Source organism: Oncorhynchus clarkii, chromosome 21 (genome assembly GCF_045791955.1).
Source record: "Oncorhynchus clarkii lewisi isolate Uvic-CL-2024 chromosome 21, UVic_Ocla_1.0, whole genome shotgun sequence".
Classification (NCBI taxonomy): domain Eukaryota; kingdom Metazoa; phylum Chordata; class Actinopteri; order Salmoniformes; family Salmonidae; genus Oncorhynchus; species Oncorhynchus clarkii.
Genome location: NC_092167.1, coordinates 24969891 through 25114069, shown reverse-complemented (window position 1 = coordinate 25114069; position 144179 = coordinate 24969891). Strand labels below are relative to the sequence as shown.

Genomic DNA, 144179 nt, shown 5'->3' with positions numbered 1-144179 from the left:
AGAAAAACAATACGTGTACAAATATATGTATTCAAATTCATAACATGAATTGCACTTTAACCACAAAGAACAACATTTGAAAAGAGCAACATTACAACTCCAGAATGTAGGTGTCACGGTCGTCCTCCTCTTCATCTGAAGAGGAGAGGCGAAAAGGATCAGAGGACCAATATGCGGCGTGGTAAGTGTCCATGGTAGATCTTTAATAAAGAAAGACTGAACACTATACAAAAGAGTAACAAAAACAATAAACCAAATTCGACCGTGAAGCTACAAAATGAGACCTGTGCTGACACAAGCCACTAACATAGACAATCACCCACAAACAAACAGTGCAACCCAGGCTACCTCAGTATGATTCTCAATCAGAGACAACTAATGACACCTGCCTCTGATTGAGAACCATACTAGGCCGAAACATAGAAATGCCCCAAAACATAGAAAAACAAACATAGACTGCCCACCCAACTCACGCCCTGACCATACTAAATAAATACAAAACAAAGGAAATAGGTCAGAGAGAGAGAGAGAGAAAGAGAGACACAGTGATAAGAACATTGACAAATACTGGCCAATAATGTACTTCACCATACACAAACCAAGACATCAGAATAGGTCATTCTTGAAAATACAGGATTATGTAAGAAAACAAAAAAAATCTAAACAGATCAATGAAAAATAGGAAAACAGTTGAACAGGGAGAAATGTTTACAAAAAAAACTAACAAGAACTGTCTTTGAGAGAGAAACGATAAAGAGATTGAGAGAGAAAGTGGCTGAGAGAAGGATGGGTAGAGAGGAGTGAGCAGGGCTTGACTGGAGCCAGAGAAGCATGCCAACACAGGCTCCGGGATGGTGCAAGCTCTCCTTAATTATGACAATTTCCGGAGGACGTCCTCCAATTTATGCTTTCAGTACTAGATTCATTCTCTGATCCTTTGATTGGGTGGATTGCTGCAAGAGCTCTGATAAGGTACAGCTAGCTAGCACTGCAGTACATAAAATGTGGTGAGTAGTTGACTCAGAGAGAGAAAGACAATAGTTGAACAGTTTTGAACAAATTAATTTCTTCCAAAATGAAGGAGAAGCAAGAGAGAGAGAGAGAGATTTCATCATTTTTTAACAGTTTCACTTACTTAGCTAGCAAATGCAGCTAGATAGTTTAGCCTACTCAAAAACCCTGCTCAAACAGTGGAATGCTATGTTAGCTAGCTCGCTATGACTATCCAACACAACACTGGAACAACACAACCCAAGTCAAGGTAAGCTTTGGTTTTACAATTTCTTTGCCATCGGGCCCGCTGGAGTAAGTGCTAAACTGCTTACTGACTGTTCGCTGTAACGTTACTGCATGATTGTAGCAGGTTTACTAATGCGTTAGTTTGTGCTAATATGGTGACAACGATGTGTGCTGTGTGTAGCAGTTATGATGTGGTTTGGCTTGGAAAGATTTTTTCGCCTGGTCACAGACAACTGATGTGTTGTACATTGACGTCTACAAACGACTAAGGGAAAGATGAGAGGAGAGCACATAGATGCAAGAAGGAATACAACGTGGCTGTTATGAAAGTTAACTGTGTTTACGCATGATTGAAAAACATTTAAACGGAACAAAACGGGGATTAACATACCTGGACTGATGATTACACCCTATATCAGCTAGATGCAAGTTAGTGTGTGCAAGGCAGTATTGAATGTGTCACTGTCTGTCACCTCAATTTTCCCTCGACCTGCGCGCACCTACACTGTAAACTTTCATTCATAGGCTAGGTTGTAACAACCTCATGATAGGTATAGGGAAATTAGAGTATCATGTAATAGCCAAAATCCATTGCTGTTACAATGAACTGGCTGAATGGAATATGAATGACATCTGATATGCTGTAATCGAAATAAGGCCATGTTCATGAGAAAAAAAAATGGTCCTCATCTTAAACGGCACTGACCGCCACTGCAATATATACAAAAGTATGTGGATGCCTCTTCAAATTAGCCACACCCGTTGCTGACAAGTTTATGAAATTGAGCACACAGCCTCCATAGACAAACATTGGCAGTATGATGATCTTACTGAAGAGCTCAGTGACTTTCAACTTGGCACCGTCATAGGATGCCACTTTTCCAGTTCGTCAAATTGCTGCCCTGCTAAAGCTGCTTTGGTCAACTGTAAGTGCTGTTATTGTGAAGTGGAAGTCTAAGAACAACAACGGCTAAGCCGCGAAGTGGTAGGCCACACAAGCTCACAGAACGGGACAGCCCGTTGAAGCGAGCAGCTCGTAAAAATCGTCTGTCCTCGGTTGCAACAGTCACTACCGAGTTCCAAACTGCCTCTGGAAGCAACATCAACTCAAGAACTGTTTGTTCGCCGGGAGCTACATGAAATGGGTTTCCATGGACGAGCAGCTGCACACAAGCCTAATATCACCATGCGCAATGCCAAGCATCGGCTGGAGTAGTGTAAAGCTCGCCGCCATTGGACTCTGGAGCAGTAGAAACATGTTCTCTGGAGTGATGAATCACGTGATGAATCATGTTTCACCATCTGGCACTTCAACGGACGAATCTGGGTTTGGCGGATACCAGGAGAACGCTACCTGCCCGATTGCATAGTGCCTTCTGTAAAGTTTGGTGGAGGAGGAATAATGGTCTGGGGCTGTTTTTCATGGTTTGGGCTGGGCCCTTAGATCCAGTGAAAGGAAAAATCTTAACACTACAGCATTCACATCCTAAAGATTGATTCTATACATCGTTTAACATGTTTCTACGGACTGTATCGGAACTTTTTGACATTTCGTCTGCTCCTAGTGAACACGCTTCGTGAGGTTGGATTTGTTTACAAAACGCGCTAACAAAAGTAGATATTTGGACATAAATGATGGACCTTATCAAACAAAACAAACATTTATTGTGGAACTGAGATTCCTGGGAGTGCATTCTGATGAAGATCATCAAAGGTAAGTGAATATTTATAATGTTATTTCTGACTTCTGTTGACTGCACAACATGGCGGATATTTCTTTGGCTGGTTTGGTCTCTGAGCGCCGTACTCAGATTATTGCATGGTTTGCTTTTTCCGTAAAGCTTTTTTGAAATCTGATATAGCGGTTGCATTAAAGAGAAGTGTATCTGAAGTTCCATGCATAACACTTGTATTTTCATCAACATTTATTATGAGAATTTCTGTAAATTGATGTGGCTCTCTGCAAAATCACCAGATGTTTTTGGAACTACTGAACATAACGCGCCAATGTATAACTGAGATTTTCTTATATAAATATGAACTTTATCAAACAAAACATACATGTATTGTGTAACATGAAGTCCTATGAGTGTCATCTGATGAAGATCAAAGGTTAGTGATTCATTCTCTCTCTATTTCTGATTTTTCTGACTCCTCTCTTTGGCTGGAAAAATGGCTGTGTTTTTCTGTGACTTGGCTCTGACGTAACATAATCGCAGTAAAGCCTTTTTGAAATCGGACACTGTGGTGGGATTAACAAGAAGTGTATCTTTAAAATGGTGTGAAATACTTCTATGTTTGAGGAATTTTAATTATGGGATTTCTGTTGTTTTGAAATTGCCGTCCTGTACTTTCACTTGCTGTTGTCATATCGATCCCGTTAGCGGGATCTCAGCCCTAAGAAGTTTAAGCATGACACTGCATGACACAAAGCAAGGTCCATACAGAAATGATTTTTTCGAGATCGATGTGGAAGAACTTGACTGGCCTGCACAGAGCCCTGACCTCAACCCCATCGAACACCTTTGAGATTAATTGGAACCCTGACTGCGAGCCAGGTCTAATCGCCCAACATCAATGCCTGGCCTCACTAATGCTCTTGTGGCTGAATGGAAGCATTGGGTAGGGGTTGGTCACATGGGAAACTGAAGCAACAGTGGTGAGAGTGCAGAGGGGGAGAGCCTGGACACAGAGGGTCCAGGGGTAGTCATGGGGGAAATAGATGACGTGGAGACGGGCAGGAGCAGGCAGAAGGGGGTGGTAAGGGGTATAGAGCATGGCCGGAGGGGGCAGAGAAGATGGTGTTGCTCGAAGTCAGCTGTGTAGTGCTGAATGCTCCAGGGTCTGTAGAACCTAGAGAGATCGAGAAAGAAAAATATAGAGTGTGGGTGGGAGAGAGAGAAATTAGAGAAATCATTGCTATTATTATCAATACTAATACTTTCTCTCTCACACACACACACACCAATTGCACTGGTTGAGAAACTTGTTTTCAAAAGTAATTGTAAAAAGAAAGAAGACAAAGAGAAAGTGGTTTGAAGAGAGAGAAAGTGAAAGTTGGTGAGTGCATGAACTAACGGGTCCTATAAATGTGTGTGTCATAACTAAAGTTGGTTCCCTATGTTGTGTAATACTTTTGACCAGAGCCCTTTGGTGAATAAAGTGCCATTTGGGAAGCAGCCCAAGAGAAACAGTTGTTTCAAACTGTTCAGTTATTTTTTGTCTGAGTCAGAGATTCCTGTCCAAGCTCTTTGGAATTTGACCTATGGGGAGGGAGAGAGGGGAAGGGAGAGAGGGAAGGAGGAGAGGAAGAGGGAGGAGATTGGAAGGGAGGGAGAGACAGAGGAGAGGGGTAGGAGGAGGAGAGTTTCTCTTCAGAGTAGGTCTTTCCCAGAAAGCAGGTTTATTGTCATGAGTCTTGTCCTGGAGGCATAACTGGGCAATTTGCCATTAGATAGGCCAGCTGCAAAGTCAAAATTAAAATCTGATTTTTTGACTTTGTGGCTGTGCCAGCTGGTGAACACTCTGCAGAGCTGCCTCAAAATACTCTCCTGTAACCCGCCTCACCCAATGTGGTGTGGATCTTCTAAAATATTTTTATTTACCTTGGAACCGGAATCCCCCAACAGAAGCTGCCAGCTCACTAGCTACTAGCTAGTAGTCAGCTAACCACTGCTAGCGGTGATCAGCTAACCTTTAGCTCGGAAAGCTCTTGCCAGTTTGCACAATGCGACTCAAACCAGAGCATACCGGACCTATTTTCTCTCCATATCCCCGGATTCCAACTGCAAGCTCTGAACCTTTTCACCTGGATCATCGCAGCTAGCTAGCTGCAATCCGAGTGACTACTCCTGGCTAACGTCTGTCCTGAAGCAAGCACCAATTAGCCTGGAGCTAGCTCATGCTAGGCCCATTCTCCCGGATAGCTGAAGAGGCCCATCAGCCACTTCTGGGCTACAATACTCAGACCCCTTCTGCTGCCGGTACGGGGCACGGAAGCCCGCCAATCCTTCACGGCTGGACTATCAACGTAATCTGCTCGAGGGGGTACTCAACTGGTCCCTACGTCGCGACGTCCCCTGAATGCCCATCTGCTAGCCGCGGCCCGTTAGCTGTCTAGAGCATATTGGACTGTTAGATGAATAGATCTATCAGCCAATTTCTTGGGCCACTATACCTATTTTGACAATTGGACATGGACCCCTCTGCTACTCGGAACCGCACGCGGAAGCTAAAACAGACTTTCCTCTGTCGTTTGCTAGTCCTAGCCTGTCTGAATCGCCGTGTCTCCAGCCAGCCCAACCACTCACTGGACCCCTATGATCACTCGGCTACGCATGCCTCTCCCTAATATCAATATGCCTTGTCCATTACAGTCCTGGTCAGTGATTATTGTCATATTTCACTGTAGAGCCTCTAGCCCTGCTCAATATGCCTTAACCAACAATTTATTTCCACCTCCCATATATGCGGTGGCATCACCTGGTTTAAACATCTCTAGAGACAATATCTCTCTCATCATTACTCAATGCCTGGGTTTACCTCCAATGTACTCACATCCTACCATACCTTTGTCTGTACATTATGCCTTGAATCAATTCTATCGCACCCAGATACCTGCTCTTTTTATTCTCTGTTCAGAACGTACTAGACAACCAGTTCTGATAGCCGTTAGCCATACCCTTATCCTACTCCTCCTCTGTTCATCTGGTGATGTAGAGGTTAACCCAGGCCCTGCAGTGCCTAGCTCCACTCCTACTCCCCAGGTGCTCTCATTTGTTGACTTCTGTAACCATAAAAGCCTTGGTTTCATGCATGTTAACTTTCTTCCGGCGCCGACAGAGATGGCCGCCTCGCTTCGCGTTCCTAGGAAACTATGCAGTTTTTTGTTTTTTTACGTGTTATTTCTTACATTAGTACCCCAGGTCATCTTAGGTTTCATTACATACAGTCGAGAAGAACTACTGAATATAAGATCAGCATCAACTCACCATCAGTACGACCAAGAATATGTTTTTCGCGACGCGGATCCTGTGTTCTGCCTTACAAACAGGACAACGGAGTGGATCCTATGCAGCGACCCAAAAAAACGACTCCGAAAGAGAGGGAAACGAGGCGGTCTTCTGGTCAGACTCCGGAGACGGGCACAGCGCGCACCACTCCCTAGCATTCTTCTTGCCAATGTCCAGTCTCTTGACAACAAGGTTGATGAAATCCGAGCAAGGGTAGCATTCCAGAGGGACATCAGAGACTGTAACGTTCTTTGCTTCACGGAAACGTGGCTTACTGGAGAGACGCAATCCGAAGCGGTGCAGCCAACAGGTTTCTCCACGCATCGCGCAGACAGGAAAAAACATCTTTCTGGTAAAAAGAGGGGCGGGGGCGTATGCCTTATGACTAACGTGACATGGTGCGATGAAAGAAACATACAGGAACTCAAATCCTTCTGTTCACCTGATTTAGAATTCCTCACAATCAAATGTAGACCGCATTATCTACCAAGAGAATTCTCTTCGATTATAATCACAGCCGTATATATCCCCCCCCAAGCAGACACATCGATGGCTCTGAACGAACTTTATTTAACTCTCTGCAAACTGGAAACAATTTATCCGGAGGCTGCATTCATTGTAGCTGGGGATTTTAACAAGGCTAATCTGAAAACAAGACTCCCCAAATTTTATCAGCATATCGATTGCGCAACCAGGGGAGGAAAGACCTTGGACCATTGTTACTCTAACTTCCGCGACGCATATAAGGCCCTGCCCCGCCCCCCTTTCGGAAAAGCTGACCACGACTCCATTTTGTTGATCCCTGCCTACAGACAGAAACTAAAACAAGAGGCTCCCACGCTGAGGTCTGTCCAACGCTGGTCCGACCAAGCTGACTCCACACTCCAAGACTGCTTCCATCACGTGGACTGGGAGATGTTTCGTATTGCGTCAGATAACAACATTGACGAATACGCTGATTCGGTGTGCGAGTTCATTAGAACGTGCGTTGAAGATGTCGTTCCCATAGCAACGATTAAAACATTCCCTAACCAGAAACCGTGGATTGATGGCAGCATTCGTGTGAAACTGAAAGCGCGAACCACTGCTTTTAATCAGGGCAAGGTGTCTGGTAACATGACCGAATACAAACAGTGCAGCTATTCCCTCCGCAAGGCTATCAAACAAGCTAAGCGCCAGTACAGAGACAAAGTAGAATCTCAATTCAACGGCTCAGACACAAGAGGCATGTGGCAGGGTCTACAGTCAATCACGGACTACAGGAAGAAACCCAGCCCAGTCACGGACCAGGATGTCTTGCTCCCAGGCAGACTAAATAACTTTTTTGCCCGCTTTGAGGACAATACAGTGCCACTGACACGGCCTGCAACGAAAACATGCGGTCTCTCCTTCACTGCAGCCGAGGTGAGTAAGACATTTAAACGTGTTAACCCTCGCAAGGCTGCAGGCCCAGATGGCATCCCCAGCCGCGCCCTCAGAGCATGCGCAGACCAGCTGGCCGGTGTGTTTACGGACATATTCAATCAATCCCTATACCAGTCTGCTGTTCCCACATGCTTCAAGAGGGCCACCATTGTTCCTGTTCCCAAGAAAGCTAAGGTAACTGAGCTAAATGACTACCGCCCCGTAGCACTCACATCCGTCATCATGAAGTGCTTTGAGAGACTAGTCAAGGACCATATCACCTCCACCCTACCTGACACCCTAGACCCACTCCAATTTGCTTACCGCCCAAATAGGTCCACAGACGATGCAATCTCAACCACACTGCACACTGCCCTAACCCATCTGGACAAGAGGAATACCTATGTGAGAATGCTGTTCATCGACTACAGCTCGGCATTCAACACCATAGTACCCTCCAAGCTCGTCATCAAGCTCGAGACTCTGGGTCTCGACCCCGCCCTGTGCAACTGGGTACTGACGGGCCGCCCCCAGGTGGTGAGGGTAGGCAACAACATCTCCTCCCCGCTGATCCTCAACACTGGGGCCCCACAAGGTTGCGTTCTGAGCCCTCTCCTGTACTCCCTGTTCACCCACGACTGCGTGGCCACGCACGCCTCCAACTCAATCATCAAGTTTGCGGACGACACAACAGTGGTAGGCTTGATTACCAACAACGATGAGACGGCCTACAGGGAGGAGGTGAGGGCCCTCGGAGTGTGGTGTCAGGAAAACAACCTCACACTCAACGTCAACAAAACTAAGGAGATGATTGTGGACTTCAGGAAACAGCAGAGGGAACACCCCCCTATCCACATCGATGGAACAGTAGTGGAGAGGGTAGCAAGTTTTAAGTTCCTCGGCATACACATCACAGACAAACTGAATTGGTCCACTCACACAGACAGCATCGTGAAGAAGGCGCAGCAGCGCCTCTTCAACCTCAGGAGGCTGAAGAAATTCGGCTTGTCACCAAAAGCACTCACAAACTTCTACAGATGCACAATCGAGAGCATCCTGGCGGGCTGTATCACCGCCTGGTATGGCAACTGCACCGCCCTCAACCGTAAGGCTCTCCAGAGGGTAGTGAGGTCTGCACAACGCATCACCGGGGGCAAACTACCTGCCCTCCAGGACACCTACACCACCCGATGTCACAGGAAGGCCATAAAGATCATCAAGGACATCAACCACCCGAGCCACTGCCTGTTCACCCCGCTATCATCCAGAAGGCGAGGTCAGTACAGGTGCATCAAAGCTGGGACCGAGAGACTGAAAAACAGCTTCTATCTCAAGGCCATCAGACTGTTAAACAGCCACCACTAACACTGAGTGGCTGCTGCCAACACACTGACACTGACTCAACTCCAGCCACTTTAATAATGGGAATTGATGGGAAATGATGTAAATATATCACTAGCCACTTTAAACAATGCTACCTTATATAAATGTTACTTACCCTACATTATTCATCTCATACGCATACGTATATACTGTACTCTATATCATCGACGGTATCCTTATGTAATACATGTATCACTAGCCACTTTATACTATACTATGCCACTTTGTTTACATACTCATCTCATTTGTACATACTGTACCCGATACCATCTACTGTATCTTGCCTATGCTGCTCTGTACCATCACTCATTCATATATCCTTATGTACATATTCTTTATCCCCTTACACTGTGTACAAGACAGTAGTTTTGGAATTGTTAGTTAGATTACTTGTTATTACTGCATTGTCGGAACTAGAAGCACAAGCATTTCGCTACACTCGCATTAACATCTGCTAACCATGTGTATGTGACAAATAAAATTTGATTTGATTTGATTTGATTTAGAAGCCTCCTCCCTAAGTTTGTTTTATTCACTGCTTTAGCACACTCTGCCAACACGGATGTCCTAGCCGTGTCTGAATCCTGGCTTAGGAAGACCACCAAAAAACGTGAAATTTCCATCCCTAACTATAACATTTTCTGACAAGATAGAACTGCCAAAGGGGGCGGTGTTGCAATCTACTGAAGAGATAGCCTGCAGAGTTCTGTCTTACTATCCAGGTCTGTACCCAAACAATTCGAGATTCTACTTTTAAAAATAGAAAACAAGTCTCTTACCGTTGCTGCTTGCTATAGACCACCCTCTGCCCCCAGCTGTGCCCTGGACACCATATGTGAATTTATTGCCCCCCATCTATCTTCAGAGCTCGTGCTGCTAGGTGACCTAAACTGGGACATGCTTAACACCCCGGCCATCCGACGATCTAAGCTTGATGCCCTCAATCTCACACAAATGATCAATGAACCCACCAGGTACAACCCCAAATCCTTAAACACGGCCCGTAGATATCATCCTAACCAACTTGCCCTCCAAATACACCTTTGCTGTTTTCAACCAAGATCTCAGCGATCATTGCCTGCATCTGTAATGGGTCTGCGGTCAAACGACCACCCCTCATCACTGTCAAACACTCCCTAAAACATTTCAGCGAGCAGGCCTTTCTAATCGACCTGGCCCGGGTATCCTGGAATGATATTGACCTCATCCCGTCAGTAGAGGATGGCTGGTTATTCTTTAAAAGTGCCTTTCTCACCATCTTAAATAAGCATGCCCCATTCCAAAAATGTAAAACCAGGAACAGATATAGCCCTTGGTTCTCTCCAGACCTGACTGCCCTTGACCATCACAAAAACATCCTGTGGTGTTCTGCATTAACATCGAATAGCCCCCGTGATATGCAACTTTTCAGGGAAGTTAGGAACCAATATACACAGGCAGTTAGGAAAGCTTAGGCTAGCTTTTTCTAGCAGAAATATGCACCCTGTGGCACAAACTCAAAAAAGTTCTGAGACACTGTAAAGTCCATGGAGAATAAGAGCACCTCCTCCCAGCTGCCCACTGCACTGATGCAAGGAAACACTGTCATCACTGACAAATCCACTATAATTGAGAATTTCAATAAGCATTTTTCTACGGCTGGCCATGATTTCCTGCTGGCTACCCCTACCCCGATCAACACCCCTGCACCCCCCACAGCAACTCGCCCAAGCCTCCCCCATTTCTCCTTCACCCAAAATCCAGATAGCTGATGTTCTGAAAGAGCTGCTAAATCTGGACCCCAACAAATCAGCCGGGTTAGACAATCTGGACCCTCTCTTCTAAAATTATCTGCCGAAATTGTTGCAACCCCTATGACTAGCCTGTTCAACCTCTTTCGTATCGTCTGAGATTCCCAAAGATTGGAATGCTGCCGTGGTCATCCCTCTCTTCAAAGGGGGCGACACTCTAGACCTGCCTTTCTAAGGTCTTCGAAAGCCAAGTTAACAAACAGATTACCGACCATTTCGAATCCCACCGTACCTTCTCCGCTATGCTATCTGGTTTCAGAGCTGGTCATGAGTGCACCTCAGCCACACTCAAGGTCCTAAACAATATCATAACCGCCATCGATAAGAGACATTACTGTGCAGTCGTATTCATCGACCTGGCCAAGGCTTTCGACTCTGTCAATCACCACATTCTTATCGGTAGACTCAACAGCCTTGTTTTCTCAAATGACTGCCTCGCCTGGTTCACCAACTACTTCTCTGATAGAGTTCAGTGTGTCAAATTGGAGGGCCTGTTGTCCAGACCTCTGGCAATCTCTATGGGGGTGCCACAGTGTTCAATTCTCAGGCCGACTCTCTTCTCTGTATACATCAATGATTTCGCTCTTGCTGCTGGTGAGTCTCTGATCCACCTCTACGCAGATGACACCATTCTGTATACCTCTGACCCTTCTTTGGACACTGTGATAACTAACCTCCAGACGAGCTTCAATGCCATTACAACTCTCCTTCCATGACCTCCAACTGCTCTTAAATGCAAGTAAAACTAAATGCAAGCATTTCAACCGATCACTGCCCACACCAGCATCACTACTCTGGACGGTTCTGACTTAGAATATGTGGACAACTACAAATACCTAGGTGTCTGGTTAGACTGTAAACTCTCCTTCCAGACTCACATTAAGCATCTCCAATTCAACATTAAATCTCGAATCTGCTTCCTATTTCGCAACAAACATCCTTCAATCATGCTGCCAAACATACCCTCGCAAAACTGACCATCGTACCATTCCTCGACTTCGGCAATGTTATTTACTCCAACACTCTCCTCAACAAATTGGATGCAGTCTGTCACAGTGCCATCCGTTTTGTCACCAAAGCCCCATGTACTTCCCACCACTACGACCTCTTGTTGGCTGGCCCGCGCTTCATACTCGTCGCCAAACCCACCTCAGCTCGCTGGTCACCATAGCAGCACCCACCCGTAGCATGCGCTCCAGCAGGTATATCTCACTAGTCACCCCCAAAGCCAATTCCTCCTTTGGCCACCTTTCCTACCAGTTCTCTGCTGCCAATGACTGGAACGAACTTCAAAAATCACTACCTCATCCTCATACTGTATTTATTTATCTTGCTCCTTCGCACCCCAGTATCTCTACTTGCACATTCATCTTCTGCACATTCTACCATTCCAGTGTTTAATTGCTATATTGTAATTACTTCGCCACCGTGGCCTATTTATTGCCTTACCTCCCTTATCCTACCTCATTTGCACACATTGTATATAGACTTTTTCTACTGTATTATTGACTGTATGTTTGTTTATTCCATGTGTAACTCTGTGTTGTTGTATGTGTCGAACTGCTTTGCTTTATCTTGGCCAGGTCGCAGTTGTAAAGGAGAACTTGTTCTCAACTAGCCTACCTGGTTAAATAAAGGTGAAATAAAAAGATCAACAAAAAAAAGGCAGAATGTGTACAATGTCATAATGTGCAGTGTAGCCCAAAGATATTGCTTTTGTTATGTTGAACTTGACAGTAACACTTGTGTGTGAGTGTGGGGGGATTACTACATTTTTTACTCAATGAACGTTATTTTTGCACATATGTAGCCTTGTGCACTTGATCGATGTCTATAGTGGCCACTATAATAGAGCAAAAATACAATGCATGTTTGTTTCATTCTATTCTACTTTAAGATGTTTTTTTCTCCAAGTGCAATATTTAGTTGTGTGTGGTCACAAGCATTATATTATAATGGCTGTCATGGCTAACTGCAATATTAGTGTATTGTTCTCTCATTTGCAGTAAAGTCTAGGCAACAAATAACATTGGATTGCTTTCTTTACATTTTTTCCAAAAACCTGTACCTCTCTGATTCTAGTCATGCATTATATAAAGACCAACAAGTAAAAGGCCAATTGATGGAGGGAGACGCTGGGTTCCGACCCAATCACTTGTTCTGAGAAGTGGTGTAATGTTTGCACCAAGTTCTAAAAGTTTCTGGAGTAGCTTTTCCACTGGCATCTCCACTGGCTAGCAATTGTTAGCAAACATGGCTACTCTTTTCTTTGACAACAATAGAATATACTACAACATACCTCATCGATGTCAACCAATCATGTTTTGATCTGGCTCTTGTCCCAAACAACAACAAATCCGTGATTAAATTGGGCGGGACAACTGTATAGTGACAACTTGCTGGTTGTCTTGGAGATGTGTGCTTGTTTTAACAACAATCATGAAAAAGAGAAGTATAATTTATTGATTTTAAAACCGAATAAAATTACTTCATGCCACTATTTTTCGCCTATTACTTGACATTATATTAAATAGTTTATCAAGCATTTGCCACATTGAGTTTGCTGACAATACTGAAGAAAATGAAGGAGTGAGAGATGACAGTAGTCACTACTGATGCTGTATCCTTTCTGCTGCCAATGTTTACATGAACTACATTTAGAAAGTTTGCATAGAAAATAGATGCGACAATTGCCTGCTAGTGTGCGTTTCCATTTAACTAACTTGTGTTGATAAAAACTGCTGGACGTAATCACGTCACACCCCAAAAAATTATCTACTTAAATCTACAATAGCTAGGTTTTCATCCAATGGCGAAGGTGCATTTTAAAAATGTACAAAATTAATACACTTCAAAATGTACAAAAATATACGGTATTGTATCATACATTTTAAATGCATATTTAGCAGAGTACATAACCAACCACACAGATTTAAGAAAAATGTATAAAGAAAGAAAATGATTAAAAATGTAAAAGTTTACAAACTTCACAGAGGTTTATATACATTCAATTATACAAATCATATCAGGTTGTATGTTTCAAAGGCAGCAATGAGTTTCAGGGGATGTTTGTTTTTAACAAATCTTAATCAGGGCTCTAAGTGTGACCAATCTGGTCGCATATGCACCAAAACATTTTTACTGTATTTTGGTAGCACTGTGCGACTAAGAAGAAAATATACCCGTTAATAATTGTTGTAATGATAAGGCTTTACGTTGTTTCCAAGTGCCCAGAGAAAGAAGTGAGTGCAGATCCGCTAGCGTCATGGTTACACCATTACTACTTCGAAAACTGCTTGCTTCTAGCCCAGGGTAGGGAACCCTGTTCCTGGAGTGCCGTACTGCGGGATTTTGTTCCAACTAGGCACCACACCTGACCAACTGAGCTAATTGATCAGTTGAGTGATCGGTTCAATTCAACACATCTGGTCTTCCAGGTCGGTTAAATCAAAAACACTCCAGGACCAGGGTTGCCTACCCCTGTTCTAGCCCAACCAGGTCTTCCCATAGCGGATCACCGGGACCCCATTTTACATTCATAAACCAAGTCGTGGGCCGTTCTAAAACTACTCACTTTGTTCAGTCATGTTACCTCACTGGGTAGCTAGTTAACAACCTTGTGGGGCTGTTGGCCAGTTTTATGATGATCGTCAATACCATCCCTTGCCAAGCAGTATGGTGGTAGAGACCTTACAAAAACAAAGGACCTTCTCCCGCCAAAACTCCTACCTCCTCCAAATTGGAGATATTATATAATTAAACAATATTTATATTTTTGAGAATGTGGAAATATCCAGTGGAGACTAAAAGAACCCTCATGTCGAATTCGTTTTGATGTTGTGACACCATGAAAGATGATAGAACCACATAACTGTACCTCTATTTGTCTACAACTCTCAATTATAAGGTTTGCATCTGAATTTGTATAAAATGAATGATTAAGTATCAGAATACTTTTGAAAAGATATACAGTGTCAAGAAAAAGTATGTGAACCCTTTGGAATTACCTGGATTTCTGCATAAATTTGACATCAAATTTGATCTGATCTTCATCTAAGTCACAACAATAGACACAACACAGTGTGCTTAAACTAATAACACACAAATAGTTGTATTTTTCTTGTCTATATTGAATTTAAACATTCACCGTGTTGGTTGGGGGAAGTATCTGAACCCCTAGGCTAATGACTTCTCCAAAAGCTAATTGGAGTCAGGAGTCAACTAACCTGGAGTCGATCAATGAGACGAGATTGGAGATTTTGGTTTGAGCTGCCCTGCCCCATAAAAAACACACACACAATTTGAGTTTGCTATTCACAAGAAGCATTGCCTGATGTTAACCATGCCTCAAACGAAAGAGATCGCAGAAGGCCTAAGATTAAGAATTGCTGCCTTGCATAAAGCTGGAAAGGGTTACAAAAGTATCTCTAAACATCAGTCCAGGGTAAGACAAATTGTCTATAACTGGAGTAATATCAGCACTGTTGCTACTCTCCTTAGGAGTGGCTGCTAGAGAACAGCGCAGAATGCTCAGTGAGGTTAAGAAGAATTGTCACGTTCTGACCATAGTTCTGTTATTTTATTATTTGTTTTAGTATGGTCAGGGCGTGAGTTGGGGTGGGCAGTCTGTTTGTTTTTCTATGTTGTTTTTTGTGTTTAGCCTAGTATGGTTCTCAATCAGAGGCAGGTGTCGTTAGTTATCTCTGATTGAGGATCATACTTAGGTAGCCTGGGTTTCACTGTTGGTTTGTGGGTGATTGTTTCCATGTGAGTGTTTGGGCCACATGGTACGGTTTCGGTTTTGTAAATTCACGTTGTCATTTATTGTTTAGTGTTCTGAGTTTTATTAAACATCATCATGAACACTTACACGCTGCGCTTTGGTCCGATCCTTACTCCTCCTCAGACGAAGAGGAGGAAATCTGTTACAAGAATCCTAGAGTGTCAGCTAAAGACTTACAGAAATCTCTGGAAGATGCTAACAACTCTGTTGACGAGTCTACAATCCGAAAAAATATAAACAAATATGGTGTTCATGGGATGACACCATGGAAGAAGCCACCGCTGTCCAGAAAAAAACATTGCTGCACGTCTGAAGTTTGCAAAAGAGCGCCTGGATGTTCTACAGTGCTACTTTCTGTGGACAAATGAAACTAAAGTTATGTTGTTTGGAAGGAACACAGAACATTATGTGTCGAGAAAAAAGGCACAGCACACCGACATCAAAACCTCTTCCCAAACTGTAAACTATGGTGGAGGGAGCATCATGGTTTGGACTGCTTTGTTGCCTCCGGGCCTGGACAGCTTACTATCATTGACGGAAAAATGAATTCCCAAGTTTATCAATACATTTTTCAGGAGAATGTAAGGCTGAACCTTCCAGAATGACAACCATCTCTGTAGCACTCCACCAATCATGCCTTTATGGTAGAGTGGCCAGACAGAAGCCACTCCTCAGTAAAACGCTTATGACAGCCCGCTTGGAGTTTGCTAAAAAGGCACCTAAATACTCCCAGACCATGAGAAACAAGATTCTCTGGCCTGATGAAACCAAGATTGGGCTTTGGCCTGAAGGAGGAAACCTGGCACCATCCCTATGATGAAGCATGGTGGTGGCAGCATCATGCTGTGGGAGTGTTTTTCAGCGGCAGGGACTGGGAGACTAGTCAGAATCAAGGGAAAGATGAACGGAGTAAAGTACAGAGAGATCCTTAATGAAAACCTGCTACAGAGCGCTCAGGACCTTTTCATATCAAATCAAATGTTATCGGTCACATACACATATTTAGAAATGCTTGTGTTCCTAGCTCCAACAGTGTAGTAGTATCTAACAATACAAATAATAAAATACGGTATATACTGTGGTATCCCAGGAGGTCTACTGAGGCGACGTTGGCTCCCTCTGCTGGGAATACGGGAGCTGGGCACCCCGACACGGACAGCTCTAAGTGGAGGTAATTAGAGGAAAGTGTCAACCAGCCGTGGAGGCCAAATAAAAGGAGCACGGTGGCACACCGCCAGAGAGAACCGGGAGAGACCAACACCAAGCCACCGTAGAGAAGTAGGACATCTCTGCACGCTCAACCCAACACCCCACGGTTTACCACAATACATATGAAATGAGTAAAGCAGTATGTAAATATTATTACAGTGACCAGTGATTCCATGTTTATGTATATAGGGCAGCAGCATCTAAGGTGCAGGGTAACTGAGTAACTGGGTGGTAGCCGGCTAGTGATGGCTATTTAACAGTCTGATGACCTTGAGATAGAAGCTGTTTTTCAATATCTGGTCCTAGCACCTGTACTGACCTCGCCTTCTGGATGGTAGCGGGGTGAACAGGCCGTGGCATGGGTGGTTGATACTTACCAAATACTTATTTTCCACCATAATTTGCAAATAAATTCATAAAAAATCCTACAATGTGATTTTCTGGATTTTTTTTCTCTCATTGTCTGTCATAGTTGAAGTGTACCTATTACAGGCCTCTCTCATCTTTTTAAGTGGGAGAACTTGCACAATTGGTGGCTGACTAAATACTTTTTTGCCCCACTGTATATGTAAAGGGAATATGGTGCCATTTCAGGACCTAAATCATCTGGGTGGTGAAATCTATTGAAAAGATAATCTAGAAAAACAAATGTTTTTGTGACTTGGTTGCCATGCAAACTACTGGAGGGGTTGTTAGGGAGGAGCCAGGGGTCTTAACATGGCAACAGTGGGTCTTCCTGACATCCAATTGCATTTTTAAAACTGTAGAAAATAAACTGAAACTGATCAGAGGCTCTGTGTATTTCTGTGATGAGAGAGCGAGGGAGAAAAAGAGCGAAAGAGCGAGGGGGTGCAAAGTATCTACAGAATACCTCATCAAACTAAGAAATACATTTGTACGGCTCTTGTCCCAACATCCACCATTCAGAATGCTTGGCCAATACACTGCTCTATCCATAATAGTACGCGTTAGGATTATTGAGATGGAGCCTTGGGACTGTTAAGAAAGCTGTTGAAGAGAAGGGAGGGGTGGACAGACGGGGCACAAGCAGATTCCTGCCTTGTCAAAGACTGAAATAGAATGGAAAAGAAAGAGGTGGAATATGGAGGGGCGAGGGAAGTGGGGGGGGGGGGGGGGGGGGGGGGGTGCGATACAGGACAGAAAAGAGGGGGTCGGGGGTCTGTCAATTTTGGGCTTACAGGGGGTGTACAATTGGGCGTTGGGGGGGAACGGTAAAGACTCATGATTAGGAAAGTGGGAGAGGTTTTAGAGCATGGGACCTGGATGTAGGCATGTCCCTCAGTGGCAGCAGCCCCCACAGAGCCCCCCTCCCCATGGCTGTGACCCGAGGCCTCAGCAAGTTTGGTCCGCCGCGACAGGATCTCATAGGTGCAGTCGTCACCGCAGCAACCAGACATACTAGGGGAGGTGTCATCGATCTCAAACCTGGGAGGGGGTGAGGGAGGAGGTGGATATTGAGAGGGTAGGGTGGGGAGAGAAAGACAAGATGCACAGAAAGCAAGAGAGGCAAGAGAGATGGAGAAAGGAGTGGATTGATTACAGTACTGTGCCAACAGTTATTTCTAAAGAACATAATCATAATAATGTGTTTGTACATGCTGAAAAGCTGTTGAAAAGCTATGGAGACTCACTGTAAGGCTTCCCTGAAGAACTGGTATGCCCCGTGGTTGTGTTTGAATACTGTTAACATTACCTTCTTCATCTGTATGCTGGGGTGAGAGAGGTGGGAGAGAGAAAAAGAACGAAAGGGAAAAGATAGAGTGGGAGAATGAGACCAGAGAGAGATTGAAATATGTTCAGTTTCTATAGGGCTTGGTGGTTGAATATTTCAGATAGCTTGTTGTTACTAGTGTTGCACGGTATACCGAAACTTCGGTACCGTTTCGATACATGAAAAACGGTTCGGTACAAGAATTTGTGTTACTTTCGGTACTTCTGTCAAATGTGTCTCAAGCCTGTCTATTAGCGCAGCCGACCTCTTATTATAGCGTGCACTGACTGTGCCTTCTCCACTTACTAATTTCCAGCCTGCACTGGGAGTCTAGGATGCATAGTTTTAGCTTTCCACTCATGACCCCACAGAAGTTAACACATTTGAATAATACGACATGGCATGCAGAAATGTTGAAATTAATTACTGTTCGCAAAACAATACAGGCCATACAGGCTAAAACACTTTACACTGGAAGAAAATACCAGTAGCTTTCCTTGCTAACTGACAGCTAAAGCTAACATCAATTCGATACCCTAGTACTTAGTTTGTGAAATGAATACCATAATGCAAAATATGCTGATTTCTAAGCTGATTGCCACCAAAAAGTTTATTCGGTCTCCCTCAAGTCTCTCCCAAAGATGATCTATTGCCTCAGCGAACTGAATGCCTCTTGAATGATGTCATTCCTGGTTAAAGTGATTGCACACATTTTTATAAAAGAAGTTACTTCTATGCAAATGTTGTTGATCAGTACAATAAAATAAGTCACAAATGGAAGGGAAAAAGATTGTCATCTGCAGCCACATGAAATCAGCCAAAACAAAGCATGCGCACACTCTTATTGAATATGCATTCACCTGTATTGTGGATAGGCTTAATCTACATTTACCCAGGTTATCAATAGAGATGACTACCATTATGTAGTTAGATTGGTAAAACAAAGTTACATTTATTGTATGACTGATTAATTAATACATACATGGCTGTCTAAACAACTTATGTAAAAAAATGCAATTGTAATGATATTGAACTCAAAAGATGCCCAACAATTTAACAGAGCAGTAGTTGAGTTTATCTGTCTGAATCAAATGACTTTGGCTAATATGCCTTATGTTTTATGTTTTTGCCATGGTATCGTTTTGGTAGAGTATCATGATGGTGCCGAGTATTGTGATACTAAACCTGGTATCGGTATTGAAGTCAAAATTCTGGTATTGTGACAACACTAGTTGTTACTGCTCTTTTCTCTCCAGTGTTTTTGCATTCCAGAGGAGCTTATGAGCCTTCTAGTGTTCCTATGGCGTGGTTATCATAGACATTCAGTGCATAGAAATTCCATCTATAGTTCAGTACCAACCTGTTGACAATGAGCTGTACTACTTAGATGAGGAAATGCACTGAACAAAAATATAAACACAACATGTAAAGTGTTCGTCCCATGTTTCATGAGTTGAAATAAAAGATCCCAGAAATGTTCCATACGCACAAAAATCTTATTTCTTTCAAGTTGTGCACACATTTGATTACATTCCTGTTAGTGAGCATTTCTCCCTTGCCAAGATAATCCATCAAGCTGACAGGTGTGGCATATCAAACTGACAGGTGTGGCATATCAAGAAGCTGATTAAACTGCATGATCGTTACACCAGTGCACCTTGTGCTGGGGACAATAAAAGGCCACTCTAAAATGTGCACAATGCCACAGATGTCTCAAGTTTTGAGGGAGCGTGCAATTGGCATGCTGACTGCAGGAATGTCCAACAGAGCTGCTGCCAGAGAATTGAATGTGAATTTGTCATTGTTTTTAAAAAGATTTTGGCAGTATGTCCAACCAAGCCTGGTTATGGTATGGGCAGGCATAAGCTACGGACAACGAACACAATTGCATTTTATCAATGGAAATGTGAATGCACAGAGATACTGTGACGAGATCCTGACGTCCATGTTGTGCCATTCATCCGCCGCCATCACCTCATGTTTCAGTATGATAATGCATGGCCCCATGTTGCAAGTATCTGTACACAATTCCTGGAAGCTGAAAATGTCCCAGTTCTTCCATGGCCTGCATACTCACCAGACATGCTCTGGATCGACGTGTACAACAGTGTGTTCCAGGTCCTGCCAATATCCAGCAACAACGCACAGCCATAGCAAAGGAGTGGGACAATATTCCACAGGGCACAATCAATGGCCTGATCAACTATGCAAAGGAGATGTCACACTACATGAGCCAAATGGTGGTCACACCAGATACTGACTGGTTTTCTGATCTACGGCCCCACTTTTAAGGTATCTGTGACCAGATGCATATCTGTAAACCAAGTCATGTGAAAATCCATAGATTAGGGCCTACTGAATGCATTTCAAATGACTGATTTCCTTATATGAACTGTAACTGAGTTAAATCTTTGAAATTGTTGCGTTTATATTTTTCTTCATTATACACACTCTATTATACTACACTACTATACATACATACATATTATACACAGTGTAAAAAACATTAAGGACACCAGCTCTTTCCATGACAGACTGACTTAGTGAATCTAGATGAAAGCTATGATCCCTTATTGATGTCACTTGTTAAATCCACTTCAATCAGTGTAGATGACGGGGAGGACACAGGTTAAATAAATACAGTGCCTTGCGAAAGTATTCGGCCCCCTTGAACTTTGCGACCTTTTGCCACATTTCAGGCTTCAAACATAAAGATATAAAACTGTATTTTTTTGTGAAGAATCAACAACAAGTGGGACACAATCATGAAGTGGAACGACATTTATTGGATATTTCAAACTTTTTTAACAAATCAAAAACTGAAAAATTGGGCGTGCAAAATTATTCAGCCCCTTTACTTTCAGTGCAGCAAAATCTCTTCAGAAGTTCAGTGAGGATCTCTGAATGATCCAATGTTGACCTAAATGACTAATGATGATAAATACAATCCACCTGTGTGTAATCAAGTCTCTGTATAAATGCACCTGCACTGTGATAGTCTCAGAGGTCCGTTAAAAGCGCAGAGAGCATCATGAAGAACAAGGAACACACCAGGCAGGTCCGAGATACTGTTGTGAAGAAGTTTAAAGCCGGATTTGGATACAAAAAGATTTCCCAAGCTTTAAACATCCCAAGGAGCACTGTGCAAGCGATAATATTGAAATGGAAGGAGTATCAGACCACTGCAAATCTACCAAGACCTGGCCGTCCCTCTAAACTTTCAGCTCATACAAGGAGAAGACTGATCAGAGATGCAGCCAAGAGGCCCATGATCACTCTGGATGAACTGCAGAGATCTACAGCTGAGGTGGGAGACTCTGTCCATAGGACAACAATCAGTCGTATATTGCACAAATCTGGCCTTTATGGAAGAGTGGCAAGAAGAAAGCCATTTCTTAAAGATATCCATCAAAAGTGTTGTTTAAAGTTTGCCACAAGCCACCTGGGAGACACACCAAACATGTGGAAGAAGGTGCTCTGGTCAGATGAAACCAAAATTGAACTTTTTGGCAACAATGCAAAACGTTATGTTTGGCGTAAAAGCAACACAGCTCATCACCCTGAACGCACCATCCCCACTGTCAAACATGGTGGTGGCAGCATCATGGTTTGGGCCTGCTTTTCTTCAGCAGGGACAGGGAAGATGGTTAAAATTGATGGGAAGATGGATGGAGCCAAATACAGGACCATTCTGGAAGCTGATGGAGTCTGCAAAAGACCTGAGACTGGGACGGAGATTTGTCTTCCAACAAGACAATGATCCAAAACATAAAGCAAAATCTACAATGGAATGGTTCAAAAATAAACATATCCAGGTGTTAGAATGGCCAAGTCAAAGTCCAGACCTGAATCCAATCGAGAATCTGTGGAAAGAACTGAAAACTGCTGTTCACAAATGCTCTCCATCCAACCTCACTGAGCTCGAGCTGTTTTGCAAGGAGGAATGGGAAAAAATATCAGTCTCTCGATGTGCAAAACTGATAGAGACATACCCCAAGCGACTACAAAGTATTAAATTAAGGGGGCTGAATAATTTTGCACGCCCAAATTTTTCAGTTTTTGATTTGTTAAAAAAGTTTGAAATATCCAATAAATGTCGTTCCACTTCATGATTGTGTCCCACTTGTTGTTGATTCTTCACAAAAAAAATACAGTTTTATATCTTTGTTTGAAGCCTGAAATGTGGCAAAAGGTCGCAAAGTTCAAGGGGGCCGAATACTTTCGCAAGGCACTGTATTTTTAAGCCTTGAGACTAATTGAGACATGGATTGTGTATGTGTGCCATTCAGAGGGTGAATGGAAAAGCCAAAAGATTGAAGTGCCTTTGAACGGGGTATGGTAGTAGGTGCAAGGCCCACCAGTTTTTGTCAAGAACTGCAACGCTGCTGGGTTTTTCATGCTCTACAGTTTGTCATGTGTATCAAGAATGGTACACCATCCAAATGATATCCAGACATTGGAGTCAACATGGGCCAGCATTCTGTGGAATGCTTGACACCTTGTAGAGTCCATGCTCCAACTAATTGAGGCTGTTCTGAGGGCAAAGGGGGGGGGGGTGCAACTCAATATTAAGAAAGTGGTCATGTTTTGTACACTCAGTGTATATTAATATATAATATGTACCTGTTGGCAATGAGCTGTAGTATCTGGATGAGGAACTTGCCCAGTCCTTTCCTCCTTATTCTGCTCTCCAACTGGACCTCATAACTACAAAAAAGAACACAACATCCAGAAGAAACCCAATATGCAATACCATTCGACAACAATCCCTTTCAATAGTAGTGCCACTCAACTGTATTTCTTTGATTCCTCAGTCTCCTTCCTACTCGTCTTCTTTTCAAAGCACATTGGAGCAGAAGATCTGAGATCCCTACCCTAGGATCTTTACATATGGATTTGGAGAAGTATACGAGGAGGGAAGACACGATAAATCAAGATTCACCCTATCAGTTCCATTTTCCATAAAAGGTGACATTGAGGGAGTTCGGTTAAGCTGAACCGCAGTGCACCATGGTATGGCCCGTGACGTGAACAGGCAAAAGCAGTAAGGAAGGCGCTCCCTTCTCAAATCGAACAATAATTTGTGCTCGGTCATGTTAGCAAGGCAGCATGACGCATCGTTCAGAAACATACATCTCTTTTCTATTAAATATATGTTCGAATTTTCGAACACATTTTCATTGGGAAGGCCGATAAAGCGTTTTTATCAAAAGCAATCACGTTTGCATGTGAAAACACAGAACACCACTCATTACTCCACCTCCATCCCTTTTGTTTTGGGGAAGACTTCCCGTTGGCTAAAACGGGTCACCTGGCTCATGGTTCAATAATGCAATCAATGCTTACCGGGGGCATTAATCGAATCCCCTCCACCATAACCCTTACCAGTATAGCACCTCTCCGCACTCGACGTCGAATCGGAAAGTGAGAGAAGGCCACGGGGGAGGAGTCTGTCTCGGGCCAGGAGATACCACGCCCTCTCGTCATTCATCTCATCCTGCTTTTCTCTCTCCTTCCATCCCCACTCACTCTGCTCGTACCTGCAGCCCAGAAGCAGCAGAATACTTTATTGATCCTTACAAGAGGGAAAGGTTCAACACACTCACATATACACTAGGGCAGCAAATTTCTGTCAATTTTGCTGCCACCTAAACAACCCCCATTAACCGGTATGAACCATTAACAGTAAAAAATACCTGACCAACAGAAAATACTATACACGGGTACAAGGAACCTTCATTTTCCAATAAGAGCATAAAAAAAACATGTGACAATAGCAAGTCTCATTATTTACTACTTTAATGAAGCAGATAATGTAATACAAAATGTTCAAACATTTGCTCAAATGCAATTTGCGAGAAAATACTGGTATAAAAGACGCATCTGATCATGCAAGCGGTTTCATGTCACAAAATATTAACATTTCCGCTTGAAACTTATAAGGAAAATTGAAATATGCAACAACTTGGATGGGCTGTTAATATGACTAGGATTGTGCCTTTAGTTTCTGGACAACAAAACTAACACGGAACCCAGACCGGCTGCGCGCGTGTGCCATTGTGCGCTATCGTGCATAAATGTATTTTGCCCCCCTACGCCAAACGCGATCACGACACGCAGGTTAAAATATCAAAACAAACTGAACCAATGACATTCATTTGGGGACAGGTCGAAAAGCATTAAACATGTATGGCAATATAGCTAGTTAGCTTGCACTTGCTAGCTAATATGTCCTATTTAGCTAGCTTGCTGTTGCAGGCCAATTTGTCCTGGGATATAAACATTGAGTTGTTATTTTACCTGAAATGCACAAGGTCCTCTACTCTGAAAATTAATCCACGCATAAAACGGTCAACCGAATCGTTTCTAGTTCTCTCCTCCCAGGCTTTTTCATCTTTGAACTTATATGGTGATTGGCATCGACACTTTCATAGTATTACCACGACAACCGGCAAAACAGTTCGTCTTTCAATCACCCACGTGGGTATAACCAATGAGGAGATGGCACAAGTTTGTTTTGATATTTTAACCTGCGTGTCGTGATCGCGTTTGGGGGACAAAATAAATGTATGCACGATGGCGCATGTGTTTGGGTTTCGTGTTAGTTGTTTCAGAAATTGACCCACTATTCTGTATCTATGTCAAATCGCTGAGCTACCAGCTACTTTCCTGTACATTACTATTTTCGGCAAAATAATATGTGGTCGACTGCCGACACGGTTTTATGACAGCAATTTAATTCCACTAAATTATGCAAATTAACCTATAGACTTAACCTTTAACATCCTTAACACAAACACACACACTCCCTCCCTCCAATTTGTCATCCCTGTGCTCTCCTCTCCCTTATTTCATCCCTACACTCTCCCCCTCAACCCTCCCTCCTTACAGTGTTTGCATGTTGGTCCTGGTTAGTTCATAAGCCCACTCCACAGAGATAGGGTTGAGGGTGGACACTATCTGGAGATTCAACCTACAGGCGAGAGACAGGACACGAGTAGTTAGCTATAAATCTCACACAATAAGCCAGACAGAGCAGATGTTTATCAACCAGCCAGCCACACACACACACACACACTGGAGAGGCACAGGAGGAGAATCTCTTATCCGTTTCTGTCATACTTTTTAAAGATGGGGAAAGCAGCCAGAGGGTCATCCAACTGTGAGAGAGAGAAGTGTGTTTGAGTTCCAGTCAGTCAGTCGCATGGTCAGGAAAAACTCCTGGCAGTCCAAGGCTCCAGACAGACCATTTAGTCGACCCTTTGACTTGACTGTGTGAGTAAAATTGTAATTGATCGTATAGGTGCGAGCCACATACTACATGTCAGGTGGCTATGTAGAATGTGCAGCTCGCACCAATACGACAAATAAAATGTTAACTTTTTTAGGAGGCTAAAACCATGCTTATGATTCCTGTAATGAAGGTCTGACCTGCGCTGTACAAGCATGCAAACAGCTAGCAAGCATGCAAGCAAGCAAACAGCTAGCAAGCAAGCAAGCAAGCAAGCAAGCAGACAGCAAGCAAGTATGCAAACAAGCAAGCAAACATGCAAACAAGCAAGCAAACATGCAAACAAGCAAGCAAACAGCAAGCGTGCGTGCATGCAAACAAGCAAGCAAACAGCAAGCGTGCGTGCATGCAAACAGCTAGCAAGCGTGCGTGCATGCAAACAGCAAGCAAGCGTGCGTGCATGCAAACAGCAAGCAAGCGTGCGTGCATGCAAACAGCAAGCAAGCGTGCGTGCATGCAAACAGCAAGCAAGCAAGCAAGCATGCAAACAAGCAAGCAAGCAAGCATGCAAACAGCAAGCAAGCAAAGAGCATGCAAACAGCAAGCAAGCAAGAAAGCAAGCAAGCAAGCAAGCAAGCAAGCAAGCATGCAAACAGCTAGCAAGCAAGCAATGCAAACAAGCATGCAAACAAGCAAACAGCTAGCAAGCAAGCATGCATGCAAACAAGCATGCAAACAAGCAAACAGCTAGCAAGCAAGCAAACAGCTAGCAAGCAAGCAAGCAAGCATGCAAGCAGCTAGCAAGCAAGCAAGCAAGCAAACAGCTAGCAAGCAAGCAAGCAAGCATGCAAGCAGCTAGCAAGCAAGCAAGCAAGCAAGCATGCAAGCAGCTAGCAAGCAAGCAAGCATGCAAACAGCTAGCAAGCAAGCATGCAAACAGCTAGCAAGCATGCATGCAAACAGCTAGCAAGCATGCATGCAAACAGCTAGCAAGCATGCAAACAGCTAGCAAGCAAGCAAGCAAGCATGCAAACAGCTAGCAAGCAAGCAAGCATGCAAACAGCTAGCAAGCAAGCAGCTAGCAAGCAAGCAAGCATGCATGCAAACAGCTAGCAAGCAAGCAAGCAAGCATGCACGCATGCACACAGCTAGCAAGCAAGCATGCACACAGCTAGCAAGCAAGCATGCACACAGCTAGCAAGCAAGCATGCACGCAAGCAAGCAAGCAAGCAAGCATGCAAACAGCTAGCAAGCAAGCAAGCATGCAAACAGCTAGCAAGCAAGCAAACAGCTAGCAAGCAAGCAAGCAAGCATGCAAGCAGCTAGCAAGCAAGCAAGCAAGCAAACAGCTAGCAAGCAAGCAAGCAAGCATGCAAGCAGCTAGCAAGCAAGCAAGCATGCAAACAGCTAGCAAGCAAGCATGCAAACAGCTAGCAAGCAAGCATGCAAACAGCTAGCAAGCATGCATGCAAACAGCTAGCAAGCATGCATGCAAACAGCTAGCAAGCATGCAAACAGCTAGCAAGCATGCAAACAGCTAGCAAGCAAGCAAGCAAGCATGCAAACAGCTAGCAAGCAAGCAAGCATGCAAACAGCTAGCAAGCAAGCAGCTAGCAAGCAAGCAAGCATGCATGCAAACAGCTAGCAAGCAAGCAAGCAAGCATGCACGCATGCACACAGCTAGCAAGCAAGCATGCACACAGCTAGCAAGCAAGCATGCACACAGCTAGCAAGCAAGCATGCACGCATGCAAACAGCTAGCAAGCAAGCATGCACGCATGCAAACAGCTAGCAAACAAGCATGCACGCATGCAAACAGCTAGCAAGCAAGCAAGCATGCATGCAAGCAAACAGCTAGCAAGCAAGCAAACAGCTAGCAAGCAAGCAAGCAAGCAAGCATGCATGCATGCAAACAGCTAGCAAGCATTCAAACAGCTAGCAAGCAAGCATGCAAACAGCTAGCAAGCAAACAGCTAGCAAGCAAGCATGCAAACAAGCAAGCATGCAAACAAGCATGCAAGCAAGCAAACAACAAGCAAGCAAAGAGCATGCAAACAGCTAGCATTCATGCAAACAGCTAGGAAGCAAGCAAGCATGCAAACAGCAAGCAAGCAAAGAGCTAGCAAACAGCTAGCAAGCAAGCAAGAAAGCATTCATGCAAATAGCAAGCATGCATGCAAACAGCTAGCAAGCAGCAAGCGTGCATGCAAAAAGCTAGCAAGCAGCAAGCGTGCATGCAAAAAGCTAGCAAGCAGCAAGCGTGCATGCAAACAGCTAGTAAGCATTCAAACAGCTAGCAAGCAAGCAAGCAAGCAAGCAAGCATGCAAACAGCTAGCAAGCAAACAGCTAGCAAGCAAGCAAGCAAGCAAGCAAGCATGCAAACAGCAAGCATGCAAACAGCTAGCAAGCAAAGAGCATGCAAACAGCTAGCAAGCAAGCAAGCAAACAGCTAGCGCGCAAGCATGCCTGCAAACAGCTAGCGCGCAAGCATGCCTGCAAACAGCTAGCGCGCAAGCATGCCTGCAAACAGCTAGCGCGCAAGCATGCCTGCAAACAGCTAGCGCGCAAGCATGCCTGCAAACAGTTAGCGCGCAAGCATGCCTGCAAACAGCTAGCGCGCAAGCATGCCTGCAAACAGCTAGCGCGCAAGCATGCCTGCAAACAGCTAGCGCGCAAGCATGCCTGCAAACAGCTAGCGCGCAAGCATGCCTGCAAACAAGCTAGCTAGCAAACAAACAGCTAGTAAACAGCTAGCTAGCTACCTAGCAAACAAGCAAGCAAACAGCTAGCAAACAGACAGCTGGTTAGCCAGCAAACAAAAAGTTGGCTGGCTAACAAACAAACAGCTAGGTAGGTAAAGTTAGTTAGCGACTTCTTACCCCAGCTAGATGTAGGTTGTAAAACGTGACTTAAAAATCATCAGGTTACTTACTACTTCTCAAGCCTCCCACATTGCCTAATCTCGACTAGTACGGAACAATGAGAAAGAAGCCTTTGTGAAAATGTATTCATATCAAGCTAGTTACGTGGCTACCAAGTTCAGGTAGCACCACACCTGAAAACAAACACACTGCACGGGAGAGCGTTGCAATGGGGCAACACTGGACCAAATAAAACCAGTGCAAAGGATGGTTAAAACAATCACAAAATAGGTTATTTTGGAGCTGGTTAATAACGGTGTGCCTGCCAGTCATCCATTCCGTGGTCTCTCCATCACGCATTCACTGGGTCGTGATTCTGGACGCTGTCTTTGTTTGATGGAAGCATTCACCTTTTCACACAAATACACGGACAGACGGTCAAAACTCACCCCCATATTGCTGTATTATAACGTCCGCCTTGAAGAAACTAGCTAGCTATCTTGCAAGCTGTTGTATTGATATAGCGAACTAGCTCGCCAAATTAATATTGTTTCTTGAGTGGGGCAAGATTAGGTAAAATGATTGCGTTGCTAGATATTTAGCAAGCGAACTACCGCATTACCTCAACTGGCTACAAATAACAATATGCCCACGATTGCTTACATTAACGTTAATCGGCGAAATTAAACGTTGCTAGTAGAGTATTTAACTGTCTTAAAATACAGTTCAATTTCTCTTTGTAAGGTAAGAAAACGTGGTGTTTTGTTTGTAAATTTACATTTATGAAATTTGGCGGAAAGAATAATGAAATTAATTATATAAAAATGTTTCAGCTTATTTCTATCGTAGGTAAAGAATCCAAGAAGTACATCCCTCCACAATAGTGTAAGATCTTCATAAATGTGTTCAATTATAAATCAACTGACATGAATACAATGCCAAAAAAGATGCAACAATGTTTCTGGGTGGCCATTACAAAATGAACTATTTGAGTTGATGTTTTCCTTAAACTTCTTCATATAGTGAGTGGTTGGCAGGATAATATTTATGAATAGTTTTAAAGGAAACTTCCTTCATTTTGTTAACAAGTAGGTATGTGTGTGGCAACATCCAAACTTTCATGATGCCACTTAGGCCTACAGCAATATGTAACTAAGTGGGTAGAAATATGTTCCCTCCAACAAACATAACACGATTTTCTTATTTAAGATCTTGCATTAAGGCTGTTTATTATAGGCGAAATAAACGTTTTAAAATTTAATTTATTATAACTTTTCATCTTTGATCTTCGGGTCGTTCATGGGTTGTACAATGCCTCATTTGGCCACAAGGTGGCGGTGCTCCACAAGACGCGATTTGGAGAAGTTCGACAAGTGAACATTAGCATGGATGGACCATTAAAACGTGTAAATTAATTACTGCCTTGCCATAATTATTCATCATGCATTTTCGAGTAAAAAATGATTAATTTCTACACTTAAACCTTAATTACAGAACATGAAACTGCTGCTGTTGAATACATTGATAATTTAAATAGCTAATCATTATAGATTTTTTTTTACCTTTATTTATCTAGGCAAGACAGTTAAGAACAAATTCTTATTGACAATGACAGCCTACCCCGGCCAAACCCTTCCCTGACCCGGACGACACTGGGCGCTGCCCTTTGGGACTCCCTGATCACAGGCAGTTGTGATACAGCTCAGAATCAAACCAGGGTCTGTAGTGACACCTCTAGCACTGAGATACAGTGCCTTAGACCACTGTGCCACACAGGAACCATTTGCTATGATTGGCTATGTGCACTGCTATGTGCACCTACAAGATCCCTTGATATGGTTGTGGACATCCATATGTTGAGAGTTTTCTACAGGCCTCTAGTGTATTCTTTACACACACACACAGTCCCGTTAGTAAGCCCCGCCCACAACCCTTTGTCTTGGGGTTATCTGTCTCGCAACTAGAGATGGCATTTGTGGAGAGAGGCAGGTCAGTGCATGAAATTAATTACATGAATGACAATTTCTGTTATGGCTTTCAGGCTACTACTGTTTTGGTTACACAGGAATGACTAACGGCCTGTCCAGAAACAACAATGATCTGGCCCCTGCATGGCACTGTAGATCTGTAAGGATTGGATAGGTATAAGTAAAATGGAAGTGAGTATTCTTCCTATCATGTTGAAGTTACTACCATATTGCTTAGGCCTATACCTGTCCATTCCTTTCAGCTCTTCATGAGGTTCCCAGTGGCACAACCCTTAGGCTACTGGACTCCTTGGCTATTCTCTCTCTTTTTTTATTTTTTATTTATTTATTTGACCTTTATTTAACCAGTTAGGCAAGTTGAGAACAAGTTCTCATTTACAATTGCGACCTGGCCAAGATAAAGCAAAGCAGTTCGACAGATACAACGACACAGAGTTACACATATATATATCTATATACAATGTGAGCAAATAAAGTGAGAAGGGAGGTAAAGGCAAAAAGGCCATGGTGGCAAAGTAAATACAATATAGCAGGTAAAACACTGGAATGGTAGTTTTGCAATGGAAGAATGTGCAAAGTAGAAATAAAAATAATGGGGTGCAAAGGAGCAAAAGTAGTTGTTTGGGCTAAATTATAGGTGGGCTATGTACAGGTGCAGTAATCTGTGAGCTGCTCTGACAGTTGGTGCTTAAAGCTAGTGAGGGAGATAAGTGTTTCCAGTTTCAGAGATTTTTGAAGTTCGTTCCAATCATTGGCAGCAGAGAACTGGAAGGAGAGGCGGCCAAAGAAAGAATTGGTTTTGGGGGTGACTAGAGAGATATACCTACTGGAGCGTGTGCTACAGGTGGGAGATGCTATGGTGACCAGCGAGCTGAGATAAGGGGGGACTTTACCTAGCAGGGTCTTGTAGATGACATGGAGCCAGTGGGTTTGGCGACGAGTATGAAGCGAGGGCCAGCCAACGAGAGCGTACAGGTCGCAATGGTGGGTAATATATGGGGCTTTGGTGACAAAACGGATTGCACTGTGATAGACTGCATCCAATTTGTTGAGTAGGGTATTGGAGGCTATTTTGTAAATGACATCGCCAAAGTCAAGGATTGGTAGGATGGTCAGTTTTACAAGGGTATGTTTGGCAGCATGAGTGAAGGATGCTTTGTTGCGAAATAGGAAGCCAATTCTAGATTTAACTTTGGATTGGAGATGTTTGATATGGGTCTGGAAGGAGAGTTTACAGTCTAACCAGACACCTAAGTATTTGTAGTTGTCCACGTATTCTAAGTCAGAGCCGTCCAGAGTAGTGATGTTGGACAGGTGCAGGTAGCGATCGGTTGAAGAGCATGCATTTAGTTTTACTTGTATTTAAGAGCAATTGGAGGCCACAGAAGGAGAGTTGTATGGCATTGAAGCTTGCCTGGAGGGTTGTTAACACAGTGTCCAAAGAAGGGCCGGAAGTATACAGAATGGTGTCGTCTGCGTAGAGGTGGATCAGAGACTCACCAGCAGCAAGAGCGACCTCATTGATGTATACAGAGAAGAGAGTCGGTCCAAGAATTTAACCCTGTGGCACCCCCATAGAGACTGCCAGAGGTCCGGACAGCAGACCCTCCGATTTGACACACTGAACTCTATCAGAGAAGTAGTTGGTGAACCAGGCGAGGCAATCATTTGAGAAACCAAGGCTGTCGAGTCTGCCGATGAGGATGTGGTGACTGACAGAGTCGAAAGCCTTGGCCAGATCAATGAATACGGCTGCACAGTAATGTTTCTTATCGATGGCGGTTAAGATATCGTTTAGGACCTTGAGCGTGGCTGAGGTGCACCCATGACCAGCTCTGAAACCAGATTGCATAGCAGAGAAGGTATGGTGAGATTCGAAATGGTCGGTAATCTGTTTGTTGACTTGGCTTTCGAAGACCTTAGAAAGGCATGGTAGGATAGATATAGGTCTGTAGCAGTTTGGGTCAAGAGTGTCCCCAACTTTGAAGAGGGGGATGACCGCAGCTGCTTTCCAATGTTTGGGAATCTCAGAGGACACGAAAGAGAGGTTGAACAGGCTAGTAATAGGGGTGGCAACAATTTCGGCAGATAACTTTAGAAAGAAAGGGTCCAGATTGTCTAGCCTGGCTGATTTGTAGGGGTCCAGATTTTGCAGATCTTTCAGAACATCAGCTGAATGGATTTGGGAGAAGGAGATGGGGAAGGCTTGGGCGAGTTGCTGTTGGGGGTGCAGTGCTGTTGACCGGGGTAGGAGTAGCCAGGTGGAAAGCATGGCCAGCTGTAGAAAAATGCTTATTGAAATTCTCAATTATGGTGGATTTATCAGTGGTGACAGTGTTTCCTATCTTCAGTGCAGTGGGCAGCTGGGAGGAGGGGTTCTTATTCTCCATGGACTTTACAGTGTCCCAGAACGTTTTTGAATTAGTGTTGCAGGAAGCAAATTTCTGCTTGAAAAAGCTAGCCTTGGCTTTTCTAACTGCCTGTGTATAATGGTTTCTAGCTTCCCTGAACAGCTGCATATCACGGGGGCTGTTCGATGCTAATGCAGAACGCCATAGGATGTTTTTGTGTTGGTTAAGGTCCAGTCAGGTCTGGGGAGAACCAAGGGCTATATCTGTTCCTGGTTCTAAATTTCTTGAATGGGGCATGTTTATTTAAGATGGTTAGGAAGGCATTTAAAAAAAATATCCAGGCATCCTCTACTGACGGGATGAGATCAATATCCTTCCAGGATACCCCGGCCAGGTCGATTAGAAAGGCATGCTCGCTGAAGTGTTTCAGGGAGCGTTTTACAGTGATGAGTGGAGGTCGTTTGACCGCTGACCCATTACGGATGCAGGCAATGAGGCAGTGATCGCTGAGATCTTGGTTGAAGACAGCAGAGGTGTATTTAGAGGGGAAGTTGGTTAGGATGATATCTATGAGGGTGCCCGTGTTTAAGGCTTTGGGGAGGTACCTGGTAGGTTCATTGATAATTTGTGTGAGATTGAGGGCATCAAGTTTAGATTGTAGGATGGCTGGGGTGTTAAGCATGTTCCAGTTTAGGTCGCCTAGCAGCACAAGCTCTGAAAATAGATGGGGGGCAATCAGTTCACATATGGTGTCCAGAGCACAGCTGGGGGCAGAGGGTGGTCTATAGCAGGCGGCAACGGTGAGAGACTTGTTTTTAGAGAGATGGATTTTTAAAAGTAGAAGTTCAAATAGTTTGGGTACAGACCTGGATAGTAGGTCAGAACTCTGCAGGCTATCTTTGCAGTAGATTGCAACACCGCCCCCCCTTTGGCAGTTCTATCTTGTCTAAAAATGTTGAATTTTTGGTGGTCTTCCTAAGCCAGGATTCAGACACAGCTAGAACATCCGGGTTGGCAGAGTGTGCTAAAGCAGTGAATAGAACAAACTTAGGGAGGAGGCTTCTAATGTTAACATGCATGAAACCAAGGCTATTATGGTTACAGAAGTCGTCAAAAGAGAGCGCCTGGGAATAGGAGTGGAGCTAGGCACTGCAGGGCCTGGATTCACCTCTACATCGCCAGAGGAACATAGGAGGAGTAGAATAAGGGTGCGGCTAAAAGCAATAAGAATTGGTCGTCTAGAACGTCTGGAACAGAGAGTAAAAGGAGGTTTCTGGGGGCGATAAAATAGCATCAAGGTATAATGTACAGACAAAGGTATGGTAGGATGTGAATACAGTGGAGGTAAACCTAGGTATTGAGTGATGAAGAGAGAGATATTGTCTCTAGAAACATCATTGAAACCAGGAGATGTCATTGCATGTGTGGGTGGTGGAACTAATAGGTTGGATAAGGTATAGTGAGCAGGACTAGAGGCTCTACAGTGAAATAAGCCAATAAACACTAACCAGAACAGCAATGGACAAGACATATTGACATTAAGGAGAGGCATGCTTAGTCGAGTGATCAAAAGGGTACAGTGAGTGGAGAGGTTGGTTGGGGGTCACGGCGATTTAGACAGCTAGCCATGCCATCGGTAGCAAGCTAGCATAAGATGGAGGTCTGTTGTTAGCCACCTCTTGCGTTCCGTCAGTAGATTAGTGGGGTTCCGTGTGGTAGAGGGGATTAATCCAAATCACACAACAACAACAAAAATAAGAACAATAGATATAGTTATAGAGGCCCAAGAAGAAAACATAATAATAATAAAAATAAATAAATTGTCCGATAGGTCTATTCAGATAGCGGCCGGTAAGACAGCTAACGGTTAGCAGGCCGCAGATGGGCGTTCAGGTAACGTCGCGACGGAGGAGCCAGCCGGATCTCCTTCGGGTAGATAACGTCGGCAGTCCAGTTGTGAAGGCCCGGTGGGGCTCCGCGTAGGCAGTAAAACGGGTCCGGATAGGTGACTGCAGCCCAGGAGTGATTGATGGAACTCAGGAGTGATTGACGGAGCTGGCTAGCTCCGGAATAATTGATGTTTGCTCCGGAATCGACGAAAGCCGATAGTCACACGGATAGCAGCTAGCTAGCTGTGAGATCCGGGTATGAATGTCCAGAGAGCAGTTGAAATCCAGGGACATGGAGAGAAAAATTGGTCCGGTATGTTCCGTTCCGAGCCGCGCTGCGCCGTACAAAACTGCCGATAGATTTTCGAGCTAAAGGATAGCTGATGACCACAAACCGTGGTTAGCTGAATACTAACGATTTGCCAGTAAAGAAGCTAACTAGCTTCTGGATTAGCTTCTGGCTAGCTCCTGGCTAGTTTCTGGCTAGTTTCTGGCTAGCTTCTTGGAGTTTCTGGCTAGCTTCTTGGAGGATTACAGATTTGAGGTAAATAATACTTTTTTATAAATATAAATTGGTGAGGCGGGTTGCAGGAGAGTGTTTTGAAGATGAGTTGATGGAAAATAAAAATAAAATGTATGTGAAAAAAGTTGTAAATATATATATATACAGGACACGACTAGACGAGGACAAAAGACGTCTGAACTGGTATGCCATCTTGGTTATGAATGAAATCTTTACCTGTCTCACATTCATTTGAGCGGCAGCCAGGGATTATTTTGCTAACGGCCCTAAACAGTTTCACATGCATTGTCAATTTATGTAATTTACGTGGGGGGTCAGCTCGGGGATTCGATTCAGCAACCTTTTGATTACTGGCCCAACACTCTATGCTACATCTTAATCAGTCATCCAAAAGTATTAATTATAAACCAAACATTATAATGGTGAATCCACTGTCCTTACTTCAATCATTAAATGTTTGTTTTAATCGACCCCATCATTTATGTATCATTTATTTAGCATGTACTACTGTCGCTTGACATAATTGCTTCTTTAACTCTATTAACAACTACTCACACTTAACTCCACTCTAATTCCTCATGACTCCTCCTCCCTGTTGTCCATTCTAAAAATGCATTTCAGAATAAAACAACATAGAATGTCTCATGAGATTAAAAACCCCCAAGGTTATCGGAGTTTGCAAGGAGTGTTTGGCCAGATCATTTTAATTTGTTACCTCTTCAGAATCCATCCCCCTGGCATTTCGCCTAGATTCTTCAACCCAAAACACTTTTTCCTGTGGCGAATTTAGCCAATTTCTCATCATAAGGAATCCACAATATTTGATCCCTCGCATCTATTAAAAAGTTGTGTAAGACGTGGTCTTCTACGTCTCCCCTCACATAAAAAACGTAATCTCTATGAACCACTATTAATCTAACCGAGGCTATACACTGCTATGTAACATTTTCCTGTCCCGCTCTATTCAAGAGGATTTGTTGCTGCTCTTTTGAAAAAGAGGCAAATGCTTGCATGGCAGCATTTCCTCCGACTGCAGCAAGCCCCATTCCCACTCTACACTCATTCTTCCAATGACCAACGGCCCCACATATAAAACAGGGATCTATCTCCCTATGCTTTGATGTTTTTTCGCTTTGTTTCTTTGTCTTACCTTGGCCATTGAAACCACTGTTAGTGACTTTCACTGTGGCCATATTAACCCCTCACACGTCTGCGACGTGAGCGGAGTTATATTCCACTCTCACAGCATCCTGCTCTATTTCATCCACTACCCCCACAATTGCTGTTTTGATGACAGGTTTCAAACCTGTCATCAAAGCCGGCGTACAAATTCTATCAATGTACTCACGTACCCAGTCTTTTTGCAGGTGAGTACATCTACTAATTTTGTTTTTATCGGTTATACTCTTCTGTTGATAAAACGCAGACATCAAAACACTTGCAATTTTGAGCTTGCAATTTTTTTTTACGTCAGCAGGTAAAAGGTGCCCAATTTTATTGTTTGCTAAATTTTTCCCATATTCGAGCCGAATTGGTAGAACGCTTGTGCGCTTCTTTCAGTGCCTCCATGGCTTTATTAAAATCCTCTAGCCCCACTTTACAGGTCTTAATAGTCTGTCACTATTTCAATAGTTATTATACCGAAACCTCTCCCGACGGTGTCCAGTGTGTTTAGGTTTCTTCACTCCCGGCTCTAATACACGCCTTTTATTAACTATTTTCCAACGGCGCGCTACCCACTTCCCCGGAGAATAGTTATGGTATTTGTGCCTATTGACTGGTCACAGCACTTAGTACCTTGTATTAGAACCAATACTATAGCGTCTGCACATGTATTACTGGAGAATATGAATGACCTAATGTCTTATTCCAGTGTGACGCCTCTAAAATCACAGTTGTTGATAACACACATGACCAAAATTATTCACAATTGTCTTCCTATGTCCACATAACCTGTCATGGTTCCCCGCCCCATCAGGGCATAAAACCAACCTCTCTTTATTTCTACTGCTAATACACCCAAATCAAACAGCTCGAACATCTTATTGTTTTTCTTTTAACCCTGAATGTGGCTCTCCTTTAGAATTCATAGGCAACCTTATATCCTAGTACACAAGCATGACACTTTATCCATCCACACACACACACACACACACACACACACACACACACACACACACTCACTATACTGCCTCATGGCCACTGCGGCTGAGACTTTCACCCTCCTTACATGTCTGGCTCATAAATCACTACACTAGGGATTTACCCTCCACAGGACCACCCTGTTCAGGACTTAGCCTCTCTCTACGAGGTTTACCCTCCACAGGAACTATCCTGCTCGGGACTTACCCTGGTTCTAAGAGATTTACCCTCCACAGAATCTATCCTGCTCGGGACTTACCCTCTTTAAGGCTACGACCAGTCGTAATAGAATGTGGGACTACTGAATAAGCTCAGGCTTTCTAGGTGCGTATCCTGTAATTGGTTCAGCCTATGACTCATCTCCCCAAGATGTCAGAATTAGTGATAACAGGTGTAGGAACTGTGCCTACCTTGTTTCTGATGCCGGCTCCTGTTTCACTGATTCTGAATCTCTAGTTTGACTGTAAATTGTGGTGAACCCTGCTCGCAGCGACAGCTGTTAGGTTCTAAATATCAGAGTAAGAAATTCACAGACTCTATAGAAGCTCCAAACAAGTTTATTCACCCCAAAGGATCGAACAGCTGAACAGACGAAAATATATTTCCACCAGTGGTAATATACAGTGAGGGGAAAAAAGTATTTGATCCTCTGCTGATTTTGTACATCTGACAAATAAATTATGTCTATAATTTTAATGGTAGGTTTATTTAAACAGTGAGAGACAGAATAACAACAAAAAAAAACTGAAAAACGCATGTCAAAAATGTTATAAATCGATTTGCATTTTATTGAGGGAAATAAGTATTTGACCCCCTCTCAATCAGAAAGATTTCTGGCTCCCAGGTGTCTTTTATGCAGGTAACGAGCTGAGATTAGGAGCACAATCTTAAAGGGAGTGCTCCTAATCTCAGCTTGTTACCTGTATAAAAGACACCTGTCCACAGAAGCAATCAATCAATCAGATTCCAAACTCTACACCATGGCCAAGACCAAAGAGCTCTCCGAGGATATCAGGGACAAGATTGTAGACCTACACAAGGCTGGAATGGGCTATAAGACCATTGCCAAGCAGCTTGGTGAGAAGGTGACAACAGTTGGTGCGATTATTCGCAAATGGAATAAACACAAAATAACTGTCAATCTCCCTCGGCCTGGGGCTCCATGCAAGATCTCACCTCGTGGAGTTGCAATGATCATGAGAATGGTGAGGAATCAGCCCAGAACTACACGGGAGGATCTTGTCAATGATCTCAAGGCAGCTGGAACCATAGTCACCAAGAATACAATTGGTAACACACTACGCCGTGAAGGACTGAAATCCTGCAGCGCCCGCAAGGTCCCCCTGCTCAAGAAAGCACATATACATGCCCATCTGAAGTTTGCCAATGAACTTCTGAATGATTCAGAGGACAACTGGGTGAATGTGTTGTGGTCAGATGAGACCAAAATGGAGCTCTTTGGCATCAACTCAACTCGCCGTGTTTGGAGGAGGAATGCTGCCTATGACCCCAAGAACACCATCCCCACCCGTCAAACATGGAGGTGGAAACATTATGCTTTGGGGGTGTTTTTCTGCTAAGGGGACAGGACAACTTCACCGCATCAAAGGGACGATGGACGGGGCAATGTACCGTCAAATCTTGGGTGAGAACCTCCTTCCCTCAGCCAGGGCATTGAAAATGGGTCGTGGATGGGTATTCCAGCATGACAATGACCCAAAACACACGGCCAAGGCAACAAAGGAGTGGCTCAAGAAGAAGCACATTAAGGTCCTGGAGTGGCTTAGTTAGTCTCCAGACCTTAATCCCGTAGAAAATCTGTGGAGGGAGCTGAAGGTTCGAGTTGCCAAACGTCAGCCTCGAAACCTTAATGACTTGGAGAAGATCTGCAAAGAGGAGTGGGACAAAATCCCTCCTGAGATGTGTGCAAACCTGGTGGCCAACTACAAGAAACGTCTGACCTCTGTGATTGCCAACAAGGGTTTTGCCACCAAGTACTAAGTCATGTTTTGCAGAGGGGTCAAATACTTATTTCCCTTATTAAAATGCAAATCAATTTATAACATTTTTGACATGCGTTTTTCAGGATTTATTTGTTCTTATTCTGTCTCTCACTGTTCAAATAAACCTACCATTAAAATTATAGACGGATCATTTCTTTGTCGGTGGGCAAACATACAAAATTAGCAGGGGATCAAATACTTTTTTCCCTCACTGTATATACCACAAGTCTCCTCCTTCTCTTTAAACATTACATCTTTATTATTAGGCAGGAAGTTAAGTCATACGGGCAATAAACTGTTTCTTCTCCCTTAATGTGACCTGACCTCGACCCCCTTCATCACTAATCCACGGCTCTCCACCCTTATCAGTGCCTGCCACGTGATCGTTTTCCCTGCACTCAGTACATTCCAAGCTTAATTGCACCTACCACATACATTCCTCCTACAGATAACCATTCACTTCTGGTGTAGACCCTCAACTATGGCACCCCTCATGTCTTTAGCATAACTAATGATCATTTAAAGTTCAGAAATCTGAATCCATCACTGGCTAGCACATTTAACATAATTGGATTTCACAACTTCTGGGGCTCACACCCTTCACACAAAGGTCCATCCAATGGGACTTCACCAGGTACCGTGCTCCACACAGAACCCACAGTCACACTGGTTCCTCACCAAAACAGACCACACCAATCCCCACTGTGATCAATTCAGTGTCAGGACGGCTCTAAGTCGCCCGCAACCAACCAATGATAGGTGTCTTTGAGGCTACCAACTCTCAGATCATCCTCCACTGACTCGGCCCTGCTTACGTCTCTACAGTGACCCCTCACACAGGACCACACTCAGAGCCTACGTAACAGAGGCTTTTCTTAAAAACTCGTCTTTGTGTGGTTCGATCACCTCTTTTAATTTTTTTTTTAACTATGTTCGGAATGTGGTATCCACTCAGCTTGCTTCCTCTCAAATCTTTAGGTGGGTCCAGCTGCTCCGTTCACAGAGCGTGGTCTCCCTGAGATCCCAAGTTTGAGGGATCCCTGGTGCACGATTTACCCAGGTCATCAGGAGCGGTCACCAAGTGATGATTGAAGTTCCATCCCCGTCACCAAATGTTGTGGTTATTTCTTTATTATCAAATGAGGAGAGACAAACTTATCACACAAGTTTGAGTTAAACTTAAACTAAATCTTTATTCACTTATTAATAAGGAAAGCATGTCACACCCCACACATAAGTGAATGATGTTGTCAGACTGTGAGCGCAACTGGTCAACTGGAGTCAGGTGCAGGAGAGCAGAGATGAGTGAGCAGTCACACTTTAATTGACAGAATCAAAACAGTCGGACGCAACAGTGTCACAACACTCCAGCCAAAGGCAAAAGCGAATAGCGCCCTAGTCACACAAAATAATGTACAACAATACAATAACACGGGTTCAAAACAATACCCGGAATAAACCAGCCTGACGTGTCACACAATAAACGTAACAAACAATTTCACACACAGACATGGGGGGAACAGAGGGTTAAATACACGACAAGTAATGAGGGAAATGTAAACCAGGTGTGTTGGAAAACAAGACAAAATAAATGGAAAATGAAAGGTGGATCGGCGATGGCTCGAAGACCGGTGACGTCGACCGCCAAACGCCGCCCGAACAAGGAGAGGAACCGACTTCGGCGGAAGTCGTGACAGATGTGAGTGCTCTGCAATAACGATGGCTGGTCAACGAACCACCCTTAGATGATTCGTTGAGATCCCCGACACAAAGGATAAAAATATATTTTATAGCAAAGATATACCCCCTTAGTCTGCATGACAAACAACAGATGTGTGGAATGGGACACACGTATTAAATACATTTATAATTCACAGCAGACAGAATCTGCTGTAAAGACTGTTCTCATCGTGTGGAAACCAGGGTCTGGCCCCAAAAACAATAATTGTCCATACCCGAGCCATTTCCACCCTGGTACCTTCCAGTACACAAACACTAACTCATGCTATGGAATGTGGTCTTTAGGTTTTATCACCAAAGGCATTGTAAATCCACCAGCATTATGCCCCAGAGGCCCAACTCAGAAGACCATGCACATATTAGTGTTCTATGAACCCTACACTATACAAAAAAACAACCATTTGATGCAATAACAGTATTATAACATACTCTTGTAATTTTGCTCTCACAATCTGCAGCTCGCCACAATGTGCCAGAGGAGATGTAAGCTACTGTATAGAATGTTTCAAGGCAATCCGTGTGCGGGAGATCTTCACCTCCTACTTCTTCTAAGAGGGTGCTGTGCACTAGAAATACCTGGCCAAGATAAAGCAAAGCAGTGCGACACAAACAACAGAGAGTTACACATGGAATAAACAAACGTACACTCAGTAACACAATAGAAAAGTCTATATACAGTGTGTGCAAATGAAGTAAGATTAGGGAGGTAAGGCAATAAATAGGCCACAGTCGTGAAATAATTACAATTTAGCAATTAAACACTGGAGTGATAAATGTGCAGAAGACGAATGAGCAAGTAGAGATACTGGGGCGCAAAGAAGAGAAGAAAAAACAATATGGGGATGAGGTAGTTGGGTGGGCTATTTACAGATGGGCTATGTACAAGTGCAATGATCTGTAAGCTGCTCTGACAGCTGACGCTTAAAGTTTGTGAGGGAGATATGAGTCTCCAGACTTTTTGCAATTCGTTCTAGTCATTAGCATCAGAGAACTGGAAGGAAAGGCGGCCAAAAGAGGAGCTGGCTTTGGGTTGACAAGTGAAATATACCAGAGTGCGTGCTACGGGTGTGTGCTGCTATGGTGACCAGTGAGCTGAGATAAGGCGGGGCTTCACCGAGCAAAGATTTATAGATGGCCTGGAGCCAGTGGGTTTGGCGACGAATATGAAGCGAGGGCCAACCGACGAGAGCATACAGGTCGCAATGTTGGGTAGTATATGGAGCTTTGGTGACAAAACGGATGGCACTGTGATAGACTGCATCCAATTTGCTGAGTAGAGTGTTGCAGGCTATTTTGTAAATGACATTGCCGAAGTCAAAGATCAGTAGTTGTTAATGGGATATGTTTTAATAAATTATTAGAATATTACACTCTGAAACCATAACTCTGAAACCATATGATTATATGAAATTGATTAGAATCATTAGATTATTTTAATGCCGTGTATGGTTTTAGTCTGTAGAATTATATATCCAGGAGTGTAGTCCTTAGTCAGAATGAATATTTTGGTGACAATATGTCTAGTATCTTGATAACAGACTGTCTGAGCAAGATTCGGTGCCGACCTTGGCTGGGGGCACTGAGAACTTCCCAGGGTCTCTCCCTATCTTAAGGGAGGCCGGGAAGAAGTTAATCTCATGGACTCCCATAATCTCTGTAGGCTGGTTAGCAGGACAGTGTGGGCTTAGTATACCTAATGTTTTGTGTGGAAGTATGTGTGTCGCTATAAAATGAAGGTCTTTGTACTGTGCACGCCAGAACGTTCCCGTGAAAAAACATTTGACTATTGTGGACTGGGCCTCTGTCTGTTTTCATTCCAACCAGTACCTTACAAATCCTGGTCACAGACGGAGTAATTTAAATGAATTGGTTTATGAACATTGAGAACCTAATTCTCGTGACAATTTGGTCCTTCGAGCCGGATCTCAATACCTGCCTCTGTCGTCCCAAGGAACTGCTGAAAACCGTGCACGGGCGGATCCAGGATCCGTAAGACAAAGAGCTGACCTCTGAATTGAGGATTTCTTTCAGGCCAGTGGTGAACTGGTACACGACAGAGGTGGTGGCGAGATCCAACCTACATTGCTTTTCCCAGTCTTCAAGACAAGGTCAGTAATCTTTATTCACAAAATATGAATTAATTACTTAAAAATCATACAATGTGATTTTCTGGATTTTTTTTTAGATTCCGTCTCTCTCAGTTGAAGTGTACCTATGATAAAAGATTTACAGACCCCTACATGCTTTGTATGTAGGAAAACCTGCAAAATCGGCAGTGTATCAAATACTTGTTCTCCCCACTATATATGCAGGGAAAAGATAAGAGGAACACCTATTTTGCCTCGAAATGGAGGAAAAAGTACGGATTCGACGGATGTTTAAATATAGAAAAACTGGAATCAATGATTAAACAAATACATAGTGTTTGTGGAGACAAGGCAGATAAACAACTGGCAGAGGGGCTAGACACAGCGAGGGTATGGTTAGACGAGGTGAGGAAGAGAGCTGAGGGAGAAAAGAAAAAGTAGGAAGATGTATGTTGCCAGCAACAGAGAGCAATCACTCCCACGGCTCCTCTGAAGGTCCCTCATAAGCCTAAATTATGTCCCACCCGGTTAGACCAAGCACGGAGGGAGAATCCTGATGATGCAGAGGGAGGGGTAGAGTCGGATGAGGATAGGATAGGGATAGCTACCATAGGGAAAGTCATGAAAGTAATTTAACCGAACAAGGACGTAGGCTGAACAAGCGACAGGATGTAGGGAAAAGAAGTAGAGACAGAGCTTTACCACCCAGAAGGCTGAAGTCGCATAACCAGAGCCCAGGGGAGAGTGGAGTAGCAGAGTGGCTGGAAGACGAAGACGAAAGGGAGGCTAGTCAGTATCCTCTAATTTCCTTGCTCAACCCACGGGCTGGGGAAGCAGGACAGGATTTAGCAAACTTATTGAGAAAAGTGGATAGAGACAGTCAAAAGAAAGGAGGAGGCCTTAAGGGGAAGGGACCCAAGAGAGAAGGGAAAAATGGATAGAACCCGAGAACAGAAAATGTTACAACTGTAGCAAGTCAGGACATTTGGCTAAGGAGTGTGAGGAACCATGCATGCACTGCAATAAGGTGGGCCACAATCACAGAGACTGTAGAAAGGACAAAAAGGATAGGAGAGAGGGTCAAAGGCAAGAATAGAGAGAAAAAGGTCAGGTGCCTACAGCCAGACTCAGAGGAGAAATAGAAAAGAAAGGAGATCAGTACCTAATGGTCACTATCGGAGTAACTGTAGATAAGCATACAGGAGGCTTCAAGGAAACAAGAAGTAAGGAAGATCAGACAGGAACGGAATATTTAATCGCCGCTCTTGGGAAAGGGCAGGAAAGATTTTAAACAGAAGGGGAAAAACAGAGAAACGCGGTGACAGAGACGGAGAGAAGCGGTGTTTTAATCACGATAAGAAGCGGTGTTTCAGTTGCAATGAGACAGGACATTTCGCCCAGGAGTGTAAGGCTCCCTGTAAACATTGTGACCGGGTAGGACACAACCACCGAAATTGTCATTCAACTAAGGGGAAGGACAGGCGTGAAAATCGGGAGAGAAAGAGGGAGGCAGAGACAAGGAGAGCGAGATCAATGAGAATCCTCGCTGGGGAAACGCTTGAACCTTTAAATTAGGGCTATTTTCTGGGAATGGTCTCGGTAGTGCGTGCCGGAGTTTGCGACGACAGACAATTATAATAATAGGGTTGTTTGTGGGGAGGCTCCGTCATTCCAATAGTGATGGTGGTTGAGGGGTGGAACTCTTGCCTATAACGCGGGAGACTCGGGTTTGTATCTCAGCCTATGCATCCATAGACTAAAATTAATTCTGATTGTAATTTACGAAATCAACTAAATGTATTAAATTTATTAGAAAAATGATTTAATTTGCTCAAGTTAATCATAATACATTAACAAAACATATCAGTGATTAATTCGTATTATCCTGCTATTTTCTGAATTATATATTTTTTTTGTGTGTGTGTGCGTTGCGCGCATATGTCTAGACTTTGTGTAGCTGTTAGAGATTATGCTAATGATAACCTTCTGGTAGAGATTGATATCTTGAATGAGAGTGGGAGAAATTAGAACTTTAACATCCTTGCTATGGGTGTTAATTCCTGCGGACCTGGTGTCCGGTAATTCTTCATCTAGTCCTTGTGACTTATCTTTTACCCTTTTCTCAAATCGTTCTCGCTTCAGTTCTTCCCACAGTGGAACTTCTGGAGAACATTGGTCTACGTTTTGATCGTCCTTCAACCCTTGGTTACCCTTGTGCTCTGACAGTTTTTGTGGGTTGGTTGCAGGAACTTAGCGAACAGGTCGATTGTAGCGGTAGTCATGTTGATGGCGACGTACTTTACCGTTATTTCGACGGCGGAGGTTATGGGAATCATGGTTTCGTGGTAGAAACTGTTGTTGTACATCATCTCTCAATGCTCCAATACCTGATAATGCACCCTCTAACTGGAGTGAGTGCTCCTGGTCAAACTTCAAAACCGAGTGGTCAGGGCTCTTAGCGTTGTGAACTTTTAATGCCTCAAAAGCTGTACTTGCAAGCTCTCTCAGTTGTAAGATAGGCAAGCCAACGTGGGCGGCAGGGCCCAAGTAGGTAATGAAGGTAGGATACATGTTCGACAGGAACATTTGTTTAAAAGGTAACAGGTCTTCCATGCCTGTTTCAGTGAGTAGGCCAAAGTAAGCTGAACGAAGCCTATGATAGTAAGCTTGTGGGTGTTCGTTCTGAGCTTGTTTGCCGGTGTTAGCCAGTGAGCTATCGTGTTTGCGAGTCGCAGAACCACTGAATTCTACTTTCAAAGTTGTGGCAAGTTTAGCGTAGTCATTTACCACGTGTTGCTGTTGTAGACGAATTAACCTTGTCATGTGTCTATTCGACGTTCGCTTCAACAGGTAAACCCTGTCAGAACCCGTAGCGTTCGGTTAGCCATCCATCCATGTTCAGCTGGGAACATCTCAGTATCGTTTGGCTGACCTGGAACGGGGTCAAAGGTGGGGAAATTCTTGATGAGTTTGTCAAGGTATTCCGTGCCAAGCGGGCGGAGAGGGTTGGCTTCATCCTGTGGAGAGATTGGGGCCGAAAGGCCAAGAGGAAAAGCCAAGCCTTGTTGTTGTTGGCCAAGAGGCACAATATTATTCAATGACGAATGGCCAAGAGGAGAAGACTGAGGGACACATGAGGTAGGCAAGGTCTGAAACCTATCGTCTTTACTCCTGTGAGTACAGGGCTCTGGTTGCCTGGATTGGTAGTCACGCTGTAGAGTGTGACCATTCTGGACTTCTTCCAGATGGTACCTACGGGTGGTACCCGTACCTATTGCAGAGTCCACTTGAGCGCTTAGAGTACTGATTTTGGACACGTGAGTGTCACACTTGCTCCTTTCGGTCTGAAACTTATCTGTCACGGTTTGCAGATAGAGGTCTTGAGTACGGAGCGAGAGATTCAGTGATGCAATTTTCTCCGCTTGCTTAGAAATCAATATTTCCATCTTCATCACCTGAGTTCTCTCATCATTCATTTGGTCAGCGACTTCAATGAGTTCTGCTGATTTATCATCCAACTTTGTCATTGTGTTCATTAACTGATCGTCTTTGGTCTGTAGCGTTTTGAGTAGAACCGTGTTACTTTGAGTAACGTTCAACAAAACTGCATGCATGTTATCAAGTTGAGCGCTCCTGTTTGTAGATAACTCTTCAGATTTATCTAGTTTGGTGTGAACATCATCATATTTAGTTTTGGCTAAATCGAGTTGTTCCTGAAGCATATGATTTTGTTCCTGTAGATGACGATTTTGTTGAAAGGCTATTGTGCTTGATCATCGTCATACGTTTTTGCAATTACATTTAATTGTTCAGTTTTCAAGCACAGTTCCATAGCTAGCAGAATTTTTCCTTTTTCTGCATTTGTCATTGGTTTCCCGGTTCTCTCCATCTGTCCCTTCATTACCTGCTCGTGCTTCAGCTGTGCACTGCGGTATTGGACAGATGCAAATCCTGGGTGGCAAGACATCAGGGCTAGACTGGAGAGAACCTTTACGAGGCATGCGCCCGGTGGTTGATTTTGGAAAGCGTTGTTGTCTGCTTTTCCACTAATGGCATAATTAGGGTTGGTATCGCTGCTGAGGTCAGAGATCAATCCATTTGCGGGTGGAGGTTCACTAATTAGCAGGCGAGTGGGGACTACCCCCTCTGATAGCTTGCACATATTAGAACATTTTGAAAGGAAAACATTTTTTTCATAATTTTCCAAAGTTTGGTTTTGGAATATATTGGGAGCTGCAAAGAAGATTTTAATCTATTTATAGACGTTAATGAACCATCAGTACTGGACAGTACTGTGGAAGTTGGACGTGAATGAATTTGCAAAAGCAAATTGAATTAATCAATGATAATGATTAATCATACCTGGATAGGCTATCTGGGAATTAAACTTTAAATTCACCTGGGAAGTGAGTTCATCTAGGTTACTATTGCAAAGTTTAAGGTGTCTCATTTAATTGGAAGAACCTAGAAAGGTATGTCTGACAATTTAAATAAATAAATTGAATGAGACGATAATACCCAAGCAATTGAGATTGCTGGATTATTTTAATGTGATCCACGTTTGGATTTCCAACACTTCATTTTTTTTTAGATGTACTTGCGATTCTTCACTACCAGTGATGCTGAATGCTGAAATCAAACGGAGGTACAAAGAGCGAGACTTCCGTCGAGCAAGGTGGAGGAATTTAAACGGAACACAGGAAGTGAAAAATGTTCCCTCTGTTAGCTTAGCCTCTCGTGCCAGCTATATCACGTTCTAAGCACGAAATAGGGTCCTCTCACCATGGAAAGGGTGTGTTTACTAGTGACGTCTCACATTAAACCTTTCGGCATACTTTGCTAGCGTTATGTTGACCGGAGCGACACGGTACATAATACGATATGCCTGTAGTCTGTCCACACTGGTAGTGCGGTAGGCAGCTAAAAATACTTTGGCTCGGTCACCGAACAAATATCTTCTAATTTCTAACCTTTCTGGCTCTAGAAGTTAATATTGACCGACAGAAATAGTACCGTTTGGCCTAACGGACTAAATCTGGAATTTATCACTCATTGCTCTGACGCTAAAAACCACTACCGGAGACTCTCTGTAGCCTCTTCAAATGGGAACACACACACAACCAATTTGAATGTATACAAAGCATTCTGTTTGTACAATTGATATATAGAATTCCACAGCAAAGTCTAATTCTATCTTAGATTCCATAAATGTATATTATCAAAATGACTTAATGTGCTTCCTGGTTTTAGTCCTCACAAGGGGGCGCCATAAAGGTCGTGTCTTTACTATCATTAAAGTGAAGACTTCGTTTTTTATCAACGATTCCAGTAATTAGTATTACGCGATTAACTGAATAATCATGTAACTGTAATTAACTAGGAAGTCGGGGCACCAAGGAAAGTATTCAGATTACAAAGATATAATTTCACAATATAACCTTTCAGATATTTTCATATCTGATCAATATTCTTCTGATTAATGATTTATTTATTTTACCTCACGTTAGTCTCATTCCAAACGTCGTAAATTGTTGGTTATTTACACGAACCCAGTCTTCACTATGAGTCATCCATAGATCAATTGTCTTAAATCATTTATTTATTACTAACTAAGTAATTCACAGAAATGCATAAACAAACGAACATGGTAAATGTGGTTACATGAAATGATAGGAAAATGTGCCCTGGTGGGCTGAACCGGCATGGCGGCTTGTTAGACAAATGGGAAATGGGGGGTCGACCAAGAAGTCACTACAGAGTGATAATTATAACAATTCCAATGCTAATCCTTTAAACATGAACGCTCACTTATTTGGTAACAATTGCAATCAATATATACATTTACGCTCAGTGTGTCGCCTTGATCGCTGGTGAAAAGTCTTTCTTGTGTAGAATTGTCCGTCTATCTCCCTCTCTCTCTCTCTGTCTTGGTTAGAGGGGATAGTTCAAAATGACATTCGTTTAGAATAGATGTTTCGGCGGATGTCGTTCTTCGCGTTCAATGATACCGAGTACTAGTAATTAAAATCAAGGACTTGTTCTCATTCTGTCGGTATCGATAGTCTAAGAGTTTAACCACGTAGTATGGTTAAAAGATTCAGCAATGGTCTGCAACATTTAGCCATCTCGTAATTGAGGTAAGCTCGGTCTACAACCTTTGTCCCTCTCCTAATGGAGAAAAACATGGTCTAGTGATAATTTCTCAAAGTTGGGTTTTATTCAGAATGGCAGAAAAGGCCTGTCCCAGGATGTCTGACCCTAACTGGGCTCAGGGGCGGTCCTCTGATTTAGTCCAGCGTGGCTGGGTTTACCTCAGCCACGCTCAAGGTCCTAAACGACATCATAACCGCCATCGATAAGAGACATTACTTTACGGCCGTATTCATCGACCTGGCCAAGGCTTTCGACTCTGTCAATCACCACATTCTTATTGGCAGTCTCGACAGCCTTGGTTTCTCAAATGATTGCCTCGCCTGGGTTACCAACTGCTTCTCTGATAGAGTTCGGAGGGCCTGTTGTCTGGACCTCTGGCAGTCTCCATGGGTGTGCCACAGGGTTAAATTCTCGGGCCGACTCTTCTCTGTATACATCAATGATGTTGCTCTTGCTGCTGGTGATTCTCTGGTACACCTCTACGCAGAATGACACCATTCTGTATACTTCTGGCCCCTCTTTGGACACTGAGTTAACTAACCTCCAGACGAGCTTCAATGCCATGCAACTCTCCTTCCGTGGCCTCCAACTGCTCTTAAACGCAGGGAAAACTAAATGCATGCTATTCAACTGATCCCTGCCCGCAACTGCTCGCCCGTCCAGCATCACTACTCTGGACGGCTCTGACTTAGAATACGTGGACAACTACAAATACCTAGGTGTCTGGTTAGACTGTAAACTCTCCTTCCAGACTCACATTAAGCATCTCCAACCCAAAATTAAATCTAGAATCTGCTTCCTATATCGCAATAAAGCATCCTTCACTCATGCTGCCAAACATACCCTCGTAAAACTGACCATCCTACCGATCCTTGACATCGGTGATGTCATCTATAAAATAGCCTCCAACACTCTACTCAACAAACTGGATGCAGTCTATCAAATTTCAAATCAAATCAAATGTATTTATATAGCCCTTCATACATCAGCTGATATCTCAAAGTGCTGTACAGAAACCCAGCCTAAAGCCACAAACAGCAAGCAATGCAGGTGTAGAAGCACGGTGGCTAGGAAAAACTCCCTAGAAAGGCCAAAACCTAGGAAGAAACCTAGAGAGGAACCAGGCTATGTGGGTTGGCCAGTCCTCTTCTGGCTGTGCCGGGTGGAGATTATAACAGAACATGGCCAAGATGTTCAAATGTTCATAAATGACCAGCATGGTCGAATAATAATAAGGCAGAACAGTTGAAACTGGAGCAGCAGCACAGTCAGGTGGACTGGGGACAGCAAGGAGTCATCATGTCAGGTAGTCCTGGGGCATGGTCCTAGGGCTCAGGTCCTCCGAGAGAGAGAAAGAAAGAGAGAATTAGAGAGAGCATATGTGGGGTGGCCAGTCTTCTTCTGGCTGTGCCGGGTGGAGATTATAACAGAACATGGCCAAGATGTTCAAATGTTCATAAATGACCAGCATGGTCGAATAATAATAAGGCAGAACAGTTGAAACTGGAGCAGCAGCACGGCCAGGTGGACTGGGGACAGCAAGGAGTCATCATGTCAGGTAGTCCTGGGGCATGGTCCTAGGGCTAAGGTCCTCCGAGAGAGAGAAAGAAAGAGAGAAGGAGAGAATTAGAGAACGCACACTTAGATTCACACAGGACACCGAATAGGACAGGAGAAGTACTCCAGATATAACAAACTGACCCTAGCCCCCCGACACATAAACTACTGCAGCATAAATACTGGAGGCTGAGACAGGAGGGGTCAGGAGACACTGTGGCCCCATCCAACTTACCATCCTGAGACAAGGCTGAGTATAGCCCACAAAGACCTCCGCCATGGCACAACCCAAGGGGGGGCGCCAACCCAGACAGGATGACCACATCAGTGAATCAACCCACTCAGGTGATGCACCCCTTCCAGGGACGGCATGAGAGAGCCCCAGTAAGCCAGTGACTCAGCCCCTGTAATAGGGTTAGAGGCAGAGAATCCCAGTGGAAAGAGGGGATCCGGCCAGGCAGAGACAGCAAGGGCGGTTCGTTGCTCCAGAGCCTTTCCGTTCACCTTCCCACTCCTGGGCCAGACTACACTCAATCATATGACCCACTGAAGAGATGAGTCTTCAGTAAAGACTTAAAGGTTGAGACCGAGTTTGCGTCTCTGACATGGGTAGGCAGACCGTTCCATAAAAATGGAGCTCTATAGGAGAAAACCCTGCCTCCAGCTGTTTGCTTAGAAATTCTAGGGACAATTAGGAGGCCTGCGTCTTGTGACCGTAGCGTACGTGTAGGTATGTACAGCAGGACCAAATCAGAGAGATAGGTAGGAGCAAGCCCATGTAATGCTTTGTAGGTTAGCAGTAAAACCAGTCAGACCTTTCGCAAGGCACTGTACATCACCAACATCAACTGTTCAGAGGAGACTGCGTGAATCAGGCCTTTGCTGTGTAAGAGCTATTTGACCAAGACGGAGAGTGATGGTATGCTGCATCAGGTGACCTGGCCTCAACAATCACCCAACTTTTAATTTATTTTACGTTTAACTAGTCAGTTAAGAACAAATTCTTATTTACAATGACAGCCTACTCCAGCCAAACCCCGACAACACTGGGCCAATTGTGCACCGCCCAATGGGACTTCCAATCACGTTCGGATGTGATACAGCCTGGATTTGAACCAGGTAATATAGTGACGTCTCTTGCACTGAGATGCAGTGCCTTAGACCACTGCGCCTTAGACCACTGTGATGGTTTGGGATGAGTTGGACTGCGGAGTGAAGGAAAAGCAGACTACATGTGCTCAGTATATGTGGGAACTCCTTCAAGACTGTTGTAAAAGTATTCCAGGCGAAGCTGGTTGAGAGGATGCCAAAAGTGTGCAAAGCTGTCATCAAGGCAAAAGGTGGCTACCAGGTGAAATAGTACTGTCAGATGGAGAGTCGTTGTTGTTGTTGTTGTTATTGTCCTTGTCTGCTGCCTTACCAGACAAGAGTAAGTGGAAGAGAGTATCGGAGCTGAGGTTTGAGAAGCAGTCAGGAGAGAAGCTGTCTGCCTACCCCTACCGCATCACTCTATACCTAGAGAATAACACACACACTGGTGAGTTTCTCCACACACGTCTCTCTCTCTCTCTCTCTCTCTCTCTCTCTCTCTCTCTCTCTCTCTCTCACTCACACACATGACACAATACATTATTTTGCCTTGTTTCTATTGGGCACAAAATCATCTGCAAATGCATCCAACAAGATTGTAGATTCACAAGCTTGATGTAGTTATTGTGCTCTAGGTGTCATGACTGTCCTGTGATGAACCAAATGGGTCAGATCAGCTTGGCAATGGATGACAGTAACCAGACCCTCTCTCACCAACAGTGTGGGGAGGAGGGAGCTGGTGGGGGATTGACAGTTCACACCTTGTCGTAAATTAAAGGAGAGAAGAGAGAAAATCCCTCTCCAAAATTTCACAGAGGAATGTGCTTTGTCTACACAGAGGTTTCCCGCCGAAACTCTAACACGTTCTTAAGCAAATACTGTGAAAATGTTCCTAACAGATAAAGTGAGGAATGGTCAGTGGTGAGCTATAGAAAACGAATGTCATATTGGTTTTTATTTTGTGATGTCATTAAAAGTGTTATAAAGGAAATACTGTAACTTGAAAAGTATATACACTACATGTACGAAGTCTCCATCCTTAACGTTGTATATGAAGTATGAAAGACGATGAAAGATTTCTGTTAAGATAGGAATGTGATTTTAGGAGCCATAAGACTCTCCTGTAAACTTTGCACGTAAGTAGCCATGCCCCGAGTGAGGTCAGAGAACATGTCAGCCTGACAGAACCGTCCATTTCGAACAGAGTGCATAAAAGGATTTGTAATGAAACTAACATTTAGGCCAGAAAGGCGTTGAACTGCAGCTCAAATCCAAAGTGGTTCGAACTCTTTTTTATATATACTTCTTATTTCACCTTTATTTAACCAGGTAGGCCAGTTGAGAACAAGTTCTAATTTACAACTGCGACCTGGCCAAGATAAAGCAAAGCAGTGGACAAAAACAACAACACAGAGTTACACATGGGATAAACAAACGTACAGTCAATAACACAATAGAAACATCTGTATACAGTGTGTGCAAATGTTGTAAGGAGGTAAGGCAATAAATAGGCCATAGTGGTGAAGTAATTACAATTTAGCAATTAACACTGGAGTGATAGATGTGCAGATGAGGATGCGCAAAAGAGCAGAAAAACAAAAACAAATATGGGGATGAGGTGGAAAGTTGGTTGGATGGGCTATTTACAGATGGGCTGTGTACAGCTGCAGCGATCGGTAAGCTGCTTTGACAGCTGATGCTTAAAGTTAGAGAGGGAGATATAAGTTTCCAACTTCAGTGATTTTTGCAATTCATTCCAGTCATTGGCAGCAGAGAATTGGAAGGAAAGGTGACCAAATAAGGTGTTTGCTTTGGGGATGACCAGTGAAATATACCTGATAGAGTGCGTGCTACGTGTGGGTGTTGCTATGGTGACCAGTGAGCTAAAATACGGCGTAGCTTTACCTAGCAAATAGATGACCCGGAGCCAGTGGGTTTGGCAACAAATATGTAGCGAGGACCAGCCAATGAGAGCATGCAGGTCGCAGGCGTGGGTAGTATATGGGGCCTTGGTGACAAAATTTATGGCACTGTGAAATACTGCATCCAATTTGCTGAGACTCTACTCAGCAAATTGTGTTGGAGGCTATTTTGTAAATTACATTGCCGAAGTCAAGGATCGGTAGAATAATCCGTTTTAGGAGGGTATGTTTGGCAACATGAGTGAAGGAGGCTTTGTTGCGAAATAGGAAGTCGATTCTAGATTTAATCTTGGATTGGAGATGCTTAATGTGAGTCTGGAAGGAGAGTTTACAGTCTAGCCAGACACCTAGGTATTTATAGTCCACATATTCTAAGTCAGAACCGTCCAGATGCTAGTTGGGCGGGTGCGGGCAGCGATCGGTTGAAGAGCATGCATTTAGTTTTACTAGCATTTAAGAGAAGTTGGAGGCCAGGGAGGTAGTGTTGTATGGCATTGAACCTTGTTTGAGGTTTGTTAACACCGTGTCCGAATATGGGCTAGATGTATACAAAATGGTGTCGCCTACATAAAGGTGGATCAGAGAATCACCAGCAGCAAGAGCGACATCATTGATATCTACAGAGAAAAGAGTCGGCCCGAGAATTTAACCCTGTGGCACCCCCATAGAGACTGCCAGAGGTCCGGACAACAGGCCCTCCGATTTGACACACTGAACTATATCTGAGAAGTAGTTAGTGAACCAGGCGAGGCAGTCATTATAGAAACCAAGGCTATTGTGTCTGCCGATAAGAATACGGCGATTGACAGAGTCTAAAGCCAGGTCGATGAAGACGGCTGCACAGTACAGTCTTTTATCAATGGCGGTTAAGATATCGTTTAGGAAAATCTCTGAATTATATATCTCTGAATATCAACACGAGGTGGAGGCGAGAAGCTCACCTCCCAGACAATCACTGGTAAGGCTGATTAGATATCTTAAGTCAAATATGACAAAACGGATGGCACTGTGATAGACTGCATCCAATTTGTTGAGTAGAGTGTTGGAGGCTATTTATTAAATGTCTTTGCCGAAATCGATGATCGGTAGGATGGTCAGTTTTACGAGGGCATGTTTGGCAGCATGAGTGAAGGATGCTTTGTTGCGAAATAGGAAGTCAATTATAGATTTAATTTTGGATTGGAGATGCTTAATGTGAGTCTGGAAGGAGAGTTTACAGTGTAACCAGACACCTAGGTATTTGTTGTTGTCCGCATATTCTAAGTCAGAACCGTCCAGAATAGTGATGCTGGACGGGCGGGCAGGTGCGGGCAGCGATCGGTTGAAGAGTATGTATTTAGTTTTACTTGCATTTAAGAGCAGGTGCAGCTAATTTCGTTTGAATTATTATGTGCATTATAATACATTAGAATATATTTGTAGGGGTTGATGCAATGGCGCAATTACACTTGACATGTGAACTGACGATTTTCGAAAAATAGGATACCTGTGTCTTACAACCCATTACAGCCCATTACATAAACGAAGAGTGGATGTTATCCAATACAGAGTGTGACAGTGCACCTCGAAACTGCAGATAACGTAAGGCCAGCTAGTGTGAAAGAATAATTGCGGATCTTGTTGATTTCCTCTACTGCTTCAAGAGGCCGACTGTCCACCTGGTAATTGTGTGCTTCCAAATGATAAAGCGTCACCTATAGATGGATGTGTGGTTTCAGAGAGAAGCCAGCAGCAAGCCTGCGACCAGGCACGGTGGATGACATCCTTTTCCTGCACAGCAATTTGAAGAAATCCAGTTATGAATGGACTGTTTTTGAAGTTATTGTTTTAGTTTATTTATTTGTTGTCTAAGGCTCTTTAAAGCGATCTGAGTTGTCAATGTGTCGCATTGCATTGTGAAAAAAATATATGAATTGTTCTTAATTCATGGCATAGTTAATCTTTTAGCCAAATGTTGAATAGACATGCAGACAAATTAATTAATGCAGGAAAAGAGGAATATTAGCCAAATGTCTGTAGTCATAAAAACAATTAGTCTAAATAAATTGATGTTATTTTGTTGGGTAACTGATCGGATCTCGGACCTCCTTTAGGGCCGGCTTCAATCTTCAATATAATCATTCATTAAGAAGGTTAAGAGCCAGTTTGCACTGTTCTGTGAAGGGAGTACTACACAGCGTTGTACGAGATCTTCAGTTTCTTGGCAATTTTTCGCATGGAATAGCCTTAATTTCTCAGAACAAGAATATACTGACGAGTTTCAGAATAAATGTATTTGTTTCTGGTCATGTTTAGCCTGTAATCGAACCCACAAATGCTGATGCTCCAGATGCTCAACTAGTCTAAAGAAGGCCAGTTTAATTGCCTCTTTAATCAGAACAACAGTTTTCAGCTGTGCTAACATAATTGCAAAAGGGTTTTCTAATAATCAATTAGACTTTTAAAATGATCAACTTGAATTAGCTAACACAACGTGCCATTGGAACACAGGAGTGATGGTTGCTGATAATGGGCCTGTGTACGCATATGTAGATATTCCATTAAAAATCACCTACAATAGTCATTTACAACATTAACACTGTATTTCTGATCAATTTTATGTTATTTTAATGGATAAAAAAATTTGCTTTTCTTTCAAAAACAAGGACATTTCTAAGTGACCCCAAACTTTTCAATTGTAGTGTAGATATGAGATGAGTTATGCAAGCTATGTAAACATAATTAGTGGCATTATTAAAGTGACGAGTGGTCCATTTATTAAAGTGACCAATGATTTCAAGTCTGTATGTAGGCAGCAGCCTCTGTGTTAGTGATGGCTGTTTAACAGTCTGATGGCCTTGAGATAGAAGCTGTTTTTCAGTCTCTCGGTCCCAGCTTTGATGCATCTGTACTGACCTTGCCTACTGGGTGGGGAGAACAGTGGGGAGAACAGTCTCGGGTGGTTGTTGTCCTTGATCTTTTTGGCCTTCCTGTGACATCAGGTGCTGTAGGTGTCCTGGAGGGCAGGTAGTTTGCCACCGGTGATGCGTTGTGCAGACCGCACCACCCTCTGTAGAGCCTTGCAATTGTTGGCGGTGCAGTTGCCATACCAGGTGGTGATACAGCCAGACAGGATGCTCCCAATTGTGCATCTGTAAAAGTTTGTGGGTTTTAGGTGCCAAGACAAATTTCTTCAGCCCCATGAGGTTGAAGAGGCACTGTTGCACCTTATTTGCCACACTCTCTGTGTGGGTGGGCCATTACAGTTTGTCCGTGATGTTTATGCCAAGAAACGTAACTTTCCACTTTCTCCACTGCTGTCCCGTCAAGGGATAGGGGGGTGCTCCCTCTGCTGTTTCCTGAAGTCCACGATCATCTCCTTTGTTTTGTTGATGTTGAGTGAGTGGTTGTTTTGTTGACACCACACTCTGAGTGCCCTCACCTCCTCCCTGTAGTCTGTCTCGTCGTTGTTGGTAATCATGCCTGTTGTGTCATCTGCAAACTTTATGATTGAGTTGGAGGAGGGCATGGTCACGCAGTCATGGGTTAATAGGGAGTACAGGAAGGGAATGAGCATGCACCCTTGTGGTGCCCCAGTGTTGAGGATCAGCGAAGTGGAGATGTTGTTACCTACCTTCACCACATGTGGGTGGCCCATCAGTCCAGGACCCAATTGCACAGGGCGGGCTTGAGACCCAGGGCCTCAAGCTTAATGATGAGCTTGGAGGGTACTATGGTGCTGAATGCTGAGCTATAGTCAATGAGCAGCATTCTTACATAGGTATTCCTCTTGCCCAGATGTGATATGGCAGTGTGCAGTGTAATGGCGATTGCATCGTCTGTGGACCTATTGGGGCAGTAAGCAAATTGAAGTGGGTCTAGCGTGACAGGTAATGTGGAGAGGATATGATCCTTGACTAGGCCCTCAAAGCACTTCATGATGACAGAAGTGAGTACTATGAGGCGATAGTCATTTAGTTCAGTTACCTTTGCCTTGGGTACAGGAACAATGGTCTCCATCAGAGTTATCCTCAGTGAACAAGTTACCAAAAATGGATACTATAGTATTGTTCTATCACACATTCAATAGTCAGTCCTCTGGATACTGTAACAGAGATACATTTAGCCTCTCTGAGGGGGAAGGGCTGACTAGTCCTTGGACATTGTCCTTTGTGCTTTCCTTGTGCTCACACAATTTCTATTAGGTGCAAAATGGGAATCAAAATGGCATGCATCTACTGCAATATTTCACAATAATGCCTTGCAATCTGCAGGGCTATAATGGACTAACATTTCAGTTGCTGAGAATGAAATAGGATAAAAGACCGTAAATACACAACTTGAAGCAACCACATATTTAGCCATCGAGCATGTTCTGATTGGCCAGTGAGGGGTCAAGCCTCGACACATCCACAACTTGTTTATTCATCAGAACCCAGACCTGTTGCATCCCCCCAATGGTTCAAAAGTGGAATCCATACCCTTGCAGATATCATGGACAATAATGGTTTGAGAACATTCCAAGATTTGAAAGATACATACACATTACCAGACAACTCCTTTTAAAAATATTTTTTATAACGTAAGTCAGGTATGCTGGCCTATGGATTCCCTTGGGAAACCAAACTGCTGAACCATCCAATAATGGGATATATAAATAAATTATCTGGGCTCCCAAAAGGACTGACCAGTATAATATATATTGAACTTTTGGAAAGCTCATATTCTGTGTTAGCCATTAACCTCTTGAAGCTAGTGGGCACTATTTTTATATTTGGAAAAATAACGTTCCCAAAGTAAACTGCCTATTTCTCAAGACCAGATGCTAGAATATGCATATAATTGACAGCTTGGGATAGAAAATACTCTAAAGTTTCCAAAACTGTAAAAATATTGTCTGTGAGTATAACAGAACTGATATTGCAGGCGAAATCCTGAGAAAAATCCAATCAGGAAGGGACTCTTATTTTGAAACCCCTGTCTTTCTATGCATCCCTATTGCCCATTGAAAGGTATATCAACCAGATTCCTTTTTCTGTGGCTTCCATAAGGTGTCTACAGCCTTTAGACGTAGTTTCAGGACTTTATTTTGAAGAATGAGTGTAAACGTCCACATTGCGTAAGTGGTCAGTTGTTGGCTCTCAGTGTGATTTTTGCGATAAACAGAGAGGTAGCCATTTTTCCTCCCGGTCCTAGTGAAAAGCCAAATGTCCCGGTTGATATATTATCGAATAGATATTTGAAAAACACCTTGAGGATTGATTATAAAAAAAACGTTTGCAATGTTTCTGTCGATATTATGGATAAAATTTGGAATTTTTGTCTACGTTGTCGTGACCGCTATTTCCGGTGGATTCCTAGGCATAACGCATCAAACTAACGGAGGTATTTGGATATAAAAAATATCTTTATGGAACAAAAGGAACATTTTCTGTCTAACTGGAAGTCTCGTGAGTGAAAACATCCGAAGCTCATCAAAGGTAGGGTAGCCTAGTGGTTAGAGCGCTGGACTAGTAACCGGCAAGTTCAAACCCCCAAGCTGACAAGGTACAAATCTGTCGTTCTGCCCCTGAACAGGCACCCACTGTTCCTAGGCCGTCATTGAAAATAAGAATTTGTTCTTAACTGACTTGCCTGGTTAAATATAGGTAAAAAGGTAAACGATTAATTTGATTGCTTTTCTGATTTTTGTGACCACGTTACCTGCCGCTAGGTGTACATAATGTTTTTCTAGTACAGTGGGGCAAAAAATTATTTAGTCAGCCACCAATTGTGCAAGTTCTCCCACTTAAAAAGGTGAGAGAGGCCTGTAATTTTCATCATAGGTGCACTTCAACTATGACGGACCAAATGAGAAAAAAAAATCCAGAAAATCACATTGTAGGATTTTTAATGAATTTATTTGCAAATTATGGTGGAAAATAAGTATTTGGTCACCTACAAACAAGCAAGATTTCTGGCTTTCACAGACCTGTAACTTCTTCTTTAAGAGGCTCCTCTGTCCTCCACTTGTTACCTGTATTAATGGCACCTGTTTGAACTTGTTATCAGTATAAAAGACACCTGTCCACAACCTCAAACAGTCACACTCCAAACTCCACCGTGGCCAAGACCAAAGAGCTGTCAAAGGACACCAGAAACAAAATTGTAGACCTGCACCAGGCTGGGAAGACTGAATCTGCAATAGGTAAGCAGCTTGGTTTGAAGAAATCAAATGTGGGAGCAATTGTTAGGAAATGGAAGACATACAAGACCACTGATAACCCCCCTTGATCTGGGGCTCCACGCAAGATCTCACCCCGTGGGGTCAAAATGATCACAAGAACGGTGAGAAAAAATGCCAGAACCACACGGGGGGACCTAGTGAATGACCTGCAGAGAGCTGGGACCAAAGTAACAAAGCATACCATCAGTAACACACTACGCCGCCAGGGACTCAAATCCTGCAGTGCCAGACGTGTCCCCCTGCTTAAGCCAGTACATGTCCAGGCCCGTCTGAAGTTTGCTAGAGAGCATTTGGATGATCCAGAAGAAGATTGGGAGAATGTCATATGGTCAGATGAAACCAAAATAGAACTTTTTGGTAAAAACTCAACTCGTCGTGTTTGGAGGACAAAGAATGCTGAGTTGCATCCAAAGAACACCATACCTACTGTGAAGCATGGGGGTGGAAACATCATGCTTTGGGGCTGTTTTTCTGCAAAGGGACCAGGGCGACTGATCCGTGTAAAGGAAAGATTGAATGGGGCCATGTATCGTGAGATTTTGAGTGAAAACCTCCTTCCATCAGCAAGGGCATTGAAGATGAAACGTGGCTGGGTCTTTCAGCATGACAATGATCCCAAACACACCGCCCGGGCAACGAAGGAGTGGCTTCGTAAGAAGCATTTCAAGGTCCTGGAGTGTCCTAGCCAGTCTCCAGATCTCAACCCCATAGAAAGTTGAAAGTCCGTGTTGCCCAGCAACAGCCCCAAAACATCACTGCTCTAGAGGAGATCTGCATGGAGGAATGGGCCAAAATACCAGCAACAGTGTGTGAAAACCTTGTGAAGACTTACAGAAAACGTTTGACCTCTGTCATTGCCAACAAAAGGGTAAATAACAAAGTATTGAGATATACTTTTGTTATTGACCAAATACTTATTTCCACCATAATTTGCAAATAAATTCATAAAAAATCCTACAATGTGATTTTCTGGATTTTTTTTCTTTCACTTTTGTCTGTCATAGTTGAAGTGTACCTATGATGAAAATTACAAGCCTCTCTTATATTTTTAAGTGGGAAGAGGTGAGTTCCAAGAGGTGTAAAAAGTATGGTCCACAAATCCAATTGAATCTGAACAACCCTTTAACCGGAACAGAATATAGAAAAATATAGCCTTGGCATCCTGTAATCCGAACCATCAATTTATGAATTTTAAGTTTGTTCACAGACCGTATATAACACCAAGGAAATGTTTTACGATTAAAATGGCCCCATCTCCCATCTCTTGACTGTGTCCCCTATATCAGGTAGGCACATTTCTTCATATGATGTTGGAGTGCCCTGCAGTTAAATCCTTCTGGGCCAAAGTTACAAAATTCACTTTGAAGTGCAGAATGTACATATTCAATGCTTTTCATCTGTTATGTTACTTAATGATGATAGCTCCTTGAATCTCTCAATCAATCAGAGACGATTACTGCATGCAGACATTACTGCTGCCAAAAAATGGGGTGTGGAGTGTTGTGGTAATTTCCTGTATTACTAAACATTGAGAGAGCAAACCACAGACAAGTCAGAGTTATATTATAAAGTCCATCTTTAATTATATGAGCTTCACCATAGCCCTTTTTGACTCTCAGATCAATTCAGTATCTATAAATGAATTCTCTGAGAGTGCTTACAAAACAGTTCTTAGTATCATTTATAGCCAAGACACTCCCATCTCAACTCACATGACAGAAACACAGATCTTAGGAACATTACACAAATAACCTTTTACTTGAAAGATGAGTACCCCATAGCCAGATAGCATTAGCTATGAATTATAGTTCAGTTTTCTCTCTTAGACAAAGTTCTAATCGCGTTCTTGGTACCACTTAGGACCAAAACATTACCTCATCCAATGGCATATATCAATTGTCAATTCTAGATACTCCCATCTCAAATATAACCCCTCCTGGACAAGATCAGAAAAGACAGTGAGCCTGTTAGGTCATATACTAGATCAAGATAAGGGCAACCTCAGAGGGGACATACAATAGTTACAGACACATTCCCATAAGAAGACAAGCCTCCATTCTGTCCTCCTCCCCTTCTGATATTCTTCATAGCATCACATGGTTTAACAGATATATTGACATATGAAGACAAGCCTGACCTCTTCCCTCTCTGGGCCCCTAGGGACTAAGCCCTAGCACAGAAGGGATAACTGCAAACTGCCAACAGTATTATCCAAAAGAAGACATTCTAATGACATATCTCACATAAGCATTATTATGTAAATAAAACATCTTATTTATGAATGTTACCTAACTAATTCTGATTCATCCCCAACAGGGGTCTGGGGGGGTGACGACCAACCTTAGTTGCTAGGGGGAATGGGAAGCGGTAGGAAACATGGTCCCCGGGGCAGGGGGCTGGAGAAATGTTGGCTGGGTGGGGTTGGGGGAATGGGATGGAAGGTTGGTGGAGAATCACTTCTTTTGTTGTTTTCTTTTCCTGTTTAAATTACATGTATTATTACTTAAACTCTAAGTATTTCTTACTGTTGTTTTTCTTTTGAGTGGCAGCCTACGGGTACATATTTTATACATAGAAATGGATGTACCCGCCCAACAAAAAATTACAAAACAAATACAAACTTGGCCAATAAAAATGCATATATAGTATATATTTAACAAATTACCCACTCGGCCTTTCTAATAAGCGTTTGGGACAGCTGGGACCATCACGTGACGAATGTATTGAGAACATCTTACAAACATCCTAAGATGGTCCTCAGTGATGTCCTGGTAACTTACAGATGTCCTCCAGAGAACTTTCCTTTGCGACCATCATTCAACATCCTAAGGACTAGTAAAATGAAAGTCCTGACATTGTCCTATAAAGATCCTGACAAAATGTGAAGAAATCCAAGGGGGATGAATACTTATGATAGGCTCTGTATCTGGTAAAAAAGTGGACGTGTGCATGTTTGCACCCCCTATTTTTATTTGCTCCATGGCTCGGGCACCCAAGTGGACTTCAAAAGGCTGTTTGGCTCAGCTCAGTCTCAACTCGCGAAGACTTATTAACTTAAATTGTTGTGCAACATCACGGGAAAGCTCTGGGCATCGTCTTTCAGCTGAAAAAGGGTATTTTCACTGTTGTGGTTCTGTAAGGTACCTTAGGAGTGGAATACGCCCATTTTGAAGGCAGCATCCTTGTCAATTGGGAGCCAATGGGTGTGTTTGAGTAGTAAGGTTAACGAAGCTAACTGTAGACGAAAGTTGACGAGTGAGATTGGGGGGCACATCTGCGACAGCCGGAAGTCGGACACTGTAGTGGTTTTCCAACAGCAAAGCTCAGATCAACATGGCAGTGTCACCATAGCTGCTATTGGTTATACGTTTTTCTTTATAAATGTCAAAATAAACTTTTCTATACCCCTATATCACACACTCACAAACTAAAAGTGATATTTGAGGTATCTCAAATATCACTTTCATTTGTATCCCCTGTAGCTTTTAGAATTCTTTATTTCATTAGTTTATTTTTCATACCCAGCATAAACTACTTTCGAAACTAACAAATTATTAAACAGGAAGAGGCTGTCCGGACCAGCTAGTCTTTTGAGAATAATGAGCTGTCAATTGTGTGGGCTTTACCATGGCATTAATTAAGCATGTGCTAGAAATTTCCAGGTCGTCAGCGCATGAATATTATGGCAAATAATAAACCGATGTTTGGTATGTTTTTACCAATACCTGTCAGTCCCATGTCACCCCCCATTGCTCAGCTTTGAATTTTCTGTGATCATGTGTCAGTCAAGAAAGTTGAATACATTGTATAGTAACATCGTTTATCAAATCAAACTTTATTTGAAGTGCATTTAAAATCACAACACATATTACAGTAAAAAAAATAAAAGGTAAGACATTTTTTTAAACGGAAGGCAAAAAAAGACTAAGAAAAATAAATGAAGGAAAAAAGGATGCTAAAATAACAACAAAATCATATTTTAAAGGCAAAGTAAAAAGGTGGGTTTTCAAATGTGATTTAAAAACCTCAATTGTGTCTGTCCCTCTTACCTAACAGGGTAAGTCACTCCATAGCTATGGGTCTCTGATAGACAGAACGCTCCGCTCCCGGCCTTTGTTCTACTGGTATTGTCAACAGGCCAGCTTGGGAGTGGAGCTTTCTCTCTGGGTTATATGGAACGAGCATGTCAGATAAGACTGGGCAAGGTCGTGCAATGATTTAAAAGTTAAGAGTAAAATCTGAAAATTAGACTGATACTTTACAAGCAGCCAGTTAAATTAGTATAACATTGCAGTGATGTGTTCATGCCTTCTAGTTTTGGTTAAAATATTGGCAGCATTATTCTGTACAACTTTCTAATTTACTATTTAATCATTATAATTTACCTACACAAGTCATCTGTTCATGCAAGAACATCACAGATCAAAACTTTAGGCATAAACAATTGCTGTGGGAAATCACGCAAAAAATACTTTACAATGCTAAATCTCTGTCGGTGACTGTTGAACTTCTAATTAATTTGGCCTGGTCTTTTGACTATATTCAGGTTATAGGTTGACTAAATCTATAAAACGCATAAAACATGCTATTGTCTGATAGACAGACATCTAGTTATTTACAGAGCTGTGACACTGGAAGGGTCAGTGTTTTGCTAAAATAATTACTCAACCCTATCAATAATGCCTGCATGCAGTACATGAGCTTGTCTGAACTCATTGGGGCCATGCTTACAATGTAGCATTTTAGAGGCTAATGTAGAGGAACAAGTCTGGTTTAACACTCAGCTAACAATTTAAGCAGCTGTTAGGATTTCCCATAGGCAAACATGTCACACTTAGCCACCATACTAATGCTAGCTGGTTATGCGCAGTTGTGTACTGGATATTTCAACCTGCTAGTGAAAGAAATGATAATTGAGAACCTGCAGACTGTGCAGGAATTTCCTCTAGCAGCCTATAGTCTAATAAAGTAGACTCATACTCTTAGTCGGCCTCATTTATCAACATGCAGAGAACATTCATATATATGTTTCTATGAAAAGCTATTTTTACTAGTCCTCAAGACAGGAGTTTACAGTGGACAGTTCCCCGCAGCATACACGTGTTTCTTTAGAAGAGGAATTGTTGGAGGTATGGCTCAAATATTGGCATATGGTGGTTAAATACGCTACTAGTAAAATTATATACTATGCAAATGTTACATTTGAGGCCGGGAAATGTATGTAAAAAAAAAAAACTACAATACAATTATAGTGTCTGTGTTCTCTTCAAAACAAATGATACATTTTCATTTGAACTCTGATCACCAACTGTAACTTTGCTGTCAGAAAGTATGTGTTAATATGTTAATATGTATCATTATTGTTCAAAAGAATACATCTGTAGAGCATTAATGTTGACTTATTTGGTCAATGTTTTTAATAATCAAACTAGCATAGTCAATATCTATGATGATGCCTCAGGCATAGACTCAATCAGATCAAGAGTTGGCAACAGCCAAAACCCGCATTTCTGATGTTTTGTAGGTGTCGGAGGTGTAACTGCGTTGTAGTTGTCAAATCAGTGAGCAGATGAGCAGATCATTGGTACGAAGCCATAACCATCCTACTTGCGTTAGAAGTTCAGAATGAGAAAGTGTAGGCTATATATATACACTGTAGAAATAATGATGCTCAAATTGAAAATCATTAAAACAAAACAAATGTCTATCAGCCTAATTGAGCTCTAGATTACATCTCACATTCCAGTGTTTGACCTTGTCAACAAGGCTGCATGGGATTTCTCGTAATGTGACTCCATGCAGCCAATGGCAATGTCTGCTTTAGGTATAATGCCATGTGCTGCTTGTGGACTTGACAGCTCTAACGCAGTTCCACCTCTGACACAGCCCCAAAAATAAGCTATATGGTTGTTGGCTAAAAGCAGATCTGATTGAATCAATCTGATTGAGTCAATCAATACACACATATCTAGTTGTACTCTGCAGCAAGGACTTGTTTAGGGTCTTGAGTAATTGTACATTTATGTGGAATAAATAACAAATATGAGCAATGAAAACTTTTGTAAATCCCCAAATATTTGTGAAACTGCTTATATAGACGATATAAACAAATACAAACATAAATGTGTACTGCTAATGATTGTTTAAGAGTTCTGGGTTCGGGATCACAATGGTTCTGTGTCACATAATATTGTTATTAAAGGTTTGTGCTGCTGCGACTTTTCCCTGTATCGACAAAGCAGTTGGGAGTGATCACTATTCATAGCTAGATGGCGCAGCAGCAGGACAAACAAAACACTAAAACGCCTGTGCTGATAAGGCAATGTACATTGTGGAAAAGGAAAAGACTTGGCTGAGAGTTTCCTTTTGCAAGACTTTGCAAACCGGAACTACCACGTATAGATCCACAACTTAATCACGGAGGTGACCAAATTACTTGAGATTTTAGTTCTTGGTTAACCAAGATTACTTGTGCGTATAAAAGTCAATAGAACAGTAGGGACATGACCGATTTAAAAATGGTATACAAACACAAGAGGTGCTTAATAGGAAAAAATATTTGATAATGCTGCTTGAGTTACCTCTCCCTCTCTTGGACCCTTCTCCCTCCTTTCCCCCACAAAAATGTCAACGTTTATAATGGAAGACATAAGATGCAGGGGCTGAAGCCCTGGAAATCTCATAAGCTCAAGTCGATGATGATATGCTCGAAGATCTGTGTATTGCCCTTGAAGCTGGAGGAGAAAATGAAGTCCCGGCGGTCGGTGGATACCACGGTAAAGGAACGTGGCGCCATGATGTACACCTCTTTGAAGCGCTCAAAGAGTTTCTTATCAGCGTCCCACAGGTAGATCTGTGAGAAGGTAAAGTCGCTGCCCAGGGCCAGATAGTGGCGCTCTTTGAAGGAGAATGGCTGGAGAATCATAGCACCTCGTGAGGGCAGGGATTGGATCTCCATAAACTGTTTGCCACTCCAGCGGAGTACCTTAGAGTCACCTATATAGCGCGTCATGGCCAGGTAGAGGTCCTCCTTGACTCGGAAGGTCTTGACGGCCACCACATCCTCCATGTTGGGGATCTCTCCCTGCAGGGCAAACGTCTGGGCATTCCTGCTCCACTGGTAGATTACAGGCACCTGGGAGCGGCTGGCCAAGATGAGGTGGGACTTGCCATCCAGATCCACAAACTCAGCGTCAGTGTCACGGAACCACTCATGCAGGGACTGATAGGAGTAGAAGCCCTTGTCGTTCCACTTGTAGAGAGTGGAGAGCCCCGCCTTTGAGCTATCGGCAATCACAAAGAACCACTCGCCAGCAATCTGGAAGGCTTCAATGTCGTTGGGCTTGGAGATCTTGGATACCTCAATATCCTGAAACTTGCTGAACCTGCTCTGGTCTTCATCAAACTTGTATATGTGAGAACCACCAAAGAGCTGGGCCACTATGACAAAGACCTGGTTCTGGATGATGACCGATTTGCACCCAACGATTGACTGGCCTAAGATTTGAGACACAGAATAGACACATTTAGAAATTCAAATGATAGTTTATTGGCTTTAAAATACTGAAAATATATTCATTAAGGAAGAGAAACGGCACTAGATATAAACTACAAAATGATTGCTGATAAATATGCAGCACAATTTATGTTCTCTGTATATGTATATGATTTATGTTCTATGTATATCACTGTATATATCAATGACGTCCCTCTCGCTGCTGGTGCTTCTCTGATCCACCTCTACACAGAAAACACCATTCTGTATACTTCTTGCCCTTCTTCGGACACTGTGTTAACAAACCTCCAGATGAGCTTCAATGCAATTATAACACTCCTTCCGTGGCCTCAAACTGCTCTTAAATACTAGTAATACTAAATGCATGCTCTTCAACCGATTGCTGCCCGCACCTGCCCGGCCGACTAGCATCACTACTCTGGACGGTTCTGACATAGAATATGTGGACAACTACAAATACCTAGGTGTCTGGTTAGACTGTAAACTCTCCTTCCAGACTCACATTAAGCATCTCCAATCCAAAATTAAATCGCAACAAAGCATCCTTCACACATGCTGTTAAACATACCCTCGTAAAACTGACTATCCTACCGATCCTTGACTTTGGCGATGTCATCTACAAAATAGCCTCCAACACTCTACTCAGAAAATTGGTTGTAGTCTATCACAGTGCCATCCGTTTTGTCACCAAAGCCCCATACACTACCCACCACTGCGGCCTGTATGCTCTCGTTAGTTGGCCCTCGCTTCATATTCGTCGCCAAACCCACTGGTTCCAGGTCATCTATATGTCTTTGCTAGGTAAAGCCCTGCCTTATCTCAACTCACTGGTCACCATAGCAACACCCACCCGTAGCACGTACTCCAGCAGATCTATTTTACTGGTCATCCCCAAAGCCAACTCCACCTTTGGCCGCCTTTCCTTCCAGTTCTCTGTTGCCAATGACTGGAACGAACTGCAAAAATCACTGAAGCTGGAAACTTACATCTCCCTCACTAACTTTAAGCATCAGCTGTCAGAGGAGCTTACCGATTACTGCACCTGTACACAGCCCATCTGTAAATAGCCCACCCAACTACCTCATCCCCATATAAATACTCACCAATATTTAAGCAATGATCTTGTCACCTGACATTCAGGGTGGCATTTTCCTCTCGCCAACACACACGTTATCAGTAAACACAATGTAATGTTTAAAAAAATGGGAAATATGATACTGGAGCTCAATAAAGCTTTGTGTATACAGTGTCAGCAGGTATGTATATTAACACTCTGGTTAAATTAAACATCCTTCTCATTAAAAAAATAAGTAAAAACATAAATTGTGCTGCAAATAATAATTTCACTCATCCTGTCTATTTGAAATGTTACTGTGCGCTTGCCCACAACAAGTGTGTTTGAGAGAGGAATATGTCAGCCTCAGTGACATAAGATGTCATGTTACCAAATACCTGTGATATTGTCATAAGTCCTGAAGTTCATCTCAATGTGGTCCCACTGTAAAACCATACAACTCTCTGTGTTGGGTGCAGCGATGGCCACATAGACGTCATTTTTATAAGAGAATGTGTCCACAGACAGAGACTCTGATGGCACCGACTGATGGTGGATAAAATCTGTGGAGAGTGGGCAATCTTAGCATTAGTATGATTTGTAATAAAACATGTTGTGTAGTGTAAACTAATCTTGAACTAAAGTTTCACGTAATTGGTAAGCTGCTCAATTAAGTTCTGGGTCCACACGTGTTAAGAGATGAAGAGATGCTAGTATGAGAAGCGGAACTGGAATGAGGAGCTACACCCTCTCTCTTTGCACGTTACTGGCTGAATGTCCCCTCCCCTTCTGAAATTTGAAAGATGCTAACACCTGCAAAATTGTGATTTATCCAAATAAACAGTGATGAAAAACCTAAACACTGGATCAACTGTTGCTCGTTATCCTATCACTGATGAATTTGTTTTGTAGAACGCCCCTCATTTTGAAGTCACACAAACGTCATCTAGGATGACAGATTCAGACAATGTCCTGTATGTAGCGATCGATAGAGCAGCTATATTAAATTCAGTCGCCAGGCAACAATAAAAGTAAATTGCACATCAATTCAAAACTGTAATGTTTGAATTCAGTCTTGTCAGGTAAACTGTTGTCATCAGTTGTTTTGAGAATTTCCTCATAACCTGCAAAGTGCTACTATGGTTATGCATAATATGCTTCTCATAGTTTATGGCAACTCTTATAAATTATATTATCATTGTAATGAGTTTATGTTAAGTAGGCCTTATGATGGAGGGCTCAAGTAAGACCATGGCAATTAGCAGTGGTGTAAAGTACTTAAGTAATACTTTTATATTATATTTTTTTTACTTAAGTAGTTTTTTGTGGTATCTGTACTTTACCATTTATATTTTTTAACAACTTTTACTTCACTACATTCCTAAAGAAAATTATGTACTTTTTAATCCATACATTTTCCCTGACACCCAAAAGTACACGTTACATTTTCAATGCTTAGCTTGACAGGAAAATTATCCTTTTCAATGCTTAGTGGGACAGGAAAATGGTCCAATTCACACACTTATCAAAAGAACATCTCTGGTCATCCCTACTGCCTCTCATCTGGCGGATTCATTAAACACACGTGTTGGAATATGCCCCTGCCTATCTGTAAATAAAAAATTTCATTAAAATGGTGCCATTCGGTTTGCTTAATATAAGCAATTTTCTCTTACTTTTTCTCAAGTATGACAATTGGATACTTTTTCTACCACTGCAATTAGTCAGCTCCCTCACCAGTGGAGATGCATTCATTGTGCAGGCTGGCCATGTCATTCAGTCGCTTGTCCTTCATGTCCTTGGGTCCGGCACAAATTACATCGGAAACCGTGGCATTGGTGCTCTTCAGCCACATCATCAGCCACTTCGCACGGCAGTCACACTCAAAGGCATTTCCTCGCAGGTCACTTTGCAAGGACAGACAACCAGATATCAGTCACAGCATAACCATACCCTAGCCCAGCAGTTTACAGATTTTCTAAACTCCAATTCTGTCAATGAAACCTATCAGTCGCCACAGCACTGAACCCGTACTTATTAAACATACAAACGAGCATCTCTCTCTATACTCATGCGTCTCCTTCTAAGTGCAGCATGTGATACTATTGACCATCATATTCTTCTCAGACGCCTAGAGACAAATGTAAGTCTTCGAGGTCGGGCGCTCTCTTGCTTTCGCTCTTACTTGTTCGACAGACTCCAATTCGTTCTATTAGATGATGACTCCACCCCCTTAACTAGTGTAAAATTTGGCATCACTAAAGCGTCTGTTATTGTTTTCATTGTATGATTGATTATTGGATTGATTTTATATTAATGTCATGCATCTTCCTCATTCCCAGCCCACATGGGCTTATAATACATTTATTGGCTGTATCCAAATAAAATTATGATAATTATATATGCACATACAGTACCAGTCAAAGGTTTGGACATACCTACTCATTCCAGGGTTTTTCTTTATTTTTACTATTTTCTACATTGTAGAATAAAATAGCGAAGACATCAAAACTATGAAATAACACATATGGAATCAGGTAGTTCCCAAAGAAAGTGTTAAACAAATACAAATATATTTGAGATTCTTCAAAGTAGCCAACCTTTGACTCGATGACAGTTTTGCACACTCCTGGCATTCTCTCAACCAGCTTCATGAGGTAGTCACCTGGAATGCATTTCAATTAACAGGTGTGTTTTGTTAATTTGTGGAATTTCTTTCCTCAATGTGTTTGAGCTAATCAGTTGTGTTATGACAAGGTAGGGGAGGTATACAGAAGATAGCCCTATTTGGTAAAAGACCAAGTCCATATTACGGCAAGAACAGCTCAAATGAGCAAAGAGAAATGACAGTCCATCATTACTTTAAGACATGAAGGTCAGTCAATCTGGAAAATGTCAAGAACTTTTAATGTTTATTCAAGTGTAGTCGCAAAAACCATCAAGCGCTATGATGAAACTGTCTCTCATGAGGACCGCAACAGGAAAGGAAGACCCAGAGTTACAGAGGAAAAGTTCATTAGAGTTAGCAGACTCAGAAATTGCAGCCCAAATAAATGCTTCAGAGTTCAAGTAACAGACAAATCTCAACATCAACTGTTCAGAGGAGACTGGGTGAATCGGGCCTTCATGGTCAAACTGCTGCAAAGAAACCACTACTAAAGGACACCAATAATAAGTAGAGACTTGCTTGGGCCATGAAACATAAGCAATGGACATGAGACCACTGGAAATCTGTCCTTTGGTCTGATGAGTGTACAAAGAGGTGTACATCATGGCACTAAATTTGAGATTTTTGGTTCCAACCGCCGTGTCTTTGTGAGACGCAGAGTAAGTCAACAGATGATCGCTGCGTGTGTGGTTCCCACCATGAAGCATGGAGGAGGAGGTGTGACGATAGGGGGGTGCTTTGCTGGTTACACTGTTGATGATTGATTTATTTAGAAATCAAGGCACACTTAATGAGCATGGCTACCACAGCATTCTGCAGCGATATGCCATCCCATTTGGTTTGGCTTAGTGGGACTATCATTTGTTTTTTAACAGGATAATGACCCAGCACACTTCCAGGCTGTGTAAGGGCTATTTGACAAGGAAGGAGAGTGATGGAGTCCTGCATCAGATGAACTGGCCTCCACAATCACCTGACCTCAATCCAGTTAAGATGGTTTGGGATGAGTTGGACCGCAGAGTGAAGGAAAAGCAGCCAATAAGTGCTCATCATATGTGGGAACACTTCAAGACTGTTGGAAAAGCATTCCAGGTGAAGCTGGTTGAGATGATGCTAAGAGTGTGCAAAGCTGTCATAGAGGCAAAGGTGGCTACTTTGAAGAATCTAAAATCTAAAATATATTTTGATTTGTTTAACCCTTTTTTTTGTTACTCCATAATTTCATAGCTTTGATGTCTTCACTATTATTCTGCAATTGAGAAAATAGTACAAATAAAGAAAAACCCTTGAATGAGTAGGTGAGTCCAAACTTCTGACTGGTAATGTACATAAAAACATAGAGTTGAAGTCAGAAATTTACAAACACCTTAGCCAAGTACATGTAAACTCTGTTTTTCATGATTCCTGACATTTAATCCTAGTAAAAGTTCCCTGTTTTAGGTCAGTTAGGTCACCACTTTATTTTAAGAATATGAAATGTCAGAATAATATTTATTTAAGCTTTTATTTCTTTCATCACATTCCCAGTGGGTCAGAAGTTGACATACACTCAATTAGTATTTGGTAGCATTGCCTTAAAATTGTTTAACTTGGGTCAAACGTTTTGGGTAGCCTCCACAAGCTTCCCACATTAAGTTGGGTGAATTTTGGCCCATTCCTCCTGACAGAGCTGGTGTAACTGAGTCAGGTTTGTAAGTCCTCCTTGCTCGCACACACTTTTTCAGTTCTGCCCACAAATGTTCGATAGGATTGAGGTCAGGGCTTAGTGACGGTCACTCCAATACCTTGACTTTGTTGTCCTTAAGCCATTATGCCACAACATTGGAAGTATGCTTGGGGTCATTGTCCATTTGGAGAACCCATTTGAGACCAATCTTTAACTTCCTGACTGATGTCTTGAGATGTTGCTTCAATATATCCACATATCTTTTTCTCATGATGCCATCTATTTTGTGATGTGCACCAGTCCCTCCTGCAGCAAAGCATCCCCACAACATGATGATGCCACCCCCGTGCTTCACGGTTGGGATGGTGTTCTTCAGCTTGCAAGCATACCCATTTTTCCTCCAAACATAACAATGGTCATTATGTCCAAACAGTTTTTGTTTCATCAGACCAGAGGACATTTCTCCAAAAAATATGATTTCTCCAAAAAGTACTACGCAGTTGTAAACCGTAGTTTGGCGGTTTGGAGTAGTGGCTTCTACCTTGCTGAGAGGCCTTTCAGTTTATGTCAATATAGGACTCGTTTTATTGTGGATATAGATACTTCTGTACCTGTTTCCTCCAGCATCTTCACAAGGTCCTTTGCTGTTGTTTTGGGATTCATTTGCACTTTTCCCACCAAAGTACATTCTTCTCTAGGAGACAGAACGCGTCTCCTTCCTGAGCAGGATGACGGCTGCGTGGCCCCATGGTGTTTATACTTGCGTACTATTGTTTGTACAGATGAACGTGGTACCTTCAGGCTTTTGGAAATTGCTCTCAAGGATGTACCAGACTTGTGGAGATCTACAAAAATGATCTGAGGTCTTGGCTGATTTCTTTTGATTTTCCCATGATGTCAAGCAAAGAGACACTGAGTTTGAAGGTAGGCCTTGAAATACATCCACAGGTACACCTCCAATCGACTCAAATTATGTCAATTAGCCTATCAGAAGCTTCTAAAGCCATGACATCATTTTCTGGAATTTTCCAAGCTGTTTTAGGCACAGTCAACTTAGTGTATGTAAACTTCTGACCCACTAGAATTGTGATACAATGAATTATAAGTGAAATAATCTGTCTGTAAATAATTGTTGTAAAAATTAATTGTGTCATGCACAAAATAGATGTCCTAACCGACTTGCCAAAACTATAGTTTGTGAACAAGAAATTTGTGGAGTGGTTGAAAAATGAGTTTTAATGACTCCAACCTAAGTGTATGTAAACTTCCGACTTCAACTGTATCAGTTTATAATTTGTCTTTGTAGCTAAGGGTTAACTTGTGTTTGATCAGGATGACATTGCATTGTAACTTGTTTCTAAATATGTGTTGTAGATCAGCTTCCTAACATATGTAATTGAGTTCATTTTGTCCAAGGGTAATTGTGTTTTATCCCAGTTGAACTCCTTTTTTGTTACTCTGTCCTCATGCATATCAATAAAACGGTTCCATAACCTAATCATTTCACCCCTCTGTCTTATTTCATTGGGCTCCCATCCCATGTCTCCTTGAATAGCAAGGCTTATGCACTCCAAGGAAGCATCTTATGGCTCTGTTTTGAATTGAGTTAGTTATTTTGGTTTCTTTACAACCCCAGATTTCAGCAGCATAGTTCAATATAGTACACACACGTGAATTATAGACTTGTGAATATGTACAATAGCCAAGGTCTTTACAGATTTCCAATTTACTACAAATGGACCCCAACGCTCTACCTGCAGAATCAGATATGGACTTTATACACCTCTCAAATGTCATGTATTCATCAAAAAGGAAACCAATGTATTTATATGAACAAGTGTACTTTACGCATATTGCTCCTTAAGAAAAGTAATGATTACTTCTTATTGTACACTTTTTCCTGAAGTGCATTATATGGGTTTTATCTTGGTGGATCACTATCTCCACTTCGTACACCAGAGATTGACATACATTGCAAATCATGCTCAGTCTCTGCAAGGACAATATAATCTGCATACAGTAGTGTCCCGAGTCGTGTCATTTAGTTTAACTCCTAAATGTTCGTGTTTGATTTGATGGGCCAAGTTGTTAACAAAAAGGGCAAATAACGTTGGGGAGAGCACCTCACCTTGTTTGAGCCCAAACAGAGTGGGAAACCATCCAGTCCTCTGTTCATTTACCTGTACAGAGGCAACTGGGCATCTACACAGGGCTTTAATTGCATCATAGAATCTTCCATCAATTCCCATTTTTGTCTAAAAGCAAGGTTTCTATTAACCAAATCGAAAGCCTTCTGAAAATCAATAAAACAGGCAAAAATGGGTTCTCTCTCTATCATTCTGATTACTTTAGAGACAGTATACTGTATACACAGAGTATACCAAACATTAGGAATAGCTTCCTAATATTGAGTTGCGTTAATTGAGTTAATGTTTGTATACTCAGTGTACATGTACGTGGTCTATACAGGCTCTGACTTTCCTAAAGCCATTCTATTCATCAGCAAGCTGACCAGACAGTTCTGGTTAGTGAGAGAGCCTTTTATTTAGAATGAAGGAATACAATTTATATACAGTGCTAATTAGAGTAATCCCTCTGTAGTTCAATGGGATTTTAGGGTCATTTTTTGAGGATTTTGGAATAGGCTTGATTGTAGATTTGTACGATACAGATGGAATAATGCCGTTCTCAAAACAAGCCTGGAAGAGTCCGCAATTGTGTTCGCAACAATTTAGGTGATTTCATAACTGAATTAGATAAGTCATCAATTCCTGTGGCTTTCTTCGGTTTAGACCGCTCAACCTTTCTGACCTTCTCTAGAGTAAGAATGGCATTCAAATAGTGGTTAGGGGTGTAAGAATCCTTCTTCATTTCCACCTCCAACTCATCCTTACAAGAACATGTTTCTTTCAAGGACTCATCAAAATAAACTCATTGTATGTGTTACCTTTATGGGAAACACAAAATTACTTTCAGTGTTATGCTGATGAAATTTTTTCCAATTGTGATTTTGATGGTTTGTATTACATTATAGATCAGATTACCTGTTTAAAATTGTCATCAGTAATGTAATCCATTGGATTACTCAAAATAATGAATTTTAGATTACTTTCCCTGCATGAATATTAGAATAGGTTCAATTAACCAGAGAAATGAGCAATTCAGTATGTATCACAGCTGCAACACATGCAAGGTTTGTCATTGCTGTTCATTTGCAGACAGTCTGGGAGCTGTGCTCAGCATTAAAGAAAACATTTAAAAGACAAGTTCATCTTTTTTCAACCAAATTATTATTTCTTATGTAAATGACACGTTATAGAAGAGTGCGCATGCGCTGGCTAGCCAGAAAAGTATTGCTCAAGTCGAACACAATGGAATATAACGTTGCCAAAAAAGTTTGGAATGACACAATTTTATATGTACAACATCTAAAGACCTGCATCACTATACAGAGAGTGTAAAAATACATATTTTATTCCTACCCTGGAATTGCAGAACAAGTTTCTCAAAACAGTTTCTCATAACAAACTAAAATTGCCCAAAAAGTGTCTGAACTCTTCTATAACATACCATTTACATAAAAAAAAATAGAGATTTGGTTTAAAAAAAATAAGAACTTGTCCTTCAAGTCTTTCTTTGAAAACTGCCTTTGTTCAAGTTATCCTGAAAGCAACCATACATGTTTTATACAGTTAAAGAAATAATCACTACACATCGAATGCACATGCATAACAACTCACAGCTCAATCAATGAGTCCAGGTCGATGAAGGAATCCCTGGGTAACGCTTTTAATTTATTGTTTGCCAAAGACCTGAGGGAAAACAGCATTGTCAGATTAATTCTGCAGATATTCCTGTCAATTAATCATCATGGAAATACAGAGGGCCAAAGGGCAAGATTTTCCAGAAAAAAATATACCCAAAAATGGTAAAATATTTTTTTCACATACAATATTGTATTTTTTTTTTTAAATGTCAGTAGTAGTCTGTGTTTTCACACACTTCAACAGCTCTGTTTTCAAACGCAATGACCAGTGCAGCAGTAATAACAACTATAAGTATCCATCCATTTTTGTACATTTGTTAGAAATGTTTGCAGTTCACATTTTTGTTAAGCTTCAACATGGAAGTCTATCAGTCTACACATTGCATTTGCACTAGACCATAGTAAATTACATTGCATGTGCGAGCCAAACATTTTAATAAGATTAGCCTACATTTGTTGTTGTTATGCCAAACTTTGTCACCCGAAGAAAGAGTAAACAAACAAACAGGCAAATATTGGCAATATTTATATACAAAACAATTTTGCATTCAGGTCAGACACTCAGACTGTATTGGCATAATATCATTGTAGGCTATAGAAAGTAGAGGGTATAATGCACATGATGCTCATCCAAACTTTTCACAGGAGCTGACCAAAAAGAATATCCAATATAAAAAGAAAAGAGGGATGTCCGCTGACTGTTTTGCTTCTCCCAAAGGTAATCTTTTAATAGAGCATTGGTGATAAACTACAGATTAGGCTATAATATACTACTCTGCCCCACCCACTGACAAAATCATTGACATAAAAAAACTGTATTACCACTAAGACGTGCTGGTTGGTCTTAAAGGCCCAATGCAGACATTGTTTTAATTCAATATAAAATCATTTCTGGTTAACAATTAAGTACCTTACTGTGTTTGTTATCAATTAAAATCGTCAAAACGAAACAAAAATAGCTTCTTAGCTAAAAGCAATTCCTCAAGCAATTTCTGAGTGGGGAGGGGAAAACTAGATGTTATTGGCAGAGAGGTTTGGAACTCTCTTTCTTATTGGTCTATTAACTAATTTACCAGGCAGACTAAAACTCCATCCCACCAAAACAGGCTGAAATTTCAGGCGGTCTTTTCAAACAGTTCTTACACTAAAAGGGCATTGTCATAATTTTCTAAATTTCACAGTAATTATTCCAACCTCATAGTGTGGAAATATATATGAAACACATGGAAATAATGTTTTTGACAGCACTAGATCATTAAATGTTACCACTTGAGTTTTCACCTCAGTGCAGGCGAGCTGATGTTAGACCGGTAAATTGCCAACTGGCGATATGGTTAGAAAATAACAGTACCGGTATTAACAAGCCAAAATGGCCAACCTACTTGCATTTGACAATAGCACTGCCTTGTGACAAGCTAAAAGTAGAGCCCTTAGCCTTCAATTGACATTAATACATCACTACTACCAAATGCAAGTGGAAAATAAGTGGGAAACCATTAGGTTGCATTTCGGGTAGAATATCATTGTAGCTCTGGTAAGCCCTTGTAAACCTGGTAATTCCCTGGTAAGAAGACAATGTGGGCTAAAATACTACTGCATTATCCCCAAACATACATTTTCTTCACAAGAATTAAAGGAGAAGTTCAGGATTCAACTACTTGAAGTTAGATGGTTCCTTGCCCTTATTAAAGTAGTCTATGGGCCAGGAGATACTATAATCCATAGTTCAGTTTTCTTTAAACAACCACTATAAACGTCAGCTAATTTTAGCCACCGCTAGCTAACAATCAATGGAAGTGATTGTAAATGGCCTAATCACTTTTAAAGCTGCATTATGTAGAAATTGCTCTGCCATTAACTGGTTGCTAAAATTCTAAAATGTTCACCTAATTTCAGTTTTTGTGACAAAACAAGCAATGTATTTTGTAGAGAATCATTGTACCAACTATACCGTTGTGAAATATATTTTCAATAACCAACAATTTTGTAGAATCTGGTGAACAAAAAGAAACAAAAACAAATCTTAAGGAGGAAATAGAACACATACTGTATAACAGCACACAATAACACACACACTTATCATACTTACCTTCAATTAGAATGACAGATCTATAACTCAAATTTCTATCTGTCAGGTCACGTAATGTCAAACCACAAGTAGTTGATTTCAGTTGATTTGGCCATGATTTTTTGTGGTTGTTGATTGCTCCTATCACTTCCTTTGCTTGTTAGCTAGTGGTGGGTAAAGTTAGCTGAAATTCGTAGTCTTGGCCCATAGATTACTTTGAAAGTGAGGAACCATCTAATATCAAGTTGTTAAATCTAACTTCCTCTAATGACAATGATGATGATTATTTGAACTTACAGGTGAGTCAGGTCCCTGAGTCCTCTGAAGGAATATTTGGAGACCGTCTCTATCTTATTACTCTCAATGAACCTAAAGAACAAAGGTTATACAGCACTTCAAAAGAGAAAATGGATTGTGTGATCACATGGGGCTAATGTATCGTAGAATTAATCCTGACTATAATAAAAGGGATACAGTTACTCAGTAGCTCATTTCTTGAACAACAAAATTAGCTTCAGTATATCATTATTCTAAAGATGAGTGAATGAATGGAAAGGCACTTACAGGTACTCCAGGTGTGGAAGGCCAGAAAATGCATCGTCCCTTATTGTCATCACAGAATTTGAATTAAGAAGTCTATGATAAAAATATATAAACAGTTAGTTACTTTGAACACAAGTGCAAATATAGAAAGACATTGTAGTTTAAAAAGTAAATGTATAATTTTGATTTATTATAATTCATTATATCATAACATTTAATGTCACACGTCATTGACAAACCTTCACATGTAGAATCACTGATATTTTAACATGATATATACTATACAACTAAAAGGTTAAGTTCATTTCTAATAATAGCAATCAAAAATTAAGTCAAAATTGTATCCTCAAATGATGGTCATCTCACTATAGTGATATCATAGTGTTACCCAGCGTGGGGATGTTTAGGTTTGAGGATAAATCTACCTCTGTCCTCCAGTATATCACTGACAATACATTATCTCCATGTTCCCTTTTTGTGACCTTGTAATCTGAGATGAGCTCAAAAGTACAGTTTTGCTATGATAAGCCTTTTTATAAACATGAGGGTCACAATGAATGTCATGCTTGCACTAAAATGTAAATTGCTGATGGACAACTGTACCTTACCCTGGAACAAGGCATCTGTCCTTAAAATTGCCTACTGATTACAGACTGGTAGTGTGTCCATATTATGTATACCTCACTTTCATAATAAGGATATACCCTGCTAACAATAATGAGCCGTTAGTATGTCCCCGGGACGTCATAAAAGGGTCACCCGAAGTCAGCAGGACATTCTGTCATTGTACCCTAGAGGTTTTGTCTAGCTCCCTGGGACATCCCCAAGGACATTCTTGGGATGTTATGTTCTGGTCCCCTGGAGGTTTTGTATTTAACACAGTTTGACATACATTGTGTATGTTTATTCATACAGTAATTATTATTGAACACATCCTCACCTGGGATTTGAACTCACAACCTCTAGGTTCACGACATTCCAATGTTTCTGCTACGCCACAATGTCTGTACCAATGACTGATTACAACTGTAGGTAATGTTCCCTCTGAGTGCCACACAGAAGAAATATCAGCCCGCGCAGAGAAGCATGAGATTGAACTTCACTCAACTCTTTAGTTTTCCCATTTAGTTAACACTATCAATGTTTAGCTTTACTGTGTGAATTGTGCTCGAATCAACGCAATATAAAATAAAATAACATTTTATTAGTCACATGCTCCGCATACAACAACCTTACAGTGAAATGCTTACTTACGAGTCCCAAACCAACAGTGCTGTTTAAAAAAAAATAGAGATAGGAATAAGAGATAAAAGTAATAAGTAATTAAAGAGCAGAAGTAAAAAATAACAATATATACAAGGGGGTGCCAGGACATAGTCAATGTGTGGGGGCACCGGTTAGTTGAGGTACTATGTACATGTACATACAACGGAATATAGGTAGAGTTATGCATAGATGACAACAGAGAATGGCAGTGGTGTGGAAAGGGGAGGGGCAATGCAAATAGTCTGGGTAGCCATTTGACTAGATGTTCAGGAACTGTATGGCTTGGGAGTAGAAGCTGTTTAGAAGCCTCTTGGACCTAGACTTGGGGCGGCAGGGTAGCCTAGTGGTTAGAGCGTTGGACTAGTAACCGGAAGGTTGCGAGTTCAAACCCCCGAGCTGACAAGGTACAAATCTGTCGTTCTGCCCCTGAACAGGCAGTTAACCCACTGTTCCCAGGCCGTCATTGAAAATAAGAATTTGTTCTTAACTGACTTGCCTGGTTAAATAAAGGTAAAATAAAAATAAAAAACTTGGTGGTCCGGTACCGCTTGCCATGTGGTAGCAGAGAGAAGTCTATGACTAGGGTGGCTGGAGTCTTTGACAATTTTTAGGGCCTTCCTCTGACACCACCTGGTATAGAGGTCCTGGATGGCAGGAAGCTTGGCCCCAGTGATGTACTGGGCCATTCACACTACCCTCTGTTGTGCCTTGCGGTCAGAGGCCAAGCATTTGCCATACCAGGCAGATGGTGCAGCTGGGGAACCTTTTGAGGATCTGAGGACCCATGCCAAATCTTTTCAGTCTCCTGAGGGGGAATAGGTTTTGTCGTGCCCGCTTCATGACTGCCTTGGTGTGCTTGGACCATGTTAGTTTGTTGGTGATGTGGACACCAAGGATCGTGAAGCTCTCAACCTGCTCCACTGCAGCCCTGTCGATGGGAATGGGGCATGCTCTGTCCTCTTTTTCCTGTTGTCCACAATCATGTCCTTTGTCTTGATCACGTTGAGGGAGAGGTTGTTGTCCTGGCACCACACGGCCAGGTCTCTGACCTCCTCCCTATAGGCTGTCTCGTTGTTGTCGGTGACACTCTTGTGTCATCGGCAAACTTAATGATGGTGTTGGAGTCGTGCCTGGCCGTGCAGTCATGAGTGAACAGAGAGTACAGGAGGGGGCTGAGCATACACACCTGAGGGGCTCCTGTGTTGAGGATCAGCGTGGCGGATGTGTTGTTACCTGCCCTTACCACCTGGGGGCGGCCCGTCAGGAAGTCCAGGATCCAGTTGCAGAGGGATGTGTTTAGTCCCAGTGTCCATAACTTATTGATGAGCTTTGAGGGCACTATGGTGTTGAACCCTGAGCTGTAGTCAATGAATAGCATTCTCACATAAGTGTTCCTTTTGTCCAAGTGGGAAAGGGCAGTGTGGAGTGCAATAGAGATTGCATCATCTGTGGATCTGTTGAGGCGGTATGCAAATTGGGGTGGGTCTAGGGTTTTTGGGATGATGGTGTTGATGTGAGCCATGACCAGCCTTTCAAAGCACTTCATGGCTACAGATGTGAGTGCTGCAGGTCAGTAGTCATTTAGGTAGGTTACCTTAGTGTTCTTGGGCACAGGCACTATGGTAGTCTGCTTAAAACATGTTGGTATTACAGACTCGGACAGGGAAAGGTTGAACATTTCAGTGAAGACACTTACTACTTGGTTAGCGCATGCTCGCAGTACACGTCCTGGTAATCTGTTTGGCCCTACGGCCTTGTGAATGTTGACCTGTCTAAAGGTCTTACTCACATCGGCTGCGGAGAGCGTGATCACACAGTCCTCAGGTACAGCTGGTGCTCTCATGCATGTTTCAGTATTTTTTGCCTCGAAGCGAGCATAGAAGTAGTTTAGCTCCTCTGGTAGGCTCGTGTTAATGGGTAGGTCTCGGCTGTGCTTCCCTTTGTAGTCTGTAATGGTTTGCAAGCCCTGCCACATCCGTCACGTGTCAGAGCTGGTGTAGCTTGACTCGATCTTAGTCCTGTATTGACGCTTTGCCTGTTTGATGGTTCGTATTCGGCTAAGGTGTATGTAAACTTCCGACTTCAACTGTAAGTTTTCAGACCATTTGCTATGAGACTTGAAATTGAGCTCACATCAATACTTGATGTTTCTACAACTTTATTGGAGTCCACCTGTGGTAAATTCAATTGATTGGACATTATTTGGAAAGGCACACTCCTGTCTATATAAGGTCCCACAGTTGACAGTGCATGTCAGAGCAAAAACCAAGCCATGAGGTTGAAGGAATTGTCCGTAGAGCTCTGAGACAGGATTGTGTCAAGGTACATATCTGGGGAAGGTTAACAAAACATTTCTGCAGCATTGAAGGTCCCCAAGAACACAGTGGCCTCCATCATTATTAAATGGAAGAAGTTTTGAACCACCAAGACTCTTCCTAGAACTGGCCGACCCGGACAAAATGAGCAATCGGTGGAGAAGGGCTTTGGTCCGGGAGAAAACAAAGAACCTGATGGTCACTCTTACAGAGTTCCTCTGTGGAGATGGGGGGAATCTTCCAGAAGGACAACCATCTCTGCAGCACCAAATAGGCCCTTACGGTAGAGTGGCTAGATGGAAGCCACTCCTCAGTAAAGGGCACATTAAAGCCCTTTTAGAGTTTGCCAAAAGGCACCTTTAGGACTCTCAGACCATGAGAAACAAGATTCTCTGGTCTGATGAAACCTAGATTGATCTCTTTGGCCTGAATGCTAAGCGTCACATCTGAAGGAAACCAGGCATCATTCATCACCTGGCCAATACCATCCCCATGGTGAAGCATGATGGTGGCAGCATCATGCTGTGGGGATGTTTTTCAACGGCAGGGACTGGGACAATAGTCAGGATCAAGGGAAAGATGAACTGAGCAAAGTACAGAGAAATCCTTAATGAAAACCTGCTCCAAAGCTCTCAGAACCTCAGAATGGGGGCGAAGGTTCACCTTCCAACAAGACAATGATCCTAAGCACACAGCCAAGACAACGCAGGTTTTGGCTTCAGGACAAGTCTCTGAAGGTCCTTGAGTGGCCCAGCCAGAGCCCGGACTTAAACCTGATCGACATCTCTGGAGAGACCTGAAAATAGCTGTGCAGCTAGGGGCCCCATCCCACTTCAAATCAAATCAAACGTTATTTGTCACATACACACGGTTAGCAGATGTTAATGCGAGTGCAGCGAAATGCAGCAAAATATAATTTCACATCAACTACCTTATACACACCAGTGTAAAGGAATGAATAAGAATATGTACATAAAATACATTTGGATGAGTGATGGCATAGGCAAGATGCAGTAGATGGTATAGAGTACAGTATATACATATGAGATTAGCAGTGTAGGGTATGTAAGCATTATATAAAGTGACATAGTTTAAAGTGACTAGTGATACATGTATTGCATCCAATTTTTAATTATTAAAGTGGCTGGAGATAGAGTCAGTATGTTGGCAGCAGCCACTCAATGTAGGTGATGGCTGTTTAACAGTGTGATGGCCTTGAGATAGAAGCTGTTTTTCAGTCTCTTGGTCCCAGCTTTGATGCACCTGTACTGACCTTGCCTTCTGGATGCTAACGGGGTGAACAAGCAGTGGATCGGGTGGTTGTTGTCCTTGATGATCTTTTTGGCCTTCCTGTGATATCGGGTGGTGTAGGTGTCCTGGAGAGCAGGTAGTTTGCCCCCGGTGATGCGTTGTGCAGACCTCACTACCCTCTGGAGAGCCTTACAGTTGTGGGTGGAGCAGTTGCCGTACCAGGTGGTGATACAGCCCGACAGGATGCTCTCGATTGTGCATCTGTAAAAGTTTGTGAGTGATTTTGGCGACAAGCCAATTTTTTTCAGCCTCCTGAGGTTGAAGAGGCACTGTTGCGCCTTCTTCACCGCGCTGTCTGTGTGGGTGGACCATTCCATTTTGTCCGTGATGTGTACACGGAGGAAGTTAAAAGTTTCCACTTTATCCACTACTGTCCCGTCGATGTGGATAGGGGGGTGCTCCCTCTGCTGAGCTTGAGAGGATCTGCAGAGAAGAGTGGGAGAAATTCCCCAAATACAGGTGTGCCAAGTGTATCGTCAAACCCAAGAAAACTCAAAGCTGTAATTGCTGCCAAAGGTGCTTTGACAAAGTACTGAGTAAAGGGTCTGAATACTATTATTTTATTTTTTTATTTATAAACTTCAAAAAATCTGTTTTTGCTTTGTCATTATAGTGATTATTATAGTATTATAGTGTGTGTTGATTGATGAAGAAAAAAAGTGTTTTAATCTATTTTAGAATAAGGCTGTAACGTAACAAAATGTGGAAAAGGTGAAGCGGTCTGAATACTTTCCGAATGCACTGTATATGCAAATAGCCATTGCCATATATGGATTTGTGCCATTCACTTTGAACAGGACTGTGTTTACAGCATGAACGGTCACTTGTAGATGCGCTTGTTTTGAGATCAAAGCAATTGTCACTTGTGCACGTGTTGTCACTTGTGCACATTTGTTCATATTCTTTGCTAGTTAGTGATTCATTAGCACAGTTATAGCTCATTTCTAGTAGTGGTTGCTTCCTACAAGAGCACAAAATGTGTGCATTTCTAGATATCTTTGAAAAGCGAGTAAGGTAAAGAGCTTTTCTTCATGTCTTAAAGGGGCAATGTTGTATTTTGAAACAGCCTTGAATAATCTAAGTAGCCAGTAGGCAGAGGGTAGCATAATTTGTCTGATTCTCTGTAAAAATGGTATGGGAATAATATTGAACTGTATTTGTAAAGTGGTTTCTTGCATCAAACACAACCTTTTCAGTCATCTTCTTGTCTGAAAGACAAGTGGATAAACAGGTTAATGTCAAGTCCTGCAGGTTTTTTTTTCTAAAGTTTCATGGAATGTAGACTTAGATTGAACACCACACATTTGCTGCTACTGTAGGTTGAATGATCTAACAGCTATTTTCATGTTCAAATGTAATGGGATGCATTTTTCTCAATTGTTTTTGACGGTAGGTCACTCTGGCAGGCCTACATTATGATCAAATGGCAACAGTAGCCTCCTTGGCCACTGTTGAAATTGTAACTTAAAGCGGGTACAGTGCTCACAGTAAACGCGCTGGAAGTTGCACAGAATTTCCACAATGTTCAAGTTTGCGCTCAGCAGAACTGGCATTTTCTCAGTGCCCCAAAAATGTTGAGGGCACATTGCCTGTAGGCCTATTCCTCCACTTTTCACTTCAAATTAAATCTCAGCTCAGTTACAAATACACTCAACAGCCTCCCGAGTGGTGCAGCAGTCTAAGGCACTGCATCACAGTGTTGCGATGTCATTACAACCTGGGGTTCGATCCCACAACAGGCCGTGACCGGGAGTTCAACAAGGCAGTGCAAAATTTGCCCAGCGTTGTCCGGGTTAAGGCAGGGTTTTGCCGGGGGGGCATTACTTGGCTCATCTCACTCTAGCGACTCCTTGTGGCGGGACGGGCACCTAGCAGGCTGACTTCGGTAGTCAGTTGAACAGTGTTGCAGCTGGCTTTTTGGTTAAGCGAGCACATGTTTCGGAGGATTCATGACTTGACCTTCGCCTCTCACGAGCCCATTGGGGAGTTGCAGTGATGAGAGAACATGGCAATTGGGGAGAACAAGGGGGTACAAACAATAATATTTTAGCTGAATAGCATACCACTTACCTTAAAACCCTGATACATTTTTCATTACTTCATTTACACTACATGACCAAAGTATGTGGACAACTGCTTGTCGAACACCTCATACCAAAGGGTCCCCCCTTTGCTGCTGTAACAGCCTCCACTCCTCTGGGAAGGCTTTCCACTAGATGTTGGAACATTGCTGCAGGGACTTGCTTCCATTCAGCCACAAGACCATTAGTGAGGTCAGGCACTGATTTTGGGTGATTAGACCTGGTGTAACAGTATAACTTTAGACCGTCCCCTCGCCCATACCCGGGCGCGAACCAGGGACCCTCTGCACACATCAACAACAGTCACCCTCAAAGCATCGTTACCCATCGCTCCACAAAAGCCGCGGCCCTTGCAGAGCAAGGGTAACCACTACTTCAAGGTCTCAGAGCAAGTGATGTCACCAATTGAAACACTATTTAGCGCGCACCACCGCTAACTAGCTAGCCGTTTCACATCCGTTACACTGGCTCGCAGTCGGCGTCCCAATTCATCCCAAAGGTGTTCGATAGAGTTTAGTTCAGGGCTCCGTGAAGGCCAGTCAAGTTCTTCCACACTGATCTCGAAAAACCAATTCTGTATGGACCTCGTTTTGTGCACGGGGGCATTGTCATGCTGAAACAGGAAAGGGCCTTCCCAAAACTTTTGCCACAAAGTTGGAAGCACAGAATCATCTAGAATGTCATTGTATGCTGTAGCGTTAATATTTCCCTTCACTGGAATTAAGGGGCCTAGCCTGAACCATGAAAAACAGCCCCAGACCATTATTCCTCCTCCACCAAACTTTACATTTGACACTACACTATGCATTTGGGCAGGTAGCGTTCTTCTGGCATCCGCCAAACCCAGATTTGTCCGTCAGACTTCCAGATGGTGAAGTGTGATTCATCACTACAAAGAACACATTTCCACTGTTCCAGAGTCCAATGGCGGAAAGCTTTACACCACCCCAGCTGATGCTTGACATTGTGCATGGTGATCTAAGGCTTGTGTGTGTGTGGCTGCACGGCCGAAGCCCCCGACGACCAGTTCTTCCAGGGACAGTTTGGAACTCTGTAGAGTGTGTGGCAAAGGACAGATTTGGCAGTCCCATTATGTGTGCTTGTGTGGCCTGTCACTTTGCGGCTGAGTTGTTGTTGCTCCTAGATGTTTCCACTTCACAATAACAGCACTTACAGTTGACTGGGGCAGCTCTAGCAGGGCAGAAATTTGATGAACTGTTGGAAAGGTTGCATCTTATGACGGTGCCAAGTTGAAAGTCACTGAGCTCTTCAGTATGGGCAATTCGACTGCCAATGTTTGTCTATGGAGATTGCATTGCTGTGTGCTCGATTTTATACACCTGCCAGCAACGGGTGTGGCTGAAATAGCCGAATCCACTAATTTCAAGGTGTGTCCACATACTTCTGTATATATAGTGTATCATGGTTTGGGACACCTAGGACAATCAGGGGAGCTTCAGGGGACCATGACACAACGTACCAAGAACGTCTTAAAAAATGTCTTCGGGGGTGTCCCTGGGACAAACCGGGAATTAAACAAAATGACACAACTTCCCAAGAAATATCAAAAAAATTTCTCGGGGACATCCCCGGGACAAACCAGGAACTAGACAAAACCTACAGGGAACAAAGACACGTCCCAAGAAAAGTCCTAGAGAACGTTCCCTTGGAACCATCACGCAATGTCTAAGGACTAGTAAAATTAACATCCTGAGAATATCCTAAAAAGGTCCTGATATGGTCCTCAGTGACATCCTAGGAACTTATAGGGGACTAGACAAAGGTCCCCCAGAGAACATTTGGACCATCACACAACGTTCGAAACTCTTAAGGGACCTAATGGGAATGTCACCGAATGTGCTCATGACATCCCCTGTTTGCTAGATATGCTCATCATCAAATTCAGTACTGAGCACTCCACTAAGCCTACATTCCCTACATGCTAAAATAGACAAGTAAAATGTTAAGGTAATTAAAAAACACACAAAAACTATATGAATATCAAGTCATATGTAAGGTAGAATATGGTAAGAACAACATTCATGTCTTGGCTTTGGCTAAATAGATATGCGTCGTTCCATAAATATAGTTCTTTTTGGGTAGTGTAATTCTGTCAAAAATAACTATTTTATGGTTAAAATAACTATTTTTTTTACCAAATGTTTATATTCTGTCATAAGTACACATGTTCAACTTAATAAAAATCATGTTTTACCATCTCAAGAGATCAAGTTGAGAAAAATGCCAATTAAAGTAACAGGGTTGACAATTTCATCTTAAAATCAGCTATAACTCCCCTTGTGACAGGGGGAATGGACGCATGTTGTGTGCAATTAAATGCAAACTTAACAAAACATTTGAACTTGTTAAAACATGTGTAGCCCATCTATCTATGAGTAACATCTATTATGCTCAACGTACTCAGTTTTCTACCACAAAACACCATAAAATAGCCAAAAAGAGTATCACCTGCTTTTACACTATGATTTGACTACTAGATGTTACATGTTTTCTTTTGATAAAAAAAAGGTATAGTTTTACTATATTAAAACAAGAGTTCAGTTCACGTTACAGGGTTGAGCTTAAAATGAGGGACAAACTTAAATGAATCACTAAAGCAACAAAGATTCTCCTGCCCCCGCAAAACACATACACACACACAACCAGACATTGATTTATTAATTGGAGAAAGCTTGTGTCAGGTACAGAACATTTCCTAGGATTTTATACCTGCAGCAACACTAGCAGGGGCTTAACTATGATGTGAATACATGTAACTACAGTCGCAAACTTAAATATAATAATAATATATAATAATATATGCCATTTAGCAGACGCTTTTATCCAAAGTGACTTACTGTCATCAATTTTCAAACATCAATTTTTTTTAAGAACGACACTTTTTATGACCATCTGTTGTTGAGTTCAATTTAATTTCCCAACTGGTTAAACCCCTACCCATTCCCATGGACACACATACTGGTAGTCATGTCTCGTTTGCATATTCATGTATAGTACAAGTGTCATTGACTCACAGGAGTTGGAGAGATGGCATGTGAGCAAACATGGTCTCCTTGATCTCGGAGAAGGACCCGTTGACAATGCTCCTGAAAGATAGTAAGATTATGGAGTAAGCACAGAGCAAATTAAAAGTAGATAAGATTATGTTTAGGGGACCGAGTGGCACATTGCAGTCATTGCAGTGCTAGAGGCATCACTACCAAACCGTGTTCGATCCCGGGCTGTATCACAACCGGCCGTGATCAAGGAGTCCCATTGGGCGGCACCCAGCGTCGTCCGGGTTAAGGGAGGGTTTGGCTGGGGTAGGCCGTCATTGAAAGTAAGATTTTTTTCTTAACTTAAATAAAGGTAAATATATATATATATATATATATATATATATATATATATATATATATATATAAATATATATATAGAAAAAAGGTACAGTTTCAAAGGAGGAGGCAGGCCAGTTGTAGCAGTGCAATGATCAGTGGACAGACTTGTTTTTCTTTTTTTACAGTGCAGGAGAGTAGTGGCAAACTGTACACTATGTACATGCAATTGAAGTCGGAAGTTTACATACACCTTATCCAAATGGATTTAAACTCAGTTTTTCACAATTCCTGATTCCTAGTAAAAATTCCCTGTTTTATATCAGTTAGGATCACCACTTTATTTTAAGAATGTGAAATGTCAGAACAATAGTAGAGAGAGATTTATTTCAGCTTTTATTTCTTTCACCACATTCCCAGTGGGTCAGAAGTTTACATACACTCAATTACTATTTGATAGCATTGCCCTTAAATTGTTTAACTTGGGTCAAACGTTTTGAGTAGACTTCCACAAGCTTCCCACTATAAATTGGGTGAATCCCATTCCTCCTGACAGAGCTGGTGTAACTGAGTCAATTTTGTAGGCCTCTTTGCTCACACACGCTTTTTATGTTCTGTCCACACATTTTCTATAGGATTGAGGTCAGTGCTTTGTGATGGCCACTCCAATACCTTGACTTTGTTGTCCTTAAGCCATTTTTTCACAACTTTGGAAGTATGCTTGGTGGTCATTGTCCATTTGGAAAACCCATTTGCGACCAATCTGATGTCTTGAGATGTTGCTTCAATATATCCACGTAATTTTCCTCCCTCATGATGCCATCTATTTTGTGAAGTGCACCAGTCCCTCCTGCAGCAAAGCACCCCCACAACATGATGCTGCCAGCCCCGTTGGTTGGGATGGTGTTCTTTGGCTTTGCAAGCCTCCCTCTTTTTTCCTCCAAACATAACGATGGTCATTATGGCCAAACAGTTCTATTTTTGTTTCATCAGACCAGAGGACATTTCTCCAAAAAGTACAATCTTTGTCCCCATGTGCAGTTGCAAACCGTAGTCTGGCTTTTTTATGGCGGTTTTGGGGCAGTGGCTTCTACCTTGCTGAGCGCCCTTTCAGGTTATGTCAATATAGGACTCGTTTTATTGTGGATATAGAAACTTTTGTACCTGTTTCCTCCAGCATCTTCACGAGGTGATTTGCTGTTGTTCTGGGATTGATTTGCACTTTTCGCACCATAGTATGTTCATCTCTAGGAGTCAGAGCGCGTCTCCTTCCTGAGCGGTATGACGGCTGCGTGGTCCCATGGTGTTTATACTTGCATACTATTGTTTGTACAGATGAACGTGGTACCTTCAGGTGTTTGGAAATTGCTCTCAAGGATGAACCAGACTTGTGGAGGTCTACAATTATTTTTCTGAAGTCTTGGCTTATTTATTTTGATTTGCCCATGATGTCAAGCAAAGAGGCACTGAGTTTGAAGGTAGGCCTTGAAATACAGACACAGGTACACCTCCAATTGACTCAAAATGATGTTATTTAGCCTATCAGAAGCTTCTAAAGCCATGAAGTTAAAGGCACAGTCAACTTAGTGTATGTAAACTTCTGATTGAACCATTTTATGTGGCAAAAGTACGTTGATTGGTTAAAATTGAGAGCCCTGTTTTTGTAGTGCGGTGATCTAACGGTAATATTGGGATGATTTTACTGTTTTATGTTGTAATAGGACTAGTGCGTGATTGGTCAAATTTGCAAGCCCGCATAATATGCTGCAAATTGTTGCTAAATCCTGAAGGAACTGACTATTCGTGGGTTTCACAGAATCTGTGAACAGTACATAAGTGTGCAACTTTAGGCTACTGCATTCTCAGTTGGCGCTAACAACGATTTCACACACATGGCACTTGTGGAGTGAAGATTACGCTGCTTTGTGAGTGTGTTGTTGGGAACAGAAGATTGATTGGCTGTGGGATACAGTATGAGGAAAAATTGTATGGGTGCACTGTTTTTTAAGATTTGGTTCTGGGTTGCCGAGATTAGGTCTCACTGTCTCAGGCAAGGTTACTTAACACATTACAATGGCATAAATTGCTTATGTCCTATCCAGACCTAGCTTTAACTTGTATTTTAAATCGTTCAATACTTTGAGCGTTTGCATGAGACTGGAGTGCTAGATGGACAGGGACTTTTGGGACTATTCCATTGATTTCCATTGTGGCAGGCAAGAATAATACTATTTACACCCAGGTCTGGTTGCATCCCCTACTGCCATTTAGACCTTGAACTCTGAGGCTGACATTGTGCTACTCCTAGCTTATTGTGTGAAATGTCCATTGTACAATGAATAAATAAAGATCTAATTGAGGGTACAGGTATTTTAAAAACTGTTGAATAAATACAGTACCAGTCAAAAGTTTGGACACACCTACTCATTCAAGGGTTTTTATTTATTTTTTACTATTTTCTACATTGTAGAATAATAGTGAAGACATCAAACTATAAAATAACACATATGGAACCATGTAGTAACCAAAAACAGTGTTAAACAAGTCGGAATATATTGTATGTTTTAGATTTTTCAAAGTAGCTACTCTTTGCCTTGATGACACCTTTGCACACTCTTGGCATTAGTGGGACTATCATTTGTTTTTCAACAGGACAATGACCCAACACACCTCCAGGCTGTGTAAAGGCTATTTGACCAAGAAGGAGAGTGATGGAGTGCTGCATCAGATGACCTGGCCTCCACAATCACCCGACCTCAACCCAATTGAGATGGTTTGGGATAAGTTGGGCTGTAGAGTGAAGGAAAAGCAGCCATCAAGTTCTCAGCATACATGGGAACTAATTCAAGACTAGTGAAGACATCAAAACTATGAAATGACACACATGGAATAATGTAGTAACCAAAAAAGTGTTGCACAAATCAAAACATATTTGACAATCTTCAAAGTAGCCACCCTTCGCCTTGATGACAGCTTTGCATACTTTTGGCATTCTCTCAACCAGCCTCACCTGGAATGCTTTTCCAACAGTCTTTAAGGAGTTCCCACATATTCTGAGCACTTATTGGCTGCTTTTCCTTCACTCTGCAGTCCAACTCATCCCAAACCATCTCAGTTGAGTTGAGGTCAGGTGATTGTGGAGGCCAGGTCATCTGATGCAGCACTCCATCACTTTCCTTCTTGGTCAAATAGCCATTACACAGCCTGGAGGTATCAAACACAGATTCAACCACAAAGACCAGTGATGTTTTCCAATGCATTGCAAAAAAAATGGCACCTATTGTTAGTTAAAAAAAAAACATACATTGAATATCCCTTTGAGCACGGTGAATATATTATTTACACTTTGGATGGTGTATCAGTACACCCAGTCACTACAAAGATACAGGAATACTTCCTAACTCAGATACCTGAGGAAGGAAACCACTCAGGAATTTCACCATGAGGCCAATGGTGACTTTAAAACAGTTACAGAGTTTAATGGCTATGTTAGGATAAATCTGAGGGTGGATCAACAACACTATAGTTACTTCACAATACTAACCTAAATGACAGAGTGAAAAGAAGGACACCTATACAGAATAAAAATATTCCAAAACATGCATCCTGTTTGCAATAAGGCACTAAAGTAAAACTGCAAAAAATGTGTTAAAGAAATAAACTTTATGTCCTGAATAGAAAGCGTTATGTTTGGGGCAAATCTAACGCAACGCATCACTGAGTACCACTCTTCATGTTTTTTTGTGTTAATTCTTACATTATTTGCCCAGGACATTTTTTGTGTTATTACATACAGCCGGAAATAACTTTTTTATATCAGAGCAGCGGTAACTCACCAGCATTACAACCAGGAATACGACTTTCCCACATTGGATCCTTTGTTTGTACAGCCCAGGGCAATTAGACTGATTCCAGAGGCTGATCCAAAACACAGCCGGCAGAGAAGAGGTTTTCGGAGTGGGCGAGAATTTCCTTCCAGAGAGACATCAGGGATTGTAACATACTCTGTTTCACAGAAACATGGTTCTCTCGGGATATACTGTCTTTGTCCATACAGCCAGCTGGGTTCTCAGTATATCTCGCAGACAGGAATAAAGAACTCTCCGGGAAGAAGAAAGGCGAGGGTGCATGATTAACCATTGTGATAACACACAGAAACTTAAGTCCTTTTGTTCACCCAACTTAGAATACCTCAATCAAATTCTGACTGTATTACCTCCCAAAATAATTATCTTTGTTTATAGTCACAGCCATGTATGTATATTCCCCCTCAAGCCGATACCACAACGGCCCTTAAAGAACTTCACTGGACTTTACGCAATCTGGAAACCACATATGCTGAGGCCGCATTTATTGTAGCTGGGGTTTTTAATAAAGCTAATTTGAGGAAAAAGCTACCGAAGTTCTATCAACACATTGACTGTAGCACTCGACCACTGCTACTCCAACTTCTGGGATGCCTACAAGGCCCTTCCCCCCATCCCTTCTGCAAATCTGATCACGACTCCATTTTGCTCCTCCCATTCTATAGGCAGAAACTCAAACAGGAAGCACCTGTGCTAAGTACTATTCAAAGCTGGTCTGACCAATCAGAATCCACCCATCAAGATTGTTTTGATCAAGCGGACTGGGACATGTTCCAGGTAGCCTCTGAGAATAACATTGACAAATACACGGATACTGTGACTGAGTTTATCAGGAAGTTAATAGGAGATGTTGTACCAAGTGTGACTATTAAGCAACCCCAACCAGAAACAGTGGATAGATGTCAGCATTTGCACAAAACTGAAAGCGTGAACCACTGTATTTAACCATGGCAAGTTGACTGGGAATATGACTGAATACAAACAGTGTAGTTATTCCCTCCACAAGGCAATCAAACAGGCAAAACGTCAGTATAGAGACAAAGTGGAGTTGCAGTTCAACGGTTTGAGACACAACACGTATGTGGCAGGGTCTACAGACAATCACAGACTACAAAGGGGTAACCAGCCATGTCACAGACACAGACGTCTTGCTCCCGGACAAGCTAAACACCTTCTTCGCCCGCTTTAAGGATAACACATTGCCACCGACGCGGCCCGCTACCAAGGACTTTGGGCTCTCCTTCTCCGTGGCTGAGGTGAGAAAGACATTTAAGAGTGTTAACACTCGCATGGCTGCCGGCCCAGACGACATCCCTAGCCGCGTCCTCAGAGCATATGCAGACCAGCTGGCTGGAGTGTTTACGGACATATTCAATCTCACCCTATCCCAGTCTGCTGTGCCCACTTGCTTCACAACAATACAGACAAGACACACAACCTAAAAGTAAAGAATGGAATTAAGGAATATATCAATATTAGGATGAGCATTGTCAGAGTGGCATAGACGAAAATACAGTAGAATAGAATACAGTATATACAGTGGGGCAAAAAAGTATTTAGTCAGCCACCAACTGTGCAAGTTCTCCCACTTAAAAAGATGAGAGAGGCCTGTAATTTTCATCATAGGTACACTTCAACTATGACAGACAACATGAGAAAAAAAATCCAGAAAATCACATTGTAGGATTTTTAATGAATTTATTTGCAAATTATGGTGGAAATAAGTATTTGGTCAATAACAAAAGTATATCTCAATACTTTGTTATTTACCCTTTGTTGGCAATGACAGAGGTCAAACGTTTTCTGTAAGTTTTCACAAGGTTTTCACACACTGTTGCTGGTATTTTGGCCCATTCCTCCATGCAGATCTCCTCTAGAGCAGTGATGTTTTGGGGCTGTTGCTGGGCAACACAGACTTTCAACTCCCTCCAAAGATTTTCTATGGGGTTGAGATCTGGAGACTGGCTAGGCCACTCCAGGACCTTGAAATGCTTCTTACGAAGCCACTCCTTCGTTGCCCGGGCGTGTGTTTGGGATCATCGTCATGCTGAAAGACCCAGCCACGTTTCATCTTCAATACCCTTGCTGATGGAAGGAGGTTTTCACTCAAAATCTCACGATACATGGCCCCATTCATTCTTTTCTTTACACGGATCAGTCGTCCTCGTCCCTTTGCAGAAAAACAGCCCCAAAGCATGATGTTTCCACCCCCATGCTTCACAGGAGGTATGGTGTTCTTTGGATGCAACTCAGCATTCTTTGTCCTCCAAACACGACGAGTTGAGTTTTTACCAAAAGGTTATATTTTGGTTTCATCTGACCATATGACATTCTCCCAATCTTCTTCTGGATCATCCAAATGCTCTCTAGCGAACTTCAGACGGGCCTGGACATGTACTGGCTTTAAGCAGGGGGACACGTCTAGCACTGCAGGATTTGAGTCCCTGGCGACGTAGTGTGTTACTGATGGTAGGCTTTGTTACTTTGGTCCCAGCTCTCTGCAGGTCATTCACTAGGTCCCCCTGTATGGTTCTAGGATTTTTGCTCACCGTTCTTGTGATCATTTTGACCCCATGGGCTGAGATCTTGCGTGGAGCCCCAGATCGAGGGAGATTATCAGTGGTCTTGTATGGCTTCCATTTCCTAATAATTGCTCCCATAGTTGATTTCTTCAAACCAAGCTGCTTACCTATTGCAGATTCAGTCTTCCCAGCCTGGTGCAGGTCTACAATTTTGTTTCTGGTGTCCTTTGACAGCTCTTTGGTCTTGGCCATAGTGGAGTTTGGAGTGTGACTGTTTGAGGTTGTGGACAGGTGTCTTTTATACTGATAACAAGTTCAAACAGGTGCCATTAATACAGGTAATGAGTGGAGGGCAGAGGAGCCTCTTAAAGAAGTTGTTACAGGTCTGTGAGAGCCATAAATCTTGCTTGTTTGTAGGTGACCAAATACTTATTTTCCACCATAATTTGCAAATAAATTCATTAAAAATCCTACAATGTGATTTTCTGGATTTTTTTCCCTCATTTTGCCTGTCATAGTTGAAGTGTACCTATGATGAAAATTACAGGCCTCTCTGGGAGAACTTGCACAATTGGTGGCTGACTAAATACTTTTTTGCCCCACTGTACATATGAGATGAGTAAATCAGAAATATGTAACCATTATTAAAGTGGCCAGTGATTTCAAGTCTATGTATATGGGGCAGCAGCCTCTAAGGTTCAGGGTTACGTAATCAGGTGGAAGCCGCCTAGTGGTGGCTATTTAACAGTGGCCTTGAGATAGAAGCTGTTTTTCAGTCTCTCTGTCCCAGCTTTGATGCACCTGTACTGACCTCACCTTCTGGATGATAGCAGGGTGAACAGGCAGTGGCTTGGGTGGTTGTTGACCTTGATTATCTTTTTTGCCTTCCTGTGACATCGGGTGCTGTAGGTGTCCTGGCGGGTGGGTAGTTTGCCCCCGCTGATGTGTTGGGAAGACCACACCCCCCTCTGGTGATATAGCCCGACAGAATGCTCTCAATTGTGCATCTGTAAAAGTTTGTGAGGGTTTTAGGTGCCAAGACAAATTTCTTCTGCCTCCTGAGGTTGAAGAGGCGCTGTTGCGCCTTCACCGCTCTGTCTGTGTGGGTGGATCATTTCAGATTGTCAGTGATGTGTACGCCGAGGAACTTGAAGTTTTCCATCTGCTCCATCCCGTTGATGTGGATAGGAGCATGTTCCCTCTGCTGTTTCCTGAAATCCACGATAATCTAATTTTGTTTTGTTGATGTTGAGTATGAGGTTATTTTCCTGACACCACACTCCGAGTGCAATCACCTCCTCTCTGTAGGCTGTCTCGTCATTGTTGGTAATCAGGCCTACTACTGTTGTATCGTCTGCAAACTTGATGATTGAGTTGGAGGTGTAATTGGCCATGCAGTCATGGGTGAACAGGGAGTACAGGAGGGGGCTGAGCATGCACCCTTGTGGGTCCCCAGTGTTGAGGATCGTAAAGTGGAGATGTATCCTACCTTCACCACCTGGAGGTAGCCCGTCAGGAAGTCCAGGACCCAATTGCACAGGGTGGGGTTGAGACCCAGGGCCTCAAGCTTAATGATGAGCTTGGAGGGTACTATGATCTTGAATGCCGCACTGTAGTCAACGAACAGCATTCTTACATAGGTATTCCTCTGGTCCAGATGGGATAGGACAGTGTGCAGTGTGATGGTGATCGCATCATCTGTGGACATATTGGGGCAGTATGCAAATTGAAGTGGGTGTAGGGTGGCAGGTACAAGAACAATGGTGGACATCAGACTTTTAAATAGCCATCACTAGGCGGCTTCCACCCAGTTTCATAACCCTGAACCTTAGAGGCCACTGCCCCATATTCATAGACTTGAAATCACTGGCCACTTTAATAATGGAACACTAGTCACTTTAATAATGGTTACATATTTTTGCTTTACTCATCTTATATACTGTATTCTATTCTACTGTATTTTAGTCTATGCCACTCTGACAATGCTCATCCTAATATTTATATATTCCTTAATTCCATTCTTTTACTATTAGGTTGTGTGCCTTGTCTGTATTGTTGTGAATTTTAAGATATTACTGCACTGTTGTATCTAGAAACACAAGCATTTCGCTACACCCGCAATAACATCTGCTACACATGTGTATGTGACAAATAAATCAAATTTGATTTGAGCTGTAATCATTGCCAAAGTTAATTCTAAGATGTATTGAGTCTGGGGTGTGAATACATATGTAATTTAGATATTTCTATATTTCACTTTCAATAAATGTGCTAACATTTCTAAAAACATGTTTTCACTTTGTCCACAAAATGTGGAACAAGTCAAGGGGTGTGACTACTTTCTGAAGGCACTGTTTATTTAAAGCCATCAGTTTCTTTTTTGTATTGACAAAAAAAAATGGAGCCCTAAAATTAATATTCTTGCCTGCCTCTCTTTTTTTATTATTGACCTGTAGAACATTCCCCATTACTTAACTAGGCAAGTCAGTTAAGAGCAAATTCTTATTTACAATGAAGGCCTACTCCTGAGACAGTGACCCAATTGTGCGCTGCCCTATGTGATTCCCAATCACGGCCGATTGTGATACAGCCTAGAATCGAACCAGGGTCTGTAGTGACCCCTCTAGCACTGATATGAAATGCCTTAGACCGCTGCGCCACTCGGGAACCCTCGGGAGTGGTTACTGATACAGAGTTTTGCCGCAAAATACGGATATTGCTGTGCATGTGCAGGATATTTTTTGTGCTCACTCCGGTGATTACTTAGCTGCTGTGCTGAGTGTCCTGGCGCCACTCACCCTCCTTGGTCGTCTTTGTCTGGTCACTGGGGTAGTTTACACATTTCATGTTGTACACAACACTGTTCAAACTATTGTATTCCATTCCTCAGTAGGCATAAACGTGATTTCGTGTTGTTTTTTTCAGGAGGGGATTAGGCTACATGCAGCTATTTAAATGTTTTACACAAAATACAATATCGACATGTTGGTCCAAAATGTGTTGTTAGTATTGCAAGAATACTGTACATACGACACAAACAGGCCGTCTAGCGGTTCCATGGTCTTCTTAGCTGCTGACATGCATTCAGCTATTTATTATCGACACGATATCAGTATATATGGCATACCTATGGCACCGGGCGATGCAAAACGAACTCGCCCAATGTCCGATTATTTTTTTTACCGGTCCTTATACACTTTTTTCAGGAACCATGATATGGCAGCAACTATAAAGATTCTACATAATCATACAAAATGTGTCCAAAGTGTAAGGACTGCGTCCTGCTTGTGCATCTGCAATATCCGTTACAACAGACAGAGAAGGTTGATAATATATATGTTTTGGAATGTTCGTTCAAATCGCTGCAGGGTTTTTATTTCAGATATTCAGAAAAATATGAGGCAAAAACAAAGGCAACATCATGGCTCAGAAGAGCGAAACGTGAAGGGAGGGGGAGTATGAGCAGCAGCTAAATTAGAAAAAAACGTAAAATAACACATGCGCAGAACGTGATTCGGATCCTCAGATTTAAAAATGAGCTTTCCAGACGCAAAAACACCATATCCGTAGCCATGGCCTAATTTTGATCCGTATGAAGAGGTATTTTGATTGGTATAGTTAATGACATTCATTATTGTTGTATTTCCCCACAAACCTCAGATTAGACTCAGATTAGTAAATGGGGGCTAGTTGTAACAGGGTTAGTTGTAACGCAGGTTACCAAAAATTATATCATATATTATGGTATTTAGACATATTTACATAATTGTATAAAATGTCACGTCTTTACATCAACTAGAAATAGGAAAAAAAGATATATATATTAAGTCTAATTCATACATTTGAATGCTAATAAATTCTGGCTACACCGTTTCTGGTCAATATGGCATTCTTAAACTGTAAAAAACATTTGTCCATTTAGTGTATTTTCTATCTTAATATCAGTTTCAAATCATAACATTTTTCTATAACCCCTCATTTCTACAATTGAAGACAGTGTTACATTTAACCCAGTCTGTGGGGTTAAATGTAACATTTCACCTCCACCACCTTCGGTTTAAATTGTACATGACTGGTATGTCCTAGAAACGTAGTGACAGTGGGCAATGGTAGCTGAGACATGTAGCCTATGTTTGTATAAAAATATTATTAATCTCAATCAGTTTTTTCAGAAATAAGCCAAAGTGTTAGCCCCGGTCTCCCCTGTGTCATTGCATGTATATATATATATATATATATATATATATATATAAATGTATAACAAGCTTGTGCGAGTGTCAACACAAACATCTCTTAGCCTATACAATATGAGATATGTAGGCCTACTATAACTCGTTCGTTCATATGTCATAATTTGCATTAGCGGCAAAGACAATTATTAGTAGCCTAGACTAAATCAGGTATGACTGAAGTTACTTACAGTGAATTAATGTCGTTCGGGATGATCCTTGGGACATAGGAAGATCCAAAACAAATGATGGACTCCTTGGAACAGCTGCATGCTGAAGGACATCTGGAAATCCTTTTTAAAGAAATCGGCATAGCTATGTACAAGCACACAACTGAAAATAATACGCAGTTTTTAACTATTGACAGCATATTTTTTTTGTCGGATTTGCATGTGTGAGATAGCAATAAACGCCGGGTAGATTGCAAAGCTTCCTTCCACCCTGCGACATGAAATGCTGCACTGAACCCCTTACATCAGCAATTCAGCTGCAGCTCCCTTCGCGCAATTTAATTATTTATTATACCCAGTACTCTGTTGATAGTTTGGTTAAAGAGCGGTTATCTCCATAGCGGACTTTCGAGTTTAGCCGCATATGTTTAGGGTGCGCTTGTTTATAAACTTCAATGAATACCGGTATGATTTTTGTAGGCTAATTGCAATTATGTGAAAATACTTATTTTCTGGACATTGAATTACAATTTAAAAGAGAAAATGGAGCCAACTGAAGATTGCTGTGTGGAATATGTATTATTGCTCCCATCTGTCACATGCACTTATGTTTGCTTTTTCAAAAGCTGACCAAGAGAAAAAAAACAATGGAACACTTCAACATTCTCAGTAAAGGTTACAGAAACGTTTTTGTCTTGCTATGACTGTGATATGTGGTTGTTTATATACCTTAATTGAATGCACTGACTGTAGATCTCTAAATGATCAAAATGTAAATGTAAAAATTGCCTGGTTCTAATGAGCCCCGTTCCAAACATGATCACGTTTGGTTGGTCTGGACCGGACCAAATCTGAACGATCATACACATCTACATTTCACAAGTTGGACAGTACAGCACAGTACAGTGATTAGAGTGCAGTGCAGCACAGCAGTGTTTAGTTAAATAGAGTGGAGTACAGTAGACTACAGTTAAGTACAGTATAGTATAGCAGAGTACAGTACATTATACTTCACTCTACTGGAACTCTCAGGTGTGCCGCGAAATATTACCTAATCTTGATAATTTTTTGGAACACACTTATAAACGTGACCTGTGGAATGCACATGGAATTTTGATTTGGGAGCACCAGTGCCACTCAGATAATACATTGTATTGCACACATGGTTTCATCTGTATTGTTGTTTCAGGTTCTGTGCGCTCAGGCTAGGTTGTTACATTTGTATCATTTGAGGGGCATGCATCAAAAAAGTAATTTGTATCATTTTACTTTGCCTGGAGGCCCATTAGCACAGGCAAGTCTGATTAGGCGTAGCTGTACCACAACCTCTGCAATAGAAACAAACAGAGCATGGCTCTGTCCATGCACAGCAAATATGCAGGTGTTAAAATCTCGGTGTTGAGGTAAAAAGTGTTGTAAGTTTTATATCTGAATGTTGATTCTAGAGGGGTTAACACCAGTGGGATTGAAATTGATGCCACCTGCAGTGAATAAATTAAGGGTTATTTGAATCACAGTGGAATCAACACCACATGGTGATGTTGTTACTCAACTGTATTGAATTCAATTCTGTTAACTCTGAGTGAAAAAGACATGGAGAGGCATCATTACCATATTTCCCAGCAGGCTTTGTTGCAAGTTTTTTTTAGAATAGTTTGTTTTAATATCTATGTTTTTGCATGCACAATGATTGATTAATGTATCTTTTACTACAGAAAGATAAATTGACAGTCATTCTAACTGCAGATTGCAGGTGATTAAAAGTTACAATTGTTGGATATAACACGAAATAAACTGTACAAAAACAATAAACAAATAACGACCCTGAAGCTATCATAAGAACTGTGCTGACACAAGCAACTAACATAGACAATCACCCACAACCCACAATGACAAAACAGGCTACCTAAATATGGTTCCCAATCAGAGACAACGACTAACACCTGGTTGAGAACCATATCAGGCCAAACACAGAAACAGACAAACTAGACATCCAACATAGAATGCCCACCCAGCTCACGTCCTGACCAACAATAAAACAAGGAAAACACAAAAGAACTATGGTCAGAACGTGACAGTACCCCCCCCCCCCTCCCCCAAGGTGCGGACTCCGACCACATAACCTAAACCTATAGGGGAGGGTCTGGGTGGGCATCATTGTCTTTGTCCACATCCTTAGCGTCCTTTGAGTGGCGACCCTCAACCCCATGGAACACCTATGGGATGAATTGGAATGCCGACTGCGAGCCAGGCCTAATCACTCAACATCAGTGCCCGACCTCACTAATGCTCTTGTGGCTGAATGGAAGCAAGTCCCTTCAGCAATGTCCCAACATACAGTGGGGCAAAAAAGTATTCAGTCAGCCACCAATTGTGCTCCCACTTAAATAGATGACAGAGGCCTGTAATTTTCATCATAGGTACACTTCAACTATGACAGACAAAAGGAGAAAAAAAAATCCAGAATATAACATTGTAGGATTTTTAATGAATTTATTTGCAAATGATGGTGGAAAATAAGTATTTGGTCACCTACAAACAAGCAAGATTTCTGGCTCTCACAGACCTGTAACTTCTTTAAGAGGCTCCCCTGTCCTCCACTCGTTACCTGTATTAATGGCACCTGTTTGAACTTGTTATCAGTATAAAAGACACCTGTCCACAACCTCAAACAGTCACACTCCAAACTCCACTATGGCCAAGACCAAAGAGCTGTCAAAGGACACCAGAAACAAAATTGTAGACCTGCACCAGGCTGGGAAGACTGAACCTGCAATAGGTAAGCAGCTTGGTTTGAAGAAATCAACTGTGGGAGCAATTATTAGGAAATGGAAGACAAACAAGACAGCTGATAATCTCCCTCGATCTGGGGCTCCACGCAAGATCTTACCCCGTGGGGTCAAAATGATCACAAGAACGATGAGCAAAAATCCCAGAACCACACGGGGGTTCCTAGTGAATGACCTGCAGAGAGCTGGGACCAAAGTGACAAAGCCTACCATTAGTAACACAGTACGCCGCCAGGGACTAAAATCCTGCAGTGCCAGACGTGTCCCCCTGCTTAAGCCAGTACATGTCCAGGCCCGTCTGAAGTTTGCTAGAGGGCATTTGGATGATCCAGAAGAAAATTGGGAGAATGTCATATGGTCAGATGAAACCAAAATAAAACTTTTTGGTAAAAACTCAACTCGTCGTGTTTGGAGGTCAAAGAATGCTGAGTTGCATCCAAAGAACACCATACCTCCTGTGAAGCATGGGGGTGGAAACATCATGCTTTGGGGCTGTTTTTCTGCAAAGGGACCAGGACGACTGATCCGTGTAAAGGAAAGAATGAATGGGGCCATGTATCGTGAGATTTTGAGTGAAAACCTCCTTCCATCAGCAAGGGCTGGGTCTTTCAGCATGACAATGATCCCTAACACACCGCCCGGGCAACGAAGGAGTGGCTTCGTAAGAAGCATTTCAAGGTCCTGGAGTGGCCTAGCCACTCTCCAGATCTCAACCCCATAGAAAATCTTTGGAGGGAGTTGAAAGTCTGTGTTGCCCAGCAACAGCCCCAAAACATCACTGCTCTAGAGGAGATATGCATAGAGGAATGGGCCAAAATACCAGCAACAGTGTGTGAAAACCTTGTGAAGACTTACAGAAAACGTTTGACCTCTGTCATTGCCAACAAAGGGTATATAACAAAGTATTGAGATAAACTTTTGTTATTGACCAAATACTTATTTTCCACCATAATTTGCAAATAAATTCATTAAAAATCCTACAATGTGATTTTCTTGATTTTTTTCTTCTCATTTTGTCTGTCATAGTTGAAGTGTACCTATGATGAAAATGACAGGCCTCTCTCATCTTTTTAAGTGGGAAAACTTGCACAATTGGTGGCTGACTAAATACTTTTTTTGCCCCACTGTATAGTGGAAAGTCTTCCCAGAAAAGTGGAGGCTGTTATAGCAGAAAAGGGGGACCAACTCCATATTAATGCCCATGATTTTGGAATGAGATGTTCGACATACTTTTGGCTATTTAGTGTAAGTATTCACACCCGAGTCGATATGTTAGAATCACTTTTGGCAGCAATTACAGCTGAGTCTTTCTGGGTAAGTATTTAGGCTTGCCCTAACAAGGGGGTTAAACTTATTGGCTCAACCCTTTCATTTTTATTACATTTGTAAACATGTCTAAAAACATAATTCCACTTTGACATTATGGGGTATTGTGTGTAGACTAGTGACAATTTTTTTTTACATCCATTTGAAATTCATGCTGTAACAAGAAAATGCGGAAAAAGTCAAGGGGCGTGAATACTTTCACAAGGTACTTTATATAGACCACACAATTGCCTCAATGTCATTATGATCAGTGGAGTCTTCAATGAATGCAACCAATTCATACAGACATTGGATAACTTATCAGTGTAAATCTGTACAAGCAAATAGCATTAGTCACACAGAACTTGTTTTCCACAGTGCCGCTGGAATGCAGTATTGTCATGTGTTAATGATGGTGACATGTTATAAGACCTATACTTCCATGGACCAACAATCATTATTTCAGGTTTAATCTCATATAGTGTCTTCACACCACAGGTGTCACATTTATTTGCTCATGAACTTACTTAGATACGCCACAGCAAGAGGTGTGAAGACCTATGCAATTAATACAACTGTTTTTTTTTTATAATTTGAGAAGATTTCTGTAATTGTAATCCTTTTTAAGATTCACATTTCAGGCAGCAAAATATGACAAATGTGAAAGCAAGGGGATTAAAGATTTTCACTAGGCATAAAATGTTACTATCTGAAAAAGTACATGAGCACTTTTTCCCTACATATTTTTATTCACTCTCCAGCATGGTCCTCCTGGCCTGTGAGAGGTATTGGTGAACCACTTCTTGCACTGCTTTCCTTCCTGAGGCTCTTCAGGCACTTGTCCAGTCTTTTGATGCAGAGTGTCACGTCATCCCGTGTGATGCCAACAGCCGAGGCGGCATTGAGATAGGGATGTGGGTACGCCTCTGAGTGGGACATGAAGCCACAGAACATGTGACCGCTCACCATCTGTTTGTTACCAAGGGCAACCACCCTGAAAACAGACATTACCATTACCACACCTTCTGCATGCAGAAATTGTCTTGAAACAAGCAAGTTTAAAAAGATGCTTGGAAGAAACGCCCACAAAAGAGAAAGGGATAGCAAATTTATCCCATACTACAAAATTGCTTCCTATTTGAACAAACAGGCAAAGCTAATTAATATTTGAAAAGGGGAAAATGTTATTTCAGCTGTACTAGGCTATACAATTATTGTATGACAGATTCATTTCTTTGAAACATTGAAAATGAATGTGTTCACTTCCAGGAAAATAGGGGGTAACCCTGTGGTAATAGGAGAAGGTGCTTTGACACTTAGAAGAAAAAAAATATCACTGCTGAAAGACCAAATTAATAATTTATGAGGATGTTTAAAAATATGTCCACCTTTCTTTTGTCTTCCTTGCTTCATCACAAACTATTAGGTGGGACCAGAAGAAAAAAGAAAATGCATAAAATGTGCTCAATTGAATGTACTCTTCATAAACTCAACTTCATTCCTCCTTATCCAGGAACTGTATTCTGAACTCATACAGTTGAAGTCGGAAGTACATACACTTACATTGGAGTCATTTAAACAAGTTTTTCAACCACTCCACAAATGTCTTGTTAACAAACTATAGTTTTCTTAAGTCGGTTAAAACATCTACTTTGTGCATGACACAAGTCATTTTTCCAACAATTGTTTAGACAGACAGATTATTTCATCCTATCACAATTCCAGTGGGTCAGAAGTTTACATACACTAAGTTGACTGTGCCTTTAAACAGCTTTGAAAATTCCAGAAAATTGTCATGACTTTAGAAGCTTCTGATAAATTATGTCAATTAGCCTGAGTCAATTGGAGGTGTACCTGTGGATGTATTTCAAGGCCTACCTTCAAACTCATTGCCTCTTTGCTTGACATCATGGGAAAATCAAAAGAAATCAGCCAAGACCTCAGAAAAATAATTGTAGACCTCCACAAGTCTGGTTCATCCTTGGGAGCAATTTACAAACGCTTGAAGGTACCACGTTCATGTGAACAAACAATAGTACGCAAGTATAAACACCATGGGAGCACGCATCCGTCATACCACTCAGGAAAGAGACGCGTTCTGTCTCCTAGAGATGAACGTACTTTGGTGTAAAAAGTGCAAATCAATCCCAGAACAACAGCAAAGGACCTTGTGAAGATGCTGGAGGAAACAGGAACAACAGTATCTATATCCACAGTCAAACGAGTCCAAAATCGACATAACCTAAAAGGCCACCCAGCAAGGAAGAAACTACTGCTCCAAAACCGCCATAAAAAAAAAGCCAGACTACGGTTTGCAACTGCACATGGGGAAAAAGATTGTACTTTTTGGAGAAATGTCCTCTGGTCTGATGAAACAAAAATAAAACTGTTTTGCCATAATGACCATTGTTATGTATGGAGGAAAAAGGGGGAGGCTTGCAAGCCGAAGAACACCATCCCAACCGTGAAGCACGAGGGTGGCAGCATCATGTTGTGGGGGTGCTTTGCTGCAACAGGGTCTGGTGCACTTCACAAAATAGATGGGATCATGAGGAAGGAAAATTATGTGGATATATTGAAGCAACATCTCAAGACAAAAGTTAAAGCTTGGTCGCAAATGGGTCTTTCAAGCATACTTCCAAAGTTGTGGAAGGGAATTTTTACTAGGATTAAATGTATTTGGCTAAGGTGTATGTAAACTTCCGACATCAACTGTATCAATCAGGATTTAGACAGGGACATAATACCATCTCAGCTGCTTTCTTTGTTGATAATGTTATTGAATGCTCTTTAGATTAAAAAAAAAAAAAAAAAAATTGTACTGTGGATTTTACTGCGTAGATTGTCCTCTAGTGGACTTGATCGAAATGCATGTGCATGGTCAATAACTACCTTACCTTAATAAATATCTTAATGTATAGTTGCTGCCATTTACTTTATGTTTATATTCTTATATTTCATTATATCTTAATTGTGGTTGCATTGTCGAGAAGGAACTTGCATGCACATTCCAAATGACTAATAACATTTGAAACTTCACTATTCCTAGAGGACACAAAAGGTGTTCCTCAGGGGTCCATTTTAGGGACAGTTCTGTTCACGTTTTATATTACCGATATTGGTTCCTTAATGAAGAACTGTAAGCAACACTTTTATGCCGATGACACGGTGCTTCACTCTTCTGCCCCCACTGTAAACCAGGATATATTTTACAAAGCTCTCCTGCAGAAACTACCATACTAACTCACATCGATCATGACATACAGAAGAAATACCTCACTCGCGCCCATGAATGGCAAATAGTTTGGTTTTTTAAACCTTTGACCCTACTGACCTAGGTAAAACAGCTTTTAGTTTTTACCTGCCCATAACTGGAATGTATTCAAAAATACCCTAAAATCAGACTCCCAAGTGTTTTTTGGTCACTTCAAGACATTATTAAGAGACATGTTGGGGATTGTATTTTCTTTATTAATTTACAAATATGGCTGTTGTCTTGGTTTATTTGGACTGTTCTATCTACCAGTACTTGTTATTTTTATTTATATGCATTTTGTATGTTGTATTTTAAACTTGTAAAAGGCTGGAAAACGGCACAAGTCCTCCCCCTACACAAAGATCCTTCTGACTTGGATAACTACCGTCCAATTTCCCTCGCTATCTTGCCTTGCCAACTCTCAGCTTATAACTTTTTTACCTTCTCATTCTATTCTTAATGAGCACCAATCTGGTTTTAGCACTGTTTCAGCGGCTACACTTATCTTAAATTATGTGCTATATTACTTCAACCATAAAAATCATTGTGTAGCCTTATTTATTGACCTGTCAAAGGCGTTTGATACAATTGACCATTTCATACTTGTTCAAAGGTTGTCTGAAATAGGCCTAGATTAGGCATCTTGCAATTGGTTCAAAAACAATTTAATGGACAGGACACAATGTGTGCTTACTGATGGTATCAAATGCAGTTTCCTCAATAATACAAAAGGTATGCCGCAGGGGTCAATTTTGGGCCCTGTTCTCTTCACTATTTATATAAATAATATTAGTCTATCTGATAAAACCTGTAACATTAATCTCTACGCGGATGATAGTTATTTACTCCTGTGCCCACTCAATACAGCAGGCCATTCATGACCATCACGGTTTTGACAAAAAAAAAAAAAAATTGCATACTAATCTTAAACTAGTTCTAAATCCTAATAAAACCACATTTATGTTGTCTCTAGGTCTTGTAATATTGACCCTGAGGACATGTGTATTTGCACATTAATTACGGCTGCTGTCCCTGTACAGGGATCAACATCAGCGGAAATTTCAGAGTGACAACTAATAGTACTCGATACAACTCAAACTTTCATTAAAACACACATGCAGGGTACTCAATTAAAGCTACACTCGTTGTGAATCTAGCCAGCATGTCAGATTTTTAAAATGCTTTTCGGCGAAAGCATGAGAAGCTATTATCTGATAGCATGCAACCCCCGAAATACCCAAAGGGGACGTAAACAAAATAATTAGCGTAGCCGGCGCTACACAAAACGCAGAAATAAAATATAAAACATTCATTACCTTTGACGAGCTTCTTTGTTGGCACTCCTATATGTCCCATAAACATCACAATTGGGTATTTTTTTCGATTAAATCCATCCATGTATACCCAAAATGTCCATTTATGAAGCCCGTCTGATCCATGAAAAAGCACCGTTCCAAAACGCACCGTCATTTTTTTAAATTCAAAAAGTTACCTATAAACTTTGACAAAACACTTCAAACTACTTTTGTAATCCAACTTTAGGTATTAGTAAACGTTAATAATCGATCAAATTGATCACGGGGCGATCTGTATTCAATAGCAGCACATTTTGAAATCATGGTCCACATTCTCTCTTTCATAACTTCCTCTGGTGTGCTCGACGACAGGAAGTGCCTATTCCTCATTTTAACAAGGATTAATTTAAAATCAATTGACAGTACTGGCGACATCGTGTGGAAGCTGTAGGCATTGTAAACAGGGCCCTATCTATTTTCCCTTGCCATAGACAATACAGAGACTGGCGGAGGGATATTTTTTTGTTTTTTTTTGTGAACAGTTTTCCTTGGGATTTTTCCTGCTAAACACGTTCTGTTATAGTCACAGACATGATTTAACCAGTTTTATAAACTTCAGAGTGTTTTCTATCCACACATACTACATATACATATACTATATTCCTGGCATGAGTAGCAGGACGTTGAAATGTTGCGCGATTTTTAACAAAAAGCTGCAAAAATTCGCAGCCTCTTTTAAAGGGAGCCCAAATTGAGTAAGTTCGCCATTATAAGTACTTCGGTATTTGAATTTACGATAAACTCTCTTTTAAAACACACATTGAAAAACGGACAAAAAAAGCAGAGAATTAAGATTGGTTTCTTTTATAGAAATAAATCCTGCCTCACTTTGGAAAGTATGAGGAAGATTGTTCAAGCAATGCTTCTACCAGTACTTGATATAATCTACATGCATGCGGCAGCCTCTGTTTTAAAGACTTTAGACTATCACTCAGCACTGCGTTTTATCACTCGGGACAATTTTCTTACACATCACTGCATTTTGTATAGTTCTGTTGGCTGGTAGTCTCTGACTACCAGAAGGGCCCAGCACTGGCTACTTTTTGTATACAATGAGGTTCTTCAGAGACTCCCCCCACTACCTCAACTCACATATTAAATTGTCCCGCAGGTCTCCACTGAGCTGGGGAAAAATACTTTTTGTTTGGCGCAGCGGTCTAAGGCACTGCATGTCAGTGCTAGAGGCGTCACTACAGACCCTAGTTCGATTACAGGTTGTATCACAACCGGACGTGATTGGGAGTCCCATAGGACGGCACACAATTGGCCCAGCGTCACCCCGGTTAGGGTTTGGCCGGGGTAGGACATCATTGTAAATAAGAATTTGCCTAGTTAAATAATTACCTGGCCCCAGACACCTGCCTGGTGAACAGCATGGAGCCCAGTTGAGTCACAGACTTGCCGCTCTGTGCCTGGAGGCCATCCAGAGACATGGCTACATGAAAACATGCACAGACAAAAGGTCAACACAACATTGGAATTCACATCTTTTACTTTGTCATAAGTCACAATTTTACAGACATAGAAGCAATATTCACCCAGCATGTGACGAGCAGAAAAGTGCTGTGACATGCATACGCTAGCTTGTTTGAACTACTGGGGTTAAAGCTTTAAGTTTAAGTTTACAAGGACTGACTATGGAGAGAAAATAGCTACTAATACACATTTTGAAAGATATTACCTTCCACTCTACACACTAATTTGTAATGTAGAATGAAATTTGCATTGGGGTCAATCAAGCATGTTTAGATTTCGGACGTAGACAGCATTCGTAGAAACTTTCACACCACACAAATTTTGCTCCAATATTCTCATAGGATGCCCCAAACTAAGAATATCGCACGAACATGAAATTTCAGGCGAATATTGTGTAATGTGAAAGCAACTTTACTCCGATTTAAGAATTGCAATACTTCAGATCCAGTAATGTAGGGCTAATCTAGAGATCTCTGGATGAATCTCTGGGCTAATTTCTTATCTCTGGATTATCCCAAAAATTACTGGATCTGAGGTATTGCAATTCTTAAGTGTGACAAGGGTTGTGTAAGAGGCATCTTAACCACTGCTATGGAGTTGTGTGCGCTGTATCTTCCCTAGTTATAGGGTTGCGTGAGGGTGCATCTTACCCAGTGATATGGTGTGCTGTATCTTACCCAGTGATATGGGAATGTGTGAGGGTGCATCTTACCCAGTGATATGGGGTTGTGTGCGCTGTATCTTACCCAGTGATATGGGGTTGTGTGGGGTGTGCAGCAGTCTCTCCCCATGAGCCGCAGCAAGCCTTTTCAGCTCCTGTGCCAGGTAGGTGTACATCTCCTTCAGGCCATGCAAACAGAGATAGATATAAATAGCATTACGCTCCCACTCTCTCCCTCAGCCTTATAAACAGAGGGCTGTTTATTACTTATCTATCAGTTTTCCTCCACGTAGACCAGTGTTTCTCAACCTCTGGTCTGTGACCGGCACCGGTCCCTGGGATGATGCTGACCAGTCCCTTAGATGGTTACCAGACTGATTTAGTCAGTTCTCAAGTGCTAGTTTTCACTCCTTTTAACTCCTGTTCCCAAACTGTGCTAGCATTATAACAATACATTTATTTTATATAGCGCTTTTCATTACAAACAGAATCTAAGACACTTAAAAATAAATACACTAATATAAATTTGGGGATCTATGTACCCTGATTAAGACAGTTTAGCTGTCAAACATTGTTGAATAGATTAATGCATCGGATCTACTAGTGTGCAGCTTTTCCTTTCTTTATAATGCACGTTCAGTCTTGCCTGGTCTGACATTAAAGACAAAATACAGCTATTTCTTTTTACTTTTCCTGTTGAAAAACAATATCCCAAGTATACAGTGCCTTCGGAAAGTACTCAGACCCCTTGACTTATTCCACATTTTGTTACGTTATTTTGTCCCTACTGCCTCTGATCTGGCGGACTCACTAAACACATATGCTTTGTTTGCAAATTATGTCTTCGTGTTGGAGTGTTGCCCTAGCTATTGGTAAATTAACAAAAACAAACAAATTGTGCAGTTCAGTTAATATAAGCAATTTGAAATTATTTATAATTTTACTTTTAAAAGTATATTTTCGCAATTGCATTTACTTTTGATACTAAAGTATATTTAAAAGCAAATACTTTTAGACTTTTACTCAAGTAGTATTTTACTGGGTGAGTTTCTTTTCTATTAAGGTATAATTTCCTCAAGTATGACAATTGGGTACTTTTTCCACCACTGGTAGTGGCCAGACGGAAGCCACTCCACAGTAAAAGGCACATGACAGCCCCCTTAGAGTTTGTCAAAAGGACTCTAGGACAATGAGAAACAAAAATGAACTCTTTGGACTGAATAGTGGTGGCAGAATCATGCTGTGGGGATGTTTTTCAGCAGCAGGGACTGAGAGACCAGTCAGGATCGAGGGAAAGATGAACGGAGAGATCCTTGATGAAAACCTGCTCCAGAGCGCTCAGGACCTCACAACAGAACTGCGACCCTAAGCACACAGCCTAGACAACGCAGGAGTGGATTTGGGACAAGTGGGTGAATGTCCTTGAGTGGCCCAGCCAAAGCCCGGACTCTAACCCGTTCGAACATCTCTGGGGAGACCTGAAAATTGCTGTGCAGTGACGCTCCCCATCCAATCTGACAGAGATTGAGAGAATCTGCAGAGAAGACTGGGAGAAACTTCCCAAATACAGGAGTGCCGGGCTTGTAGCGTCATACCCAAGAAGACTCGAGGTTGTAAACGCTACCAGAGGTGCTTCAACAAATTACTGAGTAAAGGGTCTGAATACTTATGTAAATGTAATATATAAGTTTATTTTTAATACATTTGCAAAAATGTGTCATTATGTGGTAATTGTGTATATATTGATGAGAAATAAAACAATTTAATCTATTTTAGAAAAAGGCTGTAACATAACAAAATGTGGAAAAAGTCAAGTGTTCTGAATACCTTCCGAACGCACTGTATAAGGTCCCACAGTTGACTATGTATGTCAGAGCAAAAAACAAGCCATGAGGTTGAAGGAATTGTCTGTAGAGCTCAGAGACAAAATTAAGAACACCATCAATCTTATACTTTTTAACTATTTGGTCTTTAACCTTGCAACATCATTGGAACATCATTCCACCTGCCAATCAACATGGTCTCTCAAAGTTTGGTTGTGGCTGGCTAATCCCTTGTTGTAGACTAGTATGGCAAGCAAGCGATTGTGAGAATGCATTTCATATAAAGGAAAAGTTAATGCCTACTTACATGTTTGCATCAATTGCCCGATTCCTTGAAAGTAGTGTAATGATTATATATTGCATTTGCATACGTGATGAATTACGATCGCTGGCAATTAACTGCAGTGCTGGATTTTTAACACATATCATGGAATACCTGTGTGTATGTCTATAAGGACAAATGGCATGGAATTATATGATATGGATGGTTGAAACAACAGAAAGGTAGGGTTATGTATTTTCATCTGAAAAGTGGGTGAAATTTGGAAGTATACATTTCTCTAGCACATCAAAGTTATGTTTGTTGTGTTGAGATTCACGCCCGGTAAAAACCCTAGTCTATTGCGCAATCTATTCCCAAATTCTAACTAAATACACCAGCGACACCATTTAGGAGATACAGATTGTGAGCATAGTGTTTCTGATCAGTTTGACAATTGTCTTCTAATGTATGTGCCTAGCTAAAATGCAATTTCTTGCACACATTTTGTGCTTGTTTTTCAGATCAATTTAGCCTATTGAAAGAGTGAAATTAAAAAACAACAAGGTCAAATAGATCTAACTTATGATGCGTGGATTTGATAGATTTATTCAATGTATTTTCGCTGTTATGAAAATAACTAATATTAAACCCATGTAGTCAGGCAATCCCACTCGCTTCAGATCACATGCCTCACTAGGCTACATGACATGAACAAGAGCGTGTCTCATGCACTAAATGATGCCAGGTAAAAATGTAATGATTCTGTGCCTTTCACCGCTGGGAGAGGACTGCAGATGTTTTATTATGTATGTATGAACCATACATTGACACTTCGAGTCCAAAATAGGGTGTAAATAACAAGGTTGTTTGCAATCCTCTGGAACGCCTCTAAAAGGTTAAGACCTGGTAAAAAAAAAATTTTTTAAACAAGGCAGAGAATAGCAGATATCCAAGATTTGAAGTTGACAGTAGTAAACGTGGTGGTCATCCAGTATGTCGAATTTCTATTTTCTTGATAAAACAAAATAGAGATGTAGCAAATAGTAGGAAATTTATTTGTGATAATGTTTTATCCCTGTTTGAGTTGAAAGTGTACTCTTTTGCTTAGGATTATGTGTTCGCCATGCATCAATGAGGTTGTAATCAGAGAGTATATGCTGGAGAGCCTTGGTTGCTTGTGGAATGCAGTTGGTCTTATTAGATTTGACTCGCATGTCCAAAATGACATTCATATCTTTCCCAATAACCAGATGAAATTCAGTTCATTCTAACAATATGCTGTTCAGACAATCAAAATTATATGAATTCGGAGTGTACACACTAATAAAAGGTCATTTTCTTTACATTATGGATACATTTAAGGAAAGTGACTCTGCCTTCTTGGTCTTCGCCTTAACCCAAGACGGTGATTGAGTTTCTCATGTATAACTATGATTACACCTTTAGTTTGGTTTGGGGCTGATGAAAAAGCAGCCAGTTTCTACAAATGGTTCCGCATTCTACAGTGCATTGCGAAAGTATTCGGCCCCCTTGAACTTTGCGACCTTTTGCCACATTTCAGGCTTCAAACATAAAGATATAAAACTGTATTTTTTGTGAAGAATCAACAACAAGTGGGACACAATCATGAAGTGGAACGACATTTATTGGATATTTCAAACTTTTTTAACAAATCAAAAACTGAAAAATTGGGCGTGCAAAATTATTCAGCCCCCTTAAGTTAACTATGGAGCAGGTGTGTTTCTTGGAGCATTACTATATCAATAATGGTTTCTTGCTAGGATATGAAGACAGCTGGAGCGTTTATTAGGAACATTTTGGCCTTTCAAATTCAAAGAGAATAACATTAGCATTGTTTTTCATAAAGGACCGTTATATTAATTATATAATTGTTATCTTTAGCGTTGATAAGCCCATGGATGTGTAACAAAAAGCAGGGCCCACAGGGAAACATACCCATTTTTTTATTACCTTTATTTAACTAGGTAATTCAGTTAAGAACAAATTCTTATTTTACAATGACGGCCTACCACGACCAAACCCTCCCCTAACCCGGACGATGCTGGGCCTATTATGCGCCTACATCTACAGTATCCTATTTGACTGGTTGGGCTTGCATAACTGTTGTTATATTTACTTTTCGATAAGTCGGGGTGGGTATTTACATTACATTACATTACTAAACTGTAAAGGTCTGACATTTTTTGCTGTTTTGTTTTAGTTCATTTTGTAATACCTGCTAAGAGACTCCATTGCGGGTCTTCTGGGTGGGGAACCACCAATGGAATAATTTTAATTTAACTTAAATTTAAGAATTTGTTCTTAACTATTCTTAACTGCCTAGTTAAATAAAGGTTAAATCAATATATAAATCAATAAATCAAAATCTTAATCCATTGTAATTTACTGTAAGCAATATGGTTTATATGACAAAGATACATTTGTCCTCCATTTTTATTAAGCATTTAACACAAGAACCGTCAAGACCTTAATTTCAATAAAAACCTTGAACCCACCTACCTGTCCCTGACTCTTCCTAAATATGTATTTTTCACTCTAGCAGTGCTTTGAGACAAATATCATAGAACACAAAAACTTTGAACATTTCATCCTCAAAGCGGCATGAAGTTGGACCCCTGCCCCTCCCCCCATTCGTGCCAATGTCATTTGGTTGTGTTTATATAGGTCTTAGGTAACAGAATGTTAAATCTAAATATTTGAAAGAACATGACATTTTCCTTACTTTGTTACTGTAGGATATACAGCATGTAAAAAGGTTGGATACCTTCGTGACAACTATGAAACAAAAAGCATGTGCGTTGGAACACAGTAAGTGTATTTTTGACAAATAAAATACACAAACCACCAAGACACACGGTCATTAAGATGCACGGTCAATTAAGAAAACATCAGAAAATATCAGTAGCCTAAACATCGAAAGCCAAGTGAACAAACAGATCACCAACCATATCGAATCCCACAGTACCTTCCCCGATATGCAATCTGGTTTCCAAGCTGGTAACGGGTGCACCTCAGCCACGTCAAGGTCATAAACGATATCATAACCGCCATCGATAAAAGACAGCACTGTGCAGTACTGTGCAGGCGTCTTCATCGACCTGGCCAGGGCTTTCGACTCTGTCAATCACAGTATTTTTATTGGCAGACTCAACCGCCTTGGATTCTCTAATGACTGCCTTGCCTGGTTCACTAACAACTTCTCTGATAGAGTTCAGTGTGTAAAATCAGAGGGCCTGTTGTCTGGACTTCTGGCAGTCTCTGGGGGTGCCACAGGGTTCAATTCTCGGGCCAACTCTTTTGACTACATAGATCAATGTTGTTGCTCTTGCTGCTGGTGATTCTCTGATCCACCTCTACGCAGACAACACCATTCTGTACACTTCTGGCCCTTCTTTGGACACTGTTAACAAACCTCCAAACAAGCTTCAATGCCATACAACACTCCTTCCGTGGCCTCCAACTGCTCTTAAATGCAAGTAAAACTAAATGCGTGCTCTTCAATCGATCGCTGCCCGCACCTGCCCGCCTGTACAGCATCACTACTCTGGACGGTTCTGACTTCCTTCACTCATGCTACCAAACATACCCTCGTAAAACTGACTATCCTACCGATCCTTGACGTTGGCGATGTCATCTACAAAATAGCATCCAACACTCTACTCAGCAAATTGGATGTAGTCTATCACAGTGCCATCCGTTTGCCACCAAAGGCCCATCCATATACTACCCACCACTGCGACCTGTATGCTCTCGTTGGCTGGCCCTTGCTTCATATTCGTCGCCAAATCCACTGGCTCCAGGTCATCGAAATGTCTTTGCTAGGTATAGCTCCGCCTTATCTCCCGTCTTTCCTTACAGTTCTCTGCTGCCAATGACTGGAACAAATTGCAAAAATCACTGAAGCTGGAGACATATCTCCCTCACTAACTTTAAAATGTGCAACCAGAGGGAAAAAAATCTATAACACCTTTACTCCACACACAGAGATGCGTACAAAGCTCTCCCTCACCCTCCACTTGGCAAATCCGACCAGCTTACAACCAAAAATGAAAAGCAGCAAGCACCAGTGACTTGGTATATAAAAAAAGTGGTCAGATGAAGCAGATGCTAAATTATAGGACTGTTTTGCGATGGCATTGAGGAGTACATCACATCAGTCACTGGCTTCATCAATAAGTGCATCGAGGACATCGTCCCCACAGTCACTGTACGTACATACCCCAAAACAGAAGCCATGGATTACAGGCAACATTCGCACTGAGCTAAATGGTAGAGCTGCCGCTTTCAAGGTGCGGGACTAACCCAGAAGCTTATTAGAAATCCTGATATGCTCTCCGACAAATCATAAATAGGCAAAACGCCAATACAGGACTAAGATTGAATTGTACTACACAGGCACCGACAATCGTTGAATGTGGCAGAGCCTGCAAACTATTACAGACTACAAAAGGGAAGCACAGCCGCAAGCTACCCAGTGACACAAGCCTACCAGACGAGCTAAATCACTGCTATGCTCGCTTCTAGACAAGCAACACTGAGGCATGCATTTGAGCATCAGCTGTTCCGGACGACTGTGTGATTATGCTCTCCGTAGCGAGTAAGACCTTTAAAATTCTTTGGGACTGGGGGGGCAGTATTGAGTAGCTTGGATGAATAAGGTGCCCAGAGTAAACTGCCTGCTACTCAGGCCCAGAAGCTAGAATATGCATATTATTAGTATATTTGGATAGAAAACACTCTGAAGTTTCTAAAACTGTTTGAATGATGTCTGCGAGTATAACATAACTCATATGGCAGGCAAAAAGAAAAAAATTAAACCAGGAAGTGAGAAATCTGAGGTTTGTTGTTTTTCAAGTCATTGCCTATCGAATATACAGTGTCTATGGGGTCATTTTGCACTTCCCAAGGCTTCCACAAGATGTCAACAGTCTTTAGAACCTTGTTTGAGGCTTCTACTGTGAAGGAGGGGGGAATGAGAGCTGAATGACTCAGGGGTCTGCCAGAGTGGCATGAGCTGATCACGCGTGCTCACGTGAGAGTTAGCTGCGTCCCATTGCATTTCTACAGACAAAGGAATTCTCCGGTTGAAACATTATTGAAGATTTATGATAAAAAGATCCTAAAGATGGATTCTATACTTCGTTTGACATGTTTCTACGGACTGTAACATGACTTTTCGTCTGAACTTTCGCCTGGACTTGCCCGCGCCTCGTGAGTTTGGATTGTGTTATTTGGACATAAATTATGGACTTTATCTATTGTGGAACTGGGATTCCTGGGAGTGTATTCTGATGAAGATCATCAAAGGTAAGTGAATATTTATAATGCTATTTCTGACTTCTGTTGACTTCACAACATGGTGGGTATCTGCATGGCTTGTTTTTGTGTTGAGCACCGTACTCAGATTATTGCATGGTTTGCTTTTTCCGTAAAGTTTTTTTGAAATCTGATACAGTGGTTGCATTAAGGAGAAGTGGCTCTAAAATTCCATGCATAACTCTTGTATCTTTTAGCAATGTTTATTATGAGTATTTCTGTAAATTGATGTGGCTCTCTGCAAAATCACTGGATGTTTTGGAACTACTGAACATAATGTGCCAATGTAAACTGAGATTTTTTGATATAAATATGAACTTTATCGTGTAATGTATTGTGTAACATGAAGTCCTATGAGTGTCATCTGATGAAGATCATCAAAGGTTAGTGATTCATTTTCTCTATTTCTCTCTTTGGCTGGAAAAATGGCTGTGTTTTTCTGTGACTAGGTACTGACCTAACAATTGTTTGGTGTGCCTTTTTGAAATCGGACACTATGGCTGGATTTACAACAAGTTTATCTTTAAAATTATGTAAAATACTTGTATGTTTGAGGAAGGTTAATTATGGGATTTCTGTTTTGAATTTGGTGCCCTGCAATTTCACTGGCTGTTGGCAAGGTGGGAAGCTACCGTCCCACATATCCCAGAGAGGTTAAACAAGTCAACATTCACAAGGCCACTGGGCCAGACGGATTACCAGGACGTGTGCTCCAGGCATGTGATGACCAACTGGCAGATGTCTTCACTGACATTTTCAATCTGTCCCTGATTGAGTCTGTAATACCAACATGCTTCAAGAAGACCACCATAGTCCCAGTGCCCAATAACACTAAGGTAACCTGCCTAAATGACTACAGACCCGTATCACTCAAGTCTGTAGCCATCGAGTGCTTTGAAAGGCTGGTAAATGGCTCACATTAACACCATTATCCCAGAAACCCTAGACCTACTCCAATTTGCATACCGCTCAAACAGATCCACAGATGATACAATCTCTATTGCACTCCACACTGCCCTTTCCCACCTGGACAAAAGGAACACCTACATGAGGAAAGCTATTTGTTGACTACAGCTCGGCGTTCATGCCGAGTCATGCCTGGATGGCCAGGCGCCGACTCCAACACCATCATTAAGATTGCAGACCACACAACAGTGGTAGGCCTGATCACTGACAATGACGAGACAGCCTATAGGGAGGAGGTCAGAGACCTGGCCGGGTGGTGCCAGAATAACAACCTATCCCTCAACGTAATCAAGACAAAAGGAGATGATTGTGGACTAAAGGAAAAAGAGGACTCAGTACGCCCCCATTCTCATCAACGGGGCTGTAGTGGAGCAGGTTGAGAGCTTTAAGTTCCTTGGTGTCCACATCAACAAACTAGAATGGTCCAAACACACCAAGACAGTTGTGAAGAGGGCACAACAAAACCTATTCCCCCTCTGGAGACTGAAAAGATTTGGCATGGGTCCTCAGATCCTCAAAAGGTTCTGCAGCTGCAACTGGTTTGAATAACTGCATGGCATGGCAACTGCACGGCCTCCAACCGCAAGGCACAACAGAGGGTAGTGCGTACTGCCCAGTACATTACTGGGGCTAAGCTGCCTGCCATCCAGGATCTCTATACCAGGTGGTGTCAGAGGAAGGCCCTAAAAATTCCCAAAGACCCCAGCCACTCCAGTCATAGACTTTTCTCTCTGCTACCACATGGCAATCGGTACCGGAGCACCAAGTCTAGGACCAAAAGGCTTCTCAACAGCTTTTACCTCCAAGCCATAAGACACCAGAACAGGTAATAAAATGGCTACCCATACTATTTGCACTGTGTCCCTTCAACCCCCTCTTTTACGCTGCTCTGTTTATCATTTATTCATAGTCACTTTAACTATACCTACATGTACATATTACCTCAATTAGCCCGACTAACCGGTGACCCTGCATACTGTTATTTTCACTGTCATTTCAATGTCTTTATTTATTTACTTATTTATCTATTGTTTACCTAATACCTATTTTTTTCCTTAGAAATTGCACTGTTGGTTGGGGTTTGTAAGTACGCATTTCACCTGTTGTATTCGGAGCACGTGACAAATACACTTTGATTTGATGATGTTGTTTGGCAAAACAGGTTCATTAGAAACCTTGTAATCTGCTCTTTTTTATAGGGTATAGCAATCAAAATGTCTGTCCTGCATGGACCTCTGTAGGATGATTTGGAAGAAGAGCTTACTTGGAAAACTCCATTCTTTTCTTTGTCAATGCACACAGCGCTAGTCATCAGTCTCTTCATTCTCAATTTTACAATTGATAATATTGACACCATCACACGGTTATTAATTTAATCTCATCTTTAGGCCACATCTATTAAAATACAGTTCCAGTCCAAAGTTTGGACACACCTACTCATTCAAGGGTTTCTCTTTATTTTTTACTATTTTCTACATTGTAGAATAATAGTGAAGAAATCAAAACTATGAGATAACACATATGGAATCATGAAGTAACCAAAAAAGTGTTAAAACAAAGATTCTTCAAAGTAGCCACCCTTTGCCTTGACAGTTTTGAACACTCTTGGCATTCTCTCAACCATTGTCAACTGGAATACTTTCCTACAGTCTTGAAGGAGTTCCCACATATACTGAGAACTTATTGGCTACTTTTCCTACACTCTGCAGTCCAACTCATCCCAAACCATCTCAATTGGGTTCAGATCGAGTGATTGTGGAGGCCAGGTCATCTGATGCAGCATTCCATCACTCTCCTTCTAGGTCAAATAACCCTTACTCAGCCTGGAGGTGTGTTGGGTCATTGTCCAGTTGAAAAACAAATGATAGTCCCACTAAGATGGGATGGTGTATCGCTGTAGAATGCTGTGGTAGCCATGCTGGTTAAGTGTGCCTTGAATTCTAAATAAATCACAGACAGTGTCACCAGCAAAGCGTACCCACACCATCACACCTCCTCCTCCATGCTTCACGGTGGGAACCACACATGCGAAGATCATCCGTTCACCTACTCTGCATCTCACAAAGACACAGCGGTTGGAACCAAAAACCTCTTATTTGGATTCATCAGACCAAAAGTACAGATTTCCACTTGTCTAATGTCCATTGCTCGTGTTTCTTGGCCCAAGCAAGTCTCTTCTTCTTATTGGTGTCCTTTAGTAGTGGTTTCATTGCATCAATTCGACCATGAAGGCCTGATTCACTCAGTCTCCTGTGAACAGTTGATTTTGCCATATGCCTTGACCACAGGAGGCTGGTCGCACCTTAATTGGGGAGAACGGGCTCGTGGTAATGACTGAAGCGGAATAAGTGGCATGGTATTAAATACATCAAACACATGGTTTCCAGATGATTCATGCCATTCCATTTGCACTGTTCCGGCCATTATTATGAGCCGTTCTCCCTTCAGCAGCCTCCTGTGGCCTTGACCTCTTTCTACCCTCTCCCTCCAGATGAAATCCTGCGACTAGTGATGTCTGGCTGCCCGACAACCTGCCCACTTGACTACATCCTCTCCTCCCATTCCTCATCAACTCATCCCTTGATCACTGGCTGTGTCCCTTCTGACTTCAAGTTGGCCCCTCCCCAAGAAACCAACTCGACCCCTGACGTCAAAAACTACAGACCGGTATACCTTCTTTCTTTTCTTTCCAAAACAATTTAATGTGCTGTCTCTGACCAACTCTCTAGTTATCTCTCTCAGAACGATCTTCTTGACCCTAACTAGTCCCACTTCAAGGCAGATCACTCAACTGAGACTCCTCTCCTCTGTGTCACAGAGGCTCTCCACACTGCCAAAGCTGACACTCTCCTCTGTTCTTATCATCCTAGCTCTATCAACTGCCTTTGACACCGTGAACCATCAGATCCTCCTCTCCACCCTCTCAGGTTTGGGTGTCTCAGGCTCTGCACTCTCCTGGATTGCATTCTACCTGGCAGGTCGTTCCTACCAGGTGGCATGTAGAGGATTTGTGTCTGCACAACTTGCTCGCTCTACTGTTGTCCCCCAGGGCTCGGTTCTAGGCGCTCTCCTCTTTTCTCTTCACACAAAGTCACTCGGCCCTTCATATCCTCACATGGTCTCTCCTATCATTGCTATGCGGATGACACTTAACTATTTTTCTCCTTCCCCCCCTTCTGACACTCAGGTGGCGACACGCATCTCTGTGTGACTGGCAGACATCTCAGCTTGCCCAGGACCTAAACATCACAGTTGACGACTCCATGGTGTCCCCCTCTGAGAGTGCAAAGAAACTTGGCGTGCCCTGAACAATACCCTGTCATTCTCTGAAAACATCAAAGCAGTGACTTGTTCCTTCAGGTTCATGCTCTACAACATCCGTAGAGTATGACCTTTCCTCACACAGGAAGCAGCATAGGTCCCAATCCAGGCACTTGTCATTGCCCATCTAAACTACTGCAACGCTGTTGGCTGGGCTCCCCGCTTGTGCCATCAAACCCCTGCAATTTTTCTAGAATGCTGCATCCTGCTTGTTGTTCAATCTTCCTAAGTTCTTCCATGTCAACCTACTCCTCTGCACACTCCACTGGCTTCCAGTCAAAGCTTGCATCATCTTCAAGACCCTGATGCTTGCCGACGGAGCAGCAAGGGGAACTGCACACCCTTACCTTCTGGCTATGCTCAAACCCTACATCCCAGCCCAAGCACTCCATTCTGCTACCTCTGGTCTCTCTGTCCTGTTACCCCAATGGTGGAAGAAGCTTCCCCCTAAAGTCAGGACAGTGGAGTCCCTGCCCATCTTTCGAAAACATCTGAAACCCTACCTCATTGAAGAGTATCTTAAATAACTCTCAGTGCATCCAACGCACAGCTCATCACCGTCTAACACCATCCCTACCGTGAAGCATAGTGGTGGCAGCAACATGCCGTGGGAATGGTTTTCAGTGGCAGGGACTGGGAGACTGGTAAGGATAGAGGGTACAATGAATGGAGCCAAGTACAGGCAAATTCTTGATGAGAACCTGCTTCAGAGTGCAAACAACCTTAGACTGGGGGCGAAGATGTGTGTTCCAACAGGACAATGACCCCAAGCATACAGCCAAAGCAATGCTGGAATGGCTTCAGAACAAGAATGTGAAAGTCATTGAGTGGCCCAGACAAAAGCCCAGACTTGAAATCCATTGAAAATCTGTGGAAAGTCTTGAAGATTGCTGTTCACTGCTGATCCTCACCTAACTTAACAGTGCTTGAGAAAATATGCAATGAAGAATGGGAGAAAATCCCCAAATGCTGATGTGGAAAGCTGATACAGACATAACAGCTTTGAGTAGTCTTGGGTATCACCGCTAAAAGGTGCTTCTCCAAAGTATTGACTCAGGGGTGTGAATACTTATGTAAATAAGACATGGCTGTATTTCATTTTCAATAAATTTGCAGAAATATCAAAAAACATGTTTTCACTTCGTCATTATGGGGTGTATGTGTGTAGATGGGTGAGAAAAAAATAATGTATTTAATCAATTTTGAATTCAGTCAAGGGTTATGAATACTTTCTGAAGGCACTGTACTTCCTCCAAGTTAGCTAACCACTGCAGCTAGCATTGACATAATTAAGTCACTATAGATTAGTTCCTATGAAACAGCTGCCTGTGTTAGCCAATAATGTCAATCTGCAGACTGCTGTTACTACATGCCGCACCCACTGCCATTGAGGCTACTAGCGCCGTCTCTGGCCCACACTCCAAGCACAGTAGGTGGCGGTAATGCACCAACGTTGAATGCCAACTGCCAAAAAACCCCACAGAAGAAGGAGGCTGCTAGCTAGCTACACCGGTGTAGTGTCCTTTGCCTCCGCCAGCTGAGCACTGCTTTCCCACAGTTCTGTTAATGTTACGGCGAGGGAAGTAGCTAGTTATAGCACGATGCTTGGAATTGTGCATGGCGATCTTAGGCTTGTGTGCGTCTCCGCGGCCATAGAAACCCATTTCATGAAGCTCCCGACGAACAGTTCTTGTGCTGACGTTGCTTCCAGAGGCAGTTTTGAACTTGGTAGTGAGTGTTGCAGCCATGGACAGGCATTTTTTACGCTCTACGGGGTTCAGCAATCCCATTCTATGAGCTTGTGTGGCCTACCACTTCGTGGCTGCACTTACCACTTCACAATAACAGCACTTACAGTTGACCAGGGCAGTTCTACCAGGGCAGAAAGCTCTTCGGTACGGGCCATTCTACTGCCAATGTTTGTCTATGGAGAAGGCATGGCTGTGTGCTCTATTTTATACACCTGTCAGAAACGGGTGTGGCTGAAATAGCCGACTCCACAAATTTGTAGGAGTGTCCACATACTTTTGTAGTATCGCTAGCAGCCTCAATGGCAGTGGCCTCAGCATGTAGTAAGTGACACACGTGCGTACTGGGCGCAGCACGTTGTGGGCTTGACATGTAGTAAACAAGGTCTGCAGATTGACCCTTCTCGTGTCCACTGCTGAGGTAGTGCAGTGTCCTTAGCTAACTATGTTGTGCTAGCTAGTGAACATGCTAACATTAGCTAGCTAAACATTTGGCTACGGACTGGCGCTGGCAGTATGGGACTACGGCGAGTGAATTAAATTGTTTCTTCATCATCTTGCTAGGTAGTTATCTAGCTGTGTCCATCTGGCTAGTATGAACAAAGGTGTTCTACAAAATAGCAACATTAGCATAGTTAGCTAGTTAACGTTGGAATATAGACCATTAACTAAGCCAGTAATCTGTATATAATGACAAAATGCTCATGTCTCTGCCCTAACAATGGGAGTCGTTGTCCCAAAGGCAGGAAGGCAGGCAACAAGCTTAGGTCCAAAATAAGCCCACAGAAACGCATTTTGTACAGATTTTGGCGAGACTGAAACCTCTCACTTTGCCTCTTCCTCTCTGACTAAGAAACTCACGCGGATATGCATTGCCAAACGACGCTACTGACTCCTTCTGGTTTGGAGTATATTAACAATGACTTCAAGGTCTTTGCTGTATGAACACAAAAAAGAGATTGACTGCTGACACTCAGGGGGTGCTAAGTATTGTTGGCAGGCAAATGTTTGATAATCTTACTGGTGTGTCTGATCTTTTATGGTAACGCCTACAGTCTCTGTACTGCCCAATCATATTCATTTAAGACCACCATAAAAAGTATTCCCAATTACAGCTATTTAGTTGCAAATACACTACCCTATTCTCGGTCATGGCAATAATGCTCCAAAAGACTGGTAATAAAGACATGGTGATAAAAGGGCCTCCAGAGTGGCGCAGCGGCCTAAAGCACTGCATTGCAGTGTTGTGGCTTCACTACAACCTGGGGTTCGATCACAACCGGCCGTGACCAGGAGTCCCATAGGGCGGTGCACAATTGGCCCAGCGTCGTCTGGGTTAGGGGAGGGTTTGGCCGGGGGGGGGCTTTACTTGGCTCATCACGCTCTAGCGACTCCTTGTGGTGCGCCTGCAGGCTGACTTTGGTTGTCAGTTGAACAGTGTTTCCTCCGACACATTTGTGCGGCTGGCTTCCGGGTTAAGCGAGCAGTGTGTCAAGAAACAGTGCAGCTTGGCAGGGTTCTGTTTCGGAGGCGCATGTCCCTCGACCTTCGCCTCTCCCGAGTTCGCACGGGAGTTGCAGCGATGGGACAAGACTAACTACCAATTGGATATCACGAAACTGGGGAGAAAATAATATATTTTGTCATAAAGTGAGACTCATCCAAAACTGAGTTTTGCGAGACTTGTGGTCATGACTGTGTCACAATGTAAATGAAGGTTGGGTTGGTTTCAATCCTGCCCACATGCTGACAGCTGGCAGCACACAAGTAACCATCAATTCAGATTGCAGCTACACACGACCCAACCATAATACTTCTGATAAATACGGGTATACTTTGGATATCCCTATGGTGCAAGTTTGGGACAAATCAGTAAATTACACAATGTACATGGGACAATATGTTAAAATTCAATAGCTTCAAATCTCAATGAGTTAACCTTAAACCAAATATACATTTTATAAATTGATATAGAAATATTGAAACATTTAATGAGAAAACTAAAAGGTGTGCAACATGAAAATTGTCTCATTTACATTTTGTAACTTATTGATGGTCCCCAACTAGTCCAGGAGATCCAAAGTCAAACCAATTTTGCCACGGTTGCTCACTAGCAGGCTGAAGGTAATTGCAACAAAAGTACACCTTGACTTGTGCTTTACAAAATCCCTCTGGCGGCTGAGTTAACCCATTTTAAGAAATGCCATTGACTTGTGGAGAAAACGTTTAACGTCTTTGATAAGCTGATGAGGACGTTTTTACAGGAACTGCCACCTGGTGATGTTAACGTGTGCCAGGTTTTCTGATGGGGTCAGCTACAACGTAGCGTTCTATCCCGTGACACTATGCAGACTAATTGGCTAATACTTAAAGTTAACCTTACTCTTTTTCTAATGTTGGCAAGATGTTTTTTTGGATGTCTTTTCACACCGAATGCTAACCAAGATTGTTGAATCAGCAAAGTCAGCCAACCACTGGGAATGGTGCGGAACACAAACCCTGGGACTGTGGGCGACTTTACAGTGCTCACTTCCTAAGCTAAAGGTATACCAGCTCTTAATAATGAGAAAGAGTCCTTTTATGACAAATTATTCAAAGCTGTTGAATCGCAAGGGTATGCTTTGAAATCAGTAAGCTGCAGATGGTATTAACGGGCGTGTTCAACATTGCAGCCGACTTTGAAGGAGAGTTAAGACAGACTAATCTACAAAACATCTTCTCATTATTATTTGTAGATCAGTCAGTCAGTCACAATTGATCCATGATACGGCTTTGATTCGTTCTAACACGGCCATAATCTGGTTCAGACATAAAAAAAATTTATGATCAGGATCAATTGAAATCAATCAACTCTGGCAGTGTCGGGTCATGTGGTGGCAAGAGGTATTTCCTGGGAGGATTTGAGCAAACATTAACCTGATAGCATTTTGGTCATTGTATGGCATACCATAGGAATCAACATTTCATGGTGACACAGAAGAACCATGTTAGAAGTAACCAAATGCTGTCTGGGGAGACCAGCGCACCATTGCCAGTGCAAAATACAAGAGCTAAACTCAGCAAAAAAAGAAACATTCTCTCACTGTCAACTGCGTTTATTTTCAGCAAACTTAACAAGAGTAAATATTTGTATGAACATAAGATTCAACAACTGAGACAAACTGAACAAGTTCCACAGACATGTCGCTAACAGAAATGGAATGTGTCCATGAACAAAGGGCGAAGGGGGGGGGTGTCAAAATCAAAAGTAACAGTCAGTATCTGGTGTGGCCACCAGCTGCATTAAGTACTGCAGTGCATCTCCTCCTCATGGACTGCACCAGATTTGCCAGTTCTTGCTGTGAGATGTAACCCCACTCTTCCACCAAGGCTCCTGCAAGTTCCCAGACATTTCTGGGGGGGAATGGCCCTAGCCCTCACTCTCCGATCCAACAGGTCCCAGACGTGCTCAATGGATTGAGATCCGGGCTCTTCACTGGCCATGGTAGAACACTGACATTCTGTCTTGCAAGAAATCACACACACATGCTGGAGGGTCATGTCAGGATGAGCCTGCAGGAAGGGTACCACATGAGGGAGGAGTATGTCTTCCCTGTAACTGTCATTGCAGGCAACAAGCTCAGTCCGATGATGCTGTGACACACCGCCCCAGACCATGACGGACCCTCCACCTCCAAATCGATCCCACTCCAGAGTACAGGCCTCGGTGTAATGCTCATTCCTTCGGCGATAAATGCAAATCCGACCATCACCCCTGGTGAGACAAAACCGCGACGCGTCAGTGAAGAAAACTTTTGCCAGTCCTGTCTGGTCCAGTGACGGTGGGTTTGTGCCCATAGGCAACGTTGTTGCCGGTGATGTCTGGTGAGGACTTGCCTTTACAACAGGCCTACAAGTCCTCAGTCCTGCCTCTCTCAGCCTATTGCGGACAGTCTGAGCACTGATGGAGGGATTGTGCATTCGTTCCTGGTGTGTTCCTGGTGTAACTCAGGCAGTTGTTGTTGCCATCCTGTACCTGTCCTGCAGTTGTGATGCAGTTGCAGTTGTTACACGTTGTCTGCCATTGCGAGGATGATCAGCTGTCCATCCTGTCTCCCTGTAGCGCTGTTTTAGGCGTCTCACAGTACAGACATTGCAATTTATTTCCCTGGCCACATAAGCAGTCCTCATGCCTCCTTGTAGCATGCCTAAGGCACGTTCACGCAGATGAGCAGGGACCTTGTGCATCTTTCTTTTGGTGTTTTTCAGAGTATGTAGAAAGGCCTCTTTGGTGTCTTAAGTTTTCATAACTGTGACCTTAATTGCCTACCGTCTGTAATCTGTTAGTGTCTTAACGACCATTCCACAGGTGCATGTTCATTAATTGTTTACGATTCATTGAACAAGCATGGGAAACAGTGTTTAACCCCTTTACAATGAAGATCTGGGAAGTTATTTGGATTTTTACTAATCATCTTTGAAAGATATGGTCCTGAAAAAGGGACGTTTTTTTATCCCTTTCACAAGTCTGATTTTCCACATATATTGCCTAGGAGTGTCTGGGAATGGTGTAGTACATAACGCATTTTAGTATACTGTATTGTTAGCTCTATTTTAGTAAATGGAGCCAACAGGGACTATTTTGGAAACTCCTCTCCTTCACTTGAATGGATTTCTCCTTGCTTTCGCCCTCCCCCTCTACTTAAATTGTATTTTTATCTCTGGAGTTTACATGTAGAGAAGACACAGTGCTGACAACCGGAGAAAAAATGGATAGCGGCCGACTTACACCCTTGTTGTACTGAGATGTTTCACTAAATTAAAATACATGCTAATCAGTTTCACTTTATTTCCTAAACTGAATGAATATTAAATTAGGCCCCAACCTTCTGCTCTGCCAGGAGTTTCCTGTAGCCGCTGGCTCCCAGGGTGAGCAGGGTGATGAGCACATCTAGGGAGGGTGAGGCTGATGCGCGACCTGGAAACGGAGGGAAGTCAGTGTCATAATTAATTTTCAATATTCCAGAGGGGAAACAGAATTTGTCACCAACATCAGACAGACGTACAGTGGGGCAAAAAAAGTATTTAGTCAGCCACCAATTGTGCAAGTTCTCTCACTTAAAAAGATGAGAGAGGCCTGTAATTTTCATCATAGGTACACTTCAACTATGACAGACAAAATGAGAGGATTTTTAATTAATTTATTTTCAAATTAAGGTGGAAAATAAGTATTTGGTCACCTACAAACAAGCAAGATTTCTGGCTCTCACAGACCTGTGAGATCTTCTTTAAGAGGCTCCTCTGTCCTCCACTCGTTACCTGTATTAATGGCACCTGTTTGAACTTGTTATCAGTATAAAAGACACCGGTCCACAACCTCAAACAGTCACACTCCAAACTCCACTATGGCCAAGACCAAAGAAATGTTAAAGGACACCAGAAACAAAATTGTAGACCTGCACCAGGCTGGGAAGACTGAATCGGCAATAGCCCCGTGGGGTCAAAATGATCACAAGAACGGTGAGCAAAAATCCCAGAACCACACGGGGGGACCTAGTGAATGACCTGCAGAGAGCTGGGACCAAAGTAACAAAGCCTACCATCAGTAACACACTACGCCGCCAGGGACTCAAATCCTGCATTGCCAGCCGTGTCCCCCTGCTTAAGCCAGTACATGTCCAGGCCCGTCTGAAGTTTGCTAGAGAGCATTTGGATGATCCAGAAGAAGATTGGGAGAATGTCATATGGTCAGATGAAACCAAAATATAACTTTTTGGTAAAAACTCAACTCATCGTGTTTGGAGGACAATGAATGCTGAGTTGCATCCAAAGAACACCATACCTACTGTGAAGCATGGGGGTGGAAACATCATGCTTTGGGGCTGTTTTTCTGCAAAGGGACCAGGACGACTGATCCGTGTAAAGGAAAGAATGAATGGGGCCATGTATCGTGAGATTTTGAGTGAAAACCTCCTTCCATCAGCAAGGGCATTGAAGATGAAATGTGGCTGGGTCTTTCAACATGACAATGATCCCTAACACACCGCCCGGGCAATGAAGGAGTGGCTTCGTAAGAAGCATTTCAAGGTCCTGGAGTGGCCTAGCCAGTCTCCAGATCTCAACCCCATAGAAAATCTTTGGAGGGAGTTGAAAGTCCGTGTTGCCCAGCAACAGCCCCAACACATCACTGCTCTAGAGGAGATCTGCATGGAGGAATGGGCCAAAAGACCAGCAACAGTGTGTGAAAACCTTGTGAAGACTTACAGAAAACGTTTGACCTCTGTCATTGCCAACAAAGGGTATATAACAAAAGTATTGAGATAAACTTTTGTTATTGACCAAATACTTATTTTCCACCATAATTTGCAAATAAATTCATTAAAAATCCTACAATGTGATTGTCTGGATTTTTAATTCTCATTTTGTCTGTCATAGTTGAAGTGTACCTATGATGAAAATTACAGGCCTCTCATCTTTTTAAGTGGGAGAACTTGCACAATTGGTGGCTGACTAAATACTTTTTTGCCCCACTGTATATAATACACACACAGAAATACAACCACTGATGGCTGGCAGAACAATTACACTACATGAGCCTCACATGATAATAGACTAGTAACTAATCCAGATAATGGCAACTTTACACAAAAAGGTTGCAGCCCTGGTTCAAACGCATATGGCCCTTAGGAATTTTAAACAGCACTAACCTGGATACATTCTGCTGATCTCCTGAATGAAAGACTCATTGAAACCTGCAATTATGGCACCACCTACTGGAACCATGAAGTTTTTGTCCAGGCTTTGTACAAAGGCATCGATTCTTCCAACACGAGCTCCCTAATGAGATTATAGAAAAAAACGAACTTTGCTATGTATAAAAATAATATACAGTGCATTTGGAAAGTATTCAAACCCCATCCTTTTATCCACATTTTGTTACATTACAGCCTTATTCTAAAATGTATTACATAATTTGATTCCCTCAGTAATCTACACACAATACCCCATCATGACAAAGCAAAAACTGTTTTTTAATTTATGCAAATGTATTAAAAATAAAAAACAGAAAAACCTCATTTACATAAGTATTCAGACCCTTTGTCATGAGACTCGAAATTGAGCTCAGGTGCATCCTGTTTCCATTGATCATCCTTGAGATGTTCTACAACTTGGAGTCCACCTGTGGTAAATTAAATTAATTGGACATGATTTGGAAAGGCACACACCTGTCTATATAAGGTCTCACAGTTGACAGTTCATGTCAGAGAAAAAACCAAGCCATGAGGTCAAAGGAATTGTCTGTAGAGCTCCGAGACAGGATTGTGTGGAGGCACCGATCTGGGGAAGGGTACCAAAAAAATTCTGCAGCATTGATGGTCCCTAAGCACACAGTCAAGACAACGCAGCAGTGGCTTCGGGACAATGTCTCTGATGCTCCAGATAATCAACTAGTCTAAAGGAAACTTTTATTGCTTCTTTAAATCAGAACAACAGTTTCCAGCTGTGCTAACATAATTGCAAAATGGTTTTCTAATAATCAATTAGCCTTTTAAAATAATAAACTTGGATTAGCTAACACAACGTGCCATTGGAACACAGGAGTGACGATTGCTGATAATGGGTCTCCGTACGCCTATTCCGTAAAAACAATCTGACGTTTCCAGGTACAATAGTCATTTACAACATTAATGTCTACGCTGTATTTCAGAACAATTTGGTGTTATTTTAATGGACAAAATGTTTTACTTTTCTTTCAAAAACAAGGACATTTCTAAGTGACCCCAAACTTTTGGGGTGGGGTGGCAGGTAGCCTAGTGGTTAGAGCGTTGGGCCAGTAACCGAAAGATTGCTAGATCGAATCCACGAGCTGACAAGGTAAAAATCTGTCATTCTGCCCCTGAACAAGGCAGTTTACCCACTAGGCCGTCGTTTTAAACAAGAATTTGTTCTTAACTAACTTTAACTGCCTAGTTAAATAAAGGTTAATTTTTTTTTAAACGGCAGTGTATGTAAATGTGATTTTTTTCCCTCACATTTATGAAGAATAAAAAAACTATCTTAAAAAAATGTAAAATATGAAAAAAAATCTAAAAATGTCCATTTAGGATATTGTGTAGAATGATGAGGGGGAAAAAATATTTAATACATTTTAGAATAAGGCTGTAGAATAAAATGTAACACATTTAGAAAAAAATCAACGGGTCTGAATACTTTTTTTGGGGTGGGGGGGGGGGGTATGAGTTGGTACCTGTTGAATAAGGTGCATACACTTGGATGACTGCACTCCATAAGCATTGTTGACAACATGGGGGATATCATATTTGGCAGACATAGTGGCTAGCTCCTCCAATCTGCAAGAACAGAGAAAAGTCATCAATAATGTCCTCGTACTCTTGACCTAACATACATTACTCCAGTGTATGTTTGTCAATAATGTCATGAATTAGATATAATAAACAACATGCAGATTACACAAATAACATTTGTTTCAAGTCATACCATTTATTATAGCACATGATAATTGGACATGCACATCTACCTTTCACAGCTCTACTGAACCATGATTGGATGGCTTGAGGACAAGGCATACCTGTCGGGAACACGTGGGGCAAAGCAAGATGTAGTGGAGTGGATGCAAAGGATGTTCTCTGCTCCCAGCTCTTGCACCTTACGTTCCACAGCTTCCATATCTGTTCTCAGCTCATCACCCTCCAAAATGTTCTCAACCACCACTGGTTCAAACCCTGTCCATGGTTACAAGGAGCAAGAGAGTTGTCAATGTTGGGGTTGCCTCATGGTGAACTACACTGGGGCAGCGCAAAAACAGTAGGTTTTTAGCTGCCACAGTGGATGCATAAATTGAGCAAGAGAGCAAGATACTTGATCAAGCATTCACAGGCGTGAGCTGTGAGTAGGGTTGCAAAAGGTCGGAAACTTTCCGGAAATTTTCCATGGGGAGTTAAGCCCGGGAATTTTGCTTAAATTCATCAAAAAAGTTTGCTTATAATAGTGAACCTTTTTTGTGGGATATACATAAGGCTTGCGGCATATTTTGGTTAAACTATCACCAAGTCAATGGAATTGCAACCCTCTGCATGCACAGTGCACTCTTCCATCACATGTACAGCTGATTCTCAAGATCTTGCACACTAATGAGATTCTATTGAGCTCACACTACTACACTGTCTGAGCCAAGGACAACAATACTTTCTGGTAAATTTTTATTAAAATACTGGGTGGGGTGAATATATTGTATATGACATACATGATTTTTTGTTAACTAGTAAATAGTAGCCTACAGTAATGCGTGTTTAAATCATTTCTAACAATTTATGCTAGTTCGTTTTTTGCTACCATGTGGGTTTTTAGCTTGCTTGAGGAGGAGTGTTAATTCACCCGTTTCCATACATGTTTCAATTTAAAACATTTATCAAACAAAGGAAATTTTTAATCTAACTGCTAAACTGTTAATCTGTACATGGAATTGTATTTGTTGTTTTTTTTACTCATTTTTTTCTATTCTTTACAGGAAAATGTCACGGGCACTATCTGATGTGTGGAGACATTTCACTGCAGCTAATGTAGAAGGAAAAGCTGTGTACATTTGCAAATACTGTGCCAAATCATGTGTGAAGAATGCAACAAAGATGCTAAATCATCTGGCCAAGTGCATAAAGTTCCCTCAGTGCTCAGAACAAGCAACCTCTGACAAAAGTCCCTCTACTTCTACTCAAGATGAAAATGATGAATCAGACACCTTATCGATAGCAACAGCTCATGGTCCCCCTGGAATCATACGTTTTTTTGACTCAATGGAAGAACATGGTCAGAGAAATGCTGATGAATGACTTGCTCGGGCTGTGTATGCAACTGGTTCACCTCTGATGCTCACAGGCAATGTGTATTGGAAGAGATTTCTGAATGTTCTTCGCCCAGCTTACACCCCTCCAACCAGACATGCTTTATCTACTCATTTGCTGGATGCAGAGTTCAAGTGAAGGTCAAGCAAATCATAGAGAAAGCAGACTGTATTGCAACCATCTCTGATGAGTGGTCAGATGTTTGTGGGCCAGGAATAATTAACTACAACATCTCCACATTGCAGATGAGCTGAAGGCAGTCATCAATGACCTTGAACCACAGAAGGCATTTGCACTGGTGAATCTGCTCCTCAAGGACATCATGGCACTGAAAACAATGGATACACTTCAGGAGAGCCAAGGACATGGTTAGGTATGTGTAGGGTCATCAAGTTACAGCAGCAATCTACCTCACCAAGCAAAGTAAGAAGAATAAGAGCACCACATTGAAGCTGCCCAGCAACACCCGCTAGGGTGGTGTTGTAATCATGTTTGACAGTCTCCTGGATATCACAGTCGGTCGATATGTACAGCCCCATTAAGAGGATCCTCCTGGATGATGTATTTCGGGAGAGAGTGGTAGCAGCCTGAAATTCTTGAAACCTATAGCAGTAGCCATTGCACGGATTGAGGGAGACAATGCCATCCTGTCTGATGTTCAGGCTCCGCTTCTGAATGTAAGAGAAGAAATCCATACTGCCCTGCCCACTTCACTGTTGCTCCAAGCAGAGGAAACTGCAGTTCTGAAATACATCAGAAAGCGTGAAGACTTCTGCCTGAAGCCCATACACACCGCAGCGTACATGTTGGACCCCAAGTATGCTGGCAAGAGCATCCTGTCTGGTGCAGAGATCAACAAGGTCTATGGTGTCATCACTACCGTGTCTCGCCAACCTTGGCCTGGATGGTTCTTGGCAGTCTGGCGAAGTACACTTCCAAACAAGGGCTTTGGGATGAAGATGCAATATGGCAGTCGTGCCAACATCTCATCAGCCAACTGGTGGAAGGGACTTTGTGGATCTGAGGCTCTTTCCCATGTTGCCTCCATCATCCTCCAAATCCCACCAACATCAGTTACCTCAGAGCGCAACTAGTCCATGTTTGGAAACACACACACCAAAGCACACAACAGGCTGACCAATACAAGGGTTGAAAAATTGGTGGCAATCCGGGCAAATTGGAGTCTTTTTGAGCCTCACAATGAGCCATCCTCAACAAGGTTAGAAAATGACAGTGAAGATGAGGCCTCAGAGTCTGATGTTCAAGAAGTGGACATTGAGGTGGTCCAGGTAGAAGACATGGAAGCCTGAGAGGAAGACAACCAAAGCTTTAGTTTCTAGACTATCATTTTGCAGCTTTATGTTGAAAAAGTTTTTGGGAGATGAGATGGATCATTGGGGATCACTCAATATTCCCTTTATTTTGTTGTTCTGTGAAATTATCCCATGTGAAGAGTTAACTTTTATTTATATTGGAAGGATTTAATCATTTGCAATAATGTCTACTTATAATAAGGTAAAAGGTTTATGTTTCTGTCTCCATATGATATGGTAAATATATCCAATGCAAAAAACATTAAATTGAAATAGTATTAATTTGCATATATTTTCATTAATAACCCATATATTCCCGTTAATTCCCATATATTCCCACGGAAAGTTTCCACCAAAATGTGCAACCCTAGCCGTGAGACTTATTCTTGAAATTAGAAACCAAGAGTAATTTTGTGCTGAGCAGGGCGAGTCTCTAATTGACCCATGCTGCTCATGCCCAGGTTTCATTGTAATTAATAGGAGCATGTCACACTCTGCAAAAGTTAGACCCTACGCCTCGAGTATATGCATGTTAAGCAGCTCTTAGAAAAGAGAAGTACTTTTTTCAAACCCAACTGAACTGATAGGTAAATCTATTGCAAGAATAACAAATCAGAGCACGAATGTAGAGTACAATAAACTGTTGATGGATAGTTTTAAGAGCAGAACATACTTTCATGTTAATGTTAGTGCCTAACCTGCAGTGATCATGGCTTTGAAACAGGACTTCTGGTCAATGCGGGGCCAGATGATGTAGCGCCCCTTTGGTCTCTTGTGGCGAAGTGTTAGGAAGCACAGTGTCAGGCTCATCCCTGTTGCCATTGGAACTACGAAACAACTGGTCACACTTCGCACACCTGCAAACACAGACAATTAAGTGATAATGCCCGAGAAGCCGGTGTTGAGGATATATTGGCATGGTTTGTTTTTGTTGGCCGGCAATCCGTGCCAATATATCCTCCAAACACTGGCTTTGAGGGCATTATTACTTTAATACAACAGGTCTCCAACATATTCAAACAATTATTTACAGAACATTATTTTGATGAATTTATTGATACTATTTCATACTTCCACAAGATATAGTCCTGGCACAAATCTAGGGTTGCTACCCATGCCGGCTGGTCGTTCGTTCTAATAGGTTACCAGAGACGAGACCGTTGTTAAGCAACCAAGTCATTCGTTCTAAATTTTCCGTTGCCATGATGGCTGACAACGTTCTAATACCTTGCTTGCTAGCTAGCCAACTTTAGCTATGACAGTCACGTCAAACAAAAAAGCCAGAACAACACCAAAGGTGCTGCATTCACGTTTAAGTGGTTTTCTATAGATTTTTTGGGGATACCTCCATAACAATGAGCTAATGTGAGATTATGCCTGGCATAGAATATTGGCTCTCTTAGATCGAGAGAAAGATGAACGGAGCAAAGTACAGGGAGATCCTTGATGAAAACCTGCCCCAGAGCGCTCAGGACATCAGAATGGGGCGAAGTTCACCTTCCAACAGGACAATGACCCTAAGCACACAGCCACAATAACGCATGAGTGGCTTTGGGACAAGTCTCTGAATTTCCTTCAGTGGCCCAGCCAGAGCCCGGATATCTCTGGAGACCTGAAAATAGCTGTGCAGTGACGCACCCCATCCAACCTGACAGAGCTTGAGAGGATCTGTATTTTATTTTATTTTTTATTTAACTGAGAGGATTTGCAGAGAATGGGAAAAACTCCCCAAATATAGCTGTGCCAAGCTTGTAGCGTCATATCCAAGAAGACTTGAGGCTGTAATCGCTGCCAAAGTTGCTTCCACAAAGTAATGAGTAAAGGGTCTGAATACTGTTTTTGCTTTGTCATTATGGGTGGTATGGTGTCTAAATTGATGAGGGGGAAAAAACAATATCATCCATTCTAGAATAAGGCTGTAACGTAACAAAATGTGGAACAAGTCAAGGGGTCTGAATACTTTCCGAATGCACTGTAGGTGCAGATAAAATAAAATAAATTATTCTATAGATATTTAAAATCGATACTGCAATTTTATGACGATTTGATGTTCCAAACATATCTGTATATGTCTACTGCAGCAAGTCATGGAAATAAATGTGCTGAAAACATGTTTGCTCACTACTTAAAAAGAAGATAGAGAACAAGCTATAGGACACTAAAGAGGCCTTTCTACTGACTCTAAAAAAACACCAAAAGAAAGATGCCCAGGGTCCCTGCTCATCTGTGTGAATGTGCCGTAGGCATGCTGCAAGGAGGCATGAGGACTACAGATGTGGCCAGGGCAATACATTTCAATGTCCGTACTGAGAGACGCCTAAGACAGTGCAGCAGGGAGACAGGACGGACTGTCTGATCGTCCTCGCAGTGGCAGACCATGTGTAACAACACCTGCACAGGATCGGTACATCCGAACATGACACCTGCAGGACAGGTACAGGATGGCAATAACAACTGCCCGAGTTACACTAGGAATGCACAATCCCTCCATCAGTGCTCAGACTGTCCGCAATAGGCTGAGAGAGGCTGGACTGAGGGCTTGTAGGCCTGTTGTAAGGCAGGTCCTTACCGGACATCACTGGCAACAACTTCGCTTACGGGCACAAACCCACCATCGCTGGACCAAATAGGAATGGCAAAAAGTGCACTGACGAGTCACGGTTTTGTCTCACCAGGGGTGATGGTCGGATTTGCATTTCTCGTCGAAGGAATGAGCGTAACACCAAGGCCTGTCCTCTGGAGCGGGATCGATTTGGAGGTGGAGGGTCTGTCATGGTCTGGGGCAGTGTGTCACAGCATCATCGGACTGAGCTTGTTGTCATTGCAGGCAATCTCAGCCCTGTGCGTTACAGGGAAGACATCCTCCTCCCTCAAGTGGTACCCTTACCGCAGGCTCATCCTGACATGACCGTCCAGCATGACAATGCCACCAGCCATACTGCTTGTTCTGTGCGTGATTTCCTGCAAGACAGGAATGTCAGTGTTCTGCCATGGCCAGCAAAGAGCCTGGATCTCAATCCCATTGAGCACATCTGGGACTTGTTGGATCGGAGGGTGAGGGCTAGGGCCATTTACCCTAGAAATGTCCGGGAACTTGCAGGTGCCTTGGTGGAAGAGTGGGGCAACATCTCACAGCAAGACCTGGCAAATCTGGTGCAGTCCATGAGGAGGAGATGCACTGCAGTACTTAATGCAGCTGGTGGCCACACCAGATACGGACTGTTACTTTTGACCCCACCTTTGTTCAGGGACACATTCCATTTCTGTTAGTCACATGTCTGTGGAACTTGTTCAGTTTATGTCTCAGTTGCTGAATCTTGTTATGTTCATACAAATGTTTACACATGTTAAGAGTTTATAATAATCATACTATTAAAAAATAAATAAACAAATAGATACTTGGGAGTGAAAGTATCGATATAATATTGTCCAAAATAATATTGTGATATGTTGGCATACTATCGATTTTTTCCCCCATCAATTTATCAGTAGGCTGAATGGAAACTTAGTTACACACCTGAAAGTTTTAAAATGTCCAGCACAACTGAATTAGTCAGCTTGTTCAGCAGACTGGAACCTGTAGCCTTGGGTTGAATTGCAGCAATGTCTCCAGATCGTCCTATCCCATGGATTAACCTGTGTAAAGCAATAAACACAGATCTCATGATCATGACATGTGTGACAAAACTGAAGGCTACTTGGAATTTAGCAAAGCTAAAGTAAATTTGTCTATTTTGAAAATGCTCCAAGTAACAACTGATAACCTGTAATGTCGTCGGGCCACCAGACTAGAGGCCACTCTGCCCTCTCTCTCGCCAACGCCACAATTTCCCAAGAAGTTGTTGCTGTCCATCACAGCCAGTTCATTCAGGAAAAGTTCTATTGTGCTCTCGCTCCATCCCTCCTCAGGACATTTGCCCTATAAGGTACATTGAGTATACGCAACAAGGTACATGCTTCAGCCACAACACCTGAATTATGTAGGCTAAATAGAACTGTAAACAAATTTATGTGTAGTATCCATCTAAGTTATGGTTGTTGTGCACTCCATCTCCATTCACATCATGGATGTAATCATTAGTCCAAACTGTTGCGTTATGCAATAAAAATGAGTTTCTATTGGATACATTTAGATAGGTCCTTCCTCATTTGTTTCTGCTTGGTTCCATTACGTCTTGCAACGGAAATCGTTTAAGAACCAAAAGTTGGTAAGTAAACAGAAAGAAACGGGGAGGGACATACCTGAATTTGTCCAATACTGGTAGTGCCATCGAACATTCAAGCTGCTGTACAGACTATGGAGCTCTAGTCTAGAGGAGCCAGTTAAACCGTGTTTGAGAGCATTTTTAAACACTCTACATTTTTTGACAAATAGGTGTAATTGTTGCAATAGCTTGTGAGTGGACAACATATACTATCATCCTAAATTGACATGTTAGATTTGTTTTGTCTTAATATCTTAATTTAGGATGATAGTAAATTAAGCAAATTCACACATTTGTTCAATAATCACATACGTCTTAGTATTAACCATTTAAAATCGTTTATTTTTAAAATGCTCTTAAACAGAATTTAACCAGGCGCTCTAGACTAGGTCGTCAATAGGGTCTGTGCAGCAGGCTGAATGTTTGACGTCCCTATTCAGATAATTCTAAGGTCTGTAAATCGGATAATACCTGTTCCAAAAGCAGTCTAATCAGTTGCTCATGACTGCGACGTGCCTGTGACCCCTGGCGAATGTATGATGGCGACACAATCTTCTCACTTATGGAAAAGTTTTCACTATTCATCTCAACAATTGCTGTCAAATAGATGTGTAGATTAACATACGCAATTCGTCAGTATAAACGTGTACTTTAGGGAACGTGTTCCTCACGAAACTCAAGTACAAAGTACAACCTGCGTCTAACGTTATGCGACGACTAGCTTCGTCGCGCAACTAGCCATTTAAATTACCCTTTACATTAACAATTTAGAATTGTATTTTATGTTACAGATGGCTATCTGTAAATATAAATGGTGTCTTAAATGGCTAGTAGCAGGACGAAGCTATGCTACGACTAATCCAGAATCTGGGTGTAGTGTGTAGGCTAGAACGAGTGGTTTATTCAGTTCAAACGACGAATCCAAGTGACGCTCAGCACCGTTTCTGAAAATCTTGATTGTAGCGTTTATCTTTTTAATCTGCTTTACCTTTCTTTCGGTTTTCACTGTCACGAACCAGTCGCTAGAGATCTCCTTCTCTTCACTAAAAAAAAAGTACTTCCGGGTCACATAATTTCGGAAACATCCTAAAATAAAGTCCCATGTAATAGTAGAAAACATTTATTGTCGAAACATTAACAGTGATTCATATTTGTTCATATTTAAGTGACATTTGCCTTACATGTGATATTTAAACATGTTCCAATGTCAAATAAATGGCCACAATGCAAATCACTGTATATGGAATATATTGGTTTATAGAGCAAAAAGTATTATTGGTGTTGCAGTAAAAGTTGTGAATACTCAGTAGGGTCTGTGGAATTTATAAATGGTGTTATGTCATGGCGGACTGGGGTCTAAATACCCAGAAACACTTTATTCTCAATCCACTTCATTCGTGCAATACACTTGGACCTCCTGAGTGGCGCAGTGGTCTAACATGCTGACCAGACCAGACACTTCGCAAAATAAATTTAGAAATCCATGTTATTCAATTATTGCGTGCCAACGAGAGTCTGGTTGCCAAGGGCTAAAATATAACTCCTTTCTATTTCTGACGCAGATCGTGCTGCAAGTCCTGCCTCTCCCATCTCCTCATTGGTTTATAGAAGCAGGTACCCACGTGCCATCTCCTCATTGGTTATACCCACATGGGTGATTGAAAGACGAAATGTTTTGCCGGTAGTCATGGTAATACTATGACAGTTTAGATGCCAAACACCATATAAATCCAATGAAAAAGCCTGGAAGGAGGAGAGATGACTAGAAACGTTTCGGTTGGCCGTTTATGTGTGGATTAATTGGCGGAGTAGAGGAGCTTGTGCATTTCAGGTAAAATAACAACTCAATGTTTATATCCCAGGACAAATTAGCTAGCAACAGCAAGCTAGCTAAATAGGACAAATTAGCTAGCAAGTGCAAGCTAACTAGCTAAATTGCCATACATGTTTAATGCTTTTCTACCTGTCCCCAAATTTATGTAATTGGTTCAGAGTTTGTTTTGCTATTTTAACCAGCGTATCGTGATCGCGTTTGGGCTCTGTCGCAGCTGGTGGCGACCCATGGGGTGGTACACAATTGATCCAGCATTGTCCAGGTTAGGGGAGGGTTCGGCCGGCAGGGATGTGCTTGTCCCATTGCGCACTAGTTGACAAGATCTGACACATTGGTGCTTCTGTGTTAAGTGGGCATTGTGTCAAGAAGCAGTGCGGCTTGGTTGGGTTGTATTTCGGAGGACGCACGGCTCTCGACCTTTGCATCTCCCCATTCCGTACGGGAGTTGCAGTGATGAGACAATACAACACACTGTAGGCCTATAAATATTGGGTTATGTAAAAAAAAAAATTAAATAAACATTTATTTACAATTTAAACATAATGAATATCAACCAGGCTATGGGTACAGTCACCAATTTGGTAAAATGTGTCGGTTAAAGTTCATGGTCAAACACTCTAGGATACATTCATTAATTTCAATTAAATATTTCTTTAAATTTGTCAGTAAAAAATGTATGGTCTGACATTGTCATTTCAATCTCTCATCAAATAAATCCATTAAATTAGTGATTGGACACCGATATGGAAAATCTATGTTCGATATCAGTAGCATTTTTCGATTCGATATTGATATTTAAATATAAGCTTAAACCTTAACTTCTTTCAACTAAGTAATTTACTCTCCGATAACGCATGTAAAACAGTCTCGCATGCCATTGTGAAAAAGCTCATTTACATTGCCCTCTCATAAGACTACTTTAGAGAACAAGCACACATAAACACAACTGCTACTGTTTTCTAAAAGGTCGAAGCAGAGGATTAAACTTTTCTGGACCCTGCTTCTCATGGGTGCAAATAGGCATACCAATGAGAACTTTTAAAAATATCTACCACTTCTTTCTGAGTGGGTGGAGTAGAAAGTGTTGCTGAGCATATTAACCACAGTCCACCATGAAATTACACTATATAGATTCTACAGATCCTACTGAGTACTCCCTACCCCACTTGTACATCGGCACAAATAATAGTTTTTTCTCCATAAGCCAATGTGTTATGCAAATACAGTCATTTGTATTATGTCCAATGTAATGGGCGAAGTAAAAGGTCAGCAACACTCAGCATTATTCAGAGCCCCCGTGAAATGACACCATAATATAGATTCCACAGACCCTACGGAGTACTCCCTACCCCACTTTTACATTGGCACAGATAATTGTTTTTCCTATAGTGTCCTGATACCCAATTTTAAGCTGTTTGACCACAGGAAAAGGCCAGCAACACTTTGTATTATTCAGAGCCCCATGAAATGACACCATATACTGAGTATTCCCAACCAAACCTTTACATCAACACATAATAGTGTTTTCTCTATAAGACAATATGTCATTTATTGGTCTACACTGTCTTGGATTGGGACAAATGGAATGAATGGAGTAGAAAGAGCTGCTGGGTATTTAGACCATAGTCCCTCAAGAAATAACACCATATATCAATAAGGTCTGTAGAATATTATGTTCTTTACATTCATTACCTTAATCTCCAACCATTTTTCAATGTGCTCCACCTTCTATAAAGTAGTAACTCTCTTTAGTTTCGATTTTCCAGTGATGTAGTTACGTAAATTTGGTAACATTATGTACTATGCAAAGCTCCAAAATTATTGATTCCGTATCATACACATATCGTTCTACCGCATAATTTTATTTTGAATGCAAAATCGGAAAACCGAAAGGTTAAGCATATAGCTTAATGTCATCATATATCCCGGCTACTGTTGTGAATCATCCAGAATGTTTTGGGATTTTCACCCTCCAGACATTATTTCCTAAAGTTCTTAAAATATGCTTAATATTGCTGC

General features: G+C 42.0%; 2 protein-coding genes and 1 pseudogene across 2 annotated transcripts; all 3 read right to left on the bottom strand.

The window, feature by feature from the left end:
• Positions 1–18119: 18119 nt before the first annotated feature.
• On the bottom strand, positions 18120–36555 carry LOC139379173 (N-alpha-acetyltransferase 40-like; annotated as a pseudogene).
• Positions 36556–64102: 27547 nt separating this feature from the next.
• Positions 64103–100957, bottom strand: LOC139378786 (leucine-rich repeat LGI family, member 2a). The gene is made up of 8 exons (XM_071121285.1): positions 100692–100957; positions 89584–89655; positions 79597–79668; positions 79330–79401; positions 76939–77010; positions 70602–70771; positions 69263–69427; positions 64103–67791 (listed from the first exon to the last, which is right to left on the bottom strand). Exons 1-8 carry the CDS (start codon positions 100868–100870, stop codon positions 66974–66976), a joined length of 1620 nt encoding a protein of 539 aa, XP_070977386.1. The 5' UTR covers positions 100871–100957; the 3' UTR covers positions 64103–66973.
• Positions 100958–104978: 4021 nt separating this feature from the next.
• Positions 104979–141392, bottom strand: LOC139378785 (Sep (O-phosphoserine) tRNA:Sec (selenocysteine) tRNA synthase). The gene is made up of 12 exons (XM_071121284.1): positions 141315–141392; positions 140798–140922; positions 139886–140040; positions 139639–139757; positions 136820–136978; positions 133539–133692; positions 133197–133299; positions 131656–131785; positions 129835–129926; positions 111598–111691; positions 110720–110810; positions 104979–105758 (listed from the first exon to the last, which is right to left on the bottom strand). The coding sequence occupies exons 2-12, from the start codon at positions 140909–140911 to the stop codon at positions 105515–105517; spliced, it is 1455 nt and encodes a 484-aa protein (XP_070977385.1). The 5' UTR covers positions 140912–140922; positions 141315–141392; the 3' UTR covers positions 104979–105514.
• Positions 141393–144179: the final 2787 nt, after the last annotated feature.

Excerpts from the sequence above, each read along its gene's own strand:
- LOC139378786 (XM_071121285.1), bottom strand. The coding sequence starts at position 100,870 with ATGCTGTCAATAGTTAAAAACTGCGTATTATTTTCAGTTGTGTGCTTG. Across the intron at positions 89,656-100,691 it reads CCGAACGACATTAATTCACT|GAGCATTGTCAACGGGTCCT; the intron begins GTAAGTAACTTC and ends ACTATCTTTCAG. Across the intron at positions 67,792-69,262 it reads GACTTATGACAATATCACAG|GCCAGTCAATCGTTGGGTGC; the intron begins GTATTTGGTAAC and ends CTCAAATCTTAG.
- LOC139378785 (XM_071121284.1), bottom strand. The coding sequence starts at position 140,911 with ATGAATAGTGAAAACTTTTCCATAAGTGAGAAGATTGTGTCGCCATCA. Across the intron at positions 133,693-136,819 it reads CAAAGCCATGATCACTGCAG|GGTTTGAACCAGTGGTGGTT; the intron begins GTTAGGCACTAA and ends AACCATGGACAG. Across the intron at positions 133,300-133,538 it reads GCCCCACGTGTTCCCGACAG|ATTGGAGGAGCTAGCCACTA; the intron begins GTATGCCTTGTC and ends CTGTTCTTGCAG.